This window comes from Lepisosteus oculatus, chromosome 11, assembly GCF_040954835.1.
Source record: "Lepisosteus oculatus isolate fLepOcu1 chromosome 11, fLepOcu1.hap2, whole genome shotgun sequence".
NCBI classification, from domain to species: Eukaryota; Metazoa; Chordata; class Actinopteri; order Semionotiformes; family Lepisosteidae; genus Lepisosteus; species Lepisosteus oculatus.
In genome coordinates this window covers 32,578,874-32,694,297 of record NC_090706.1, presented here as the reverse complement: position 1 = coordinate 32,694,297, position 115,424 = coordinate 32,578,874, and the positions used below count along the sequence as shown (strand labels likewise).

At 38.9% G+C, this 115,424-nt stretch overlaps 9 protein-coding genes, 1 long non-coding RNA gene and 1 other non-coding gene across 18 annotated transcripts; 3 read left to right on the top strand and 8 right to left on the bottom strand.

Moving 5' to 3' along the window:
• Positions 1-20,847: 20,847 nt before the first annotated feature.
• On the bottom strand, positions 20,848-26,478 carry zmat2 (zinc finger, matrin-type 2). The gene is made up of 6 exons (XM_006631892.3): positions 26,375-26,478; positions 25,616-25,706; positions 24,848-24,971; positions 24,312-24,385; positions 23,803-23,948; positions 20,848-22,168 (listed from the first exon to the last, which is right to left on the bottom strand). The coding sequence occupies exons 1-6, from the start codon at positions 26,471-26,473 to the stop codon at positions 22,025-22,027; spliced, it is 678 nt and encodes a 225-aa protein (XP_006631955.2). The 5' UTR covers positions 26,474-26,478; the 3' UTR covers positions 20,848-22,024.
• Positions 26,479-26,932: 454 nt separating this feature from the next.
• On the top strand, positions 26,933-33,211 carry dnd1 (DND microRNA-mediated repression inhibitor 1). 4 transcript variants are annotated; one of them, XR_001478709.2, is made up of 5 exons: positions 26,934-28,886; positions 30,323-30,452; positions 31,715-32,193; positions 32,294-32,437; positions 32,613-32,703. XR_001478709.2 is itself a non-coding variant. In XM_015349903.2 (4 exons), exons 1-4 carry the CDS (start codon positions 28,872-28,874, stop codon positions 32,354-32,356), a joined length of 687 nt encoding a protein of 228 aa, XP_015205389.2. In that variant the 5' UTR covers positions 26,933-28,871; the 3' UTR covers positions 32,357-32,705. The 4 variants fall into 4 exon arrangements, 2 of the variants coding, with proteins under 2 accessions (XP_015205389.2, XP_006632041.2); XR_011191182.1 differs by having other exon boundaries at positions 26,935-28,886; positions 31,715-32,176; XM_015349903.2 differs by having other exon boundaries at positions 26,933-28,886; positions 32,294-32,705.
• A 529-nt stretch (positions 33,212-33,740) lies between these two features.
• On the bottom strand, positions 33,741-42,704 carry hars (histidyl-tRNA synthetase). Of its 2 annotated transcripts, XM_069196119.1 has the most exons (14): positions 42,558-42,647; positions 41,303-41,633; positions 40,321-40,410; positions 40,099-40,218; positions 39,911-40,006; positions 39,027-39,152; positions 38,296-38,403; positions 38,066-38,164; positions 37,198-37,291; positions 36,596-36,723; positions 35,885-36,151; positions 35,552-35,668; positions 34,777-34,923; positions 33,741-34,079 (listed from the first exon to the last, which is right to left on the bottom strand). In XM_069196119.1, exons 2-14 carry the CDS (start codon positions 41,411-41,413, stop codon positions 34,020-34,022), a joined length of 1,563 nt encoding a protein of 520 aa, XP_069052220.1. In that variant the 5' UTR covers positions 41,414-41,633; positions 42,558-42,647; the 3' UTR covers positions 33,741-34,019. The 2 variants fall into 2 exon arrangements, with proteins under 2 accessions (XP_069052220.1, XP_069052221.1); XM_069196120.1 differs by lacking the exon at positions 41,303-41,633 and having other exon boundaries at positions 42,558-42,704.
• A 2,032-nt stretch (positions 42,705-44,736) lies between these two features.
• LOC107077674 (uncharacterized) lies at positions 44,737-46,762 on the top strand. The gene is made up of 3 exons (XR_011191170.1): positions 44,737-44,890; positions 46,075-46,280; positions 46,622-46,762. It is a non-coding gene; the product is annotated as an uncharacterized lncRNA (long non-coding RNA).
• A 1,080-nt stretch (positions 46,763-47,842) lies between these two features.
• Positions 47,843-62,125, bottom strand: LOC102697883 (UDP-glucose 6-dehydrogenase-like). The gene is made up of 12 exons (XM_006631890.3): positions 61,918-62,125; positions 57,011-57,188; positions 56,581-56,682; positions 56,041-56,241; positions 55,396-55,593; positions 54,397-54,544; positions 53,534-53,628; positions 52,724-52,854; positions 51,295-51,434; positions 50,728-50,819; positions 50,500-50,610; positions 47,843-49,764 (listed from the first exon to the last, which is right to left on the bottom strand). Exons 2-12 carry the CDS (start codon positions 57,176-57,178, stop codon positions 49,660-49,662), a joined length of 1,491 nt encoding a protein of 496 aa, XP_006631953.2. The 5' UTR covers positions 57,179-57,188; positions 61,918-62,125; the 3' UTR covers positions 47,843-49,659.
• A 5,322-nt stretch (positions 62,126-67,447) lies between these two features.
• wdr55 (WD repeat domain 55) lies at positions 67,448-76,690 on the bottom strand. Its single transcript, XM_006631976.3, has 9 exons — positions 76,635-76,690; positions 76,277-76,348; positions 75,962-76,095; positions 75,585-75,685; positions 75,146-75,233; positions 74,014-74,193; positions 73,435-73,534; positions 72,800-72,969; positions 67,448-72,072 (listed from the first exon to the last, which is right to left on the bottom strand). Exons 1-9 carry the CDS (start codon positions 76,647-76,649, stop codon positions 71,748-71,750), a joined length of 1,185 nt encoding a protein of 394 aa, XP_006632039.1. The 5' UTR covers positions 76,650-76,690; the 3' UTR covers positions 67,448-71,747.
• Positions 76,691-77,693: 1,003 nt separating this feature from the next.
• On the bottom strand, positions 77,694-77,766 carry trnam-cau (transfer RNA methionine (anticodon CAU)). The gene has a single exon. It is a non-coding gene; the product is annotated as a tRNA-Met (tRNA).
• Positions 77,767-79,371: 1,605 nt separating this feature from the next.
• Positions 79,372-89,210, bottom strand: ik (IK cytokine). The gene is made up of 20 exons (XM_069196118.1): positions 89,014-89,210; positions 88,076-88,142; positions 87,321-87,413; positions 86,996-87,055; positions 86,629-86,796; positions 86,195-86,309; positions 85,527-85,597; positions 85,076-85,122; positions 84,783-84,946; positions 84,021-84,129; positions 83,770-83,809; positions 83,367-83,574; positions 82,843-82,861; positions 82,373-82,449; positions 81,773-81,858; positions 81,238-81,295; positions 80,899-80,987; positions 80,365-80,473; positions 80,135-80,169; positions 79,372-79,688 (listed from the first exon to the last, which is right to left on the bottom strand). Exons 1-20 carry the CDS (start codon positions 89,027-89,029, stop codon positions 79,661-79,663), a joined length of 1,659 nt encoding a protein of 552 aa, XP_069052219.1. The 5' UTR covers positions 89,030-89,210; the 3' UTR covers positions 79,372-79,660.
• A 226-nt stretch (positions 89,211-89,436) lies between these two features.
• Positions 89,437-91,006, top strand: ndufa2 (NADH:ubiquinone oxidoreductase subunit A2). The gene is made up of 3 exons (XM_006631889.3): positions 89,437-89,586; positions 90,020-90,126; positions 90,784-91,006. Exons 1-3 carry the CDS (start codon positions 89,486-89,488, stop codon positions 90,873-90,875), a joined length of 300 nt encoding a protein of 99 aa, XP_006631952.1. The 5' UTR covers positions 89,437-89,485; the 3' UTR covers positions 90,876-91,006.
• A 58-nt stretch (positions 91,007-91,064) lies between these two features.
• tmco6 (transmembrane and coiled-coil domains 6) lies at positions 91,065-98,803 on the bottom strand. Its single transcript, XM_006631974.3, has 14 exons — positions 98,730-98,803; positions 98,057-98,168; positions 97,561-97,670; positions 97,186-97,295; positions 96,633-96,816; positions 96,239-96,343; positions 95,578-95,663; positions 95,140-95,256; positions 94,643-94,757; positions 93,241-93,421; positions 92,694-92,788; positions 92,443-92,610; positions 91,985-92,110; positions 91,065-91,709 (listed from the first exon to the last, which is right to left on the bottom strand). Exons 2-14 carry the CDS (start codon positions 98,145-98,147, stop codon positions 91,689-91,691), a joined length of 1,509 nt encoding a protein of 502 aa, XP_006632037.3. The 5' UTR covers positions 98,148-98,168; positions 98,730-98,803; the 3' UTR covers positions 91,065-91,688.
• Positions 98,804-101,319: 2,516 nt separating this feature from the next.
• On the bottom strand, positions 101,320-113,040 carry LOC107077660 (nucleolar protein dao-5-like). Of its 4 annotated transcripts, none has more exons than XM_069196116.1 (21): positions 112,688-113,040; positions 112,065-112,120; positions 111,576-111,712; positions 111,329-111,496; positions 110,932-111,026; positions 110,328-110,519; positions 110,020-110,226; positions 109,181-109,372; positions 108,873-109,079; positions 108,105-108,305; positions 107,829-107,997; positions 107,500-107,624; positions 106,658-106,922; positions 105,914-106,008; positions 105,300-105,522; positions 104,872-104,969; positions 104,321-104,555; positions 102,772-103,350; positions 102,332-102,465; positions 102,081-102,128; positions 101,320-101,804 (listed from the first exon to the last, which is right to left on the bottom strand). In XM_069196116.1, the coding sequence occupies exons 1-20, from the start codon at positions 112,811-112,813 to the stop codon at positions 102,102-102,104; spliced, it is 3,531 nt and encodes a 1,176-aa protein (XP_069052217.1). In that variant the 5' UTR covers positions 112,814-113,040; the 3' UTR covers positions 101,320-101,804; positions 102,081-102,101. The 4 variants fall into 4 exon arrangements, with proteins under 4 accessions (XP_069052217.1, XP_069052216.1, XP_069052218.1 ...); XM_069196115.1 differs by having other exon boundaries at positions 104,872-104,972; positions 107,500-107,621; positions 112,688-113,039; XM_069196117.1 differs by having other exon boundaries at positions 104,872-104,972; positions 110,932-111,002; positions 112,688-113,039.
• Positions 113,041-115,424: the final 2,384 nt, after the last annotated feature.

Here is a 115,424-nt window from a genome sequence, read left to right as displayed (position 1 = left end):
GTGAGGTGCAGAACGAGATGGCTACTGGCTGAGAAGAGCGAAGCCACAGTCTTCAGGGTCTTGCAGAGGTCTGGTTGAGCTGCAAGCTCTAAAAGAAGTTTAAATAGGGCTGCCAGGCAGAATATATTTTTGCAATTGAGCCAACAAAGGGAAAACAAGGCTGGAGAAAGTACATCACATCCCTTATTCAGTGAGTAAAGGTTGTGTTCAATGGAGCAAAATCAAATGTATTGCTAGTAAAGGCCAGCATGCCTAACTGAATATTGGATAAAACGTAATTATGAGGTACACCAAAGTTAACTATCAGAGGAGGGAGCTCAGCACATCTAAAATTGTTTAAGAGTTTCAAATATAGACTTGCAAAATGATTTCAGTGTGGAACAAGACCAGTACATGTGGAAAGGAGTAGCAGGGGCCTGCTTCCACTTATCACACATTCAGGATCAATGTTTGGGAAAGTTTACTCTGCCCTCCTTCCCACTGAAAGCCGACGTGTGGTGAGTGTTCTGGCGCACTGTGGCCGCCGTCACATCATCCAGGTGGGGCTGCACATTGGTGGTGGTGGAGGGGATCCCCATTACCTGTAAAGTGCTTTGAGTGGAGTGTCCATATAAACGTGTAAGCAGTTGTTGTTATTATTATTATTATTATTATTATTATTATTATTATTATTATTATTATAATGGCTGGTCTATAACAGAAGAAGCAAACAAATGGTTTACATGCAGAGGAGCACAAACATTGAAAGACTGTATTCCAAAGTGTTTCCTAAACTGAATCCCAATCCTAAGAGAGCACATGACCAGGGGATGACTGCTAAATTGGGAAATTGAGAGACGAAGGGAGGAACATACCAGGTAATGTTGAAGTAGAATAGGAGGACACTTCCATATGTAACCAAGATGGGGAGTGCAGCAGAGTATGGGAATCCAATAGGAGATCTCCTGATTCTTGTTTTTCCATGGTTAATGAGCGACACCTACCGGTTCATCAGGCTAATATGATTCTTTAAATATATTCATTCGTAAAATAAAAAAGTTGAGTCAACTTAAACGTGTTTTTAAATAACCACAAACAGAAGTGAACACTGTGTAATAAAACCATAACGATTTGAAAGCACTGTATGGGGTTATATGATGTACCCTTTGTGCCTCACCCACACCCAACTACCCCGAAACACAGAATAATATTCACGATCCGCGTCCCTTCACAATTAAAGGTTCCATTTACATTAAAATCTAAGCAGAAAATACTCATATCGACCTCATTTTATTTTTGATAAAAGTGAAAAAAACGCCGGACAGCGCCCGTGGTTCGAAACCCCGGGTAGGGGAAAGGTTTGTTTGAGAAGTAACCGCTGAGCTAAGCCGGCGCGATTGTAACCGGCGGAAAATGAGTTTTTATTACATCGACGTCACATAGCCTGAGTCTCATGACTCGTTTTTATCTTGTTTTATGCCGCTACGTTTTATTGCTAGGCTCGTCAAGCAAATCTTTTCAAAATGCGTGGAAATCATTTGAAGACAACAGGCACGAAGTTTCTACCTTAAACTGTTAACCTTGAACTGTAAACTAAATCACTACAAACCGATACTGAGCGCTAGATGGAGATTTATGTTTCTTTAGTTTAAAAGAAAAAAAAGGAGAAAAAACAAAAACAAAAGCAAAAGCACTGGACAGCGCCCATGGTCCGAACCCCGCAACCTTGCGGCCGCGGAATGAGAAACTTGCAAAGTTTGAAGTAACCATTAAGCTAACCCAGTGCAGAGATCGCAGCAGTGAAACAGCTGACAAAGGTACACGTTTCCGATACGTCACAAAGCCCTCCCCCCGCCCCTCCTGCCTACAGAGGCGCCGTGTTCAAATCATCACAGCTTATGCTGCTGAAAACGACCTTGTAATGTCATCACAGACTTGGGATCTAAACAAATTAGATGGATCCAACACTGATATAAAAATGGGAAGAAAGGAGAACAAATAAAAAATGAAACCTGCGATGGGAAACAGATAACCGATGGGAAAAGAGAAAAAAAAAAGTAGTGAAAGGACGGAATAATAAGAATTGCTTACACTTATATAGCGCTTTTCTGGACACTCCACTCAAAGTGCTTTACAGGTAATGGGGACTGCCCTCCACCACCAATGTGCAGAATCCACCTGGATGATGCCATGGCAGCCATAGTGCACCAGAACACTCAACACACACCAGCAAGCAGTGGGGAGGAGAGCAGACTAATGAAGTCAATTTATAGCGGAGGATTATTAGGAGGCCATGATTGCTAAGAGCCAATGGGAAATTTGCCCAGGACACCCCTACTCTTTTCAAGCAATGCCCTGGGATCTTTAATGACCACAGAGAGTCAGGACCTCGGTTTTACATCTCTTCCAAAGGACAGCACCCATTTACAGTATAGCATCACCATCACTATACTAGGGCATTAGGACCCACATGGACCACGGGGTGAGAACCCCCCGCTGGCCCCACTAACACCTCTTTCAGCAGCAACCTTAGTTTTTCCCCAGGAGGTCTGCCATCCAGGTACTGACCAGGCTCACACCTGCTGAGCTTTTTACGCTGACGATACTCAAATATACATCCATAGCAAACCCGACACTGATGTGGCTGTCTCTATTCTATCTAATTGCATCTCTGACATAAAAACTTGGATGACTCAAAACTTCCTTCATCTTAACTGTGACAAGACTGAAGTCATGCTTATTGGTACCCCCCATCAACTTCGTAAAGCCAGTCCTGTAACCCTGTCTGTAGATGGCTCTGTACTTGAGCTTCAATCAAAATTGAAAAACCTTGTGGTTATATTCGATTCTGGCTTAACATTCGACCCCCATGTACAGCATACTGTCAAAATATCTTTTTTTCACCTTAGAAATATCGCAAGGCTACACCCTATGCTATCATTAACTGTGGCTGAAAAGCTGATCAACATATTTGTATTCTCTCGAATTGACTACTGCAATGCTCTACTCCCTGGGGTATCTAAATCTACTCTGAACAAGCTGCAGTATGTCCAAAATTCAGCAGCCAGAATCCTGACCAGGTCTAGTGCAAGTGTTCACATTACTGCTATCCTGGAGTCCTTGCACTGGCTTCCGGTCAAATTCCGCGTAGACTTTAAAATCCTCATGCTCACCTACAAGGCTTTACATGACTTGACACCTCAATACCTGTCTGAACTTTTATCGCCCTACTCCCCACCTCGCAACCTCCGCTCTTCAAATTCTGCCCTCCTTACTGTCCCCCAAGCCTGTCTAAATTGTATGGGCGACAGGACCTTCTCCTGCTATGCCCCCAAGCTCTGGAACTCTTTGCCCAAGGATATTAGAGAGTCACCTTCTCTAAACTCCTTCAAATCCAGACTCAAAACCTTCTTCTTCAGAAAAGCCTTTATTTAACTGGTTCCATTCTTCACCCCTCTGCTCTTCTTAATACCATCTTCCACAGTCTCCTCTATTGTTATTGCTGTATTGTTGTAATTATAATTGTGTCCTATCTTGTGAAATCTTCTTATTTATTGTTGTAGTCTTCTTATTTATTGTTATTGTCATCCTGTAAAGCACTTTGAGAAGCCACCTTTAAAGGCGCTATATAAAATAAAGTTTATTGTTATTATTATTCAGTGGAATTCCAGTTGTGAGGTGCAGAACGAGATGGCTACTGGCTGAGAAGAGCGAAGCCACAGTCTTCAGGGTCTTGCAGAGGTCTGGTTGAGCTGCAAGCTCTAAAAGAAGTTTAAATAGGGCTGCCAGGCAGAATATATTTTTGCAATTGAGCCAACAAAGGGAAAACAAGGCTGGAGAAAGTACATCACATCCCTTATTCAGTGAGTAAAGGTGGGTGCAACAGGTTGTGTTCAATGGAGCAAAATCAAATGTATTGCTAGTAAAGGCCAGCATGCCTAACTGAATATTAGATAAAACGTCATTATGAGGTACACCAAAGTTAACTATCAGAGGAGGGAGCTCAGCACATCTAAAATTGTTTAAGAGTTTCAAATATAGACTTGCAAAATGATTTCAGTGTGGAACAAGACCAGTACATGTGGAAAGGAGTAGCAGGGGCCTGCTTCCACTTATCACACATTCAGGATCAATGTTTGGGAAAGTTTACTCTGCCCTCCTTCCCACTGAAAGCCGACGTGTGGTGAGTGTTCTGGCGCACTGTGGCTGCCGTCACATCATCCAGGTGGGGCTGCACATTGGTGGTGGTGGAGGGGAGTCCCCATTACCTGTAAAGTGCTTTGAGTGGAGTGTCCATATATACGTGTAATCAGTTGTTGTTGTTATTATTATTATTATTATTATTATTATTATTATTATAATGGCTGGTCTATAACAGAAGAAGCAAACAAATGGTTTACATGCAGAGGAGCACAAACATTGAAAGACTGTATTCCAAAGTGTTTCCTAAACTGAATCCAAATCCTAAGAGAGCACATGACCAGGGGATGACTGCTAAATTGGGAAATTGAGAGACGAAGGGAGGAACATACCAGGTAATGTTGAAGTAGAATAGGAGGACACTTCCATATGTAACCAAGATGGGGAGTGCAGCAGAGTATGGGAATCCAATAGGAGATCTCCTGATTCTTGTTTTTCCATGGTTAATGAGCGACACCTACCGGTTCATCAGGCTAATATGATTCTTTAAATATATTCATTCGTAAAATAAAAAAGTTGAGTCAACTTAAACGTGTTTTTAAATAACCACAAACAGAAGTGAACACTGTGTAATAAAACCATAACGATTTGAAAGCACTGTATGGGGTTATATGATGTACCCTTTGTGCCTCACCCACACCCAACTACCCCGAAACACAGAATAATATTTACGATCCACGTCCCTTCACAATTAAAGGTTCCATTTACATTAAAATCTAAGCAGAAAATACTCATATCGACCTCATTTTATTTTTGATAAAAGTGAAAAAAACGCCGGACAGCGCCCGTGGTTCGAAACCCCGGGTAGGGGAAGGTTTGTTTGAGAAGTAACCGCTGAGCTAAGCCGGCGCGATTGTAACCGGCGGAAAATGAGTTTTTATTACATCGACGTCACATAGCCTGAGTCTCATGACTCGTTTTTATCTTGTTTTATGCCGCTACGTTTTATTGCTAGGCTCGTCAAGCAATTCTTTTCAAAATGCGTGGAAATCATTTGAAGACAACAGGCACGAAGTTTCTACCTTAAACTGTTAACCTTGAACTGTAAACTAAATCACTACAAACCGATACTGAGCGCTAGATGGAGATGTATGTTTCTTTAGTTTAAAAGAAAAAAAAGGAGAAAAAACAAAAACAAAAACACTGGACAGCGCCCATGGTCCGAACCCCGCAACCTTGCGGCCGCGGAATGAGAAACTTGCAAAGTTTGAAGTAACCATTGAGCTAACCCAGTGCAGAGATCGCAGCAGTGAAACAGCTGACAAAGGTACACGTTTCCGATACGTCACAAAGCCCTCCCCCCGCCCCTCCTGCCTACAGAGGCGCCGTGTTCAAATCATCACAGCTTATGCTGCTGAAAACGACCTTGTAATGTCATCACAGACTTGGGATCTAAACAAATTAGATGGATCCAACTTCTTCTTCTTCTTTCTTCTTCTTCTTTTTCACAGCCTTAGTCCCAGACTGTCCTGGGGTCAGCTGCTTTGGTTGCTCTTCTCCATTTGTCTCTGTCGAGCACATCTTCCTCACTCACTTCACATACCTCCATATCTTTTCTCACACAATCTATCCATCTCTTTCTAGGCCTGCCTCTTCCTCTGTTACCTTCCACCTCAAATTCCATTACCCTCTTTGTTACTTCCTCAACGTCCCTCCTCATGATATGTCCATACCACCGTAACCTCGCTTCTCGCATCTTCTCAACCACATCCACCACCCTACATCGTCTACGGATTTCTTCATTTCTGATCTTATCCTTCATTGAAATCTGCAGAATCCATCTCAACATCCTCATTTCAGTTCTTCTCATCAAGTTCTCTTCCCTCTTTCCAACTGCCAAGCATTCAGCTCCATATAGTAATACAGGTCTAATCACAGTCTTGTACATTTTGCACTTTAACTTTCTGGGAATTTTCCTGTCACAGATTATTCCAGTTATTTCTCTCCACTTGTTCCATCCAGCTTTCACTCTTTGTTTTACTGCCTCCAGTGTTTCTCCTCCCTTTACCAGTTTTGATCCAAGGTATTTAAAGTCATCAACTTGTTTCAGTTTTCCTCCATTTGTCTCCTCAACATTGGTCATAGTATCTCCTCTTCTCTCCATTACCATTATTTCAGATTTTTCTGCATTCATTTTCAGTCCACCCTTTTCCAGACTCCTCTGCCATTTGAACACTTTCTCCTGTAGTTCGACTTCTGAGTCTGCCATCAGTGCCACATCATCAGCAAAGATGAGTTCCCAAGGCACTTCTGTTCTTACCTCCTCTGTCAGTGTGTCAATAATGTTTATGAAAAGGAAAGGACTTAGTGCTGATCCTTGGTGTACTCCAACTGTGATTTCAAACTCTTTTGTCTCTCCCTGTTGTGTTATCATCTTTGTAGTTGTATCTCTATAGGTTGCTTGAACTAACTTCACCATGCTTTCTGGTACTCCTTTCTTCCTCAAGCACCAATACACCACCTCTCTGGGCACACGGTCATATGCCTTCTCCAAGTCCAGATGGATCCAACACTGATATAAAAATGGGAAGAAAGGAGAACAAATAAAAAATGAAACCTGCGATGGGAAACAGATAACCGATGGGAAAAGAGAAAAAAAAAGTAGTGAAAGGACGGAATAATAAGAATTGCTTACACTTATATAGCGCTTTTCTGGACACTCCACTCAAAGTGCTTTACAGGTAATGGGGACTGCCCTCCACCACCAATGTGCAGAATCCACCTGGATGATGCCATGGCAGCCATAGTGCACCAGAACACTCAACACACACCAGCAAGCAGTGGGGAGGAGAGCAGACTAATGAAGTCAATTTATAGCGGAGGATTATTAGGAGGCCATGATTGCTAAGAGGCAATGGGAAATTTGCCCAGGACACCCCTACTCTTTTCAAGCAATGCCCTGGAATCTTTAATGACCACAGAGAGTCAGGACCTCGGTTTTACATCTCTTCCAAAGGACAGCACCCATTTACAGTATAGCATCACCATCACTATACTAGGGCATTAGGACCCACATGGACCACGGGGTGAGAACCCCCCGCTGGCCCCACTAACACCTCTTTCAGCAGCAACCTTAGTTTTTCCCCAGGAGGTCTGCCATCCAGGTACTGACCAGGCTCACACCTGCTGAGCTTTTTACGCTGACGATACTCAAATATACATCCATAGCAAACCCGACACTGATGTGGCTGTCTCTATTCTATCTAATTGCATCTCTGACATAAAAACTTGGATGACTCAAAACTTCCTTCATCTTAACTGTGACAAGACTGAAGTCATGCTTATTGGTACCCCCCATCAACTTCGTAAAGCCAGTCCTGTAACCCTGTCTGTAGATGGCTCTGTACTTGAGCTTCAATCAAAATTGAAAAACCTTGTGGTTATATTCGATTCTGGCTTAACATTCGACCCCCATGTACAGCATACTGTCAAAACATCTTTTTTTCACCTTAGAAATATCGCAAGGCTACACCCTATGCTATCATTAACTGTGGCTGAAAAGCTGATCAACATATTTGTATTCTCTCGAATTGACTACTGCAATGCTCTACTCCCTGGGGTATCTAAATCTACTCTGAACAAGCTGCAGTATGTCCAAAATTCAGCAGCCAGAATCCTGACCAGGTCTAGTGCAAGTGTTCACATTACTGCTATCCTGGAGTCCTTGCACTGGCTTCCGGTCAAATTCCGCTTAGACTTTAAAATCCTCATGCTCACCTACAAGGCTTTACATGACTTGACACCTCAATACCTGTCTGAACTTTTATCGCCCTACTCCCCACCTCGCAACCTCCGCTCTTCAAATTCTGCCCTCCTTACTGTCCCCCAAGCCTGTCTAAATTGTATGGGCGACAGGACCTTCTCCTGCTATGCCCCCAAGCTCTGGAACTCTTTGCCCAAGGATATTAGAGAGTCACCTTCTCTAAACTCCTTCAAATCCAGACTCAAAACCTTCTTCTTCAGAAAAGCCTTTATTTAACTGGTTCCATTCTTCACCCCTCTGCTCTTCTTAATACCATCTTCCACAGTCTCCTCTATTGTTATTGCTGTATTGTTGTAATTATAATTGTGTCCTATCTTGTGAAATCTTCTTATTTATTGTTGTAGTCTTCTTATTTATTGTTATTGTCATCCTGTAAAGCACTTTGAGAAGCCACCTTTAAAGGCGCTATATAAAATAAAGTTTATTGTTATTATTATTCAGTGGAATTCCAGTTGTGAGGTGCAGAACGAGATGGCTACTGGCTGAGAAGAGCGAAGCCACAGTCTTCAGGGTCTTGCAGAGGTCTGGTTGAGCTGCAAGCTCTAAAAGAAGTTTAAATAGGGCTGCCAGGCAGAATATATTTTTGCAATTGAGCCAACAAAGGGAAAACAAGGCTGGAGAAAGTACATCACATCCCTTATTCAGTGAGTAAAGGTGGGTGCAACAGGTTGTGTTCAATGGAGCAAAATCAAATGTATTGCTAGTAAAGGCCAGCATGCCTAACTGAATATTAGATAAAACGTCATTATGAGGTACACCAAAGTTAACTATCAGAGGAGGGAGCTCAGCACATCTAAAATTGTTTAAGAGTTTCAAATATAGACTTGCAAAATGATTTCAGTGTGGAACAAGACCAGTACATGTGGAAAGGAGTAGCAGGGGCCTGCTTCCACTTATCACACATTCAGGATCAATGTTTGGGAAAGTTTACTCTGCCCTCCTTCCCACTGAAAGCCGACGTGTGGTGAGTGTTCTGGCGCACTGTGGCTGCCGTCACATCATCCAGGTGGGGCTGCACATTGGTGGTGGTGGAGGGGATCCCCATTACCTGTAAAGTGCTTTGAGTGGAGTGTCCATATATACGTGTAAGCAGTTGTTATTATTATTATTATTATTATTATAATGGCTGGTCTATAACAGAAGAAGCAAACAAATGGTTTACATGCAGAGGAGCACAAACATTGAAAGACTGTATTCCAAAGTGTTTCCTAAACTGAATCCAAATCCTAAGAGAGCACATAACCAGGGGATGACTGCTAAATTGGGAAATTGAGAGACGAAGGGAGGAACATACCAGGTAATGTTGAAGTAGAATAGGAGGACACTTCCATATGTAACCAAGATGGGGAGTGCAGCAGAGTATGGGAATCCAATAGGAGATCTCCTGATTCTTGTTTTTCCATGGTTAATGAGCGACACCTACCGGTTCATCAGGCTAATATGATTCTTTAAATATATTCATTCGTAAAATAAAAAAGTTGAGTCAACTTAAACGTGTTTTTAAATAACCACAAACAGAAGTGAACACTGTGTAATAAAACCATAACGATTTGGAAGCACTGTATGGGGTTATGTGATGTACCCTTTGTGCCTCACCCACACCCAACTACCCCGAAACACAGAATAATATTCACGATCCGCGTCCCTTCACAATTAAAGGTTCCATTTACATTAAAATCTAAGCAGAAAATACTCATATCGACCTCATTTTATTTTTGATAAAAGTGAAAAAAACGCCGGACAGCGCCCGTGGTTCGAAACCCCGGGTAGGGGAAGGTTTGTTCGTGAAGTAACCGCTGAGCTAAGCCGGCGCGATTGTAACCGGCGGAAAATGAGTTTTTATTACATCGACGTCACATAGCCTGAGTCTCATGACTCGTTTTTATCTTGTTTTATGCCGCTACGTTTTATTGCTAGGCTCGTCAAGCAATTCTTTTCAAAATGCGTGGAAATCATTTGAAGACAACAGGCACGAAGTTTCTACCTTAAACTGTTAACCTTGAACTGTAAACTAAATCACTACAAACCGATACTGAGCGCTAGATGGAGATGTATGTTTCTTTAGTTTAAAAGAAAAAAAAGGAGAAAAAACAAAAACAAAAACACTGGACAGCGCCCATGGTCCGAACCCCGCAACCTTGCGGCCGCGGAATGAGAAACTTGCAAAGTTTGAAGTAACCATTGAGCTAACCCAGTGCAGAGATCGCAGCAGTGAAACAGCTGACAAAGGTACACGTTTCCGATACGTCACAAAGCCCTCCCCCCGCCCCTCCTGCCTACAGAGGCGCCGTGTTCAAATCATCACAGCTTATGCTGCTGAAAACGACCTTGTAATGTCATCACAGACTTGGGATCTAAACAAATTAGATGGATCCAACACTGATATAAAAATGGGAAGAAAGGAGAACAAATAAAAAATGAAACCTGCGATGGGAAACAGATAACCGATGGGAAAAGAGAAAAAAAAAGTAGTGAAAGGACGGAATAATAAGAATTGCTTACACTTATATAGCGCTTTTCTGGACACTCCACTCAAAGTGCTTTACAGGTAATGGGGACTGCCCTCCACCACCAATGTGCAGAATCCACCTGGATGATGCCATGGCAGCCATAGTGCACCAGAACACTCAACACACACCAGCAAGCAGTGGGGAGGAGAGCAGACTAATGAAGTCAATTTATAGCGGAGGATTATTAGGAGGCCATGATTGCTAAGAGCCAATGGGAAATTTGCCCAGGACACCCCTACTCTTTTCAAGCAATGCCCTGGGATCTTTAATGACCACAGAGAGTCAGGACCTCGGTTTTACATCTCTTCCAAAGGACAGCACCCATTTACAGTATAGCATCACCATCACTATACTAGGGCATTAGGACCCACATGGACCACGGGGTGAGAACCCCCCGCTGGCCCCACTAACACCTCTTTCAGCAGCAACCTTAGTTTTTCCCCAGGAGGTCTGCCATCCAGGTACTGACCAGGCTCACACCTGCTGAGCTTTTTACGCTGACGATACTCAAATATACATCCATAGCAAACCCGACACTGATGTGGCTGTCTCTATTCTATCTAATTGCATCTCTGACATAAAAACTTGGATGACTCAAAACTTCCTTCATCTTAACTGTGACAAGACTGAAGTCATGCTTATTGGTACCCCCCATCAACTTCGTAAAGCCAGTCCTGTAACCCTGTCTGTAGATGGCTCTGTACTTGAGCTTCAATCAAAATTGAAAAACCTTGTGGTTATATTCGATTCTGGCTTAACATTCGACCCCCATGTACAGCATACTGTCAAAACATCTTTTTTTCACCTTAGAAATATCGCAAGGCTACACCCTATGCTATCATTAACTGTGGCTGAAAAGCTGATCAACATATTTGTATTCTCTCGAATTGACTACTGCAATGCTCTACTCCCTGGGGTATCTAAATCTACTCTGAACAAGCTGCAGTATGTCCAAAATTCAGCAGCCAGAATCCTGACCAGGTCTAGTGCAAGTGTTCACATTACTGCTATCCTGGAGTCCTTGCACTGGCTTCCGGTCAAATTCCGCTTAGACTTTAAAATCCTCATGCTCACCTACAAGGCTTTACATGACTTGACACCTCAATACCTGTCTGAACTTTTATCGCCCTACTCCCCACCTCGCAACCTCCGCTCTTCAAATTCTGCCCTCCTTACTGTCCCCCAAGCCTGTCTAAATTGTATGGGCGACAGGACCTTCTCCTGCTATGCCCCCAAGCTCTGGAACTCTTTGCCCAAGGATATTAGAGAGTCACCTTCTCTAAACTCCTTCAAATCCAGACTCAAAACCTTCTTCTTCAGAAAAGCCTTTATTTAACTGGTTCCATTCTTCACCCCTCTGCTCTTCTTAATACCATCTTCCACAGTCTCCTCTATTGTTATTGCTGTATTGTTGTAATTATAATTGTGTCCTATCTTGTGAAATCTTCTTATTTATTGTTGTAGTCTTCTTATTTATTGTTATTGTCATCCTGTAAAGCACTTTGAGAAGCCACCTTTAAAGGCGCTATATAAAATAAAGTTTATTGTTATTATTATTCAGTGGAATTCCAGTTGTGAGGTGCAGAACGAGATGGCTACTGGCTGAGAAGAGCGAAGCCACAGTCTTCAGGGTCTTGCAGAGGTCTGGTTGAGCTGCAAGCTCTAAAAGAAGTTTAAATAGGGCTGCCAGGCAGAATATATTTTTGCAATTGAGCCAACAAAGGGAAAACAAGGCTGGAGAAAGTACATCACATCCCTTATTCAGTGAGTAAAGGTGGGTGCAACAGGTTGTGTTCAATGGAGCAAAATCAAATGTATTGCTAGTAAAGGCCAGCATGCCTAACTGAATATTAGATAAAACGTCATTATGAGGTACACCAAAGTTAACTATCAGAGGAGGGAGCTCAGCACATCTAAAATTGTTTAAGAGTTTCAAATATAGACTTGCAAAATGATTTCAGTGTGGAACAAGACCAGTACATGTGGAAAGGAGTAGCAGGGGTCTGCTTCCACTTATCACACATTCAGGATCAATGTTTGGGAAAGTTTACTCTGCCCTCCTTCCCACTGAAAGCCGACGTGTGGTGAGTGTTCTGGCGCACTGTGGCTGCCGTCACATCATCCAGGTGGGGCTGCACATTGGTGGTGGTGGAGGGGAGTCCCCATTACCTGTAAAGTGCTTTGAGTGGAGTGTCCATATATACGTGTAATCAGTTGTTGTTGTTGTTATTATTATTATTATTATTATTATTATTATTATTATTATTATTATAATGGCTGGTCTATAACAGAAGAAGCAAACAAATGGTTTACATGCAGAGGAGCACAAACATTGAAAGACTGTATTCCAAAGTGTTTCCTAAACTGAATCCAAATCCTAAGAGAGCACATAACCAGGGGATGACTGCTAAATTGTGAAATTGAGAGACGAAGGGAGGAACATACCAGGTAATGTTGAAGTAGAATAGGAGGACACTTCCATATGTAACCAAGATGGGGAGTGCAGCAGAGTATGGGAATCCAATAGGAGATCTCCTGATTCTTGTTTTTCCATGGTTAATGAGCGACACCTACCGGTTCATCAGGCTAATATGATTCTTTAAATATATTCATTCGTAAAATAAAAAAGTTGAGTCAACTTAAACGTGTTTTTAAATAACCACAAACAGAAGTGAACACTGTGTAATAAAACCATAACGATTTGAAAGCACTGTATGGGGTTATATGATGTACCCTTTGTGCCTCACCCACACCCAACTACCCCGAAACACAGAATAATATTTACGATCCACGTCCCTTCACAATTAAAGGTTCCATTTACATTAAAATCTAAGCAGAAAATACTCATATCGACCTCATTTTATTTTTGATAAAAGTGAAAAAAACGCCGGACAGCGCCCGTGGTTCGAAACCCCGGGTAGGGGAAGGTTTGTTTGAGAAGTAACCGCTGAGCTAAGCCGGCGCGATTGTAACCGGCGGAAAATGAGTTTTTATTACATCGACGTCACATAGCCTGAGTCTCATGACTCGTTTTTATCTTGTTTTATGCCGCTACGTTTTATTGCTAGGCTCGTCAAGCAATTCTTTTCAAAATGCGTGGAAATCATTTGAAGACAACAGGCACGAAGTTTCTACCTTAAACTGTTAACCTTGAACTGTAAACTAAATCACTACAAACCGATACTGAGCGCTAGATGGAGATGTATGTTTCTTTAGTTTAAAAGAAAAAAAAGGAGAAAAAACAAAAACAAAAACACTGGACAGCGCCCATGGTCCGAACCCCGCAACCTTGCGGCCGCGGAATGAGAAACTTGCAAAGTTTGAAGTAACCATTGAGCTAACCCAGTGCAGAGATCGCAGCAGTGAAACAGCTGACAAAGGTACACGTTTCCGATACGTCACAAAGCCCTCCCCCCGCCCCTCCTGCCTACAGAGGCGCCGTGTTCAAATCATCACAGCTTATGCTTGTGAAAACGACCTTGTAATGTCATCACAGACTTGGGATCTAAACAAATTAGATGGATCCAACACTGATATAAAAATGGGAAGAAAGGAGAACAAATAAAAAATGAAACCTGCGATGGGAAACAGATAACCGATGGGAAAAGAGAAAAAAAAAAGTAGTGAAAGGACGGAATAATAAGAATTGCTTACACTTATATAGCGCTTTTCTGGACATTCCACTCAAAGTGCTTTACAGGTAATGGGGACTGCCCTCCACCACCAATGTGCAGAATCCACCTGGATGATGCCATGGCAGCCATAGTGCACCAGAACACTCAACACACACCAGCTAGCAGTGGGGAGGAGAGCAGACTAATGAAGTCAATTTATAGCGGAGGATTATTAGGAGGCCATGATTGCTAAGAGCCAATGGGAAATTTGCCCAGGACACCCCTACTCTTTTCAAGCAATGCCCTGGGATCTTTAATGACCACAGAGAGTCAGGACCTCGGTTTTACATCTCTTCCAAAGGACAGCACCCATTTACAGTATAGCATCACCATCACTATACTAGGGCATTAGGACCCACATGGACCACAGGGTGAGAACCCCCTGCTGGCCCCACTAACACCTCTTTCAGCAGCAACCTGAGTTTTTCCACAGGAGGTCTGCCATCCAGGTACTGACCAGGCTCACACCCGCTGAGCTTCAGTGGAATTCCAGTTGTGAGGTGCAGAACGAGATAGCTACTGGCTGAGAAGAGTGAAGCCACAGTCTTCAGGGTCTTGCAGAGGTCTGGTTGAGCTGCAAGCTCTAAAAGAAGTTTAAATAGGGCTGCCAGGCAGAATATATTTTTGCAATTGAGCCAACAAAGGGAAAACAAGGCTGGAGAAAGTACATCACATCCCTTATTCAGTGAGTTAAGGTGGGTGCAACAGGTTGTGTTCAATGGAGCAAAATCAAATGTATTGCTAGTAAAGGCCAGCATGCCTAACTGAATATTAGATAAAACGTCATTATGAGGTACACCAAAGTTAACTATCAGAGGAGGGAGCTCAGCACATCTAAAATTGTTTAAGAGTTTCAAATATAGACTTGCAAAATGATTTCAGTGTGGAACAACACCAGTACATGTGGAAAGGAGTAGCAGGGGCCTGCTTCCACTTATCACACATTCAGGATCAATGTTTGGGAAAGTTTACTCTGCCCTCCTTCCCACTGAAAGCTGACGTGTGGTGAGTGTTCTGGCGCACTGTGGCTGCCGTCACATCATCCAGGTGGGGCGCACATTGGTGGTGGTGGTGGAGAGGATCCCCATTACCTGTAAAGTGCTTTGAGTGGAGTGTCCATATATACGTGTAAGCAGTTGTTGTTATTATTATTATTATAATGCCTGGTCTATAACAGAAGAAGCAAACAAATGGTTTACATGCAGAGGAGCACAAACATTGAAAGACTGTATTCCAAAGTGTTTCCTAAACTGAACCCAAATCCTAAGAGAGCACTTAACCAGGGGATGACTGCTAAATTTGGGAAATTGAGAGACGAAGGGAGGAACATACCAGGTAATGTTGAAGTAGAATAGGAGGACACTTCCATATGTAACCAAGATGGGGAGTGCAGCAGAGTATGGGAATCCAATAGGAGATCTCCTGATTCTTGTTTTTCCATGGTTAATGAGCGACACCTACCGGTTCATCAGGCTAATATGATTCTTTAAATATATTCATTCGTAAAATAAAAAAGTTGAGTCAACTTAAACGCGTCTTTAAATAACCACAAACAGAAGTGAACACTGTGTAATAAAACCATAACGATTTGGAAGCACTGTATGGGGTTATGTGATGTACCCTTTGTGCCTCACCCACACCCAACTACCCCGAAACACAGAATAATATTCACGATCCGCGTCCCTTCACAATTAAAGGTTCCATTTACATTAAAATCTAAGCAGAAAATACTCATATCGACCTCATTTTATTTTTGATAAAAGTGAAAAAAACGCCGGACAGCGCCCGTGGTTCGAAACCCCGGGTAGGGGAAAGGTTTGTTCAAGAAGTAACCGCTGAGCTAAGCCGGCGCGATTGTAATCGGCGGAAAATAAGTTTTTATTACATCGACGTCACATAGCCTGAGTCTCGTGACTCGTTTTTATCTTGTTTTATGCCGCTACGTTTTATTGCTAGGCTCTTCAAGCAATTCTTTTCAAAATGCGTGGAAATCATTTGAAGACAACAGGCACGGAGTTTCTACCTTAAACTGTTAACCTTGAACTGTAAACTAAATCACTACAAACCGATACGGAGCGCTAGATGGAGATTTATGTTTCTTTAGTTTAAAAGAAAAAAAAGGAGAAAAAACAAAAACAAAAACAGTAGACAGCGCCCATGGTCCGAACCCCGCAACCTTGCGGCCGCGGAATGAGAAACTTGCAAAGTTTGAAGTAACCATTGAGCTAACCCAGTGCAGAGATCGCAGCAGTGAAACAGCTGACAAAGGCACACGTTTCCGATACGTCACAAAGCCCTCCCCCCGCCCCTCCTGCCTACAGAGGCGCCGTGTTCAAATCATCACAGCTTATGCGTGGATGTAAAACTTGCTTTACAATCACGTTTCTACAATGAAAGTAGCGTTAAACAAGATTTAAAAAAAAACGTTAAATGGAATAACGAGTTAAATGGAATTTAGACTTTAGACTTTATTTACGCTAGATGTTGTTTTCCGGCCATACATTAGTGAACAAGTAATAGGTTTATATATGACACCTGAAGAAGGCTCCACGGCCGAAACGTTGTGTTTCCTTTTTTCAGCATGGAATAAACCCATTACTTGTTCCTTTGCAGCCTACACATGCTGACGCAGCTACCTGCAGTAGCCATCTCGTTTTTTAAATCCACCTGAAATACTTCAACATGCATTAGTGAATACAATCAAACAGGGTTTCATGAAAAGGCAGGTAAGATTCTCACATGTACTGTACTATGAAAGAAACATTGCTTGCAGCATTCCGTAATGTAGTAGGTGCTCTAGACTGCGCAGATATCCCCTTTAAATCCCAGTTCACAAAAATCAATTCACAGCATCGATGTACAAGTAAAAATGAAATTCGTGTAAAAGTGTTGCTTCTACCTAGTGATCTACCCCGAAACCAGGGGCGTAGCCAGGTATTGATCTTTGGGTGGGCCTGTGCAAAAGTGGATAGCCCGGGCTCTAACTGATCATCCTGCCAGCACGGGGGGACCACTCCAATTTACAATGCAATCCTCGAGCGGTATAATCAAACAGCAGAATTAGTGGAACCTTATATATATACCTACTGTCTCTCTCTCTCACACACACACAGGTTAAGCAACAATTACCTAGGCCGCCAAACGCTACTGTGCCACGGCGGACACACACACAAAAACAACCAGTGCCTACCTCCGTTGTGAGGTTTTGGTCTTCTAGACCAGACGCAGGCATCGGGGCTTGGAATTGAATATGGCGATAATCTCGTCACTGTCTAGAGAGTCGGCTAATTCTCTTTCAAAGGATAGCTAGTTTGCAAAGGTCTCTCATATAAGGACTTTGTCTTTAGCTCAAGAACGGCTACAAGAGCTCATTTTCACTTGTTGCTTGTAACAGTTCTAAGTATTTAGTATGCCTGCTTTTAGAATGTTCAGTAGTTTAACGAGTTACTCTGAAGTTAATATTTTATTGCAAAACACAATGAACACAAAGCAAAACGCAAGATTTCAAAATCCGTCCGAAATATTGTATTTAAAATCCCATGCAGGGTTTACCTTGAGCTCCGTGAAGTTGCCCCCCCCTACAGACACCACAAACGATGAAACTCACCGCAATTGGTACTGCTGCGTTTGTGTCGGTTTATGTTGCTGTCGGTAGCGTTTGTGCTGCTCTCCTTTACGAGATATAGCACCTTGTTTTTTAGGGTAATCACGTGTCTATCTACAAGGAAGTTTACAGGTACCAACAACTCGGTGCTTGAGCTCCTGATTGTGATGAAAACAATGGGGGCAATTTGTTTTCCGAGTCTGTCTGATTGGGTGGGGTGGATGTTTCAATATATTTTAATATAGCGTCTTCTTTTCCTGGCTGTGATGTCACTCTGTGACGTACAAAACAGCAAAGTCACAACCCGCTAGATCTTTCAGTTGTGATCTTTTGATCAGTTGACCCCAGAGTTTGCAGCCTTTACACGAATAAACTGCCTTACATTCAGGGAGGAGTTACTATGTTAGTTATTTGGGATAGGTGCTTTCTTTAAATGTTTCACCATGTTCTCGAAAACGTATTGCTTGTGTACCCTGGTACAACACGAGAGCCCATATTCACATTTTTAGGTATTAGTTTCAAGATCGATATAATTTAACAATAAAAAAATTAAAAGCCCGAGCATAATAATATAATGATCATAGACTTTACATTTCTATTCATTTTTAAAGTACAAAGCAGAAAGTATTTCACCTACCTTAAATATACGATTACAATTGCTAAAATACCACGTATTAATTACAGAAAGCAGCGGAGAGTTATATTGCAAATAAAAATGTATTTATTTCGAAGAGTACGGGACATTGTGAATCAATAAAGACGTTAAAAAATAAGCCGATGTAATTATTTTGCGAATAAGTAAAGCATTTTAAAAATATTCTCATTGACGCTAAAAAACCCGATCCACCTGGTGTTGTTAGCTTGAATATCTCTCAGACCCGTGATTGGCTAAACCCCCAAACAGCGGGCCGCGATCGGGTGAAGAGTAAGAATCGACACTCTGATTGGGTAAAGCGCCACCTGGAAGCACCGAGAACATGTAGATACACAGGTGATGGAGGTTCTTCTTGGTCCAAATACTGTAGCCCTGGTTAACCGTGTGTGCTGTATGAGCACCCTGGATATACAGTAACACATCCATTGGTTTCCAATTAATAATCACTATAAGAGAAGTCGCACTGAGGTCAAAATGGAAAAGCAGACAACAAAATGTCATGGCATCCACAGCGCGTTCACGACTCCGATAGCATGTCACCATAGAAGTGCGCACATATGATCACATTGCGATACCCATTGCGACTGGCGCATCACCGTCATGGTGCGACTGTTGCGACATTAAGTCCATATATCGCAATATCGCGATATGGCGTACCACGCTCCCCCCCCCCCCGACAAAACGCCCATCCCCATATCGCGATATGACAAAAAACCTGCCACGCCCATGTCGCGACATGAAGCCCTCATATCGCGATATGACATACCCCAGCAAAAATGCTCCACCCCATGTCGCGACATGAATGGTCCTATATCGCGATATGACATGTCCAGCCAAAACGCCCACCTCCCATGTCGCGACATGGAGTCCATGTATCGCGATATCACAAAAACTGCCGCGCCCATATCACGACATGAAGCCCCGCATATCGCGATATGACATACCCCTGACAAAATGCCACACCCCCACGTTACGACATGGGGTCCATATATTGCGACAGTACATACCCTTACAGGATATACTGACCCCTTGTTGCAACATATGGTGACAGGTACTATCAGGGTATATCATGTCCTGCTATGAGACCCTTGTTGCGACAGCGGTGCCAGGGTGGCAAGACGCCAGTCGTGATTTACACTGCCATGATATACATGTGATATACATGGGGTCTCTATCATGACATGCTGTGAAGAATTAGTCGCGATGGTATCCCGCAGTTAAGCGTTTGGCAACAGCGTGTCACGGTGGGGAAAGCAAAGGAAAACGTGCCTTAGAAAATAAAAACTATAGATCTGACAATCACGGTGATTTTACATACATTACAACCACAGGTGTATGTCACAGATGGTTAACATTTTGTATAAAAGAACGAAAACGACGGACAGCTCCCATGGTTCGTAATCGTTGTATTCGATCATATATGCAAATAAGCATATCGTTGCACTTGTGACAAACTGAACTGAACTAAAGCACTACACAAACCAGTACTGGTTACGATACACACGTGCGCTGTGTGCAGTCTAAACTATTTTACATCTGTAAAATAACAACAGTATTTTTGTGGTATTATTACTCAAAACAACACCAGTAATAACAGAGATATGTTGAATTTAATCAGTGTAAGATTCCTTCGTCAGAAAACATTATAATTAAGTCTTAGTGGGAGTATATAACAAACTATATACAGTAGCCATCTTTCTAAATAGTACGTTGTACCGAGTTCTGTTCAGAAAAATACGGCAAATAAAAAGAAAACCAATAAGCAGGTAAAATTACATTAATAATATAACCGTGTTCTTAAAAAAGCCTAAGTTGTTTTATTTCCATCTAAAACTTTCGTGATGGACGAAATGCTGTTATGGGACAATGACATTAAGACGAGAAAGTCTAGTTGAGAAACGCATGTAAAAACGAATAGAAATAAACAATGTACGTTTTCTAAAGTCTCACACAAGAGAAAGCACGTGGCTCCGAATGGGACAGAGTATTAAACATCAATCCAGACTTGTTAAGAATTGCCAGTATTTAATGCAGATGTTATCCTTTCCCAATCCACCACTATTTATGTTGAAATATAAATGAACACAGAACAGTACAACAGCACAGGGATTAGCACCGCTGCCTCAGAGCTTTTGGGTTTCTGGTTTAATTGTAGGCTGGAGAAGCTTCTGTATGGAGTCTGTTGGCTCTCCCCAGGCTTGTGTTAACATTCACTGGGTGATTAACTTCTCTCTTTTCTTTCAAGAATGTTATCTAGTCGAGTGTCTCTAAGTTCTCTGAATGCCTAGCAATGGACATCCAAGCCTATATCCCCACCTTATGCACTATGCTTCCAGGATAGGCTCCAGTTTGCCGCTGCTTTTACTGGAAACAAGCTGTTTTCTGGGAATGACTGGACAAATAAATTCAACCTCAGTAAAGCTGCGGATAGAAGTTACAAGTACTTGAAGGTGAGAAGACCATTGGAAATCATTAATGTTCTTTATTTAATACCACTGCTGAGGAAAGTGATGCACCAGAAAACATATTGCCTGTACTCTAGGTTCTGTACAGTTAGATGGTCTAAAAAGTGTTAACTCCAACAAAAATCTGAGTAACTTAAACTGACCAATTAAGTGAAGATACATGTAGGTTAACCAAGTTTCCAAAACCAATCATTGATTTATATAAAAGCTACATATTAATCACAAAGGCTTCAGATTTGCCAAAATCGGGATTGCAGAGCATATGGAAAATGCAAGGTCATTTTGTTTTACAACTTTTTCATATTTTAGAAAGTTCAATATTTACTGAATTTTAATACATCAAAAGTATCTTTTTAAATTTGCTCTAGCCATTTAAACCTCTCAAAGCAACTGTCACTTTTTTATGAATATAAATGTTGTTATATTACTATAATCAAATCCACTGGAAATTCAGGAAATCTTCAGCAACCTAGAGTCAGGTTGACAGACATGGATTATACCCATGAATCTGTAGATCAAAAGCTCATCATGCTGGACAGCAGAAAGACTACCTAGCATGGACTGACAGCTACTCAGTCACATAGCATTACTACCAAAGAACTGGCAATGCACTCCACATGTTTCTAGAGCATGCAACTGTCAAGGAGTAAACTTGAGTACTTTATTGTTTTAATCATTTTATGTTCCACAAAGAGCCCCCGTGAGCAATCTGTTTATGTACATGGGAATCACCAAAGCAAGAGAAAGGATCTGACTTTTTTTTTTATTTTTAAACTAAAAATGCACCAATAAAAAGAACAAACAACCTGGGAGCAAATCGACTTTCATGCGCTGGTACAAGAGTTCTCATTCAACCTGCATTATTAAGAAAGACATTAAAATAATACACTTCAAGCCATTTTAGAATGAAACTCTGCTACTAGTTGGATGTGGAATGTGGGCATCTCTGAAGTCCTTTTTTTTCTTACAACTTGGGTTGAACTTAAATGTCACTTAGAAACTCCTGTGCTTAGCCCGATTGTAAAAGAACAATGGTCCGAGGCTGTTTCAAGGAGATGGAGAGGTTCTGCCATGTCCCTCCACTGAATTGTGAAAGGGTTTGCCAACCTTGTGTTAGATAAAGGAGTCAACAGGACTAGGTGTGGATCGGTGATAAAGCTGTAATGGGTGTGGTTCAATGCCCCTTCTTTGAGGAGCCAAACCCTGAGAATCCCATCACTGCTGCCATTTCATCGTCTTCCTCAAAGGTCAGCTCTTCCTCCGCCTTGCGTTTCTTCTCCTTCTGCTTTTCTTTCTTGTATGCCTTTGCTTTTTCCTCCTGGCAAAACAGCAGGACAAACACTGTGGATTACTCATGGATGTTTTCCGGTCTTGAAACAATTCAGCACAACAGGTAAAAACATTAACAACTGACATGCCAAGAGTGTAAATAATAATAACTTAAACTGTGCTATTGTTACATAAGTAATATTTCTATATTTTCTTTTAATATTTTAAAACCATTGAAGTGCACATGCTGCTTACAATGAGGTATATCTAACTGACACTACTAGAAATTCTGGATCAGCAGAAGAACTTGGTTTGCTCTAACCCACATATAACATGTTACCTTTTTCAAGCTATGTATAGATAAGCTGAAATATATTGCCTTACATGGGGAAAACACTGTTTAATTCCCCATTTTACTGGGCTAGGATCAAAGTTTCCATTTGACAGAATTACTCTTGCCAGCACAGCAAACACCTGCTAAGTGCAAGGTGAGATGAGATGTGAGCCTAGCAACAGATCCCTAGATGCAACAACAGAAACTACTGCACTGCTCATGAGTACATACTGCCCATAAACTTTAAAAAAGTGAGACCACATTTGTCACTTCTTGTGCAATATTACCTTTCCCTGATGTATATAAGCACATATGATGCCTTTGTCAGTGTGTCCAGGAGGGTTATGTTCCTTCACTAGAGAGATGTTAATATCCAAACTGCCTAATTCCAGGGGCGACACTGTGCCTTTCCCAGAGGAGTATCACAGTCAGAAGAATTTTGTTGCGTTTCTTGCCTTCTATTACTGTGACCAAAACCTTGTATGATGAAGAACGGGGCGAGTGAGTGAGTGCAAATGTGCAAAAGCTTATAAAAAAACATCAGAAATTTGCATGCATGCACTGCTGCTTTGCTTAGGAAACAACACATAACGCTAGCTTAAACCTAAGATTTCAGGTCATTAATAGCCCAGCTAGACTCAACAGCAGACACACTGGCCGTACAGAACCAAGATTTAGGATCCCAGGTCTAAAGAAACCTCTATTTCCAGCTTTTTCTTAACACAAACTAGAAATCTGAAAGCTGTCCCTTTAATGTAATAGCTGTTCAAGTGGGAGGGGGATGTCAGCATGTGGGCTGCTAAGGAACAACTAGAGGTTAAGCTTGCATGCTGATAAGAAAAGCTACATTTTGATGATGATGATGATTGCTTACACTTATATAGCGCTTTTCTGGACACTGCACTCAAAGCGCTTTACAGGTAATGGGGACTCCCCTCCACCACCACCAATCATTCTATTCTTTTTCAAATTGTTGTGAAGTTACTAATACACCAAAAGCCATTTGAGTTTTTCTAAAGCCAAACTGTTAGGGAAAGACCCTGAAGGCCAAAGTAAGCAGACCAGATTAGAATTAAGACTAAAAAAAAAAATACTGAAAACACTGGTTACTGACCACAGTTCTGTAGGGCACTGAATATTTCACACTTTGAAGCCACCCAAGAATTAGTGGCTGAATAAGTTAAATTTAACCAGTGTAGAGCAACAGTTTGTTCAATTATGGTACCAGGGGCTTGGTTACCATTTGAAACAGTAGGTGCTGCAGCTCTCCGGGATCAAGGGTAGATCCTAGACTTGCACTGCATAAGGCAAACAAACTGTACTGTGATTGGAAGCCCTTGGCAAATTACCTCTTCTCTGAGTTCCTTCATGCGCTCTTCAAAGTCATACTCTTTCTGTTTCTCCTCCAGCTTCTTCTTGTTCATCTCAAAACGTTTCTTCACCTGATCAAGGGATGACCGTTCCACCCGCATTGACATACCAAGATTTCTCTGATCTGAAAGCAGAGCCAGCGACAAGATTTCCGACACCTTCATAAAAATGAATTTCCCTCAGAGCGGCAAAATAAGACATGAAATCCATGCTCAAGCATAATATTGTGAGGAGAGGATTGGCACTGCAGAATTATACTGCTCTGTAAAGACACTGTAAAGTTCTGTAAATTATTCTACTACATTTAATTAAAAATGAAAGATGAGTACAGGAAGCAAACGTGAGATTCTTAAAATTATTTTAGTGTTGCAAAATGTCTTGGACATCTATAGAACCAGAACCATCTAGATTAATACAGCAAAAGCAAGAATTTCTGAGATAAACCTTCATGCTAAATAGCAGTATGTTCCTCAAAGTCTGTACTTACGTTTCTTGCCATTGATATGGTCCAAAAAATTGATTGAATCCTTCACTACACAATCACAGACATTACAATAGTATCTGGAAACCCAAAGAAAAACAAACAAAGGGGGTTAAATTAAGATTTCATTGAAAAAATAACCAAAAATACCTTTTTCAGCTCATAACATTTCTTAATCTTTGGTTTCAGTTTCAAGCTAATGCATTCCTATATTGTGGTATAACAGATTAATCCATTTAACAATGACAGTACTAAGCTCGCTTTTTTTCAACTTGCCATCTCTACAGAGTATTCTATTAAAAGAACTGAATGCAAGAGAATTTATCAGGTGTACATAAACCTGTGGAAAAGTGGAAAGTAGTGAACTATTAATTGTTTTTTCTGTTCTGTGTATGTACAATTTGAATATCACCATACCACACACTTGTCCAATAAGTTTCAGGACTTAGAAATCTCAAACAAACAGTAAAGACCAAAACCTAGAACAAGATTTTGTCTCTGAATGAGCAATCAGGTGGGACGACGAGCCTGAAAGTACTTACCCACCCATCTCCGCCTGCGGGGTGGTTTTAGTGATGACAATGGTTTTCCCGAGCTTAGACTCCAGGTCCACTTTGTAGTCCCTGTGTCGTAAAAGCTCCCGTTTAACAGGCGGAGAAGGTTTTCCTGATGCAAAAATAAAACAACCAGACATGAACCAAACTTCACTAAATGAGCCTGTAATGTAACAAATGCAGTTAATGGCGCCAGAACATTTTTATTCATACCTCCACTACATACTGAAGCCCAAATATGTAGGTTTTATTATTTACACCTGAGTGAGATTTAGTGTAGCAGCTCTAAAAAAATGATTTTATGTTTCTACAACAGTACTTTTTAATACACATTGTGAAGGTTTTCTATATGTTATTTGGGACCTCTATAATAAGGCTAAACATAGTATTTGTACCCACATGCTCAAGTTATCAAACACATTTAGTCATCCAATTTTCAGTGTGTGTGGTAACTAACCTGTGAGTTTACAGTCAAAGGGCCGTTACATGACACAATCATTATTCGTGCATTTTATGGAATGGTGAAATGAGAACAAATTCTCATTGACCACAATGACCAGGAGGAATCTGACTCAAAACTACACCATGCTTCTGTTATTTTAACAGTATTTATATTAGCGCAAAGTACTTATTCCTATCACATCATCAGGAGTCAAAATGATTAGCACCTTATAAGATTCTGTAAGACGCAAACACAAAAAAAAACTTTTAATGTGTTTAAAGTTAAAACTAAGGGGATGCCAGAGGCTATCTTACCATCTTTTTTCTCCCTTTCCTCCGTGAGGCGCTTCTGAGCCAGCTTTTCATACTCATCTTTATCCCATTTCCTTCGGAAGTCATTTTTTGTCTAGTAATAAAAGAGTTTTGCATCAATACTAAATACACGATAACTTTAGAAGGTACCATAAGTCCAGCGACATATATGCGATATCGAAGTTAAAACTAGTTAATAAAAAAATGCTATACAGTCATTTGAGCAAATTGTTTTACTTTTTACTTTTTTTCCTAGGAGAATAACGACTTGAACAGAAACTTAAAACACCGAATCGACTTCAGCCAGGCAATAGCTTTTCAGGTGTCATTTAAAAATGCACATGGACTTCAAACTGTCACTCTGCTCTAGATGTCTGATGTATAGAAAATGTATATGGTTGTCCACATATATGTATGAAAGTATTTGGAAAAAAAATACATTTAGATATCACATAGCACGATCTCGAAGAACACCATCTCCATCTCAATAAACCCCCCAGGAAATGATCTTACAATTTGTACATAATTCAGGCAAGTTACAAAATACTCAACCAACAAAACATTCTCACCAGTCTGGGGTATTATTAGTTAAACCATCAGGTCTGGTAGCTAAACTACTTTATCAGTAAGGCGGCTATAATCAAATTAAACCGCTTACGCGATAAATGGAAGTAGACATTTTAAAAACGGAAATATTCTTTGTTGAAGAACTATTGAAACTTGCAGTTTTTTAAATAAAAAGAAAGAACACTCAAAACCTACCCCGCTACCGGACGCCATTTTGCTCATAACAGAATACGGCTGTCGTAAATTATGTAGACGTAAAACTATACCCATGTTTCTGTATTGCCTAGAGTTCATTGGGGTTTCCTGCGTTTTAACCATTAACCTTACTGCCACCCTCTGGACAGGAGTTCTTTCCAAAAGGGGGAACAATTATCATTGTTTTTCCGAAACACACAGTATTTACATCATTTCCGATGAGGATGGGCTACAGTGTACAAAATAAACGGATGAAAAACATTTTTGTGTAATAAAAGTAGTATTAAATAACAGTTTACGTTTAAAATCAGTTACCACAAAACTATAGTTTTTCAAAACATTTGTACAATAAATTTTATAAAGTTATAATCATAGCACTCCTCACTGGGCAGGAAATATCGGGCAAAGTCCCTCGTCTTCATGAATCTTCTTGAGCATTTGTGGTGCAGATATTGACAGATATCTGATATCTCACAAAAGAATTATTTCTTACAGAAACTAACACACACAAGATGTAATTTAATATTTGCTCTACAAAAGGAGTAAGTACTTCGAACATTTTTAATTTTTAAATAGTTTTACTTGTTAAACGTAATAGTTCCACTATTCTGTGACTCACTTTTCTGTGTCTTGTCTCTTTTACCACCTTATATATTCTTTATATACTTCCTTACTGTTGCTTTCTCTTTGGCTATTGTATTTCACAGTGCATGATCTGCAGTTTCTCGTCCTGTAAGTGTCCAGGATAAGTAGTGAAGCCACCAGGTCTCCACTGTAGTATTTCATCTAACTTCCACTGCAGCTGTGTAAACATTAACATCCATTTTAATCCTATCATCCCAGTCCCACTACAGCCTGTCGTGGGGGGGCATTCCGGTCTCATATAAGGGTCATGAACTCTTATATACTTTTAATTAATAAGACCCCATAGACAATATTACAGGATGTCTCAAGCAGACGTAATTAAGGTTTTGTCGAAAAAAAGTAAACGCCTTGCAGTTCCTTGTAAAAAAAAATATCTGTGCATAATTTGATTATGTTAGAGTAGAAATGCTCCCAGTGTAACAATCAGCTCGTATTCCTTTCTATTATGGGAGGGAATTGATCCATAGCACAGCTGCGAAATACCCAATCTAAGTTGATCTAACTTTATTATAAGTTATTAACTTAATAACTAACAAAGCTGCTAAACAGGGCTGTATGGTCTCTCGTTTGTACCTGAAACCATGATTTAAAAAAAAAAAAACTGTACCGAAACGTATTTCTCAAGACGAAAACTCTTAACAACATTAAACAGAAAAAGGTAGTTTTGATTCATAACAACACTGCGCACAGCCCTCACTGACAGCTCCCTTTGGTGGTACTGTATGCAACAGCACAAACCGACAGTCTTCTTGCTGAAGTCTTTTCGGATCAACACCGCAGCTCCTCCTGACCTCGAGTTCAGGCACGCGTCCTGCAGCCTACGTCGCGTTGCCCAAGGCATTAACGTTCCGATCGCAGGACGACGGCGAAAAAGTGCGGTAGTTTCCAAATGTATTATTTGGGAATTTCATTATGGTCCAGAAATACGTCGGGCGAGAAGGAAGACAATTTGATAACAGCAGCTTACGCTGATATAGCCCGCGTTTTGTATAGCCAGTGCCGAGAAGGTCGAAACTGAGCGAAAAAGCTTCAGAGGAAAGTCCTAGAAGAAGCAAAAAGTAAAAAAGAAAAACGACTAAGAGAATATGATTCTGGCCTTTGACGCATTTGATTTTAATCATGCTCAATGAGACGTGCTCGTCTCATCGTGCTCATGCAAAATCCTACGCTCGATCTTCCGTTGCAGGCACAGAATGAACGGATTATCACTCGACAGCAGCAAATATATAACATTCTGGAAAACGTAATAACTGCTTTCGTGTGGACGCCCGCTGTCTGTAACCACGTTTCCAGCGCCGGCCAGCATGGGCAGTGCGTCTTAATAACACGTGGACGCAGATCGCACCTTCTCCGGAAAACGTGTTTTGGTGTAACTGACGCAGATGAGCGTGAAACGCGACGATATCTGCTTTGTAACATTTTATAGTGAAATTCCTGAAAGCAGTCAAGTGATAAGTTATTTATGTCATGTACTTTTTTAAAACGTTGTCATAAAACATCGCACAATACTCGTATATAATCTGGAAATAATCTACGTTCACAGACCAATTCTAAGAACATGATTAACGTCGTTTTTCTAATGTTGTAAGATTTTGTTTTTTTGCTGTTGTGACCATGCTGTGATTTGTTTTTTACATTTCAGAAGAACTGTTCCCTGAATTGTGATTTTACCAATTCGTGCGTTATTTACGAATTTCAACGCCTTCATTGCAGCACCGCCTACAACATGCAAATTATTCAGAAAGATACTTTCTCGCTTGTAGAAGTTTCCAGAAGTCAAAAGTTGTATGCAAAAGTGATTGCGAAGCTGAGAACAGTTTGTGTTGCAGTAGATTTTGAAAAAGAATTATAAATGGAGTCGACAACGGTAGGTTTTAGGTTAGACGTTTTCTCATTGAAAAAATAAAATACGCAGGTGTTTTATTTCAGTAATATCAAAATCGTTACAATCTGCTAAAATAAGGTGTTGCCGACACTTTTTTTCCCAGAGGTCAGTTACGTAAAACGTTGTTAATGATCAAGACCTTTTCATTTAATTTGACTTTTTGTGCAGGTTCTGGTTTTCAAAAACGCTTATGCCGGAATTTCACCGAAAAATACAATTGCGCACCTGCTGTTCATAGACTTAACAAAAGCTATAACATGGGTGGTTGAGGTTTACACGGTTTTTGGGTCAGTTGTCCGTTTGATTATGCATTAATATTTTTTAAATTATTTTTGCATATTCCATTTTTTTTAATGTTAGGTTTGTGAATCGTTGTTCTTATATATCCTATTTTCCTGAAACGATTTCCAGTTTGTCCTAACCTTTTCTAGATTTTTAATTTTAAGATGTCGTTTTTAGTGGTGTCGTATTTGTTGTTGAAACTGCTATCACTATCAATAAAATATCCGTCTCTGCACAGTGATTTATTTGCGATATTTAAGCTTTTACACATTATCCTATCACATTCCCCTAAGACTAAGAACTAAATCACTTCAATACTTTTAAAATGGCAAACCACACCTACCCACGTATCTGTACATATTTGAATATGAGTGCGGAGATGTGTGATTTAATTGGTACATTTCTAGTTATTAAGTGATATATGGCTTAATTGCCAGTGTATGAAATATAAGGGTCAGTACTGGAGGAAGAGTTTCCATAAGATTCTAATAGACTAAAAATCTACTTAGGAGGGAGGTTATCAAAAAGAATACTGTTCCAGATTAATAGAGTAATTACTCTTTTCACAATGGTTGAGAAGGACAAAAGAACAACCTGATTGTTAAATTATTGGTTCAAGTAGATTTTTTCTTTAAAAAATGAAGTGAGAATTCCTTGTTTAAGCAAGGAATTATTCTAATTCTTTATAACAGTACGTTACTGTCGTTCAGCATAATGTAAACATTTGTTAGTGTTGACTGTTTTCTAAGCCAACAGCACTTAAAGAAATTGAGAACGTTTTCTGGCAGTCTTGGATAAATACAGCTTTATTACCACCTTAGAGCTTGATCTCATCTGATCTCAAAGTCTAAGCTGAGCTGGGCCTGGTTGGTACAATGCTGGGATTGTAGATTTCGGAGGGAAGCCATAGAACTGTTCAAAACGGTAGGGTTTTTAACTTTGGTATATTGGTTTTAAACAATCTTGTTTTCCTAACATTCAAATTGGGCTAAAAGGCACAATACATTGTATAGGCAAGGAATTCGTATAATATATATATATAATATACTTATTACATTAGTTATTTCTCCTGTACACAGGACATACTAAGTACAGATGTGCCTTGTAAAGATGATGTTTCCTTTCTGACGTTTTAGGATAGCTCCCATAGTATTTTAAACTTTGTGAACAAAGAAAGTTGGGAATCCCTGCAGGCTTGGAAAAACAGCACAGGAGTCTCTCTTGTGCAGATCAATGGACAGAGAATATATGGAGGTCCACCAGCAGGTAAGCCATGTTTTCTCATCCTGAATCCAAACAGTAATTTTAAAAAGTGATAGGGAAGTCATAAACTTATGACTTATGGTTATGGTTTTCTAATTATTATACTGCATCACTTAACAATTAAGAATTCTTTTGGAACAAGAGCTGAGTTAAAGTTACTGTGGCTGAAAAGGTAATTTCATGTCCTTAGTCTACTCTACAGCCCATCTACAGTATTCACAGAAACTCATTTCAAGTGAAAAGCTGTGGTTGTATTTTTATTAAATGTCCAAGTCTTCCTAGATGGTGAATGTAAATGGTGCAGATTTTTGCACAACAGTAATGAACACAGATAAGGCATTATTAACATGCATTCTTTAATTAGGAGTTTAAGATTTGACAGTTTAGTTCAACATGAGCTGAGCATGATGATTTTTATGAAGCATGTAAAATTAAAATTATGGATATACTAGGAACTTGAAACCAAGTATAGTGTATAACCATGGATATTTCCATTTTGCTGGAAGTATTTAGGGAATTTGTGAAATTCCTGGGTTTAAGTTCTCCTGCTAGAGGTGGGGGTGGATTAGACTGAAGCTAATGAATCAGAATGTTCGGAGCAGTAAGTACCATTTTTTAAATCCTGCTTTCCTTGTGTTTATTACATGTCTTGCTTTCTTATTTAAACAGGATCAATGATTAACACAACTTTTTGTAGTTGATGAATGTATTTTCGTTCCCAACGTACAGTAAATTATCCTACAGCTTTGCCTGGAAAAAAAAGAACGAAAAGCACACATTTCATAAAAATTAAATGTTTTATTTTTCCACCAGCCCCAGGGTTGAGTTTCACTGATCTAGCCTTTGCTACAGCCCCGAGGGGCTAAAGTGTGTTATTTTATTGAATTTATTTAGGCCTGAAGAGGTGTTGGAGTTTTCCAATTAAGTGATTCAACCGATTAGGAAAGAGTTTGGTTTGATGCAGTAAGAAAAGGTGTGACAGATATTGGAGAATTCAGGGTGCGCTAACTAATTTCTTTTTAAAACCTCTCCGTTCATTTATAGATTCCAGCTCCCCTTGTGATCTCCTTTCGTCTGGAAGGTCTCTTGTCACCTCCTCCGTCCTCCTGCTCTTTATATCTGCGTGTCTTTGTCACCCCTGAAGAAGGCTGACAGCTGCGACGTTCGTTGTTCTTTCTGCTCTTCAGGGTGGGGGGTGGGGGAGGGTGACTTTGACTCGATCCCGTTCGGGAACTGAGATTTCCGCCTCGCGTGTGTCTCCCCAGACTGGAGGGGTCCTGCGCCGCCGCACGGCTGCGAGGTGTTCATCAGCAACATCCCCCGGGACGTCTTCGAGGACAAGCTCATCCCGCTCTTCGAGAAGGTGGGCCAGCTGTACGAGTTCCGGCTGATGATGAACTTCAGCGGGCAGAACCGCGGCTTCGCCTTCGCCAAGTACGCCAATCCCCAGACCGCGCAGACGGCCGTGCTGTGGCTGCACCATTACGAGCTGCAGAAGGGGTGCCATATAACCGTTGTCAAGAGCATAGAGAAGAGGAAGCTGTTTGTCGCGGGCCTGCCCAGGGCGCTGGAGAGGAGCAGAGTGCAGATGGCACTGCATCAGATGTCGGAGGGAGTGAAGAACTTAACCATCATATCTGGAAACGTGGACAGTGAGGATGTCTCCGCCACAGTCGAATACTTCACACATCACAGTGCATCTTTGGCAAAAAAAGTCATCTGTGAAGGTACCAGTTTTTGCGAGGTATACATGTTAGCACTGTTGGACAGGCACCTGATCTGATTTACCAGTGTCTAAGCATTTAAGCAGAATTGTTCATCCTTTCCATTTTAATACATTGCAGAATAAGAACATAAGAAACATTACAAACCAGAGGAGGTCTTTTGGCCCATCTGGCCTCTGGTAATGAGTAGTTAATTCATCCACTGATCTCATCCAGCTGTTTCTTGGAAGAAGTCAAAAGTGTCGGCTTCAACCACATGGCTGAGTAAGTTGTTCCACATTGCCACGACCCTTTAGGTAAAGATGTGCCTCCTGTGCTCGAATATAAAAACATTTCCACTTTGAAGATGCCCAGTGCTTTGATTTTGTCAATGCTTTTGATGATTTCTACCTGTTTCTCAATCCATTTCCTTGGGTGTTATTTTTATTTTCCATTGCAGGCTTCAAGATGATGTTTGGCATATCAGTCCGGGTGGAGTGGTGGAGCCAGTGGGCCAAGTCGAAGGCACCGCCAGCTGAAGCTGCTTTTCCATATTCCAAGGCCTGTCCGGTCCCAGCTCGGCTTCTGCGAGCCGAACGGCAGCCTGCCTGGAGCAGCCCGAGAGCTGCACGGCCTGCCCTGCCATCCCCTCTCTCGGGCAGTGGCAAAAAGAGGCTGAGCTGTTTCACCGCATTATGTGAAAATACGCAGCCTGTGTAGGTCCAGAGTACGTTTTAAAATGCTTGTCGTCTCCTTGTTAGTTTTCTCAATTGTTTTTGGTTCATCTTGCTGTTGAAAAAGCAAAACATGCATAATTACAGTATTGAGCCTGTATTTGGCTTTGTTCTCATTGGTTACTTTAATTATTGCTATTCAGTTGGCATGATAGTTTTAATTGTTGGAATAAGTAGCTTTATCTTTGCAATAGCACTCTTATCCACAACGAGGAATGAAAGTGAAAACAAATACATGGTGTATACATTATTAAGATCAAAGTATTAATATATGTTTTTTCTATAATGTGACATAGTTCGGCGCAATAAAAACTTTTTCATCAAAGCAGCCTCTTCAAGTTTCAATTCAAATGACGTAAACTATAGCTCAGTAATAGTTTCGGAATGTTAAACCTAGCTTTTTGAAGCAAATTGCTCGGGTAAGTGTTGATTATAAATCAAGAAGGATTTCATGCCATGGCTTTAGAATATGTCCTGTGGGACAGGACAGAATGCTTCTCCCTTTGGAAAATTGATGGGTTTATTTTTAAAAGCTGTTAACTTCAGTACTTTAAGAACTGAAGTACTTTACTTTTCAGTAATACTCAATAGTTTGAGTTTCACTGTTAAAGACAAAGTCCAGTTTAATTAGATTTTGATTTGATTGCTCTTTCCCACAGTTATTGATCTTTAACAAGACTCATCTTTTATCTAACATGTTATCTTACAAAAACCTAATTAGTACAGTTTACCGTTAATTACAAAATTGAGATATTTGACAGAAGACTGTAACAATAAAATAAAAATACTTAAGTCCTAGATGTCACTTTGTCCTATTTATTTCTACAACAATAAAAAAATACTTCACACTTCAGAATGGGACAAACATTTTATTTATGAGAATGACCTAGGCAGCCTCCAAAAGCAAATTACCCTTTGCAGTGCTGTGAGTTTGGCAAGTCAAATAGCTGGAATGCAATGAGATCATAATATTTTTTCCTTTGGATTATATAAATACAGGACATCTACAAGTTTTTTTTTACATTTCCATATTTTGCATTACACAGGTCAAGGTCTGTGACAGCCGCTTCCCCAGATGACAAAACTGTAAAATCCAGATGTGGAAGGTGGGCAGTATGTGACATTGGACAGCTCTAGAACTCACTAGTTTTCTTCTTTATTTCTTCCACTAGGTCACTTCTGCTCACATCAACCTAATGAGAGAAAACAAAGTACAATATTCTCACTGCAACCCCAAAACCATGAAGCACAGACATGCATTGTATCTAAACCAGAAGAGGGCATTCAAACCATCTAGCTTGTTGGTTTTTAGTAGCCATGCTCTGCATATTTGCTTATTATGTTAATTAGGGATATTAATAGCTATAAGAGCTGTAGAAGATAACACTTGGATTTTCTGTCAAATATTTGAGTTGAGTATGTAAAATCAATGTTATAATCACTAACTTAAGTCATTACAACTCAACACTTGAGAACTGGCAAAAGCAGTTTTGAACCAGGTTTTTATTAAAAATCAGTTCTTAATTAACTTAATGTGCTCACTGTCTTAATTGTTAAACCAATTTAACAACTTCTCCCAGTGCTTCAGGTTTAAAGAGCTTCAAACAGACTTTAGAAGTTCTGCGGACACACTAGTCTTCCAGGACCAGGACTGAAGCCCTGTGGTTTTAAACCTTCAAAAATGATCCTTCTTTTTGTTTGGCAGACTGTAGTTCAACCTTGTCTGATATCTATACAGACACGGATACCTCAAACAATCTGTCGTTATCTTGTATAAAATGAATGGCATGTAAAGAAATGGAATGAAAGATCGACCTTCAGTCTAGCTTCCAGTTTTACATATCTCCTTTGTATGTTAACTTATACACTGAAAACGTGAATCATACACACCTCTTCCCTGGTAGCTACGTTTCGGAGCTTCACAACCCCATCCTTTAGTTCCTGCTCTCCAATTATAGCAACAAGCGGGATTCCCGCTTCTTCACAGTGTTGCAGCTGGCTCAGCAGTTTTGGATTCTTCTTATACATGACTTCTGCCTAGAAATTCACACCAGGGATGGTCAATACAGAATCAGTCCAGTCACCTCAAAGGTAAATTGCAGTCCAATGCTGCATGTCTGTTAAACATATTTCATGAACCTTGTTGACCACTAAATTCCATATTTAAACATCCTAAAAGACAGATAATAATTTACGTTCTCTGTTTTAGATCAAGTGATGCCCCATTAAAATTATTTAGAGCTGATGAATCTGTTTTTTTCCCCATACCTCTCCAAAATGCATTTTGTTCTTCCCATAACCCAACTTTGAATTGTGTGCCTTCGTGCTTAATTTAATTGATACATTTTATAGATGAGATCTTATTTCAGCATTCAATGACCGCTCCTGTACACTTTTTGAAAAACACAACTATAACATTTAAAATTGTAATGACTTGTATCAAAATCCAAGTACCATTTAACATATTTCAGTAGAGATCTCTAAAAACAGTTATTATGGTTTAAATGGAGGTGTGAAGCTGGACAATTGCTGACAATAACAGCAGCACAGTATCAGTCTACTAGAACATGTTTGAAATACATATCATTTGATGACGAAAGCATCTAGTTGCATATGTCCCCGTGTGCACAAGAGATTGAAAGTAGGCTACTGCGTCTGACCCAACCTTTATTCCAGCATCCCAGAGTTCTGCTGTGAGCTTTAGTCTTTCCTCCAGCAGATTCTTCTGTGCTGAAGCTACCAGGACTTGTGTCTCTGTGGTACGGACCTTCTCTGCTGAGGCCTAGGGTTGATAAGAACAATAAATGATGTTACCAAAACAGGGTCTTAACAGATCTGTTAACTTTCAAAGGCAGTTTAAGAATTGTTACCCTTTCCCTTCCCCGATATGAGACACCATTAAAATGCACATGTACCCTGGAACTTTCTTATTTTAAAATCAATGAAACACGGTGTTGTTTATGGCTCATGATTTAAAATTCAGATCAAAGAGCTGTACCTCAGCCTTCTGTTCCAAGATGGAGAAGACTCTTTCTATTCCAATACTGACTCCCACACAAGGCACCTTCCTGCCTTTGGGATCGAACATCCCCACCAGGCCATCATAACGTCCTCCGCCAGCGACACTGCCCACGCTGGTGGGCTCTTCTGAGGCGTTGTTTTCCTGCTGCTTCTGGAGCACTGGATCAGCCTGTACTAGAACGGCCTCGTAAATAACCCCTGTGTAGTAATCCAGGCCACGAGCCAGGCTCAGGTCAAACACCACCTACACATCAAAATAATATAATTTTAAGTCGGCAGCGGTGCAGTTGTTAGAGAATGATGATCTTCAAAAGCCACTGAACAGTCATGAACAACACGAGGATCAGCCCCATGTTCGTTTCCTGTCCTGTGTGGTATTTTACTTCCAACAATCCCTACACAGACTCTTAGAGAACGTGAAGGTGTAGTAAAGCATCTGTACTGAAATATTAGTCCTTAGGCTCTGACAGTCAAAATGCTGAGGAGAACAGTAAATATAGTTCATAAATAACCTATGGGTTTGGTGACAAAATAGAAATGCAGATTACAGGAGGATCTTTTTTTTTTAAATACAACTTTCTGGCTGGGATAAAATTCTATCAAACTAGGTAATATTGTTATGAGACTGTTCTCTGGCTTATTTTCGGTGTTCTGCACTGCTTGATGCTTAAGACACCGACTGCTGTACCTTATCAGTGACTTTGAAGAGCTCCAGGTATTTGAAGAGCTGCTTCATGTCAGTGAGCCCATCACGGGCAGACTGGCTTTGAGAAAGCTTTGGGTCTTGAAGCAGTTTTTCTGCCAAATCAAGACCTCCTGCAAGAGCAAATAAGACATTGTGTTATGATGTTATAAATCGTTTAGAAAGAAAAGGATCACAGAACAATACCAAATAACTGCACTGTTGCTTCATATGCCAGTTAGACAAGATCTCAGACATCATGGGTTACACATTTGACATAATTGTCTTAAGGCACACTCTTATCTCATTATAGTTTTTTTTTTATGATGGAGGTCTGCATACAAAGAGCTGTGTCTGATCCAGATCACTCCTAAGTATATACTTTAATAAATTTCACTGCATATCTCCTCAGTCTTAGGAACCACACTAAAGTATTCTCTTCAATCTACTAAGAAAAGGTGTGAAGGAACTTGTCTTCTTTTGTTCTGGATCTTCAGTTTGTAACTAGTGGTTAATCTCCCTCTACTGCTTTCAATTCAATTCAAAATACTATATCCGTGTCCTGAGGGGCAAACAAAGAATTTCATTCTACTACAATGCCTTCATACCATGCATGCTGACATATTCTCCAATCTGGTCAGCAGCCTCTACAGCCAAACCCTTCTCATTAACCATCTCATTCTTCACCTCTTCCCAGGGCACCTGCAGAAAGACAGCACATGCTTTCACTCCCATTCTGTATCTGCACATTATGCGGTATGCACATACATGTTCTTCTCAAATGTGCATGCATTTGTTCTCTTTTCAGGCAGCATAAAATGTTTCAGAAAAGCAAGAAAAGACTTCACAAACTACCTTCTAAAAACACCAGGAGCAGTTCAGCTTCCAAAGCATTGTTTATTCATATATATTGAATTGGAACGAAAAACATTTCAAACCCAAACCACAATCCACACCTAGTGCAGCAAATTAAAAAAAGATTCATACAAAATGTATGTGTGTGCTGTAAGTTTTTTTTTAAGTTGACTGAAGTAAATAATACTTTGAGGTTGTGTTTGACTATGCAGGCTGGTGATTTTACTGTATTTCATCCTGTGACATTCTGTGGAGGAAGACTATATCAGCTGAAATGTTTGGAGAGCTGAAGCATTAGATTAGATAACCTCCCTAGAGACTCAGGGTTTAAGTAACAAGCTTACAACCAGAACAGGGATAATTTCTGAAGCTGGAAATTCCCAAAGATGGACCTTATGTGACCATGCAGTATACAAAAGATAAGGCAGAAAGGAGAAGTAGAACAGACCAAGATAAAATTGTCGCAGGACAGGAAAAAAAATGACAAGACTCATCTCACAATTCATTTTTGAACCAGAACAATTACTAGACATTGAAGGGATTCAGAATCAATTAACTAACGTGTGTTAACTACTTTCATGTTGTAGATGCTTAGTACTGATTATTTTCATTCCAAGTTACCTTATCCAGCTTATCAACAGTTGAGCAAACGGTTCTGAACTTGTCATCAGGCACTCCACAGACTGCAAACAGACCATCTAAAATCCTCCTGTCATTAACCTGTGTGAGAAAGAATGAAAAGAACATCACACATTAACATGACAGACCATGTCAGGATTTTTCTCTTTCAGACACACAAAGCACATAACACAAGCAATTTCCCTTTTTTTGCATCCTGAACAACACCTTACCTTAATGAGGAAATCCCCCAGTTGCAGTTCACTCAAAATTTCATGAACAATTTTCAAGCATTCAGCATCTGGTATCATGGGATCGTACTGGCCCGCAATGTCAAAGTCCTTGGATACAAGAGATGATTATATTACTGTATGGCACAAGACACTTGCATATGTTGTCATAATATTTTAACTGTAAATGCAATAATCAGAAATATTTCAATTAAAAATATATCTGATTAATACTAATGTGAATGTATCTTATTGAACACTAGTATAAATTGATTCAAAACGCAAAGTGCATTCTCTATGATAATCGAGTACAATATATATAACAGGTACAACCACAATATAAATTAGCTAAACACAGGAACTGTTACTATAACCTCCAAAAAGCCACCAAAAAAGTTCATTTAAATGCTCTGTGCAAAATAAGACTCTAATCCTTGAGAACCTTGTGACGTTTAGAGGAGCTGATATGATAATAGGAGGCTCAAGTTTGACACAAAGATTTGTGGGAATCTGGAACAAGCTACCCAGCCAACAAACAGCTGTGAAGCTCATACCCTGGCTCCATTAAAAAAATGGCTGGATGAGCCATTCAATTGGCTCAGATCAATTAGCTTCACACAACCACATGAGCTAGTGTAGATCAACTCAACAGTCTCCTCCTTTTTGCAACTTATCTTTTGACTAAGCTTGTCATACCTTTAAAGGGAAGTAAAACATCACAAACTCATACTTACGCACTGGTAGAACTCTCTGTATCGTCCTCTGGTCATGGCAGGATTGTCTCTCCTATAAACCTTTGCAATGTGATATCTCTTGATGTTCGTTATTTTATTCATTGCCAGATAGCGCGCAAAAGGAACCTTGAGGAATTCAGTTAAGAATGCAAGAACAATGACTACAGAGTTGCCATCAGTTCAGAAGGAATGGGACATTTTCTGTTGGTGCACATGCGAGTATTTTTCCCCCTCAACAATTAATATTATGCCTGTCCCCTACGGTCGAAAGATAGTCAGTAACTCTACTGAGTAAAATACAAATTCTTAAGCCTGAAAGAATACATAAGCTACATCAGAAACCTCTGGGAAAGTTAAATGATTATGTATGTGGCATTTGTCATTATATAGTCAGTATATAGCATGCACATGCAAGAGAAAGTTTCTGCTTCTTTTCTACCAACCCTGACTTGAGGAAACAATCATATGGGCCATGATCAGAGTGCAGCTGATCCTTAAGGGAGTGTTCCAAATCATCACTCCAATAGAGTGGCGAGCTCCATGCATTAGGTAATTGAGTATATACTGTAGAACACCATGGGTTTTTCTTTGAGTTTATTGATACCATGTAGGTGGAAGCAAGTTTTTTTTTTAACAATTATCATTACTGTCACTCCTTTAAAACAAAACTGACTGCACTCAATTGCTGTACTTGCAGCTTTTTTGAGTCTACGAGAATGATGATTGTTTTTATTGATTATTTCTAATTACCGTCTAAATACTTATCCGCACTGGGAAAGCCAGTATCTGGGACTCCGGGCACAAGTGTGTAGATCTGTTCTGCCTTCAGCTGCTGACTCACATTTCTACTGACTTTCTGAAATGCAATCCGGCCGAAAGGATACAGTTAAATCATAGCGCAAGGACAGCAGCTCACCACCCTGGTCTTTCAGGTCATAGATGAGCTTGGAGTCTTCACCGTATTTTCCAGTTAGAGTTTCCTAAAACAAAAAACAACAAGTCTAAATTTTAATCATGCACTTCAAGTAACTCACAAAAACCCACCTCAACCCTTTCTTCCCCCCCCGGCTACCTTTAACTCAAAGACAGGCGTGTCGATAGTCTCAGCACCATGGCGTTTGAAGCAGCCGATGATGGTACTGAACACCTTTTCGCGGATTGCCATCTGTTTGGGGTTGTAGTCCCTTGTACCCTGCACAGACAACAGTTTAAAAGGAATTACAGAATGACTGGCAATGGGAATGCTTTAAACAGGAAGGAGCAAAAGGAAGCAGATGTTTCTGTCGGCACATACCTTAGGGGTTTTGAGAACAAAGGTGTGCTTGCCATCATCTGTCCCCAGCTGTGCTTTCAGCTGCAAAAGCTTAGCAACTTCTTCATCAATCTGCATAAGACATCAATGGTTTTAAAATGAAAAGACTAATCTTTATAATATAGTATAGACAAGACCTAACGACACTCATACACTACACAATGATACAAAACACTGGGTATGACATGTGGCAAGACTTGTGATTCTACCAGAGTCTTCTTGGGCTCCAGTATACAACCAGACAGATAGAGAAAACAAGAAAAAAGCACCAAGATAATGTTATCTGTTCTGCCAGGTGACAGGCTGGAGACACATTTATACAGCAGGGCACTTACAGGAGCGATCAGAGGACCCTGATCAAGAGTACCAGCACTGTCCCAGCTGGGATCTCAGCTCTCCGGTCCAGAGTCCAGAACCTTAACTGCTACTGAATGTTTCTGCCTGATAGCTCAAACGCTAAGTTGACACTGAACAATGCAACTTATTAATCTGATTCTAATTCATTTGAATGTTTACTATCAAAATCATATACTGGATGAAATGGTCCTACAATATGTACAGGGCATTGCAAAAGAGTAAAAAGGGTGTCATGAGGTCATCTCTCCAGACAGTTTTTAACCATTGCTTCCAATTCGGGGTAGCAGGGAAGAGAAAGCCTATCTCAGCAGGTAAAAGGGACAAGCCAGAATATACCCTGGACAGGACACAAAGACATGCACACCTAGGGCCAGTACTCCCATAAGCCAATTAATTACCAATATGTTTTTGGACTATGGGAGGAAGCCATTCGACCTAGGGGTAAACCACACAAACACAGGGAGAACATGCAAACTCCACACAGACAGCACCTTGGGTCTGGAACTGAAACCAGGGCCCCAGGGCTGTGGGGCAGCAAAGCTTACCACTGTGCCACCGTGGAGTGCTGTTTCTATAATGTGTATCCCCTCCCCCCCCATCAGCATACCTGTGTGTTAGGGTTGCAGGACACCGCACGCAGAACACGAGGGAACGGACCACACCGGTGAACAAGAGGTCCCGACCAGAGTCGAACAGAAAACGCCCCCAATTTGTTCATGGTCGTCCGGAAATGAGTTGAGGGCCAGAAAAAAAAAATAATCCCCCGCGTTAATTCATCCCAGGCGTTTCCCCCAGGAAAGTGAAAGTGTCGTCCAGGAAAAACAAAAAGAGGTCCGGAATACGGTTTATGCGAGGGCGACGGCCGGGCGCAGAGGGCAGTCGGTGCGGAGGCCCGGGTGGCACGTGCAGGGAGAACAGGAGAAAACTGGTCAGCAACCCTAGCACGCGAGTCCGCAGAATCACCGTGGAGGCAAAACATGGAGGGGGAGCAACAGTCAAAATCAACCGACTCGCACAGGACAGTGGAACACTTCAACAGAACGGTGTGCTTAATGAGGGGTCACTCGGATAACACTGCAATATGCACCCAAACACCAGACCCAGGGCAGAAGCCTTCTATGTAAAACGAGCAGACCGCCAAAGTTTCTTACAATACTAACGGGCTACGACAGTTCAGCCCATAGGCACCCCAGCAGTTACTGCACATACGTAATATTGTCAGGCTCTGCCAAAATAAAGGTAAAATGAACTCCCTCACCGGATCCCACCCGACAAAAAAAATAAAATGTATAGCCTGTATACCCGTGCTTTGAAGCATAAGGAACTCGTTTTTTAATTTATTTATATGCAATGTTAACTTTCAGTTTCTATGTAGGACAAAGCAGCCACGGACCTTACAAGCTGATTGCATCAGCCGGGCAAAAAGGGATGCACTACTGTACCGCAAGGAACTACCCCGCACAAGCCTCGAAAGGTTTCAATTCAGCGACAAATATGAATACATGTCTCTTTATAATGGACGCAGAGCAGTTCTATGTGAGAAGGACTTTGCGGCAATTCTTCTCAAACCAGGCATGAACATTGTTTCTAAAAACACCGTGAGCGCCTTATTTACGGAGATTGCAATGACGCGTATTAGAGCACAATTAGCTATGTGCACGCTGCACCGTTAATTGTGTTTAATTAGACTTTTACGGTCCTACCGTGTGGTTCAAGTACCCAGGCCTTTCATTTTTCTCTCTATTCTATGACAGCGTTGAACCCACCCCTTCCTTTGCTGGCTTCACTAAGCTTAATCAAAATTAATGTTACGAAATGTGGTTTCTATAATAAAATAATAGGTCTGAAGAGCCCATACTGACCTGGTCCTTGCTAGCTTTTTGCTCTTTTAATTTCCTGACAACCTCTCCTTGCTTTTTAATAGCCTCTTGTGTCTGTGCCTTGTCCGCCATGGTGCCTTCCTAAGCCGGTGCCGTGTACTGTATTGCAGTCCGCGCACTGACGCAAACGCGCAGGGAGCACGTCCGCATTGACAGAGCGCTCTTTGCGTTTCCGCCGGCCCGGCTCCTGCATAGTTTAAAATTTGACGCTAGCAACAACCACGGCGAATTTCTTTTCACGTGTTTTGGTGCATTTGCACTTTGCGTTGAGAAAGATACTGCAACGCATTTATCGTGTCACCTTCCTCTATGAGTAATAATACAGGCTGTTTAACGGAGAAAAACTTGTTTTTCCGTCTGCCTGAAGGGTATATAACAAGTAAAATCTGATTTTAACAGCGATGAATATGTGTTGTCATGGAAACGCATGTGAGAAATTATACATTATCATTACTCAGAACTTAAGATGTAATAGATAAGGTTCTGAGGTTTAAACTGACATCGTCAGAGCCAAGTGATTTTCGAACTTAACAGATGTTTCTGCTGTAGATATATTGGGTTGTTTGTATTCACAACTGTAAAGCAATATATGTAGCCTTTTTATTTTAAGATTTGTTTTCTAAGATTTCAATGTATTTTTTATCTTGTTAGGAATTACATTTTATTTATATGCTAATGTGAAAACAGTATATCAGGTTCGGTTTTTGTTCATTTTCTGTGGTAAGACTCATCTGAGAGTATTCGCGAACTGTCAGGTATTACAGATTAGTATATGAAAATAGGCCCTGTGAACTCTTTATATCTCAAGTAAGTTATTAAAACTTTAAAACTAGTTGGCTGTGAAGCAAAAAGATGGGATTGAGTCTGCTAGTAATGGCTTGCTTTTATTTACTCTGAACAGCAGATGGCAATATATTGTGCTATGTGGGCAAAATGGCACATTCTTACATTCTTTAATGGTATTTTTATTCAGGATTACTAAAACACAATTGAGAGCAGCACAGTGACAGAGGTTAATGCTGACCCCTTTCACTTCTTAATTTAGGTTTTCTGTGTGAAGTGTGTACATCTGCCCCCTACTCCCAGTATATATGACAGATTGTCGAAGTGCTCATTTTATCTCATCTTCCAGAGTCATACTGGATAATTGGAATCTGTAAATTGTTTGTGTTCATGTGTTTCCATGTGACAGAAAGGCATTCCACTCAAGATACAATCCTGCTTCATATGATTGCATGGATTAATCATGATTTGTCTTTCCTATACCAATACATGATGTATAAATTTTAAGGATTTCAACATGTGCAAGACTTCGAAGTCTTACTGAGAAACAGATACATTGATATATTAATATAGAACGTAAAAAAATTACAGTTGGTGATTTGTCTTCTCACAGGGCACATGCTAGTGTCCCAGATAAGATGTGCACAGACAATGTAGACACAGCAGAAAACAGGGCAGTGCTGAAGAAAAAGGTAAAGCTTCCAGGCTAATTCTCAACTCCGATCCATTTTACAAGAAAAGAGATGTGAAATAATTTGTTGACTGGACCAACAAAAACAAATGCAAGTAACATTTGTAACAACCTACATGAAGACCTTCAAGTAGGGAGCTGCATCAGCATGTGTAGGCTGCAAAGGAACAAGTAACAGGTTTATTCCATGCTGAAAAGAGAAGAAAAGAAACACAACGTTTCGGCCGTGGAGCCTTCTTCAGGTAAAGAAGGGTCGAAGGAGGCTCCACCGCCGAAACGTTGTGCTTCTTTTCTTCTCTTTCAGCATGGAATAAACCTTTACTTGTTTTTTCATATGAAGACTTGATAATAGACATGAAAATAAGAGTAATATTACATCACCTCATTCAGTCGCCCAGAGTCAGTTTCCTTTCTTCATTGTTGGACACAGTAACACTGCAACATGGGTGTAAATACTCTTGCCTTCATGTATTTACCTTTTTTTCATGAGATGAAAATGTGGTATTCTTTGTACAGCATAACCTTTTGTGCTTCACATGTACAAAACTACATGCTGTGTTTATAGACAGGCTTCAGTCGTTTGTAATGCAGAAGTGGTCCCATGTGGACAGACTGTGCTAAGAACACCCTCTTGTTTGTGAATTTAGGGGCCTCAGTGACTCGGCTGCCTCGCGGTGTCTAAGAGGCTTTGGTACATTGGAGGATGCACTGGTGGGGCTCTGCCAGCATCTCCAGTGGAGGCAGGACCTTGGGGTGGAATTAATCACTGCAGAGAGTCCAGAAATCATCTCCCTGTAGAACACAGGGAAAGCCCTGATACTGGAAGACAGAGACAACCAAGGTAGGCCGGTAGCTTCCTCACCATTTTGATTTAATCTTATCAGAGCTTCTGTGGTATATAAAATATTTACTATTTTACAACACAACTGAACACTGTTGGAACCCAGTCTCTCTAATTTCTCTAATATCTCCAAAGTGTACAGAGACTTAGCATATTAAGTCTGTTAATTATCTTGTGTACACCAGACTGCGAGTGGGCAGTGGGTTTGGTTATAAAAACCTGAGCTGTGTGATATTGCTTTATGTAGCATGACAGCTCAAGAACTATTCCATCTGTCATGGTTAGGGACAAGACAGCTCTGTAATCGTATTAAAACCCTGAAGGCAGTTAAGCTCATGTCCAAGAAGTTAATTGCATTTTCCTGCTACAGCACTACTAAGCTGTAGTGGCACATGGGGAAGAATTTGTAACTTTGTAGAACAAACTCGAGCTCTGGGTAATTCAGGAGTAGATGTGCACACACTTTACTGTTGAATAACTTCCACTGCAAGGGGAATTTATTTGTGGGGTTTAAATCTGGTGCAAAGAATTGATGTAAAAGGCAGCAGTACATGTATGAGTAATATGAATACTTAGATTGAATTTTAAATTATATTTTCAAAACTTGTATCTGTCCTAAAATATGTTTTTTTTTTTAATTATGAGAACACTGTACTAAATTAGTGTCTCATTGTACTGCCTCCCACAGGCCAATTATACTCATTGCAGTCAGCCTCTGTAATAACTAAGATGTGACCCAGGACAGTCTTACGAGGTTCATTGTATACTTGCTGGTAGGTTGTTTATTTGAGTATTGTAAGGCAGGCTAAAGAAAATTCTGAAAAGAGTATATGTACTTAACATGTAACTTATATTATACAAGATGCTGCATGTTTTTAGAAGAGAAAGGGACACATTTTCCATTAAAATGGGAATACAGTACTGGAATAAAGTTAGATTTTGACCCTGTTAAAGAAGATTTCTAAGAGGCTTCCAGCTGCTTTTAGAAGCAAAGGACAAATAGAGTCATTTTTTGACAGTTTTGTAAAGATTAACATGTCATTTTCTATTACGGTACAATTGCAACTGGTTACACTAACCAGTGTGCAATAGAAAAAACAAGTTTTTTTCCCAATCCAGACTAGAACATTGTAACAAAAAAGTATATACAAAACTAAGGAGTATGAACTTTCTTGTTTTTGCAGGAGATGGCAGGAGAGAGGTGTGATGAGGAAGTCTGTGACACCCTTTGCATCATTTTTTATATGAAAGACTTCTCAGTTAACTGCCTGGAGTACTGTCTCATTAAGAGCATGATCTGGCTCCTATCCCACTACTACCCAGAAAGACTAGGGGTTTGGCTGTTTGTTAACCTGCCGTTCAGCAGCTGTTGGCCAATTATCTGTAAATGGTAGGTACTCAAAGGGAATATGAGGAAAGAAAATAATTACTACCATTAAGTCCCTAATGGCAAGCATAGATCAGCTGTCAGCTACATTGAACATTCTTTAACATATTTAAATAATACCCTCTGCAGATGTCATTACCTAAGAATGTATTTTCTTGAGTCTCGTATTTGATAACTGGACCAAAACCGTCTTGTCATTAAATTAAAAAATATCTTTAAAATATGAAACCTCCCCAAATGAAAATTGAAAGAATAATTTCTGTCTCCATTTTGAGAGATTGCTATGTCTGAAAGTCGATGGTAGTACACAGATTGCTCTTCTGACATACAAAACGATCCTTTAGGCTTGATGAGAGGACAGCCAAGAACATAGTTTTCGTCATCTGAGGAAGAACTCAAGCAGCATGTGCTTCTTACTGCACTCCCTTGGAACCTCCTTCCCTAATCCTGAAACATGACGAGAGAGCAGCTCATCTCTCTCGGTTTGTAAAGGTGTTACTACTGTCGATTTTACAGATTCATTAAAACTGTAAGTACTGACATCTTTGTCTCAATCTTTGCAGTGACTTATGTTTCTACACTGAGTCTCTTGAATGAACAGATTTTTTTGTTAATTTGCATATATTATTTAATCGTATGTTCAAACCATTAGTGCCATAGATTATTACTTATTGGTTATTATAACTCATATAATTCTGATTAGTTCAGAACAAATTGTACTGTAGTGTAAAAAAACTGACAAAATAAATGCAGTAAATCTTAATGATAGGCAGTAAACTCTCTCTACAACATAATACAAAGTTTATTAAAGTCTATTTAGTTTAATGTTCATAAACATAAAATATTATTTGCTCATATTCCAACAGAATATTCTTTTAACTACAGTACAAGAGAGACCATACATTCTCCTTCTGTTCATGTGGGTTTTCAGTGGTTGCTCACGTTTCTTCCTGACAGACATTCTGAACCAGTTAATTGGTTTCCCCTACCTGTCTTGTCTGTGAGTGAGCTTGTTTGTGCACTAGGCTGGAGACTGGCACAACATCCAGGATGTAGTCCTGCACTATTAGGTTCCTTGAGATACTCCAGACTAAGCAGCTTTCTTACAATGGATGGGCAGGTGAATAGTTTAAAAGTATGAACATGTTAATTAAAAAAAATGGTGATATGCGTATGGGAAACAAGTAGATACATACAGTATGTATTTTGCCCATTGCTTGCCAGGATAAACTCCTGCCCCCATGTGATGGATGGATATACATCAAACAAGTAGGTTTGGAGATATTTTGATGGGCTTTATTCAGAAAGTAAAAGCTGAATATAATGGTTTGAAAGTTGTCCTGTAGTTCCTCCTAGATTATGATGTTTGGCATTATAGTAGATTGAGGTCAATTGTGGGGATGTTCTCTGGTTTCCACTGGTCAGGCACACTTGGTTTCCAACATATTCTACACATTTCTACAGAGAAAAATACTTTGCAAACAAAACAGTAATACATTTCACTTAACCAATTTCACTTAAGTAAAATGCCCACAGAAAATCAAGAAAGGATTGTAGATGATTCATTTTAGAGGTTTTTAGCATGATTTATTAATTTTCTGCATTCAATAGAATGGGCAGCATAGTGACACGGTAATTAGCATTGCTGCCTTTCAGTGCTGGGGCCCTGGGTTCGATTCCAGACCTGGGGTGCTATCTGTGTGGAGTTTACATGATCTCTCTATGTTCACGTGGGTTTCTTCCAGGTGCCCCGTTTCCTGTTATAGTCCAAAGACATACTGGTAGGTTGACTGGCCTGGTGTGTGTGTACGTGTCTGTGTCTGTGTCTGTCTGCCTTCCGATGGCATCCTGGACTGGCATCCTGTCCAGGGTGTATCCTGCCTTGCACCTGTTGCTTGCAGGGACAGACTATGGCTCCCCCTACACCCCTGAATTGGAAGAAGCTGTCAGAAAATGCATGGATGAATAATTCATAAGTGCAATCAAAACACGCTGGTGATTTGGTACAACGGGGACTCAAAAAACAAAGCAAAAGGGAAAACACATAAATATCCCATATTCGGCTACTTTCAGTGTAGTTGCATAATAGTTATACTAACCAGAAAAAGTACACTGCTAAAGCAATAAGACTTCATTTTTAATTATGTTGTTCATCCACAACAGTGCACCAAGGAGCTCACACAGCAAAATAAGTTTAAAACATTTGAATTGAGACAGGTCTGCAGAAAATAACTAATGAATATTTAACTTTTCCAATACGGCAGTTTGGACACTGACCAGGTTCCATCTATGTCCCCAGCCTGTTTGCATAAAATATGGCCTACTCCATCCTTAAAATGATAGACTTGAAGACGGTTCCCGATTAGACAGCTTCAGCTATATATCTAAATCATCTTTAAGACCAAATATTATGTTATATAGACTTTTCAAGTGGATCTCTTAATATTATAATTATAATATGTGGTTTCTGAAAAAAAAATACAGGTTGTCTTTCTTCCAGATTACTCTATAATTGTTTTAAATTAGGCAATGGCTTAAAAAAAACCCTTCAAAAAACACAATTCCTTTACAAAACACATGTAAAAATAGCATATATCTTTTTATTATACATTCTCTACAAGTTCCATCACAGCTTTCTGAAAAATATGTGTAATAATATTGCAAATGGTATTTTTTTATCATGGAAACATGCTTTCACCTGCTTCAACAAGCGTGAAGGCAATACATTTTCAGAAATGTATGGATTGGCATTGTGAAGTGCATAAATGAGTATTGGAAACTATAGCTTTCATCACCTTTTAACGCCTCTCGATATATATAGCGAGCAGTTTTAAAGGGGCAGGTTCAGAACTGCTCCAAATCTTAATTACAAATCTTACGTTTGTAGTTTCCTCCATCCTTTGTGACCCAATACACTGATTAAACCTAAGAAGTACCTTCATGAGAGGAAATGCTGATAAAATACAGTTATTTACATGGAAATAACAGTATTTTTAAGTAAACATTACACTAGCTTGCAGAAGAAACATAAAAGGAGTTCAGTGTTAAACTGGAAGTAGTTCTCCCTACACAAACACCATACATACAGATCATGGAATGTTTTAAACTGAATTTAAAAAATAATGGGGATAGTTACAACACCCCCTCATATGAGAAAGAAGATAAATAAAACCTACTTGACGACAAAAACTGGAAACTTCTCAAGAAGAACCTTTATCTAATAGATAATTGCAGTATAGAAGCTAGCGTAGTACAGTATAAAATTAAGTTAAATATTCAGAATAAAAATAAAAAAGCAATATAATACTGTAAATATGGTTTCAGTAAAAATAAAATGAAGTTACCCTCACTGTAGCAACTGTCTATCCTGAAACCAAAACACTCAGAGTTTGATTTTTTTGGACGGAGGAGCCTGATCAGCTTTTGAGACATCATTACTGGCTGTGAATGGAATTCTTTGGCTCACTCTCTTGCCAATTGTCTCCACCTATAAAACCAAGACAAACAGAGAAGCAATTATAAGGCTATTTATGACGTAATTAAACGTTATACTCACAGTACAAAAGGAAAACAGATTTACCATTCTTTCCAATAGGAAAAGTATTTTGTATCATATCAAGATGTGTTTATGTTGTGACAAAAAATGATTAACATATTGCTTAATGTGACATTTGACAGATTAGATACAAATTGAGCTTTTTACAGTAAATTGTACTACCGATTTCCTCAGCTGACCCAAGTATACTTCTGAATTTTGTAAATGAACACTCAGTTTTATTTTTTGGATTGCACAGTGTTTTTATTTTAAAAAATCTGCCCTAGAGGAATGTATGATGTAGGTTGCCTCGGAAACCATTTTCATTCAAGCAACCAGGAAGCCCAAAATAAACAGATTTTTTTAAAGATATTCATCTCTTCAAAGATACACTGGTTTCTTCCAAAATGTAGCTTCTTCCAAAAACAACAAAGCGCTACCTTCTTTTTTAATAAAATATGAGACTACCAAAATACACAAGCACACATATCTTTCATTGTGAGCTATTTAAATTTAAATGTTAACCATCCTCAATATATGATTCCACAAGAATAAAGAAACAATCCTTAAAAGAGGTATTAACCTTTTTTTCCTGTGTAGAATGTACAACATACTGTATGTAACACTTTGTGGGATAAATTATTCGGATGCATTTGTGATAATTGCATGAAAGAGGACCCAAATTACCTGGAACCCTATGTGCTGTAACTGGTCATGCAAACTGTCCAGGATTCTTCTGCCATCAAAGATGAAGGCGGGCTTCAGCATCGCCTTGTATATTCTTTCATAGTCCAGCTCCTGTAATAGATAAAACACCTTTAGACCTCAAGGGAACCTTAGATATCTGCAATATTTAGGACTGACATGAGCAATACAGTTCTGGCCTCGACTGAAGTCTGGACTCATGTTTCTTACCCTGAACATGTCCCACTCTGTGCAAATCACAATGGCATGAGCATTCTCACAGGCCTCATAGGGGTCGCTGGAAATTGTGACCAGGCGAGACACTGAAGTGCAACAGAGCAAGAACAAATTATGAAGCAGAAACAGTTTAAAAGTCCTACATATGGGCTTCTCCAATGGCAACGTGTTCAGCAAACAGGTTCTAAGCCCCTTAAATGGAAACTAAAGGATAATTTTGAAGAAAAAAAAATGTAATTAAAGCACATATGGTAACCATATGTAAAAATCTATGCCTTACTGGCACATTAAAAAAAAAGAAACGTCAACAGCTGTCTTGCAGATTGTACTTAAAAACAGAACATCTAAATGTTTGACATAGAGTAAATTAGGGTTTATAAATGGCTTCCTGTTGAAACAATGACTAAGCATTATCCAGGTTAAGGGAAAATTACGACAAGTCTATTATGTAAATTGTAAAAGCATTGCAGGTCCTTATATTCACACCAAGGTTTTGAAAAATACTTGTTGGAAGAAGTAGGGTACTTTGTTTCCAATACTAAGGAGCAACACAAGATGTACCTCTATTTGGGTCATCATCTGAGGCGGTGGGTTGAGACAGGTCCTGAATTATCTGCTCTTTCTTTACTTTGGGGTCATAAATATGCAGACGAGCCCCTTCATCCATCAGGTAACGACTGATATAGATACTGGACGATTCTCTGCAAAAATAAGACAGGGATGTAACTATACATATATAAATAACTTTTTAGGGTGAAATATTATCTTCTCCTCCTTTCATTTTGAAACTGCAGTGATAAACAAGTCTGATCCAGTTGGATCTGCAGGTTCTTCTAAACTTGAACTTGAACTTTATTGCCATATGTAACCGGTACTGGTACAATGGAATTCTTACTTACAGAAGTCTCTCGATTGTAAAACAAGTGTAAAAAACAAAACAAAGTGCAAACAGTGCATCAAGACAATGTACAAACAAACAATAGACAATGTGCAAGTAAACATGTAGACAGTTTGAATGTAACTTTCATCCTTCTTGCTGCCACGTGGACATTGGACTGACCCTCACCCTTTTCCCGGTGGGTGATGAGCCCACAGGTCTTCTCTGTATACCCATTTCAGGATGAGCCTGGCCATGTTATGGGGGTGGCCCAGCCACCAGACACATGCCCACAAACTCCACCCCACCGCTTGGCTGCAGGGATGGTAGATCCCAGTATTTCTGATTTGAATAAGGTTGTCACAGTCATCTTCTCAACTGTCATGAGGTTTCTGGGGTGGATCGTTTTTGTCTGGTACCTCATACCAGGTATGATGAGGTTACCCTTCATCAAGGGAGACCTTGCCAGGATCAGAAGGCTCTAGATGGCGTGGGTTTGGGGTTGATCAGAATACATGAGACCCTCCACTACTACAAGACATTGATCTTCAGAAGGAAGAAGCAGCAGTAGTGAGGTTTCTTCACACCGCTGATGGGCTTACTCTGCGACAAGGTGAAAAGCTTGGCCAGCAAAGCCTTTTGTTAAGGGTGCTATGCTGCTAGATCAAGAGACGCAAATTCGGGAGATCTGAGCACCTGATGAGAAGAATGATTATCGGCAACACTTGTGCAATGAGCGGACACATCAGGGATGACTCAGGACATATTAGAGGGACAAATAACTAGTTTATAAGATGGCCTGTAAATACCCCAAGTCCTGAAATGTTGCACAGTAAAAAGATTTTTGGTCCTCCCCACATAATGCTGCTGTTACCCTTAACAGGACTGAATGAACATGGGTGGACAGACTAAAACTGTTTTGTGTCAATGAATTTGACATTTTTAAGGTCTTAAAAATTTATGAACTCAAGATCCCTATAATCCCTACTGGACTGCAAGCAACAAGAATCCATGTTTTTTCCCCCTGTTTTAATCACGTAGAACCCTCACAGCTGAAAAAGTTAAGAGGTCAACTTTCCATTTCAGCTTTTGAGCAACATTATTTCTATGTACCTCGTGTCTCCCGTGTTCTTCTTGAAGGCAAACCCAAGGAGAGCAATCTTTTTGTCAGTTACAGTGTTGAAGAGACAACCAATGATCCTGGAGGAGAACCGCTGACGTTGGTAGTCATTGATTTCTATGACCTGTGAAATTTCAGGGCACATGTAAACGGTTTTGCATTGAAAGACTGATTGATTTGAACTGAGCAAAAAGATTGTACAAAAAACCTGACATTAAAAGAAAGGTTATGCAAATAAAGGCACAAAAGGGATGTGTAGATTGACAGCAGAATTATCACCTTGCAGTCAGAACTCAGAATCAGTTGGGACATATGACCTTTAACAAACATTAGGTGAGTGAATGGCACTTTTCCCTTAGAACTACAATTTCAATACCACTGTCCAATGTGAAAGGGGACACTGTCTTGTGGTCCTTTCGATAAGGTGTTATGAAGACCCCATGGCACTGTGCATAAGAGTACAAGCATTCACTCTGGTGTCCTGGCTCAATTCCGCTTTGCTCAATTTGGCCTACCTAAATTTTATTAAATTCAATTGGAAGTAATTTCTCACTTCTCTTCCTGATCTACTAATGTAATGGGGCTGCTGGCACAAAATGCCTACTACACATCACTGAAGTAGGGGCAGCAAATGAATGATGTTTCTTAGTACATATGTAAAGTAATTTGCAGCCCATTGGGATAAACAGTGCTATATGTTGTTGTTATTACTATTATAGATATGGAAGCCAGATTACATTATGTAATTGCAAGCAAATAATAAGGAACACATTTTGCACAACACATTTAAAAGACCACCCTACCTGCTGCCAGTATCTTGCAACTTCAGGCAAGTTGAGAGCCTCACAGAGGTAAACGAGGTTAAGAACATCTTTCTGGAAGCAACTACCACCAAAACCTGGAATAATTAAAACTCAGCTTAATTAACACTTCAGTGGATAATACAACAAGCTTTCAATGTTGCTACACAATATTTACTCTTCAAAAACATATGGGACTCCAGCATGGAGAAAAAGGAAAGGCAAGCACACTCTCTTATGAGAGCAATTACTCTTTCCTGACAAGCTACAAGCTCTACAGCTGACTGGAGGACTGGCACACCTCCTCCTGATATTACTCCAAACCACAAGTTTTCCCGATATTAATTTCAATTTTAAACGTAAACACCTGAGTTATTCTCCTTTGACTACAATAATTAAGCAATAAGTAAAACAATTTTCCAATTTTTTTAAATCTTATTGACCAAACCTCCTGCATTCTGTCTGGTTTTAAAAAGTTTACATTTGTTTAAATTTCATTAAAGTACAAGCAGCACATTTCTTAGTACCTTGATTACTGTATCAAACACATTACCAGAAAAAATTCTCCTCTTATATTTTGCTCATTAAGTACATATTTGTCAGAAATCTCCATAATAAGCAGCCAGGGATTTTATAAAGAGCTTCTGCTAAGCAACCACTGCACTGCTGACTGTCAGCTCTTAAAAACCTGCTGATCCAGCAAAAGCATAGAAAATGTGAACAGACTGATAATGGCAGTGACTAAAACAATAAGATGCCATTACTGGCATATTTCCCTCAGCAGTCTGAACAGGAGACAAAACACTGTCTTCCTTGAGCTTTCCTTGTCCTTCCCTACTCTGAATCCACCCATCCTGCCACCTCACCCACGCTGGCCTTCAGAAATCTGCTCCCGATCCTCTGGTCTGTGCCAATCGCATGCGCCACCTCTTCTACGTCTGCCCCCGTCACTTCGCAGAGCGCGCTGATGGAGTTTATACTGCTGATCCTCTGGGCCAGGAAGGCATTGGCAGCCTGCAGAGGAAAGAGTCAATGCAGAGCAGTGTGCCAGAATTACTCTTCCATTCTTTCGTGATCGAATTAGTGCCCTCCAGTTGTTGTTTTTTTTTAAAAAGTGCAGTTTTCAAACCAGCTCTATTCTGGAAATGAAGTGGTGTTTGAGGTCATCCCTGAATCGGGATTAAAACTGACAGCAACAAGCAGCAAACACTTTCATTAGTGAATTGATACAGCCTGTAAATAAATGACAACTAAAAAACGTTAATGGAGTAAGGTACTCTTGTCCCCAAGCAAATGCACGAATACTGAACAAAGAAATTATTGATAGCCTAACGGCAAAAATAAATCCATCAGAAACACCTGCTCAATGACTGGGTACAAAAATTCTAAGACACTCTGAAACAGTAGTTCTTGAGGTCTATATTGACAATCAAAGATATGGCTTATTAGTAACACCCATGATTCAATAGTAAAAGGCAGATAAAAATCTGTAAACATTCAGCAGGAGTAAAGGAAGACTACAAAATAGAAAACAAAGAAAGACCACCAAATAAGAAATAAAGCTCATGCTTACATTTATTCATTTTTGTAAAACAGAGGCAATCTGAAGCCTGTAATTGATAACTTCAGCTGACTGGACTCCTACAGTCAGTGAATGAAACCACAGACCACACAAATGTTATTTGGAATTTCCCTTTAGTAGACGTTTAGTATCAAGTCACCACCAGGTGGTTGAATTTTCTAGAACGCATGAATGTGTAAAGTACTTCGAGTGGGGAGCTGCAAAACCTTTCAGTGTATATTATTGCTTTCAGACAGTAATGTTGGAACTTCTATCTGAAGAAAGGGAAATTTAGGTTATGTACCAGTTTAGAAAGCTCAGAGGACCATGTGTTGGTGGTGATGATTTTGTTCTTGGGTACCCAGTGCTCATAGATGTTGCGGAGAGCCTCAATTGCCCTTTGCCCCTCGGGAGTCTCGTCCCCACCAATGAGAACTCGATCAGGATTTTTTAGGTCAGAAATAGCGGTGCCTTCAGCAAGGAACTCTGGATTGGAGAGGACCTACAGCAAAGTGAATTAAAACATATTCTTTCAGGGAACTAATAATAAGAAACTAAAGCTACTGAAATAAAGTACACGATGGCCTTCATTACAAAATAAGATTCAGGAGTACAATAACACTTTCTAAAATGCAATGTTTTAGAAAAATAATACATCTTGAAATGCAATTATACTAAATACATTGGTAACACAGAGTATTGCTACAGCAGCCCTTTTACACCATACCAATGCTGCTTAATAAGGTTAATCTACAGGATGGGCCATCATCTTTACTATAAATGTAGCTGCTTCATGATGTGCCATATATAGTAGAATTTCAAAATGTCTTTATGTATACAATTTTCTTAACTTTTACATATTCATAATTCCTTATTAAGCACTGACCAGTCCCTGTGACTATAATCATGACAACATACTTGTTAAGAAAAAATGCCTATGTTGTGATACCTGAAAGCTGAGATTAGATTTAGTGTTGGCATTAAATATCCTCCGAATGCTCTCTGCGGCACGGACAGGAACTGTGCTCTTCTCCACCACAATCTTGCAACCACTGGACACATCTGCTATCCGCCGTGCACAAGCCTCGATGTACTTCAAGTCAGCAGCTCGCCCTTTTCCGATGCCGAACGTCTTTGTGGGCGTATTGACCTGAAAACGGAATCCAAAATAATCGTTTCTAAAGCGTTCTCATCTTCATCTTCCTGTCTCGATGGTTGTGCTCCATACTGTTTAACATTCTTTCAATTCTATTATTTGTACTTGTCCTGACGCCCTCAGATCATTCAGAATCAATACACAGATGAGCCCCATTTGTAAAGCATGACACAGAAATCTTTTAAACATAGTTAATTATTTTTGCCCATTTTTTTAGTTGATAGAAGCTTTGCTTTCAACTTTAGGGTGAACCTCCTTTAAAGAAGTCTAAGAAAGACATCCAATACAGTGAGTGGAAAGGAAGCAGTGAGTGAACACAGATATCTTTCTTACTGATATGAATACTAGGTCTGCATCTTTAATGGCACTGTTGATATCGGTGGAGAAGAAAAGATTGACCCCTCGGCATGAATCCACCACTTCCTGGAGACCAGGCTGAAAGGAAACCCAAAGAAACAATAATATCATCTCTGCAATACTGTTGATAGCCATTTCTATTCTTAGAAAACTGACAAACACCTAGCCAATGTTTGGCCAATATAAGAACATTGGATATTTCAACTTGTTAGGTTTGACACCTAAATTACACATTTAAAGTACATTATATTAAGAAAATCCTAGTAGGCGGTAGCAACAGAAAACTAAAGGTAAAAATATATTTCTTTGCATCAAGTAAAAGCAAACCTCAACACACGAACACCTCTGTATAATCAAATTATTGACATCAATTTAGGAATCTCCTTAATGATGTCTGTGTTGTTACCTCAAAAATAGGAAGACTGTCTGAATTCCAAGCTTTAATCCTTTCCTCATTCACATCTACCACTGTGACTTTGATCTCAGGGCACATCTGAGCAATGACACTGCAGGTGGGTCCACCGACGTAACCAGCCCCAATACAACAGATCCTCTTGACCTGAACCATCTTCATTCACCCCTTGCTGAAAGGCAAATGGAAGGGTAAGGATCAAGTGAGATTGAAAGGTTCAAACTTTGAACAAACAGTCTTTTATGAAGCACAAAGATTCTTGGCTGTGGGCACTATAGTACTACACTTTATACATACATGTTGAATCTCAAGTAATTTACTGTAGCTATTTAATGAGTGTGTGCATCTTTTGATTTGATTATTACTAGCCAGTAAAAGTGCAGATTACAGCCAGAAACTTGCTTATCCCGTTGTGGAATGTACTGGACAATATTCAAATTAACCTAAGTATTAGTTTCACAATGTTCCTCTGATTTTAGGGCTATAGCAGTAATTAGGGAGACTACCAAGATTACCTGTTATTTTCTTGACTCCATGCAATGTAGTGTTTATGATTTGGAGGTGTGACATTAGACCATTCAAATCAAAAGACAGGTACAACCAAGATGAAAACATAAAACTTAAATAAAAACCTTAGCCATATACAAAATCCCAGTTAACCCCAAATAACAGAATATCAGAAACTTTAAGTAATGATATGATTAACAGTGGTCATATTATTGCCACAGTAAATACAGTAAAATGAATAATAAACTATATCTTGGCTCAACAAGAAACTGAATATTTATATTCTATTATCAATTCTAAGTCTGAATATATTCCATCATAAAATAAATTCTATATTTGGCCACAGATTACTTTACACAATTTACTTATTTTCTGTGTACTTAGGTATTTTGCAGTCTAAAAGGAAATCAATTCTGTACAATTCATATACCTTTGTAACAAAACCCTAGTAAGTCTATCTTTAATTAGCTCCCTTCTACATCTCTCATTCATCTTATTAGGCAAGTTACAGCAAATAGGATATTTTGACTACTTAGTAGAATGGATATACAGCATATATTAATTTTTGAAATAATGAGGAAAAACAAGTAGATCAAATCATTTGTGCTTCTTTCCCACAGCAGAGACTGTATAAATTGGATACATGTCAGGAGTGTAGAACTGGTATCTATAAAACAAGCACATTTTCTAATTTTATCCAATGGATTTTTGTGTACTAGCTTCAAATAAAAACATAAAACATGACCCACAACCCTCCTTTCAAACTTTTCAGATTACTTTTCTCTACCTTTCTCCCTCTGTTAGTAAAAAAATACAATTAATATAAATACAATTAATGCTTCAGACTAGAGTAATCCCTATTTCGCCAGGGATAACCAACATCTCCCAAAATATATTGCTTTGATTTCTGGAGCTGCTCCTCTGTGCATTCTTTCTGGGAGTTTAACACTGGCACCCTGTATCCGACTCCTAACTTACTCAGACTGGTCCAGACTCTACACATTCCACAGGCCTGCTCAATCCAAGAGAGCCAAAAAGTAATCAAGAAGTCTACAATTGCATCATTATTCCAGCACCATGAAACACAACAGCTAAACCACAAAAAAATATTCAAAACTATTAGTGTAATTTTTCAAGACAGTAGCTTGCTGCACTATCAAACTCAAAGGCTCCTTTGTACTCTGTTGGGGGGTATTTACAATACACTGTTGTGTATTATTATTAGTTGCAAGCGTAAGAACAAATAAAATCACAGATTTTTTTAAACTATGCTCTTAGTAAAGTAATAAGGACATAGCATCTTTGCTTTATTTAATAAAATAATACTGAAATCATGGTATTTACATGTTCAGCAGACAATGCACAAGAAATAGATTTTGCAGAAGTAAAATTCTGATAAATAAAGAGAAGTATAATTGATAGTCATTTGTAGCTGGTGTGGGGAAAATGATTATTGTGGTTTTTTTAATGTTGTTGAATAGATCAAAACCCCCGAAGCCTTAAGATGTTCTGTTCAGTCCAGGTGTTTTCACAGACTGTTAAGAGGTAGTGAGGGAATTCTAATAGCACTCGCTGAGCATGTAGACATGTTTCAACTTGCATACAACAGTAGCAGAACAATCTTCAACTTTAAGACCTGAACCATATTGCCATCTTTATTTGCTTAGTATCATTTAATAAAAAATAAAGTTCAGTATTTGTACTGTATATTGTACTGCATAGTGGCTTAAAAAAAGCTTTAAAAAAGGCAGAAATGTTTTTTCAAGAGTAACCAGAAAAAATACTGAATACTGCTAAGTATTTAAGCAAATCTTCACAACGGTAAGAAAACAGTAAGGGCGGAGCGGTGGCTCTGTGGTTAAGGATCTGTGCCTGTAACTGGGAGGTTGCTGGTTCAAATCCTGTGGCCGGCAGAGGAATCCTACTCTGTTGGGCCCCTGAGCAAGGCCCTTAACCCCAACTGTGCCAGGGGTGCTGTACAATAGCTGACCCTGTGTTCTGACCCCAAGCTTCTCTCCCTTTCTGTGTGTCTCATGGAGAAAAGCTGGGGTATGTGAAAAGACAAATTCCTAATGCAAGAAATTGTATAGGGCTAATAAAGAAACATTATCATTAAAATGAGACACACTGGCAAGTGGAAAGAACAAACTACAGAAAAAGGAAAGTCATTAGGTTGACATTTTAATGATAGCACTTCATTGTTCCCTACAACCTTATCAGGCTGTATCCTGAAAGACTGTATAGGAATGGTTTCCACATCATTACTAAGTACTCTACATGTCCTACATCCTTTGTGTTAATAAGGGCCTCCTGTCCTCAATACTGAAACTGACTGTAACTTAATTTCTCTTTGTGCCATCTTGTTCAGGTACCTGTGAGAAGTCAGTAGTGTTACAAGTAGGTTTCACAATGATCAGTGGGAAGAGCCCACTTCAATCTCTGTGGAACACTCAGACAGAAGTGACAAGGACTCACCACTAAAGGCTCTGTTTAAATTTTAAAAGATTAAGAACCATATTTGTTTTTAGGTGTATCTAGGTTTTTTACGAGACATGTGTCTCACAGTGTTAGTGGCCACACATTATCTGCAGGCTTCTTATATTTTGATTTGTCACAACGCCATCTCTTCCATGCTGGGTCCCCAAAGGCTGTAATGGCTTGTCTGCGTGGACTTCCGTCTGCAGTAAGTAGTCGAGTATTACATTACATTACATATACTTCCCATCCCAATGAACTGCTAGATTTAGCAGCAGTACCAAGGGTGAGGTTGGAATTGCTCATCTTCCCCATATACCATGTGAATTTACCAAAATAAAAAACAACCTGAACAATATAGTTTACAGTACATCTCACACAAGGCATCTATGGACAATTACAGCCATAGGTTGCTTTTATAAAACGAATAACCCATTAATAAGCCTATGTCTCCCCTTTAAAAATAGTACTGAAATGTGTTTTCTGTACAATACTTCTCTAAGTTTTCATTTCTACATCTGATCTTGCAAAAAAGTGAGGGGTACATCTGAGACATGGGTGCTATATGGGATATATCACAAGATAATAAAGCCATAGAACTGATTACAGATCTTCCCAAATGTATCACAGCACAGAATAAAGACAAAGTAAGAAATCCCACACAAATGTGACGCATACTGAGAGATCTTTTAGGAGTCTAAAATTAAAATCCCACTCTTAGTCACTGGGTTAAAAACTCACCCGCCTTAGACATCAATTATCCTACTCATGTAAATCGACAGAACTAAGTAACGACAACATTAATTCATGCTTTCTAAAAACTTAACATAGACGTATCATTATATTTAGATCTTAATTCATGTCTTTAATTTTGTGTTAAATTTTAGCGAGGCATTTTTCAGGAGGCGGGGAAAACTCAAGAGGTTACGAGCTGCAAAATTAACTCTTTTAAATACCTAGCATAGCCATACCCGGCTTTACGGTGTTCTCAGAACTTATTACTGTAAATGATCGAAGTGCCAAAAAAAGGTATTTATTAAATTAATGTCTTTATTTAAAAACAAAAACAAATGAAGAGATTATGATTAGTTTGATCATGGATCATCTTAAATCTGTTAACTTCATGCAAGAAAACACCCAGAGAAAGACGCGTACCCACAAGCTACTTATGAAATGCTTTAAATTAAAGAAAAAAATGAGCTGCTTGTTTAATAACCTGCTGTGAGTATCTACTGAGTCCTAATAAATGCTACGTTTTTATAGAGGATGTTGGAGTACTTAAAAAGAAGTCGGACTTCGCGTTTCTGCATTTCTTACCCAAGTGGCAACGAAAAGACTAAATACCCCTGCAAACCAAATAGAAAGTCGCAGCGATCCCTAACATCCAATCAGACCTTGAGGGGACGGGATTTAAGGTAGTAATACGAGACAAGTTTCTACTGAATGAAAAACCACTACTGCCAACTGGACACTTCGGACTGACCCTTCGATTAAGATGAGAAAAAAGAGTGCCGTGCGTTTTTTTAAAATAAAGATCACTGCGGTTTGCTGACATTAATACAAGTAATGGGCAGTGCTGGCAAAATAGTTAGAGGAAATTGCAGGCATTCCGTTAAAAAAACCGGCTCTGTGGTTGTTCCAGTTCTATTCTTCAAAAAGTAGCGAAGAGACAAAAAGTACACTGCATCTCTTTCGGCGATGTCCAATATTACTACTGTAATAACAAGACAAATATTACAACCGTTAACACAGAAAGCACAGTTAAAAAAAAAAGCCTCGGCACCAATTGCTTCTCTATAAAAAGGCTGGGTCCACGAAAATAAATACTCCGATTCCATCTCAGAAGTCAAAGCTATGTGTTGATTTACTTTATAATCAGACGAATTCAAATCCGAACGTGTTTAAAAAAGAATAATTACCTTCTCCTTACTGTAAGCTGCTCACAGTCCTCGGAAGATTTAAGGTAGCTCAGGGCAGTTCTCCCTTTTCTACACGCCTGCAGCAGCAGGGGTAGGGGTGGGATCTTGACATCACTTCCTCAATGGTCCCTGCGTAAGGACTGGGTTGGTCGTCTCTTAAATTTAAGGGTTTATGCGAAGAGAGTTATGTTTCTTCTGTTGCTTTTTTACAAACATAAATAGAAAAGGCATCGTGCTTTTCTAACGTTTGTTATATCTCAATCAGTGTTGTTGACGTTCAAATCTAAAACAATCTGCACGGCGTATTCAATTCTTTTTCACAGCTCCTGAAATTCACTGCATTGATTTAAATTCTTTAAATGGCTCTTACCTATAAATACAACAGGACACTTCTATGCGCCTTCTTTAATATTTATATTTTTAAACTGCGCTGCCTGCCCTGTTAGGTGTAATTCGCCAGCAAAACTGCACTGTCGGCAGCTCCTATGAAAGCATCTTCACTATATTTTACTTTTTTATTTTGCGTGTTATTGAATGTTTTTCTGTTGTATTTCTTAGTTTTTACCTTTACCTTTACCGTCTGTATTCGATAAGCTGTGTTGTATTTTCAGCTTTATTTCACAAGAGTATTTGTTCCTCTGCCAGTTCCTTGGTTCAAGAAACAAATACAAATAGTGAATATTCAAAGTACATTACGTTGAAATAAGAGTTTATTAAATATAAGTTTCTGGTCTATGTAAGGCACCATTGCAAAGCTCATCAAAATTCAGACAAATCCAACATTTTTATCCACAACATTTCCTTTTCAGGTTATCGGATGTCTAAGAAAACCAAGCCAAGTTCTTGACTTTTTTAGAGTCAAATTTTGAATAAAACAACTTGGTTTTACAGTTGATTTCCCTGATTTTCAACAACATTCCTGTTACCACAAATTTTCCACTCAGGGGAATGAAATGTCCAACAAAAGCAATGGTACCTCAATCTCCCCCTTTACAAACGTGTATTTGCAGAGTTATGGTTAGTTGTGTTGGGTCAATGAGTTGCATGCATGTGTGAAATGCCTGCTTCCTCATCCATCCAAACAACTCGGAGATAAAGGCTGCACTTCAGTCCGAATCCTTTGGACTCAGTTTTTTGTCCAAGTTATCATCTGTCATGCCTACAGTGTGTGTGTGAGACTTTCAGCTCTGCTGCTCACCAACATAAGTTTTGTGTGCAGAAGAGTTGGGCAGGGAGGATTATCCTTATGAGTTGGCTGAAGTGTGCCAAAAACATAACCAGGAAACTAGGAGTGGCAATCAGATCACTCCTTTGACTAAGCCTTTGCAATTAAAATGTGTGTTTTTTTTGTAAAGTTATGTAGTCTTTTGACCATGTAATGTTCTTTTGAACACAAAACAACTCATTTTAAAAATGAGCTGTTACAAATATCATTAGTACTAAAGAGAAATCAATGGTTATAAAAATGTCACATCTCATACTCCATTTTCCCTGAAGGACCAGTGTTGGCTTGATTTCGATTCGGTGCCAATACTTTGACACTTTTTTTTAACACATGATAATGTGTATTGTTGTACTTGCAAAACAAATGCAGCCGAAGACTCGATAATGGTGTGTTCAAAGATTGGAATTCTAAGTTAGTACAATTAGATCCCCTATTCCATTATTTGGCCACTTCAGAATGAATCTTAAATCAGTTTTATTGTGAAGAAAAAAAAGAAGACTCTATACATGTGCTGTCTGTATTTTTCAGATCAGATTTTGAAGTTTGTTTTCCTTCCTAAGGGGAAATCTTGCTCACAGGGAGGTGGGGAATGAGTTAACCTTTTATTTGTTGACAGGACATGCGTGTCTCAGGTTACAATGACCCTTGTGACTGACCGTCTGGGTTTCTTTTTTGCCATTTCAGATTGACCACCTCAGAGATTATTTCTTTGAGAAAACAACAATTTATGAGAAGTGGAATCTCATTACAGGGACAGGCAGAGTTCCTTTCTTGCTTCAAGCCTCTCTCTTTTTGCCCTGTTGTCACAGCGGCTTTGTATCTGTGTGTCTTGCAAGGTTGTGGTGTGGCCCACACAGCTGGGAAGGGTGAGGGGGAGATGGAGACAGGGGGAGAGGTAGGGGAGGATCAATAGGGAAGTCAGACAGATGAAAAGAGGTTTAGATGGAAGGGGATGGGTGCTAATATAAACACCTTTAAACTTGCATGTGAAAGCTGCTGTTCTGACACTTTAAACAACAAAGATTGTATCTGCATCCTCCCCTGACTGTACTGTTATTTGTTGTTTTGGATTTTAAGTATGAAGTAAAACATTTTAGCACCCCAAGACTTGTTTTATCTCAAACTCTACAGAGAGGCAAGCACTTTTTATTTTGTCTGACTGGAGATGAGCTTTGAGATCACAGCAGTCCTCATTTTATCTGAAAAAAAAAATCCAATAATAAGCAACTGGAGTCCCTGATTCTTCATCTGACATTCCTCTGTTACTTTGACAAATATTCTAAATGCCCAAAAGCTCTGACATAATTTTTAAGAAATGAAATTTATTAAATTCAACGCAAAATGAGACATCCTCAGCTGTTTGAACACAGGTTGGACATATCAACCAGTTTTGTAATGAATAATATAAAGTGCCCTCCATAGGTATTGAGACAAGGAAGTCACAATTGCTGTTTTTGCTGTATATTCTGATTCAGTTCTGAGGTGAAAAGATTAATATGATGCAAAAGTATTAATGTCACCTTTTATTTCTGGGAATTTCTGTGCTTATATGTCATATCATTTTAGAATAATAGCACCTTTTGTGTTCAATTTCCTAATTTCAGGTGTATTTGGACAATTAGCTGCCAGGTTTTGTGTACTGGTCAGGTTTTTCCTGTTTCAGTGATTGTGCTTACATAATAGCTGTGAATGTGTAGTGTTGGATTTAGCCTTTGCTCTTCCCTTTCATGTCTGCCCTTGGAGTCAGTAGGCCTAAACCAACAGGAAGATGGAGAACTGTGTACGAAAGAAAAACAAGCAGTTTGGCTGCTGAAAGAAAATAAGAATTCAATCAGAACCATTACACAGAAACTAGGCCTAGCAAAATCAACCATTTTGAATATCCTGTAAAGGAAAGAAGCCGCTGGTGTACTTAGCAATCAGCAAAGACCAGGTCAACCGAGAAAAACAAATGCAGTTGATGAAAGAAAACTGATCAGATCTGTGAAACAAAATCACTAAAACAACTGTCACTGAAATCACAAAACAACCTCCACAGTGCGGGGTTGAAGGTATCACAATCTACTGCTCACAGAGGACCCTGACAGCAAATTATAAAGGCTACACTGTGAAATACAAACCTCTCAACAGCACCAGTAAAAGAATGTCCAGATTACAATTTGCTAAAAAGTACAAAGATGAGCCAGTAGAGATCTGGAAAAATGTGTTATGGATAGATGAGACAATGATAAACCTCTACCAAAGTGATGGCAAGGATAGAGACTGGAGAAAGGAAGAAATTACAGATGTCATTCATGGTGGAGGTAGTGTCTTTGCTTGGCCACACATGACCACCTTTGGAACCAGCTTAGTCAGCTTTACTGATGATGTAACTAATGATTGTAGCTGCAAAATGACTTCCAAAGTGCACAGGATCATCTTGACTACCTATGCACACAAAATGTCTCCAGATTCACTGGCCAGTGCTTCATCATGTCAGGGAAGGAAGTAGAAAGTCTTAGACTGGCTAATTCAATCTCCTTATTTAAATCCAGTCGAGTGTCAATTTCACTTGCTGAAAAAGGAGACTGAAATCAGAAATTCCCCAAAACAAACAGCAACTAAAAATGGCTTCAACAAAGATTTAGCCTAGCATCTCAAAAGAACAAACCAAGTGTTTGGTGATGTCAATGGGTCACAGGTGTGAGGCAGTTATACTACTTTTATTCTAAGTTTAAACTTTAAGTAAGTATAAGCTTTATACGACTTTAATTTACTTTAAGTTAATTTGTCCCAAGATTTGTCCCACCTGAAAAGGGGGAATGGAACACAAAAATAGTGGTATTATTCTCAAGCTTAAATTCTGTGCATAAATACTCAGAAATAAAAGGTGATATTCTGTAATTATGACATGTTTGTCTTTTCATCTCAGATCCGATTTGCAATTTGGCAAATGTTGACTTTATTGTCCCAATACTTGTGGAGGGCACTGAACATATGAAAGATTAGTTGGCATGAATGTGTACTCAGAAAACACAAAGCTTAATATATTCTGACAGCCATTAGAGTCTTTCATGTGGTCTTGTTCACTTTGTTCAAGTAAGTGACCTTATCATCTTTCAGACATGATTGCCTTTGCTGTGGTTTTCACAAATCACAGGAGGTTAGCAATTGCCTTATGGAAACATCTCATTCCTCTACTTCTTAAACCGGTCAATATTTGCATGATATTTTACCCCTCCTCCCCATTGCTTTTTCTCCCACCCTGTTGTCTTTTTTTCCAAACTCAGTATGTAACTGACTTCATCTAATCAAGCCTTTAAAACAGAAAATTACAATTTTCTCTGGGCTGGATAATGATCTTTTTGTTTGGTTGTGATTGTGATATGAAGGAAACTATACAAACTCTTAATGATAATGATGAAGGTTGTAGAATAAATAGCAAAAGAAGAAAATAGTCCACACATGGTTAACATGAACACTGCTAATTGTATTATTCATTTTAGCAGTATGTAATGAGTACGTATTCTGGTGAAAAAGCCTTAGTATTGAAATGGAAATCATATTCAGTTGTGCTACAATGCAACTGTCTCTTGCTTCAGCTGAAAGTAATCACCAGAATTTTACAATTACAAAACATGGGCATTTGGTTGATTGAATTGGCAACTCCTGAAACCAGAACTTAACCTAACAAAGAGCAGACTGAATACATTTCCTCTGAGATCCCATTACACAGCTTCAAATTACATCTGTCTCTTAGAAAGAGAGAGTTGAGTGTTCTTTCAACTGGTATGAACCTTTTCTGTAGACAAGACACTGTAGACAAGATTAGAGAAGCACCCTACCAAAAGTCCTACAATTTTTTTTTAAATGCTTTTGAATTTTGGTAGGCCACAAGGCTTACATAAGCCCAAGTACGGCATTGTTTAAATATAAGATCCAGGATTTGGGAGTGGAAGAAAACCACTTTTCCATTTCAATTCACTTAAGTACTTTTCATCTCGCCACAATGAACCCATGACCCAGTTTCCTGACACAGAGAGTGACTCTGACAGTCACCTCCTTAATTACTTATATACTGTACACTGATAGAAAAACAAAGGACATTTTTGTGACGGAGACACATGCTGAAAAATAATCTGATGGACATTTTGGGCCAAAGCCATTCTTGAGTGGTGCAGAATGAGAAGTAAACCACAGTAACATTTTGTTTTAAAATCCCTGTTGTTGAAGCTATGATATACAGTACACATAATACAAGACACATGTTCCTTGGCATGTTTTCCACTGTTAAAGCTCAATAACTGTTACTAATACCACTGTGGATTCACAAGTACAAAGAAACTTTATTACACATAGTAGATGAAATAGTGCGACATTATGGATCAGTGCTTTAGTGTAACTTTAATGTTATGCAGATCTCCAAAGTAACTTTCTCAAAGGACCTCCAAAACCTCCGAGCTAATATGGCACTCAGACGCCAGGACACTGGTGAGTAAGTGTGTGTGTAACGTCAAGGCTTGCTTCATCACTGGCTTTTGTTATGGCTTCACAACAGGAACGTTAGCCAAGTTGTGAGTCTCGATTCGTCACCACAGGGTGAGCTCATTCAGGGTGATAAGGTCCAGACGGGACATTCAGCACAGTGCAGGACAAACATTGCAGGAGCAAGTCTAATTAACCATTACGCATACAGTGACCCACCCTGGGATTCTTTACGATTTTGTATTGAAAGAAAAAGCCTCATATGGGCTGTGCAGCAGTAACTATGATGTAAGTACATTTGTCTGTACAGTACATCTAATGTTGTTTGAGAAATGGCCGTGCTGTTCATGATTACATTTAATCTATAAAAACTGGAAATTACTTCATGCTGATTTTAATTAAAAACACAGAAATACCACAGGTAAGTGCTGTGAGGGAAATGGTAAAAGTAAACAAAATGCTAGAGTAAAAATAAATAACCTAAGCATTAATAGCTGTCAAAACTTCAAGTGTTGGATTATTTCTCATTTGTCATAAGAAAGTATTAATTTTCTTCTATTAGGATTTTAAGTATTTCTAGGTATCTTGTAGTCCGTGACTTAGTATAAGAGTAACACCATCTCTCTCCACAATTTGGTTTTACAGCTAAAACACTCATTGATTACACTGCCCCTAACTAGGCCTCTTTATCCTGAATGCTGTCTTTGTGGTGCCTGTTGCTATGACAGCAAGACAGTTGCACCCAAGGAGGCTAAATCTACACATGAAATCATTTACCCAGCACCACCCCCCTCACACACGTCCCCCTTCAACAGAACGGAATGCAGAAATCATTAAAAGTAACCTGTGGAAAAAAACATTTCTAGTCCTTTTTCTACAGTAGAACAGGAAGCAGACATTTAGAATGAAATACATGCTGGATATTTGCTCCTACAAAGTTGCAACAATAAAGTAAACATTTAATTTTGAAAAAAACAACTTAAAAACCGTAACGATTAATCATATAGAAGTCTCTAAAAATGGTCATAATGAAGCCAAAAGACTGAGATTGTTTAGAGACACCTTCAACAGTTCTGTGAATTTCATTATTTTTATTTGCTTTGGCAACACTGATTGTACCCAACAGTCATGCTAATAAAGCACCTTGAATTGAAATTGAATTGAACTGAACTGAAGCACTCAGACAAACGCCTCAAAAGCAAAGAGAGAACACATATATTCTACAGAAAGCAGAACCCCAGGCTAGAACCCAGGACCCATGAAATGTGAGAGAGCAGTGCTGACCAGCACATCACCATAAGTTCTGTGTTTATCTTCTTACATATCAAGCACAAATGAGGAGGCTGAGAGTCACTTTATGCCATTTAGGAATAAATATACTGTATACTGAAAATAACTTTCACAAGCTAGTATATTTGACCCCAAAACATTGTCTGTGCTGCAGAATACTGGCCAGATATTTATTAAAGAGTTGTCCTCACACTTGGCCCGCCTCATAGTGACCTACAGGTCTGTGAATTAGGCTTTGCAGATTAGCTCATTTGTTGAACTAGAAATTGCAGAATTTACTTAGAAGTTTATGTGTGTTATTAATGCTTCACAACAGTAGGCCTATTAGTTCAGATTAAGCATTTTGACATGATTGCTTTCTGACAGAAAAGAGCTGGACTTGTTCTATCAGGACACTGTTACTCCTCAGCAAAACTGCTTATATCTGGTTGTATCTGACATCCCACAGGGCACTGCTCTTTGTCTCACCTGCACAGAACACAGACATTCCCACTGTATCAGGACTGAGAGAGTTCTGCAGTGGTATGGCAAACAGAACATCCCCTTTTTAAGTTTGTAATTTACATTAAGGTGGCAATCAAGCAAATTAATTATCATTCACCATTGAGAAAACAGCCATCCTGCTCTTGTTCTTGACTACTCAGCAATGAAGAACCATATAGTAAGCTGCAGGCTGGCTGACAGCAATAAAAGACACAATTTAAAATAAGCCTGTTTAGATTTCCATGCTGTGATCTAAACTAAACGTTATTTTATTCACACAACAGCTATTGCAAAACTTTTTTGCATGGAATGCCTTCTTTTTCTTGTCCTTGAAACAGTGGCCTTTTGCTTCAACTCTGCCTGTCTAGCTTCAGAGATAATATACCAGCTCATCACCTCACATTTGTGATGTTACAGCAAAGACATGATACCCACTCTAACACACACATCAGTTGGATATTATTAAGAGCTTTCACACCTTTGTGGAAATTTAAGAGGGAAGAGGCCATTCAGTTTGTTTGGTGGCCCAGTAGGTAGCTGATCCAAAGAGTCTAACCCTTTTATATTCAAACTGTAGTGTAAAGCAAACACTCATACATATGCAACTTTCAAAAACTGAACACTACCTTTCTTGTCTAGGGTTTCTGAAAGGAATGTACACTCCTTTAAATACATCTCACAATTTGGCATACTCAAATAATCTGAAAGAACAGTGTAATGCCTGTTAAGCTGTGAACAGGTTGTCTGTTACTGCTCCACAGTTAGTACTGCTGTCTCAGTACCCTTCACTATGGGACTGGAGTGGTTCCCAGTCACAATACAATTCCCAGTTTGTTTATTTTCTGTGTATTTGCTTGGGTTTTTCCTGGGAGCTCCAGTTTCCTTTTCCTTCCAATGTTAGTTGGTGTCTCTAAATTGTCCCTGTAACTGTGATCCATGCCAGATTCATGTGTATCAGGCATGTCTTTCTCACATCTTTCATCAGAAACATTAAAGGTACATTTGCTTCCCCATTAAATCAGACATAGGCTCTCAAAATCTGGGCTAAGGAAAAGTCACTCTAACAGTAATTTTAACATATAAATGAAAGAATTGAAAAGCTGTACTTTTAGTCCTCTGCACTGGATGCTTTCATGTTTTTTAGATCCTGCCACCTCCAAATGCTACAACTGAATATTTTAGTATGCCACACAGCTGTATTTTATATCTAACTCTAAATGAAAAAATAAACATGTTCTTTGATGATGTTTGATATTTTAAATTCATGTTTTGGTTATAGTAATTTGGAATATTGTTTTCTGCTAATGAACGTGTAATGAGCACTTCTTACTAAGCCTGATTTGAGATTTGAGCTTTGTCCAGCCTTGATGACAACACTCTCTCCCCCATGTGCACTGAGAAACACATACTGTAGCATCTCAAATGGCCTACCATCTTGAATACAAAAAGTAAAACCGTTCTGTAGGTTAGGAGGTGGAATGATATCTCAGAATTACTGTGGCACTCTTGTGGATCTTCAGATTGAACCCATTCCACTTAATCTTTTTCCAGCACTTGGAATTCCTGCTCCTGATCAACCTGGTGCCCTCCAGACTCTGAGACATAACTATCTGGGAGTAGCCTGTTGCTGCATGACCTTCTTGAGACCCACTTTGATATTTCAAATCTTAAAGGCATATTTCAGAAAATAATGTTTTGACATGATTCCAACACCAGACACACAATTTTTAAACATACTAATCACTGTAAGACAAAACGCACATGCAGACCACCAGTTTAAAACAGAATTATATAATTTATACAGATTTAAAAATCTCAAACTTCCGATTGCCAGGGCTGAAAAAATGTTTTCTATTCTTGTTAAGAGACATGTAAACAAAGAAACATAAAAAAAAGTTCCTGTCTCATAAGCAAGCCTCCAAATATAACCATTTTTTAAAAAACTGGGGGATTTCTCCCATTTCTAAGCTATGAGGATCCATGAAAAAGCCAGCACACTTCAACATCCTGAAAAATGTTCATTCTTCTCCAGTCCTAATAGTATTGAATCTTAATTCGCGTTTCGTTTAAAAACAAATAAAAAAGTCCATTAAGGAATTTCAATGTAGAGGACAGCCTCATTCTAAACATGTGCACTTTATTTAGACACAAAATTCTATTTTTTCTTCGATGTGGAGGCATGTCCAGCAGTCCCAACATGCCAGAAGCAAGCTCCCCCTCATACTTCACTTCTTTAACGTTTATTAAATTGTGAGCTGATGCCTGCGACTTCTGAGTTTTTAGATACTTTTAAAAGCATTCACTGACCCCAACCTCTCCATCACTCTGTACATAATACAGTCTTCCACGCTTTTGAAAAGCTTGGTACTCAGTCGCTGCCGCTATCGCTGTCGTCCTCCTCTTCCTCCTCCTCCTTCGGCGCCGACTCCTCCATCAGCCCCGAGAAGAAGTCATCCCCCGCCCCGAAGGCCTTCTTGCTCAAAGACTTGAGGTGGCCCCCCTTCTTCTTCCTCTTGCGGTAGTCACTGACAACCATGTCCCCCAGGGAGGAAATGTCCCAGAATTTCACCTTCTGGTCGTGGGCGCAGCTGGCGAGGAAGCGCCTGTCGTGCGACTTGGCGATCTGCTCGATGGGCTCCCCCACGTGCTGGCCCACACTGCCGATGACCCGGTTCGGGAGCAGGTTGATAGCCCTCCAGACGGAAAAAAAAAAAGAAAGAACGGATTTATTTTTCCTAATTCTAAACAATGAAAAAATGTAGTTACACCATATCTATCAAGCGAACATTAGCTATTATCAAGTATGATGTGTGGTTAATGCAGAATAAAAAAAATGGGAATGGCAAGGTATGATTACGACCTAATCCTTTTCTTTCAGTATTTACTCTGTTAGGAGGTGATCTATTTTGTACACACAAATATTCTTAATTAAAAACCATTAAAAAAAAACACTCCCTCTGCTGGTCAGACAAGGTATTCTGACTAGGTCTTGTGTTTCCTCCAGTCTTCAAGGTTGTTGGAAAAAAAAAGCACGGTTATTTCTGCATTGGAAAGGTTCCATTGGATTTGCCATTGTTTTTGTTAAACCTGTTAAAAATACAGCTGTCATTTAGGAATACACAAGTTTAATTGAAACACACACTGCAGTGTTTTGTAACTACATTCGAATATTGCTATATATATTTAAAATACGATGACGGGACTTAGAAGCTTAGAAGCCTGCACACTATTTGTGCTTCATGGGCTAATAAGTAGAAATATTAACTGGTTCTGCAGGAACAAATTATTTTCTACTGGAGGTAACTGCTGATGAGTGGGTAACTTGCAAAATGTCAAGCAAGCATGGACAGGTTTAGCTCAGAATCTGAGCAACAACTGATTTGTAAACGTTATGTATTGGTAGTTTTACACTCTTCTCACCTTATAACTCCATCCATTGAAGCAGCACAAAGTATGCTGTCAGTAATGGCAACAATGCTGTCGACAGACTCGGCCTGTACTGCAAATCTGTCACTGGTGGCTCCGAACCCATTCCAGTTGAACAGATAGATCGTCCCCTCGCTGGAACCACACGCCACTTTCTTACCTCTCTGTTGGGACATGGTCAGTATCGAAATGCTGATAAAAACTGTGAGACCAAACATAAACCCTTAACCTGAAGCTTCAACAGCAGATACTACAAGTAAACCTCTAATGTACAAAATCAGCATCAATAAAGTGCAAAGAAAACAAAGCCACTTTAAACACGACTCCAGTTCAACAGAGATGGGAATCTTAAAATGCTCTCAAATGTTTCTAAAATATAAAGCACATTTCCTTGTGTTAAAAAAGACAAATGTGTAAAATGTCAGGACATCTGTTGTTATTCGATAGGGCCGTGAATATCAACACCATTTTCCATTGTACACAATACTGAACAACATTCATAGATGCGCCAGTTGATTGAGGAAAATTAGCATCAATAACTCGTCTGCAACACTCCTGTATGTCCTCTCACTCCAGTCCGGCTCGTGAAGCCCTGCCTGAAAATGTATGCCTTTCCTTCAGTCACCTACCTTCATGATGGCAACAGAGGTCAAGTCCCCACTCTGGAACTCCGACAAGAGATCGAAGCGCCTCCTTTTAATATTAAACACCCCCATTGTGCCATCTCCACTGCGTAAAAGAGAGAATACAATAAGAAACAAATCTATCAGCGGCACAAAAATAGTTCTGATTTTTTTGTCAGCTTCATGTGTGTTCTTTTAAAAAAAAAAACATTTGTTCCAGACTTACTAGATGGTAATGCTGGCTCCACACGGTCCCAATTTGTTTTTGTAACATTTTGTAATTTTCTCATGTTTGCCAACTTCTACATATGCACCCATGTGCCAAAAACAGTGAACCTGCCACACAACTTGAACTCATTTAATTGGACACAACCTTATTCTAACAAGGTTATGAGACATGTAAACAGAAACATGAGAGGTAAAACGCGAACGGATATTTAAAATGACCTAGCTGAACATACTTTCTAAAGGCAATAGAAAGTAAGTGGAAAGTAAGACGTGTGGTCTCTAGAAAAGCTCCAGTTCCACAAATTCCCACGTGATCCCCAGAGGGAAATGTATTCTGGCTGTTTATAAAGGTGTCACCTTGTCGTAAGCAGGATTTTCTTGCTCTCATCAATGGTGATGTCGCTAATGTACTCCTCATGCTGTTTCATCTCCATGAAAGCCGTTCCTTTCCTCAAGTCCCACACTTTCAGAATGCCGTTGTCATCTCCTGTCGCCAGCAGGTTCTCGTCGATCACCAGCATGCTATTTAAAGGGTAACTGGAGAGACACAAACACAAAATCTACAATGAATGGGGGCATTTGCCTAAGCGGAACAAACAGTTATCAGTCCATGATTTGCATATTCATTTTTAGCCATGCCTAAGAGTTTATATGGATTAAGAAGCAAACTATTGCCCTCAAAACATTATGTCCTGTCATTCACTTCAAGATTTGAAAATGACATTTCTAAACAAAAATAAAACTTAACATTTTTAAATATTCAGATTTCTAGAAGTAAATATCACTGTAAAAAAGTGAGTGAAGCACACAACATTTTGGGTTATCTAACCAGGCTGAAGGATAGGGCCAACAGCCATATCACCCTGCAACTCACCACTGGCAGCCCACTGAAGCTCAGCAGGTGTGAGCCTGGTCAATATCTGGATGGGAGACCTCCTGGGAAAAACTACGCTCGCTGCTGGAAGAGGTGTTAGATGGGCCAGTAGGGGACACTCACCCTGTGGTCTGTGTAAGCCCTAACACCCCAGTATAGTGATGGGGACACTGTACTTTGCATAAGACATAAAACCGAGGTTCTGACTCTCTGTGGTCACTATAAATTCCCTGGGTGCTTTTTGAAAAGAGTAGGGGTGTAACCCTGGCGATCTGGCCAAATATCCCCTGGCGTTTACCAATCATGGCCTCCTTATAATCCCCATCTATGAACTGGCTTCATCACTCTGTTCTCCTCGCTACTGAGAGCTGATGTGTGTGGTAAGAGTACTGGTGCACTATGGCTGCTGTCGCATCATCTAGGTGGTGGCAGAGGGGAGTCCCCATTACCTGTAAAGCACTTTAAGTAGTGTGTCCAAAAAAGCAAAAATGTAAGTGTAAGGAATTAATAATAATAATAATAATAATAATAATAATAATATTCATACAAAGGGTAGCAAGACACTTTGCAATTAAATAAGCAACTCATCAGCAACAGATCTTCACAGATTACTACCTGTGGGCTTTTGATATTCGTGAGAGAAGTTTGCCTTCCTCCACATCCATGATATGGACAGCTTTGTCCTTGGATATGCTGAATAGCTCTGCAGAGATACAAGCAGGCACCAAAGAAGAGATTGTGAATACCTGGCATGTCAATAGCAGTTACTTCAACATTTTGAATGGATACAATTACCAGACAATCAAAAGACACGATATCTTCTGTTGAATCCAACTAGAAAGTCTCCAGTACTTTACCACTAATCCAAAGAACTGTCTAGTTAAGATCACGCATTTTATTAACATCCTTTTCTGTTCCTCACTTTGTCACAAGCTATAATATTTCGCCTTTAAAGCATTACAGTGTATGTATACAGTATAAACTGATACTTAATATGTTAGATAACACACAGTGGTTGTGAACACAAGAGAAAGCAAAGTACTTCTGAACTTACTTTGGCCATCGTATGAGAAAGCCACTTCCCTGCATGATTTGAGGTGATGCCCAGAGGACCACAGTTCTTTGTTATCCCCTTCTGTACAAGAGTACGAGTAACTGAGAACACAAATGTGATTTTTAGTGGGTGCCAACAGATGAAATCCCCCAAAACACAAGGATTCAAAAGTGGGATTAGAACAAACAGAGAGATAAAGACAGATTTTCAGTATTCAACTAAGCAAAAGACTAATCTTGGATTCAATGTAAAAGGACTTTTGACAGGTATTGTATCTGTATGTTACTCCGAAAAGATTTCTTATTTCCGAATGAACAAATGCAAGATGAGTGAATGATCGTTTCCTATGTCTGTAGACGCCAATATGAAAAGCATACACATAAATATCCCCATCCAAGTCCCCTGCTGCCACGACGTCTCGGCTGGGATGGAATGCAACTGTGTTTACAGCAGCTTCAAACAGTATGTCTTCTGGGGTCTCTCTGATCTTGGGTTCCGCTGGATGGTCTTCCTGCAATATGGGGAAAAGACGTCTTAAGTTTACCATTTGTGCGTCATTAGAACACAAATACTTTTAAGTAGTAGCTTTACCAGTTTGGTTAACATTTCATGATTTCAGATAGTTACATCAGAGGTATAGTGGGGTCTGCCTTTATACACTTCTGAACGACTTATTTAAAAATGTTTATTACTTGTTCGCTTTCGTCGTTTTCTTCAGCTTCAGAGTTGTTATCCACAAACACCGCCGTCGTCTCCGCGTCTTGCTGTAACAACAGTAAAAGTTATTCGATAAAAGTTGTTATGGGACAGAAATGGTCCTTCTGTTTTAGCAGTGATCGCGCGGCAGGAACGACTTGATTTATAAAACCATTTTAAGCATCAGAAGGACAGTTTGTTTTTTAAATTGTGAATATTCTAAAAAAAGAGGTTGCAAGCTTCATAAATGAAAATCCGCATTCATGAGGGAAACACTGTAACAAACATTACATTTCAATTTCAAATATCAATATGTAAAACTAAAATAATATTTAGAAACTCATGTGTTCTTACCATGGACGCGGCCATCTTTAAAAACTTTACGTCACGTCAGGTCTCGATCAGTAACCTTAACAAATACGGGCACTATTTCTGTAATGTGAGGAAAATATTAGTAGACATATGTATACATATATTTAAATGAATTAAATAATATGAATACGGAAATTTGATGTCAATAATTTAAGCCTTTGGAAACTAAAATTTATTTCCAGCTTCCAGGACCTAATATATTAATAATCGTATCAAAGCACAGAGAAAACAGTGCTCGTTTGTCATTATACGACCGAAGTTTCAGCTCCTAGGGAAAAAAACTCGCAAAACTTAAATAATTTACCATTAAAATACACGTAAAAGTCTCCGATTCGTTCCAAGTGCTCGGACATAAACCAGTTAAATGCTGGTACTTTTCGGATGTATTTCAATAGTTTGACACCATAAATTGCAAAGTATGTGGTACAAGTCCAATTTACTAACACTTCTATTTTACACAAGCCGTTATGTTTGAATGCATTATGAAGCAGTAAACATGCTCTCTATTGTAAACATGACACGAACCAATAAGAATTGATTCCAGAACAACAACAACAACAACAAAACAATGTCTGTTATGATATTTAATAAATCCTGTGCGGTCAAAGACCCCTCGCTGCAAACTCGAATCAAGCCGTGTGGCGGCATCGATGCAACAGCAGAGAGAAGCGAAAAATTAAAATAGGAAAACGAGCTACACGCATGGAGCTTGTATTAGCGGGAGATGTTAACTCGTTTGACAAAAATAGTATTTATGGTAAAAATGTAAATCTCCTTTTAGCGTATACTCGCGAGTAAAGTGCTTGTTTAACAAGGGATGGGTGTATTTTACTGATAAAAGACAACTGTGAGGAGAAATCCTTGTAATCAAACATTCAAAGAATGCTTTAAACCAAGAACGCACAGTAAACTACATCAGAAGACAAATTTATTGACACGGGTGTTCTTATATCCCCCGGCAGTATTCTCTTACGTGCTTTAGTTATAAGTAGCTATAATTGAATTATTTTTTTTCTTTCAGAATCTTAGTGTTAAAAATTGTGCCCCGTGTGAGGATCGAACTCACGACCTTCAGATTATGAGACTGACGCGCTACCTACTGCGCTAACGAGGCATCTGTCCCACATGACCTCTTATATTGGTCTTTCTGCCTCTCCAGCAGCAATTACAATGGATTTGGGTAAATATTTCAATATTGTGATCAAGGTGAACTATACTGAATCCTATGCGATGCGATATCTTGCTATATGGTACGCATGGAAAATCAATCGGGATTGCTTGTTGCCATCATCACGTTTTATATATATATTATCAGTCGCTTAAAAAAAAGTTCACAACCATAACCAGCTTTCTGTTTATTGTAGAACTAGGCACAGGACCTGGAACTATTTTGTCTTTAAACTTGACCGTCGTCAGAAGACACACAGTGGTGTCAATGTGCATATGGTAATTTGGTAAATGGCCAATAGTCAATAATCATACCCTTTACAGACTTCAGGTGTGCAGAAGGCAAGGGAAATATTCAATTCAATATTCAATTCAAGCTTTATTGTCTCCTGGGGGGAATTTGTTTTACTGCAGTCAAACAACACAATGACAAATAAACATCATCAAAAGGGAAGAGAATACAGTAGTGTTACAGAAAATAAAAAAAACAGTGTAATTGCAGTGAGGATGAAAGATTTCCTGAGTCTGTTGGTCTTACACCTGGTGGCGCAGAGGCATCTCCTAGATGGGAGAAGTGTGAATTTGCAATGGAGGGGGTGAGACACACACTCCATGATGCTTTTGGCTCTCTTAGTCACCCTCTGTTTGTAAATGATACTTAGATGTTAAAGCATAAAAATTAAAATTAGAAAGCCACAGAATAAATTTCAGTTTATAGTACTTCAGGTGTGAATCAAAAATATAATCTCAGAGTTGAGGTCGATTTAGCACATATTTAATGCTACCCTTGTCTTCACAACATCATTTGTCCTTTACTGCCCAGTACATAGTGTCAGTACATTAGTCTGTGTACTTTAGAAGCAGACTGAGAATAAGAAATTTGACATGACCCTTCAGAGTACAGATAATGGGTTAATGCTCAAACTGGAGGATTATAATCAGTGGAGTACCACTAGGTTCACTAGGTCCTTATTTTTATCAATTATCTCTAATCCTGCAGTAAACACTAAATGCGGAGGATCAACACTCCAGAAGCATTAAATGAAACTTCACATTACTTAGGTCAAATTCAAGACTGGGCAAACACTTGGTAAATCAGGTTTAATGTAAACAGTGCACAGAAAGTGGAGGTAACAAAACCAAACTATACATAAAAAATAAGAATGAGAAAGTAGAGGCATCTTATGAAAAATACTTAAGTGGTATTGGTAAAAGTATAAATCTAAATAAGGGATTTGTTAAAATTATATGATACAGTAGTAAAGCATCTTTTAAAGTAGTGTGAAGACATTGTTGCGATAGAATCGGTCTAGAGAACAGCAACAAGATACATTTTGGGGCTTAAGCGTATGTCCTCAACTGACATGCTGTAGGAACTGAACCTTTAGTCTTGAACAGAGAAGATTAAGAGGGGACCCGATACAAGTATTGAAAATCCTCAAAAGCATTCATCTATTTACTCGTAACTACTCACAAACTTCAAACAACATGGTACTCTATATGTGAAAAAAAAATCAATTTTTTTATGAAAAATACAGACGAATCAATAAAATGCATGTTTATTCAGAGCAACACTTTATTTTGGGGTTGCACTTCAGGATATGCTAAGGAGTTTTAGAAGACCTTTAACTTTAATGTACAGAACATCAACCCTTTGAAGTTGTTGCAATACAGAAGCCTATTTCCTTGAAGGATTAAAAAGGAAAAAAAAAGCTGATACATTTTTAAATACACAAATCAATCCTAGCATACTATATACTGCAATTCAAATTACTCATTAAAGAAATAGCACAAACATAGACCAGTAATAGAATAAAATGGTAACTAAAAATGGAAAGTCTTCAGTATTTTGGCCTCTTCACTTCCACCCTGAAATGAAAAAAAAAATTTTTAGAGTGGTGGACCAGACTCCATGGTAAAATAACAGTTCTTCTATCATTAATCTCTTGAAATTTTTGTATTCCAGAACTGTCCGATTTTATAGATTTTAATTAAACTCAACTCAATCATGCAAACTGCAGGTAAGCCAAAGTCATCGGGGATCAGCATTAGCAATGCCCCCTCCCCCACCAAGACTCTTTAATACTTGACAAAGTCCTAAAGTGTAAGATTCCAACTAAGACAGCACAGCGGAGGAAAATAAAAAAGAAACCAAGCCTGATTTTACTGATCCCAGTCTTTAGGAAGGCCAATATCGGCAACCAATGGGCATGGATTTTTTTCAGGGACTTCTGCACTTCTAAAGTTTCCCGCAAGTTATTTCCCATGTCCTATGTTTGCAGTCAAGTTGCGAATGAAGAAGGAAATGTACACACCCGTCTGCTTCCATTTTCTTCCTCTTTTCAATAATCTGGAAAATAAATACAAAAATACAGATCAGTTAAAACCAGGTAAACGTTTTAAAAAAATGTTTAAACCTTGTTTATGACGGTGGGGTGCAAGATGAAAATATACCTCTCCCACTAGATTATACAGGCACTTCTCTGCGATGTATAGAATTGAAAAAGCCCACGTATAGCCATGGATCTTTCTCATCAACACTTACAGCACTGATCTTCTTCCACTGCCGGTCAAGCTCTGCCTTCTCATTGGTCTCCTTGAAGCGGCGAGTTTTCCGACCCTCTGACATCTTAATTCCATACTGGAAGGCAGCCCTAAATTATTGTGCAAAACCAGAAGAAAATGTCAGATATTTGGTCACATTTAATCAACGCGTAAAACCTGTGGGCGGCACGGCCCTGCAGTGCCGGGGTCCTGGGTTCAACTCCAAACCTGGAGTTTGTGCGTTCTCCACATGTTTGCGTAGGTTTCCTCCCACAGACCAAAGACAGACTACTGGTCGGTTAATTCTAGAAGAATTGGCTCTGGTGTGAATGTGTTTGTCTAAGACTCTGCCCTGTGATGGACTGGTGTCCTGTCTAGGGTGTACCCTGCCATTTGCGTGTTGCTTGCTGGGATAGGTTCGAGTATCCCCGAGACCCAGAATTGTCTGAATGGATAAAAGCAGGGTAAAATTCATGTCATGCATAAAACTATTTCAGACAGGACACCTTACAACATATAAATATATATTCCTTACTTAGGGAGGGCTTCCTTGTTATTCATATACTCGCTGTACTCTTCCTGAGTGTCAAAGTCCCAGCGTCCCAATGGTCCTTTCTTATTGCCCTGTAAGGAAGGAAAAGTATCTATGAAAAAGCAAGTAGCATCAATTACTAAATGTCACTTTATTGACAGTTAGGAAAAGGAACTGCCTACTTTCTAACAGCTTCTTTTAAACTCAAATTAATATGTTAGGAATAAATGTTTGAAAAATTAAAAGACCAAATTGGTAAGTTTAGAACTAAGAATTTAAAAGAAATCTGAAGGCAAAAGGAATACATAAAAGTAGATGATGTAAGTAATTTAAATATATGACCTGATCCATTTTACTGTAGTCCACTTCTTCATCGCTGTCCACTGCTAGATCATCCATTCTGAGAAATATAAAATGACAATTGAATTAGATTGCCATTAGAAGTGTAAGGATTAAGGCACTGTAACTCTTAAAGTGATAATGAATAGTGACTATAGTGATAATAATAGTGATAAAGGATTTGCTCGAATCTTCATAAAGAGACTTAACAAAATGTAGAATGCAGTAAAAAATCAATCATGTTACATACATCTTTAAGAAGTTTTTATACATATTTTTTTTATTTTAAATCAAACACCTACACTGCAGAAATTCTCTCTCTAAAAACAAAATATAAATATGCACAATATCCCTTGTCCGGAAACTGCAGCATAAACAAAATCCATGTTCAACACTCCTCCTTGTGATTGTGTCAGACACCAACTGTTGATAAACCTGTGAAGTCCTTACTTAAAAGCACAAGAGTACATGCAAGAGGTTGAACAACTTACATTTTTGTGAATACATTACAGAATAAAAAAAAAAATCTGTCACTTACGTAGCAGGATAGCACTCAGCGTAGCTGTTAGACATCCCAAAAAAGTCCCCAACATGTTTCTTCTCTTCCCTTCTACTGCCAGCAGTATTCCAGGTTAAGGGAAGAACAATATGAGTAGTAACATTTAAAACCACTGCAAGCGGTCCATAAAGATCAAACTTGCAATTTGAAAATGTAATAACCCAGACTTAAAAGTCAAAGCGGCAAAGGTGGACAGAATTACTTTCAATTTTTTTCTGCTCCATTCCAAAGCTTACAAAAACTTTTGCACATCCAGCTAGTGTTTCAAAATACATTTAAGCCTCACTGAAATAAATAGGAAATTCAACTTTACTCTAAAAGGCTTTAAGAATCTGTTATTTAACCAAGTAGAAAATTGCTATGTTTTCTTGCAAGGAAATGTGGCAAATAAGACTAAGTAGTTTATACTTAAAAAGTATATACAGTATCACAAAGAGATAATTCAATGTAAACTGTATGCATCTTAAAAGAGAGGATACTTTCTCATATTATAACAATCTCTCAGTATACGTTTTGCCACAAATCAATCACGTGATACAGAAATAGTGGAAGTAGACAAAGAGCAAAGAAAGGATATGTCTCTTGGCCTTGCCACTGTGCACTTCCAGCAAACTTCTCGTTGATCAATTTAATTTGATCCTTCACAGACGCAGGACCTAATAAAAAATATAATCACATTTGTCAGTCTCAAGGCAATATTCTTGAATCCTTGGACATTCCAGTGCTGTCAGTTTCAGTGCCTTTGTAAGCTGCAACATAAAGAAAAGATAAGAACCCCAGAAATTCACTGAAGCTCCTAAATGTCATTGTACATCTTTTTAAACCTCATACATTGGTTTCAACTTTAAACTTAAAATTTTGATTAAAATGATAAACATTAATAGTTCCAGTAAATTTAATAATCATATATCTACTTCACATTTACATGCGCCAGTTTTAAGTAGATGAAAATTCTGGTTATTTAAAGAAATTAAATTTGACCACTGACAAATATTTACCACAATGCAATATATTTAAACCGTAGTATATAATTAAAAATAAGTTCTTACCCTTTTCCATCTCCACAACCTGTCAAAAAAAGGAAAATGTATTTTTTAACAAAATACAATGAATTTGTCTCTTACTACCATTAGTTTCACCACTGCACAGCATAGTGTTTAGAAAGTAATACTAAAAGTTTAAAAATGTGCTTCTTGCAACTAACTTTTCTTGGGAACAAAAATTGAAAGCCAATTTTACCGAAAAAATGCAGTACTGTAAACCAAATGACACTCGGAAGACAAATCTCAGTAACTTACACTGCTGAAGAAATCTAGCACGCTCCTTTCCTTCAAAACCCAGATTAACTACATAGCAACTAGTTTGCACAAAAGCCTACCACACCCCATGTTCTGCTTTGGTAAGCATAAGGAAGATTTTTTTATTCTCTGAAAAGTATTTTAGAGTCATGCATGTTAAAGCAAAGTTTGTGCGCTACATTGTTCTGGTGAAGAATGATCTTTTATGCCATTTCTCTATTATTGAATACTAGATAAGATGTTTACTGCGGATGCTAGCCAACAGCTCATCTCACCTCATCATCAACCCTTGGTTTCTCAAAGTAGCTGTGTCTCCTTTTCTCTTCTTCTCTGTCTCTCTCCCTCTCTCGTTCTCTTTCCCGGTCTCTCTCGCGCTCCCTCTCCCGCTCCCTCTCGCGGTGGCGCTCCTTCTCCTTCTCCTTCTCCTTCTCGCGCATGGCCTTGGAGGAGGAGGGGGTGTAGTCCCCAATGTCATCGAAAATACTACAAATCGGAGAAGCAGTAAGAGACAGGCCTTTACATCTACACAAGTCAATTGTGCTGCAGGCGGCGACAGGAGGAAAGTGCACATGGCATTTTGGAGAATGATTTTTTTCTTCAGTAGACGTGGCTAAACAGAAAAACAAAATGTATCGACTTGTAAAAGGAGATGACACTGGTGGAATTTTTTTTACTTACTTCAAATCTGCCTCTGGGGGTTTCTTTTCATCAAGTTTTCCTGAAAACAGACAAAATCACAATCTCTCATATTCCACGCTTGAAGTGATTCCCTAGTTCAGAACGTATGTTTGGGACACGGAAATACTTTAATTCCAACAACAATTCTCAGTTTACACCTGCTAGCAAAATAAACAGTATTATGCCAAACTGATCTGAATGGGAAACAAGTTAATAAGTCGTGCGATGTAAATATGGAATATCTGCCGTACCTTTCTCTTTCTTCTTCATCTTCTTGTTGCGGGTGCCTTGCCGAAGGTAGGACAGGATCTGAGTCAGCTTGCTTATTACAATGTCATTTGTTGTCAGGGTGGTTTGAGCCTGAGGAAAAAGAAAAAAGAAAAATCAGAAAAGTGCAGATAACTTCAGAAAAGGATTAGGTGGGGATCCCTGTTTTTAGGAAACGGAAAAGAAATGTACATGATCGGATGTTTCAAGCTGCAAAAATGCACTTTTGCAATCAGTGTAAATCTTGTTTTCACACGAACAATAAATGCAGCATTATCATTTGGGCTGTTTTCAGATATCAAAACTTTAGCACAAATGAAGAAATGGTTCAAATAATAACTATTTACATGTCAACTGACACTTTACACACTGTATATTAATGTACATGAAGGTGTCAGGTCGTAAGAACTAGATAAAAAATAGAAAAGCAACCTTACAGCTCTGTGACTCAATTACAATGGTAGAAACTCAATAATCACCAGACTGCATTATTTTTTAAATGAATTAGCTCTGCTCAAATGAGAAATGCTATTTTGCAGAAAATATCTTCTGGGCAATGTCTTATGTAAATCCTATGTAAATAAACACATTAAGTATCACTAATAGACTAAAAAGAAGATCTTACTCCAACTTTAACTGTGTTTGCTTAATTAGAATACAGGCCCTTAAAACTAAACAGGAAGTATCAGCTTTACTTAAGAATGCATTCCAACCGATGAGGATGAAATCAACTACAGTTTTCTTGCCTCCATTGTGGGACAGTCAGCTTTGCTCCTGATCAGCGTTGTGGGAATATCAGTATCGGCATACTCATCCTCCAGATCCACTACATAGGCCATCCTGCCAGGCAGAAAAAGCTCGTTTCTCTCCAGTGCACGATTCTTGAATAAGATGCGGTAAATATTCCTCCCTTCAAAAGATACACTGTCATTAAAAAAACTGCCACAATCGTTCATCTGTCAGCTCAATCCATCAATGAAATCACTGATTGCTCGTTAATCATTTGAAAATATCCCAACGATAAGATCAATATTCTTACCGAGACGGGTCTTGAATTCAATTTTCTGTTCTGGATCTTCATCTTTCCTAAAAAAAACAACAAAGATGTAACTGGTTGTAGAAAATGAAATAGAACAGTACGTGTTGCTTACCCTTGAAACTTCTATTCCTTATAAAGGATGGGTGTTTTACCTTAAGGAAATTCATTTTACATTCAATTGTCAACTAAAGTGAAAATAGTAATAGGTTTATTCCATGCTGAAAAAAAGAAGGCGAAGCCTTCTTCAGGCGTCGCCTGAAGAAGGCTCCACGGCCGAAATGTTGTGTTCTCTTTCTTCTTTTTTTCAGCATGGAATAAACCTATTACTTGTTCCTTTGCAGCCTACGCATGCTGACGCAGCTACCCACCTAAAGTGAAAATACACATTTTGGATAATTGCAACCACAAGATTTGATGATATCTGAAGAGGAAACATGTTTGGATCACATACTTCACTTCCTTCTGTACTTTTTCCATCAAATCCTCTTCCTCCTTTTCCTTGCTGGTGATTTCAGCACGAACCTAAATTCACAAAGGAAAGGAATGTTAGTGACCTGTCCAGAGACTGGAGTCTCTCCCACTTGTTACACCCAGCTGTAATTCATACACACTGTTTCTAGCAACAGACACACTCACATAATCTTACATTTATTCCTGTGCCATTATTAAATATTTGGAAGCTCCCACATATAAATCAACTTTATCATGAGCAGATACATTTTCTGATTCTTTTAAAATAATTCAGTCCTATTTTTGAGTCTAATGCTGCTGTTGACACAAAAAGAGCAAGAATTTCTCAAAGCACACCTCCTAGCCAGGTACTAGAATGTTAAATAGCCTAGATTAATTTATTTTTGTGAGGAAAATTACAAATTTAGCGTATAACATAAAATAATAAAAATATTGCTGCAATATCATGTCAGAACAAAAGTACCCTTTGATGACAATCACAGTTTTGAGTCATACACTATCAGAAAAATTGCAGTGTTACCTTTGTGAGTCTCCTGTAAAAGAAGCATTTTTTGATACTCCAACAAAATGATCAGGACTCCAAGTTCTAAAGACCATATTACAGGTCATTGAAACGGCTTGCCGATAACACTCTAATACAAAACTCACCTTCTGCAGCAGGGCAAAATCCAACCCTTTCACCAAGTGAGTGTGCTCCATGTCACCACCCAAGAACTTGGACTCCTGGATCAGTTGCCTTCTCTTTTCTGCTGCCGATTTATCGCTGTTAATTGCCAAAACAGGAGAATATAAAATGATCATTAGAAAAGACCATTTTAATGTATTCAAGAAACACCTGCTGGAATCTAAAAATTCCATCGATGCAAAAACACCATTGCAAGAACATGGAAACAAAGGAATGTCATATTAGATGTATAGAGCTACTGCAGAACTTCACAAATATAAATCTTCTTGGCTGACAAGCAATTAGGATAGATAAGAAGTGTGTTCTGAAGGGAGGGCTAGTGAGAAGGGCAGTTCTCTTCATGTAGGGTGGAAGGAAACAGGAGAGGTGTGTGAGGAACGGGCTGAGAGACACTCACGCTTCTGCTGTAGGGCCCACAGCCCTGTAGTTGGCTGTGGTGCTGATGAGTTCAGTCTCCTCATAGTCCTTGTTGACACCATCTCTCCTCTCCCTTGCTCGGTCTCTGTACTTCTCCGCCAACTCGCGCTCTCGTTCAAGCTCCTGCTGTCGAAGCTTGGCATAGTAACTGCGAGTGAAGCAGGAAAGTTAAAACAATGAAATGGAGCGAAAAAAAAAGAGTTCAATTTATGCAATTATGCTCAACCTATATTCCTTTACCTATGTGTTTACCTTGGGTGATATTTACAGCACTACCTAGTGAAGCTATTCATCAGAATAGTTTACCAAACTTTGCTTAGTGGTTGAATAAAATTGACAAAAATCACCTTTTCTTCTTCCTTCTTCGAGCTGCTGGGTCTTCATCCTCATTGTATTCCCTTGGCATTCTGGAACCATACAAGGCGAGTTAGTATGAGAAACATGAGGCTCTTCCATTTGCAGATAACTACAATTATTGATAGTCGAATAATTTGTAGCTTTTGATAAGACAAACTGTGTGTTTCTACTACCATATTAAAACTATTTTGACAGATGTAGAAAAGGTGTAACAAATACAGGAACAAGCAGACGATGCTGTGGACGTTCTATGAGACGCAGTTGTTGAAAACCTTAAGGTTTCCCGTCCTAAAAAAGTGCCCCATCAGTACTCACTCATGGTGGCGAGATTTTGAAGGAGGGGCTGTTGAAGGTGTAGCCCGCGGGGTCATCAACAATTTTCGGAAATCTTCATTTGTCAGCTTGGACCTAAGCAGCAGAAAAGAACATTAACATGATCATTCAGCAGAAACCTTCCGACACATTTACAACATCTTAAAAAACACTCAACGTATTTGAATCCACCTCTGTAATATTTAACTCTTTGGCTAAAGTATGACAGAAATGAAAATGTACTCGATACCTTGCACTGGATTATTTTAAGAATATAAGTTTTTCAGGTGGGTTTATTTTAGTTCCTCAGTGGGCACTGATCACAAGATTATATAAGACTGTCAAAATAACACTGGAAGAAAGTGCAAAACTGAGTGATTTTGATAAATAACTAGAGTCTCCATATTTAATATGGATTGCCGAGCGTAAAATAATTAGTGAAGCAGCACAGTGGTACAACAGTGCTACTATCTCACTGCTACTGGGTGCTATGTTCTATTCTGTACTGGAACAGCTTTTGTAAGGAGTTTGCAGGTTCTCCAAATTTCTAATGACATGCTGTCCAGGCTATTTATAGTCTTTGTGTGTGTGTGTGTCCACAACGCAGTTCCGCTTTGTGCCCCATGCTTCTGAAATATGCTCTGAGTTCCTGAATTACTTTGGACAAGAACAAGGAGCTTGCTAACAATGGAAAGCTGGGAAATCATAAGTTCATAAGACATCATAAGACAAATACACAGCAATATGGAGATACTCACTGGAGAGCTGACCGATGATCTTCCACCTCATGGCCATCTGGAGCCAGGGGATTTGAGTACAGCTCACCTAAGGGGAGGGAAGGAAAACAAATATAAAGGTTATAGGAAAACGTTTTAAAAAGAACACCCCAGTTGAATAAGGTGCTGCCTAATGAAAAATTACAATAGAAATGTATAACATTTGCCAGAGAATAGCACTTAGAAATGTGTCCCTAGAGGCCTGACTGACTAAGGAAGAGGTTTATACAAACTCCCTTTATGGTATACTTGATTGAAATCATGCTCTTATAATCTTAAAATTAAGATGTTAATTAGAAATCGTATCTTAAAATTCTTGAATCCCTCTGAAGAGATCAAATTTCCCAGCGAAAAACTATTATTGATTTTTAAATCCAAAGATTTCTTTGAATGTTACAATGCTGAGAAGATCAATGCTTACAAAATTTGACAACACAATTATGAGGCCTACTATTATAAGATAATTAAACATTATGAGGTAGTCACGACATAAAAATTAATTTCTGAACACACGTACAATCCCATAGACAACGGAGCAGAGTCACAATAGTAGTGAGGCCCACTATTAAAACTACAACGATAGTTGTCAAGCATATCGATGTACTGGCTATAGTTAGTCGTGCATTTAAATAATACAAACATTTACCGACAAAAAAAAATTGACATTGGGCGACAGTACTAATTAAGAACAAAAACCCTGAACACCAACATAAACCAGTTCAAGTAAATCATTGCCCCTAATTCCAAGCTTACAGAGAATATTCAATCGATGTGTTTATCTAGCCATAAAAGCGATCGGATTTAATTAACTAATGTAAGTACGTTTGAAATTATACAATAACAAAGAACGCGTTTATCCTCGTAAACAAAATAACAGCAACATTCAAGTACTTGAGGTAAAATGCGAAAACAAAACTTACTGTCTCGTTCCGGCATTTTGAAGCGGTTTACGTTTCTCTGCTTCAAAGAGGATCCTTACATCTATTTTTTACGTTTTAAAACCGAAAATCAATCTGCAAATATTATTTTAGACACTTAAACACAGCAAATTACTACTCCATCCGTCGTCCACAAAACTCACTACCGGAAATGGCAGAACAGGAAAAATAATCGATCACGGTTGTCGCAATTCTGACTATCGACTAAGATTGCCTTGAAATACCCTAAAGACATTGGTCAGAAGCATCCTGCTGTAATTGGTTATCACTGAGAGTCTATCTACTTTGTTCCCACGCTGATTGGTGAGTTGTTTACGCCCCTCTAAAATGTGATATGTGATTGGTTATGATGCTTTCCAATGGGATGCTCTTTAAGCACTCATTGGGTAAGGCGGTGCTCCTAAAGGAAGTGGTAGAGAGTATCGCAAATCTGTAGATTTTAAAGGTGAACATCATGGCTGCTGTTGCAAGAAGTATTGGGTCAAATCTTGCGAGAAACCTTAAAGAAATCCGCTTACATTTGTGTCAGACCTCGGCGGGTAGTCAAGGGGTCAGGTATGTATTAAGAAAGCAGGTATTGCTAGAACGACATTTTTTATCGCAATTTGATTGCTTGGAGAAGTCGTACAACTGTATTTAACAGTATAGAATGTTTTATGTTTTGCCGAAATTGTATCTCCTGTTTGCATTGGAAACAGTGCTTTTATAAACACTCAGTCTTTGAACCGCTGTCACTGGCTGCTGTTTCAACTAGGTATAGCAAATTCTCAATTTACAGGAATGTACTATATAAAAAATAAATAAATAAGTTTATTATATCTCTCATCGGGGTTGGTATTGTACATTTGGATAATATGTAAAAACGAAAAGCAGTATTTTATTTATTACCTTCTAATTCTTCCTAAATGTTTTGCAAAGTATGCTGGACAGGTCGGTTAATGGCAGACAGTGACATTTAAAAATATACGATTGTTTATTCTTTCGTTAGGGATTTCATCGAGCAGCACTATGTGACGCTGAAGAAAGCTAACCCTGAGTTTCCAATCTTAATCAGGGAGTGTTCTGGTGTTCAGCCTAAATTGTGGGCACGATACGGTGAGTCCGAGTACAGTACTTGAACAGGTGTACGGCGATCAGCGGATTAATAAACATATTTACTGAAATCCAGTTGTAAGGGAATTCAGCTGGCATTGGGCCATAACGAAGAAGGAAATTGGGAGCCATTTACTTAATTTATTCCTAAAATATACAGTTGTCATTTTGCTAGATGTACTGATTTAAACTTACATTTGGGTGGCTTTTGTTAATGGATCAAAACTGAATGATAGATGTTTGAGGACATTCAGAATTCAGCAGGAATGAAATCCAAACATCAATATAGTTCTTTGGAACCTTGGTTACTGTTTTGGATTCTTTAAATTCTGACATATTTACCAGGCATATCTACCATGCCTATTCTGTTCCTAGTGACACCACTGTTTAACAGAATATGCTGCACAGAAATTGCTGCTACACTAACATAACTAGACCTTTTTGATTCCACCTACAAATATAATCTTTGATTGTTCAGGAAGTGAAAACAACTCAAGTTAGTCTACTAAGTCGAAATTGTATTGGAACATGGAGATCTTAACATCTGGCATACACTTGGGGCATAAGGAGATGTATCACAAGTATCAAAATAAGGGTATTGCTCTGTTTTAACTCATAGGACGACCGAGCGGGGCTTGAATTGCTGCTTTTGTGTTGCAGAGTTTGGCAAAGAAAAGAGTGTAGCTCTGGACAACATGAATGCTGCCCAAGTAGCCAAGGCATTGGAGTCTGTGGTTAATGCTAAACCATGAAGAGAAGCAGAAAAGGAAGTTCTGTGCAGGTGGTGTCTGTGCCCTGTATTTTGTGGACTTTGGGTGAACGGTCTGTTTCAACCCCAATGCATTGATATGCCAGTGTACAATAAAATGTATTTAATGACAAATGAGTTTTTGCGTTTTCTTGCTTAACAAAACTATAACTTCAATAAATCACACACAAACTAAATTAGAATATTTTATTAAAATAAAACAAATACACTTCATATTATAATGCATACTAAATTAAGTGTTCCATTTGCTATTTTTCAAGGACTAGAGGATTGCAGAAGGTGGGGGGGAAGGCAGAGCCAAGGGTAATTTTTATAAAATACATTCAGGGGCATACTAAATGACCAGATTCTCTTGGGTTTATATTATAATTGAATATCTTTTAAGTTGGTAACATTTTTTGCATTTTGTGAATTTGCATTATTTGCATTTAAAGGCGCTATATAAAATAAAGTTTTTTATTATTATTATTATATTAAGGTGTCTACCTTAAACTACCATTTTATAATTCGTTTTCTATTTCATGATGACAATCTGGAAAAGTTTTTTTATAACCAGAAAATTATAAATTATATTCTCTGTAACAGGGTTTTTGATGAATGTGACTTGCAGCAGTTTGTATTTGAGTTGATTTTTTTATAACATAAAATCTTTTCCATATAAGCGTAATGGCTAAAATAGCCATATAGAAAAGAAATTTGCATTGCAAAATTAAAGTATGTTCCCTGAGAACCTTTAGCATTTATGACACAAAGCTTTCTTCTTGATACTGCCACTTAGCACAACATGGTTGGGGTGTCATTCAACAGGAGTATTTGCCTTTAAAACAGGAAAAAAATTAAACTCATTTTACTGCTCTCAAACAACAGGCATACATGATGGATATATCTCATACATGAATGTGGAAATAACTTTTCTGTAGTGCACATTTCTTAGATTTAATTCTACAACCAACATTAAAAGTCAATAAGGGATATTTTACATAAAGTTCTGTTAGTTTCCACATCTGTGGAATCAACCACGCACTCAACAACATTTTGAAATCAGTTCCTCCGCAAACTCCTTAAAACATCTGCTCAAGCAGCTGTCCTTACCAGGACCTGTGGGGAGAGATATCTATCCAGAATGAAAGTGGCCCGAATCCTTAACTCCTCCTGGCTGTTATACTGGATGGCCTCTAGCAGTGAAATCCCCTCCTGCTTCACAAGCTCACAAGCAACCTATGAACACAGTGCATGGAAAAAAAGATTTGCTGTTATGAGCTGGTGTAATACATACATGTTCAAATCTATAAATAGTAGAAAAGAGTTTTAAATCAACAGAAAAATCAGGAATAAATAAAACTCATGCCTCACTGGCTTAGTCTGGCTTTGATCATCTACGCTCTGAGGGGCAGGTGCTACCAGCCCTAGTGTGGAAATACAACTACCAGAAAGACAAAACACAATTCTGAATAGTTCCAGTATCTTCTGTCACAGCACACATATGGAGAAAATATAACAAGTTCTAATAACTTGGAAAAAAATCATCTAGGCTTTCGGTATCACATTACCTGGGAGCTGCCAGCCACCATCATGTGCAGCAGTTCTAGACTAAGATGTATAATTTCAGGATCAGCCATTCTGAGCGTTGTGTGAAGAGCTGACAGCACCCCTTTCTGGTGCAGCTGCTGGCAGTACTCCGGTCCTTTCTTAGCAGTGTTGCATAGTACACGCAGGGCCTAAATTGAAAGAGGCATAAAAACCTTAAAATGCATTACAAAAAATACTGTGCTTGAAATAACCCGATCCCCACGTTTCTTACCATAATGTTTATGCCCTTGGAGAATGGCAGCAGCTCAATCAACACAGGTACCAGGTTTAAGTATAGCAGCACTGAGCAGAATATGGCATCTTCAGCTGGACAGAATCAGCGGAACACAAAACATGTAAGGCTAATACAGATGTATCACTTCCCCAGCATACCCAAGTCAAGCACGTGAGAATACAGGGTCACTGACTGGTAGGTAAGATACTGATATAATTTAAAGATTAAAAACTCTACTTCAACAGTGGATTAATCTCATCTGAGAGAGAAACCAAATTTCTGCAGTGACTGATTTCTTATGAGCAGTTTGAACTGCCATAATCGACACCATATACCATCTTAAACTATACAAAACCTCAGTTTAAGTAAAAACAAGCAGAAACGCTCGTAGTACAAACATTTCTATTCAAAGAAGGTGACTGTGTACTCCGCTAGAGCAAGTATCACCTTACATATTCATCAGGAAATCCAAAAAGGAAACTAGGCACTATAATAACTCACTTCCAGAAAAGTTTTTCCTTCAGATATAAAAGTTGGTTGCTACCTGTAAGATTATTCATGACCCATAGGCTTTCTCGTGCAATGTATGTCCGCGTCTGCAGAAAAGCCTGAATAAAGGCACACAGCGCCACCAGCAGCCTGCTGTCCCTGATCTGCTCTCTACAAACTTCGCCTCCAGTGCCCGCTAGCAGGTTCCCAAGGCAACGGAGCAAGGGAGAAATCAGCTGCAGCATTTTCAAAAAAACAAAAAACAGTGGACTTTTTTAACGTGCAGGACTGTTGGCTTCCATGAGGGATATATGCTTCACCAGAAAGAACACAAACAGCACTTTACTGAAACTCTGAAAGTTTGTCCTGTATTTATCCTTCAAATATTAATCAAACAAAGGGTTTTGAACATCAGAGAACTCTATCAGCCATACAAAGTAATTGCCAAACTAATTAGAATAGTTTGCTGTGCAAAACATTTATTTTTAAACACATTCTGTTTGTTTTCCCACATCTCAGATTTTTTTTCAAAGAAATACCGGCTTGTTTGAATTTGCTTGATAAATATACTAAGGATGCTGCAAATGTTTTCCACTACATCTAAGGAAAGAAACACAAAAATCTGTTCTAGTACTAGGTTATGTTCAATTTTCATTAACCTACATTTAGCACATGACCTCACTTCTTTGTACTGACTCCAAGACTCAGTTCCACCTCCACACTTAGTGGAAACTGTTGTACCTGGATTTGTATTGGAGATTAAGAATGGTGTATTTTCCAGTTGTAACCCACTGAACCTGCAGTTTAATAACAATTGTTATGCTATTTAATGCTAAGCTTCCTGTTTACAGCTTTTCCACGGGATGTAAAAAACAAAATAACAACAAAAAATATTAAAAATGGAAATCAGTGTAGTAATTAAGAAAAATGTGCCGGGAAATGTATTCTTAGCATAGAGATTAATCCCAAATCCCGATTAAAAAGAGGGAAAAAAACAATGGAATGTTCCAAAAATAAATATCAAACAGATGTTTTTCAGGAATATTTAGTGTTAGATTGATGAAACCTATGGATTTTTGACAGTACTCATCATCTTCCTGGACAAAACTATCAGTGAATCAGGTTTTTTTGTAAGGATCAGGACAGGTCATCATGTCCTCTTAATCACAGTTACTGATACCCCTATTCTCTATCTATCCTAACTTGAACCTGTCACCTTAGGTCTTAGATTTCTGTTCCTTTTTCCTCAACTTTCTTTTTCTTGCCCCTCTCCCCAAACTTTCATGGTATCTTATAATTTTTCCTTCATGGACCTTATACTTTTCCCTTATAGATAAATATAGGAAATATACTATTTTCCTATAGTTAAATGTAAAATGTTCCCTAGCCACATGTAAACCTGTATGCAGAATTTCTGCTTTTAGCAGAAACAAGACAAATTGGTATCCTTGTTTTACCTGCTCAATACCTTCCTCCGAGAACTCTGATGCTACAGCACCACCCAGCGTGACCAGCAGAGAACTGCTCTTAAAGATGGCACCTTGGGCAACCAGTAAATCAACATTAACATTGCTGTAAAAATAGAAGGAGATAAAGCTTTGGTCATAATCATTTGAATTAATTTACAGCATAGACTCATTTAGAATACTGAGGTGCACTTGGTCTAAGAAATAAGCATGCCAGTCTTACTCAAATGCTACCATGACAGTAATATATTGACCATTTACTTTGATTTGCTTTATCTGGTCAATTAAATAACATCTACACCATCTACACTCTAAAACTGCATATTTTCCAAGATTGTCTAAAGCACTTAAATTTAAAAAATGTTCATTTTTAGAGACAATTTAACACAGAGCATATATAAATGAAGTGTTTACAAGGCCTGTACCTCTGATAACCCTGCACATTTAAAAAAAAAACAAAGGTACAGCTAAAATGATAAAAGACTCACCTGCTGATGAGATAGTGGAGACACCAAGCACATTCTACAGCTGTCCCAATCCCACACTCGGGATTAGACTGCAACGCTGACAGCAAATCTTGGGTCACACCAGACTGTAGGACTAATCTGGGGGGAGGAGGAAATGTATGAGCAATGTATAAGTGAATCAAATCGTAATTGAATTGTGCAAATTCTAAACTTATATACATAATACTGGTTCAGTTTTGGGTTTGTCTGATGGCCAAATTGAGAACACAGTGATTTAAGAAAACAAAAGGCATGGATCAGTGGTAAATACTAATAGAGGTGCGATCAAGGCACCTGAAGCTCAGATGAAAAGAATCAAAGAAGACCTCCTGGCATTAAACATCCTAGTGTTTCCATCAAACTGAAGGCTGTCCAAGTCACATTCCAGAAGTCATAGACTATGGAATCAATGTTGCTCACGGGATTATTTTTTCAGGAGCCTCTTTAGCTTGGAGAAGCTGGGAGAGCGCATATCCCACTGCTTCCGTGACGGCCACATGAGGACACTGAAACAAAACAAAGGCACGAGCAAACAACTTGTCTGTAAGCGTTTACAAGTGAACGACGTTGAAAAGTATGTTACAGTTTAAAAAGCAACATGATAATAACCAAATCATCTTAAAGCTTTCACAACAGTTGCATTTTAAACAAAATGCCACAAAATCCAACAGCCTATATTCTTATTGAAGTAGAAATATACCAAATTGTGATCCAAAGTAGGAAGGAAAACAGATGTATTGACTGTATATGTCAAGCCCAGTGAAGGCAGAAGAAAAAAGATGAGGTTTACCAACATCTAGCAATTTAATGAAAAAGCTGACCATGCAAGGGCTGTAAAAAAGATCCAGTCCAAATGTCATCGAACTCAATCCTTAAGACTTTATCAATTTCATTGTTAATACATAAAATAGTGCAGAGATACACTGTTATCTGACTCGGTGTAGAGTAGACACCCCTGCTCAGTCACCTCTACTCTCATCCCCAGATTTAATTGGGTGTCCTGAAATAAAGACAGTTCTGAGCTGGCCTTGCAGAGCTTACTGAATTCTGAATTACTGAAAAACCAGGTGGGACGCTGTACCTGTATACAGCTCGCCAGGGCTGGGATAATGCCCTGGGCCAGCAGCTTTTTCCGAATGTCCTCGCTCTCCGCACTCAGGTTTCCAAGGGTGTATAAACACAGCTCCTACCAAAATACAGAAAACATACGCTTAGGTTGAATGCAGTTAGAAAGAACAGAAATCAGCCATTAAAAAAATATTATTACTGTAATTCTTTGAGCTACACCTCTACTAAATACATAAATAAATTTCTACTATTACACCCACGCCCATTGTTTCTTTACCAAGTCGTTTAACTAGATGCGGATAAATGTGCATTTGCATTTTTTTAGGTAGGGTTGTGGTCTGGAGGAGATGCATTTTCTCAGTCACGGAGAAGCTGTAAACCCCAAGAGGTGAAAGGCACATACTTACTGTCAACTTGGGACTCTGACCCGCAAGGAATGTAAGGAGATATGGGGTGGCAGGTAGGCAGGCCAGGGGGACTGTGGCCTCATCAGAGTGAGATAGCTCATGCAGGCAGTAGGCTGCCTCCAGCTGGTGTACTGCATTGGATCCACTGAGCAAGCCCACCAACACATGCATACTGTTCTCCAGCCTGCAGAAGTCCAGAAGTCCACTGATTAATAGAGGGGAAGATCGGCAGCACTCCTTTCTCTAAGATGACAATTATGGCTGAATTAGTGGTTTATACCACAGAATTCAGCTCTTGTGTGGGGGCCTTGCTTTGTCTTGAAGTCCCTTTTTGACTCATAAAAGGGCTTGTGTTTCTTACTTTGAACAAATTTTGTTTTCTTTTTTTATTTAATAAAAAGAAAAAGTCAAACCTCTGTCAAATAAGCAAACAGACCAGGTCTAGATGGTTTAAAATTAAAAACAGCAGAAGCCAGTTTCTTAGCTCTGTTCAAGTGCATTTGAAATTTAAATGAAAATGACCAAAAACCAACTGGACACTGTCTTCCCTTACTTTACAAAGGTGAGCTGTGTCTTTTTGCAACGAAGAGCCCTCCTCAGAGTTCGCAGGTGATTCACTCGTTCCTCACTGCTGTGCTTGATCCCTTGGAACAGCTGCATTATCTTATAAAGATACATGGGAAAAACTCACTAGAATTGTCACCAAATTCAAATGAAAACATAACGAAAGTGTTGCTTATTGACGTCCCTATCAAGATCTACATCTTCATATCTTCATGTAGCTCCAGAGGCAGCAATCAGCTTCAACAATGGTTACTGGACAGACTACACAGAGAAAGCACCTTTGAAATGATAGATACAGTAAGACTGCCATTGTACATTATGGTTAGCTTCAGTACATCAAAGTGTCTGATCTGTAATGGCTGACCTGTTCCTTTGTCAGGAGGCCCTCTGCAGTTTCCACAAAGTCATCTTCATCTGCCTCCTGTAGCCTCCTCTTGCTGACCAGCTGCTGGTCCCTCCGAGCCTGTCTTAGGGCTTAAAACAGATAACTGTTGCCGGAACACTTTTCTCAGGAATAAGACATTAATTGCCCTACTTTAAAATTGTAGATGGTGTGAGATTCTAATTCTACTGAAATTGTATCTACCACAAACCTCCCCTGACTACTGAAATATATTTTATTGCAACCATAGTTACAACACAGCTCTTTCTGACTGGTGCACAGTTTTGTTTTTAATTTTGTAATCAAACAGACTGCTGGCACATGTACAGAAACACCTTAATTGAACTACAAACCAACCAAAGTTTTTGTTTTAGACCAAAAGACAACACTGCCACAGACCGAGGAGTACAGCGTGATTCGGTTATAGAGGAATGTGTTAAGGTACTGTAAATAGACCGCGGGTAATTTCAGGACTAACCTTTTTCGTGCTCTCTTCTACTGATTTTAAGCTCCTCCAGGTTGGTCCCTTGAGGGCGTAGTTTATGCCGGACAACATTTAACCTCCACATTTCCTATAAATTTAAAGATAGCTGAAAACAGAGACAAAATAAATATTCATTTAATCCGTTAATTCAAAGTTTATTTTATTGCATTTTCTACACTAAATTGGCGAACGTCAACGTTTGGCGTTAGAGACAGAACCATTACGTTCGGTCACTTATATTTGCAAATTGTGGCTAAAACAATTCATATTCAATACCACAAAAGATCATGATCCGTTTTTTTTATATAATATAAAACAGCAGCCAATGTTAAAATAAACACACACAGGACAGTTGTGTGTGAAACAGCGACATTCATCACTACAATCAGGCAAAACAACAATACATTCTGGAAGAGAAAGTTTTCCGTGACTCATCACTGCAAATTAAAACAATAACAGATACATTTGATACATACGAAATAGAATACGATTTTGGTGTTACTGATAACTTTTAAGGGTTCTTAGGACGTATATTAATATAAAATTTATATACGATTATTCCTACGAATGTTTTCAGGCTGCTGTGGTTAGATATTTGTGTTGACTGGTTTCCTACTACACTAAATTACACGTCGAAAAACGGGCAGATAACGACTGCTGTACTTACATTCACAGATTAAACCTAATCCTTCAAAACTAACCACAAACCCCAGTCTGCGTCGCAGGTTTATGAGCTCAAATTGAAAATACAATCTTTCAAGACGCCATCTAGCGGTGAATGAAATTATTTGCTGAATGTACCGAAATACAAATAAATGTTTGTAAGTGCCCTATTTTTATGTTTGAAAAGGGTATGTTGTCCCAGTGAGCGTCGCGATTTTAAATATATACCAAAACCTATTTTTATTCTAATATAAATAACACTACTATTCTCACATTTAAACTAGGTACTATTAAGAAAAATGTAAACGTTTATTTATAAATATTGCCGTGCTATTTACAAATCATCCATTCTGAAAAAAAGCCATCCATGTTATTTATAACCCAATGATTTTATTATTATTGAGCGGAACCAAATACACTTCTGTTTTGAAACAAATTTTTTAAAATTCCCTCAGACCATATGGTGCCTGTGGTTTGGAAATCAGTTTATCATCAAATGTGGTCGTTCTTTTTGAGCCAAAATATTTTTAAAACCCCTTAGGTACGTTGCACAACCGGCACAATTGTGTTTATCTTAAAAATAACTAGGGGAATATTAGCCAGTTTCATATGCAAACAAATTACGACTACCAGTTTAGTCAAAAAGTAAACTTTCATTCACATCTTCCAAAGAATTTAAAAAAAAAGTCAGAAAAGGGAATGACGCAAATAATAGTGTCTTGTTAAATGTTAGAAAAACGTCTTATAAATGTAAGAAATAGTGTATTATTGTATGACACAGCAGTAAGGACAGGGGTTCAATTCTTGGGGCACTACGTGAAGATTGTATTTTATCCAGGTGCTCCAGTTCCTCTCACAGCGAAAACATACTGGTAGGTTAACTAGTTTCTGGGAAAATTGGCACTGAATTGGAAGAGGTGAATGATATTATCCAAAATCCAGACAAAATGTTGGGGTACATAGCTAAAAGTATAGCATTTAAGATCAAGCCATAATGTAAGTAACATGATTAAAATCTAATTAACAATATTGAATAGAGATGACTGTACCACATTATTAGAAAAAAATAATTGCTGTTCTGGAATCAGAACAATAATGTACTACACATTATCAGGTTTGTCTCATATGACAGGTTAAAAACTTCCTTGCTTCTTCTCGCATCTGATCTCAAAAGCTAATTGGGCCTGGTCAGAACTGAGATGGAAGACCTGTCAGGAAAACCAAGTTGCTGCTGAGAAAACGGTGTTGGTAGATGTTTTCACTTTTCCCTAAGGATCAGAATTTCCCAGGCAATGGCCCAGTATGGTGACTGTAGACACTGTGCTTTAGCTGGTTCCATCCTTCAGACGATGAGTTAAACCAAGATTGTGATTATTAGGTCATTAAAGATCCTGTGGCACAGGGTAAGGTAAGAGACTTAACCTTGGTGTCCTAAAATCCACTTTGGGCTTTGCTAACCAGACCTGCCTTAATTTTCCCCTTTATTAGTTGGATGAATTAATTTCTTGTCATTTTGGCTTTGTTGTGGGTGCATAATGGTTGCGAGCATAACCCAAGGTCGTACAGCACGAAAGTACTGGATGAAGTATTTCCCCTCCCATTTGTGAAGTGCTCTGGGATCACTCGGGATGAAAAATACTGTGCAAGTGAAAATAATTGTTACTGAATTTTTTTGGTCATCAAAAGAAAAATAAATCTATTAGGAGGCCTGTGTCATGGATTCAAAATCCTCAAAGTATTGAGTAAACCGTTGAGCAGTAAAACCCAAACCACCTGAGACACAAGAGGCAACTCAGGGCTGTGTTCCCTTGTACAAGGTTGTGGGAGTCTGCAACAAACTAGACCAGAAGAAATGTCTGGACAAATCAATTCGCTAAATATAAACAAATGGGCTAGATGGGCCAAATGGATCATTTAATTTATAATATTTCCTGAAATCAGATACCAGTTATGCTGGTTTCTCATTTGTCTCCCCCCTTCCCTCTGGTGTTATAGGAGCATAAAGGCACAAACTTCCAGATTCAGAAACTTTCTTCCCACAAACTGTCAGATTACTGAATTTAACCCCTGCCACTGGCTCACACTGATGTTTTTTTTAAGTTGTACAGTATGTTATATAACATGTGGCTACAGCTGCCGTTCTGTGTTTATGTTTTTAACTGCACTTGTGGCTGTGACAATAGAACTGAACCGAGAACTGAGAATTCTTACTAAACAACATGCCCAATACAATTAGTGAATGCTATGTGTTACATATTCCTTTTAAAACAATTAAAATATTACTTTGCATCACAATGACACAGAAATTACGTAGTTGTGTCTTGATTTTTTATAATTTATATATGAGGTAAATTTGAAAATGTTCTAACTGTTGTAAAAATAAGAACTCAATGTTAAAAAAACGGCCTCCCAATTTAGCCGCCAGGCGCCTAATCTTCACTTAAATTTATTTCAATTCATCTTCAAATGTAAACCAAATTCAAAATAGATCTCCACTTAAGTGTGTATTCTCTACCTTTCTCAACTGAAATAAAAAAAAACTCAAAAAATATTCTGAAAAAATATTTATTAAAACATTTTATAAGACAGATAAGACAGATATTGAAACTGACAAATTATTTTTTTTACAATAATAGCTGCTGAGTTTATAAATGATGAATAAGGTAATGTAAAAAATAATCTTCAGTCAATGAAAATTAAGTGCTAGGCTGAAAATTGTTTAATTTTTTTTGTAAATGCATAGAGTCCCAAGTAAAATATATTTAATATTAAATATCATTGTCAATGTAAACATCTTTAGACAAACAGATTCCAGCCACTATTACACATTAAGTAAATCTTTATTTTCTATTTCATGTTGTTTAAATACATTTATAAAATCCAATATAGACACCTGACATCAGCTTTCTCAATGTAACTTACAAAACTGAAAAAAAAATCACAGAAGGCTAAAATCTTTTTCTCAATGATCTGAACAGATTTCTTTCTTAAATGAAAATGGCATTAAGAGCAGTTGTTGGATGGGATTCTCCTTTCTTTCAAATTTGTTGTTCCATGAGATGCATAAAAAGTACCTCACCTATAAAATAAAAAATAAAAATAAAAGTATTTTATATAAAAGTCTGCACAAGCATATGTTCCAAGAAATAAGGTGTTGTCATCATTTCAAAGTAAATATTTACAGAATAGTCAATACCTTGTCAGTAACAGATGGATGTAAAAGCATAAAACTACATGAACATATAAGAACTACAAAAAAGAGACTCAAGTGTGAAAGTGTCTCAATCTCAACACCTTCTTCTGCAAGAGCTCCTATCAGAATTTCAGGATTTGGCTTTTATATAGAGTCACTCACCAGCATTTCACTTCGAATGAGCTATTTGTTTTTCGAAGACTTCTTTTTCTGAAAGCAAAAAAAAAAGTTGCTTTATTCACCAGTACAAAACAAAACTCCATTTTGCACTTCTAAGTCCTACAGATAACACTAGAAGTACCGAACAGCTGTAGAAAATGTAGCAGTACCAAAAAAAAGGACAAGATTATAGATATAGTTGTGAAAATAAAAGCACACATGGGACTACATTGCACATTGAAACCAGTGGTTACCTTGTCCGACACAGCACTGATCAGTGCCGGGCTGGTTCCCATGGAGGATGGCGTGTCAAAAGGAATCCCTTGAGAAGGGCGGAAAGGGGTCTTCTTGATTTTTGTCTTCCTTTTGCCTTTCAATTTACTTTTACCTGTACGGTAAATAATAATAATAATAATAATTAAAAAAAAAACAGAATAACGAGAAACATGTCATATCTAAGAATGTACTTAATGTTGATTTCCCCTGAAGTAAATTTCCAATATATTTGAGGTTAAAGCCTTTGGAAGTATTTGATAGACGTATCCTCTTCCAAAAAAACCCCACAAAATTCCCATAATACCAATCAGTTAGTGGAGAGCTTTTAATGATGGACTCCTTATTAATCTTCCCCCAGCTGGCTAGAAATACATTACAGTATGTCTGTCTTTCTTTGGATACTTGTGCTAAGACTTACTTTTTTTATTTTCCTTTCTCTTCTCCTTGTCTGCCCTCGGGCTTGATTTCGTGATGATAGGCACCACGGGGCCGCCGTTCTCACTGGCCGTTTTCAGTTTTTTCTCCTTCTTCTCTTTTTTGTCTTTCTTCTTCTTCTTCTTTTTGGCCACGGGGTCCTTGTCCGGCGTAGCTGCTCCCACATCGGCTGCTGCTTTCCTCTTTTCCACTACCCTTCGCTGCTCCTCCTCCTCCTCCTCCTCCGAAGACGCACTCCTAGGCCGCTCTGACAAAAGCACTTTCTTTCTCTCCTGGGCCTTGGAGGCGGTGGTCACCAGCGTGTCCTCTGCGTTGCTCTCGGACGAGGACGAATGGTGGTCCACGAGCGACAGGAGGTCCTCGATGGTCGCGGGTGGCTCAGTCTTCTTGGCTTTGCTCGCCGAAGGCTTGGGGGCTTTCTGTTTTGGTGTCTGTTTCGCTTTTTGCCCAGATGCATTAGACATGGCCTTCTCTTTCTCCTTTTTCTTCTGCGTCTCTGCAGCCCCCGTCACAGTGCTGACGGCAGGCTCTTGGAAGGAGGCCATTACTGAGATGTCACTGTCTGTGAACGACCAACAGTTCAGAATTAATTTCACATATCCATCCGCTTGAATGACTTTTTCTGTGTAAATAGTTGACCACCCCAATAAAGCCCCAAGGTTTCAAATGAAAAACAAAAGACAGGAAAGAAAGGTCATGGATGTACAAAAACACAGTTTTCAAAGGGAAACCAAGCACCTTTCTAACTGTTATAGTCACTATAGTTTTGCATTTCAGACCACATTAGATGTTCTCCTACTCCAGCCTGCACTCATTTCTTTGATGCAGTTAATGAGGGTTAAGGTATTATATTATAGCTCATTAAGTACAGGAAACATATTCACAGAGGTGGTGTAAGAGTAGTTTGAAGTCAAGAGCTTGATGTCTTGTCTGCAAATCCTTTTAATGCAATTATACCTCTTTCTTGCAGAAAGTCTCCTGTCTATAGAAAATTCACTTCATATTTAATTGCATATATACAGTATCAACACTTAATTAGCGTCTACTATAGATTGAACACTTTCCATGTTCAAGCAAACATTTTGCTTCAGAATGGCTACTTATTTTTTATTAAGTTCAATTTCAATATGGGCGGAGCGGTGGCTCTGTGGCTAAGGATATGTGCCTGTGACTGGAAGGTTGCCGGTTCAAATCCCGTGGCCGGCAGAGGAATCCTACTCTGTTGGGCCCCTGAGCAAGTCCCTTAACCCTAACTGCTCCAGGGGCGCTGTACAATGGCAGACCCTGCGCTCTGACCCCAAGCTTCTCCCTGTCTGTGTGTCTGTGTCTCCATGGAGAAAAGCTGGGGTATGCGAAAAGACAAATTCCTAATGCAAGAAACTGTATAGGGCTAATAAAGAAACATTACATATCGGATTGTAATTACAGCAATCACCTTGGCTTGGAGTTTGCTAAATCTTGGTCAGTAAAGTTACTGAAGTTCGATTTTGTAATAGCAAATGCCCTTTCTCTTTGTTTGCCATTTAAAGTACCTGTGAGTGTTCTTGCCAGTAGTTTCCACTTCTCCACATCAGGGCCACTGCTGTCGGAGTCAGACTCATTGTTTGGCGGGACTGGCGCCGCCAGTGGGGAAGGCTTCTTCGTGCCCTTGGTCGCAGTAGCAGTTTTCTTATGCCCTGCTTTTGCTGCCGGATTTCTTGACAGAGAGGATTTCAGTGTCAGCTTGCTTTGTACAGAAGGTTGGACAGTAGCTTGCGTCAAAACGGGCTAGAAATCAACAGACAAATAAATTTCAGTTAACAATAAAAAGCTATAACTTGTCAATATGGATTGCTGAGGATCTTGGGAATTTACTGTCCATGTTGAGTTGGAATTCAATACCTAAACCACAAGGAATACTACCATTGTATACTCTGTGATAAAACTGTGACTATGACTATTCTGTCTTTAAAAATGTTTCAGTTTGGCTCAAATTTTGAGATTTCATAAGATCAGGTTTTTAAAACTTCACACTCTCAGGTAAGAGTACAAAAGTCTTTCCATAAGTATTAACAGATTCTGTCTAATTTCAGTTTGCCTTCACCTGTTCCTCGTCGTCACTGGAGTCCTCTGAACTGCTGTCGCTCTTGGATGTATTTTTCTTTTTGGGAACGGCATGGGAAGATATCTTCTTTGGAGTAGCTACTAAACCAACAGAAAAGCACATTCTTAAGTTAGGACAGATCATCCAGACAGTACAATGACAGAAGAATGATTCTATTCTTTTTTTGTGAGCAGAAAAAACAGAGATCAAGTACATATAATCCATGTCCTTTATGCATTTGATTCTGTTTTTAAAGAAAGGTTTTCAATACATTTTGGGGTTGTTAAAGTATCTTGTACAGTATTTGATCAGATCCAGTATTATTTCATACATCACATTTATTAACCCAATTGTGTACTGCAGTATACCTGATCATTTCTTGTAGAGTCATCACTCACACATTTATCTCCTCTCTGTGTTTACAATACCTTTGGGCATCTTCGCTGGAGGCTGCCGGTGTTCAAGGTCAGTGCTGCTGTCCGTGGTGCTGTCCTCACTCTTTGCTTTGGCTGAAGCAGGTGGGTCAGGATCTTTACTCTTACTCTCTTCTGCAGTGCCTGCTTTCTTTGTCTTCGCTTGTGTTGCAGGACGTTTTAACAAAGTCGATTTTGCCACAGGATTAACAGCCAAAGGATACGAGGCTAGAAGAGACTAATATATATGTTTTAGTTAGAAGCAAATCCAAAACAAAGTTCCACAGAAAGTGTGAACCTTATATGCAACTCATTTTTATCAGATTATAACAGGTTTCACACAATAACAGTCAAATCTCATGAACTGTTACAGAGCGCTAGTAAGGATTAGCAGATTTTGCAAAGCCAATGAGTACATGTGATTAAAATTGTATTGATACCGCTTCATGTATGATACTGACGAACTGACACCAGAGACGATTTTCTAGCCTATTAGAGCTGCTGCAGCACTGTATTTTTTGACTGCTTGCACAACAGACAGAGAAGTGTCATATATGAGCATATGCTTGTACATGTTTCCAATACTAAGGATATATTTAATTCAAATTAATTTAATGTGACCTGCTTACCTGCGAAGGCTCGTCTTCACTGGAACTGCTGTCACTTTCAGCTGAAGGCTTCACTGGAAGAGCATGAGATGTGGCTGACTGCTTTGGAGTTATCGCTAAATAAACAAAGCCAAAATTCAATGCTGAGCTTCAGACATTTTGTTCTATACATAGAAGAAGGATGATCAAATTTGCTAATCTAAACTAATATCAGTGAAGATACTGAGGGGAAAATCTCAAAATGAATTGGAAATGGATTTATATTAAATAATCATAGGTGGATATAGTAAGTCTTGCTAGATAAAACTGTAACTATGAATTTGATGTCATAATTCAGGTAACTATGAAAAAATCCTAATGTGTAGAGTCATTTAACTTAGGTGTTTTAAACTTAGTATAAGCAAGCATAAGCAGTCATTAAGGGCTGCAAAGGAACAAGTATAGGTTTTTTCCATTCTGAAAAGTGAAGAAAGGAAACATAACGTTTCGGCTGTGGAGCCTTCTTCGGGTGTGATGCTAGATCACAAGACAAAAAGCGCTGATCAGCTCCTCATGTTGTCACGTTAGCATTAACAGACGATACAACAAGTATGATATGATAAAGAGGCAAATGCACTGCTTTAAAAACCTATGGCAAATATTGGGAACCAGAATCGACTTAATTATTCATGGTAAGTAGAAACTGGAAAATCCCCTCTGACAAATGATGCCCAATGCCTCATGAACGCACAAACAAAAAATACCACTTAGAAAAGAGAAGGTTACCCTTTTTCTGGGGAGTCTTCAGTAGTGATGTCTTTACCTCATCTTCACTCTCCGATGAGTCACTGCTCACACTTTCTGAGCTCTGTTTCTGAACGGCAGACTTTGCAGTTGCCTTGAGCAGGTTTGCTGGGGCCTTCATGTCTGTGGCTTTTGAAACCTTGCCTAGGTGTGCCTTCACTGCTTCTGGCTTACCCAGAGTGCTCTTGGTGGATGTTTTCAGAGCAGTTTTGGGAACAGGAGCAGGAGTCTTCACTGCTTGTGCTTTCTGTCGTTGTAAAAAAACACACATCCCTCACTGTTGACAAATACTAGCAAACATCAGGTAATAATAATCCATGTCAAGGAGTCACTGGAAGATACAATACCACAAAATCTGAGAATTTTCCTTACAGTCTGTTGGTCGACTTCCAGCAACAATTTCATTTGCAACGTGTCACAGCACTGATTCATTAGATGTGTGGACATATGAGAACACTCAGACAATTGATGCAGCTCTTCAGGGGTAGCAGTTCAGCTACTTCTTGCTGAAAAATTCAGCTTTTGGTGGATTTATCTTCCAACCACTGCCTGTAAACCCCTCAGGCTGTCTGGACTGAAACATTGGCAAGCTCTGCAGTTACCTTCAATAGAGACGAAACCTATCAGCCATAGACCGGTCTGACCAGAGACGGAACACATCTGCTGAGCAAAATCAGCTGGATGATTCATAACACTGTGATCCCGGCTCGACAAAATTTTGTTCTTTTCCCTGACTCACTATTTTTCTGCACAGGAAAGCAAGGCAAATAGTATAAGCCAAAATTGAATTAAAATTGAGGACAATAAAATTGAGGACGGTTTACCTGGAGAGACTTCTGTGAGACATTCTGCTCTGTGTCACTGGACTCCTCACTCTCGGAGCCTGTCAGCTCTGGGTTGACAGCAGCTGGTTTTACAGCTGGTGACTTGGTCGTGGAATTCTTCACTGCTGAAGACAGATCAATAATAAAAAAATATTCCTTCAGTTTAAGTTAGTACAACACAACCAAGAACCTGACATTTGCTTGCATGGCTAGATTAGGCCGTATGATAACTTGCAGTGTGATTTCTGGTGTATTTGTAGTGGAATGGGCTCTAGCACCAACAGCAATAAAACCTCAAGTTATCTGAAAAAGTAAAGGACCATCCATACCAAGCTTCTGTTGCGTTTTGGCAGCTGGCTTCTCCTCCTCACTTTCCAAAGAAGAGTCACTGCTGCCGCTTTCTGTGCTTTTGACCTCCTTGTCCACCCAAGGTGTCTTGGGTGTGGCTTTAGCTGGGGACCCTGACGTAAAGCTGGGTACTGGAGTTCGAAAGGCTTTCTGGAAGTCAAAAGATCAGATCAGCATGGTTTACAGGTTAATACATACTGAGCTGAGCCAGAACAGACAATAGACAATGGATCTCCTTTCGGGAGATTTGCAGTTACCTGTTTGGGAGCCTCTTCCTCTGTCTCTGAGGATCCACTGTCACTCTCTGTGCTGTCAGGCTTCTTCTCCACTGCAGGTGCAAGTTTGGCCAGGCTGGAAGTTGGTTTTGTGGATTTTAAGGGGGATTTTAAAGTGGACACTTTTCCTGGAACTGGTTTCGATGAGCTTTGAGACTTAGCACTTAAGCAACCCAGAGTTTTCTGTGAAAGAATGTTACAATAAAGATCGCTAGTAATGACATCACAGGATACAGGATAGAGGAATAGATGAAAAGTCCTGACCTATTAAGTTCTTAGGTGGCAAAGAACTTCACATTTCATAAGAGACATCTTTTGTCGCCTTAATCTGTAAATCCTGAAAGGCAGTTTAGCTAATAAATACAAATAGAATTATAAAAATGATCGTTGTCTTTGGTTTGAATGGGAGTCTCATTGGTCCTGTGCCAGCCTTTGGGATGAGAACTGGTCTCTACAATAGCAAATAGAACCCTTTCATTTAAGATGATACAGTAAATGGGTGTTATTATTTAAATTATCAGTTACACACAAAATGCATCACAGAATGGATACATCTGGTTTAATATATCTCTTTGAATACAGGAGATGATTTACCAGCTCTTTATTAACACCTGAATATAACCTGAATATCTCAGTCTGTGGCTGGGTTTCTGAAAACACTTAACACACTTGGCACACTGCATTGTAAAGAAATAGATTTGAGCTTTCACTAAGGACTGTGAATGTCTACCGTCACATTCAAGGACACACCTGTGGAGCTGGGGCCTCCTGCTCACTCTCTGACGAGGACTCGCTGTCACTGCCTGAACTCTCTGGGGTCTTGGGCGTAGCTTGAGCCAGACTTGGAGCTGGACGGGCTGATTTCATTAGGCCCGGAGAAGACATTTTTCCAAGGGTACCGTCCAGCTTAGCTGGGACTCTAGACACCGAGTTAGCCTTCGAATCCCAGGCAGCTTTCTGAAAACAAAACAAAACAGTCCAGTTCACAGCTGAATTAAATAAATAAAGAAAATAGTTTTAACAGAACAAACACAGTGGAATCCTGCCATTTGACCAACCTGTCCAGGGGCTTCATCCTCGCTGTCCGAAGAACCACTGTCAGTCTCTGAGCTCTCAGGCTGCTTCGCCACAGGTGTGGCTTTGGCCTGGGTGGGAGTGGGCTTAGCAGAGAGCGTCTTACCCAGCCCAGCCTTCACTGTCTTAGCTGGTGTGGCTGATGGAGCGCTTGTCTTTGAGGTGCCCACAGCTTTCTGTAACACAGGCCAATCTTTCAGTGAACACAACGATTAACAATTATCAAATTGCTACTAAACTACTTGTAAAGCACAGCACAGAAATGCTCAGCATCTAAAATAATTTCTTTAAAAAATACCTTGAAAAAACTACATATGTGTTTTACGACTCAGATTTCGTGTAAAGGAGAAAATAGTAAAGAGATGACAAAAATGGAAACTGTTTAATATGAAAAGCCCTGACCACTTAACTTGTTAGGTAGCATAGACCTTTGCATTTCAAAAGAGATAGCTTTTGTGTGTTTTAATATGTAAATCCTGAAAGGCAGTTTACCTAATAAATACAAACAGAATGATAAAAAGGACTATCGTCTTCGAATTGGCGGGAAGTCTCATTGGCCCTGTGCCAGCCTTTGAGACGAAAACTGGTTTCTGCAATACCAAACGGAAGACTTTCATTTAAGATGATATAATAATTAGGTGTTGTTATTTAAACAATCGTTTATGTACATGAGAAAAAAGCATCACAGTTTTATATACCTCTTTGAATACACCATGAACCATCAGCTCATTAATAACACTGTAATAATTTGAAAATCTCAGTCTGAGGCCTGTTTTCTGAAAACCAAGGAAACAGACTCACTTAACACACTTTAAGAACACACCTGTGGAGGTGGGGCCTCCTGCTCACTCTCTGACGAGGACTCGCTGTCACTGCCTGAACTCTCTGGGGTCTTGGGCGTAGCTTGAGCCAGACTTGGAGCTGGACGGGCTGATTTCACTAGGCCCGGAGAAGACATTTTTCCAAGGGTACCGTCCAGCTTAGCTGGGACTCTAGACACCGAGTTAGCCTTCGAATCCCAGGCAGCTTTCTGAAAACAAAATAAAACAGTCCAGTTCACAGCTGAATTAAATAAATAAAGAAAATAGTTTTAACAGAACAAACACAGTGGAATCCTGCCATTTGACCAACCTGTGCAGGGGCTTCATCCTCGCTGTCTGAAGAACCACTGTCAGTCTCTGAGCTCTCAGGCTGCTTCCCCACAGGCGTGGCTTTGGCCTGGGTGGGAGTGGGCTTAGCAGAGAGCGTCTTACCCAGCCCAGCCTTCACTGTCTTAGCTGGTGTGGCTGATGGAGCGCTTGTCTTTGAGGTGCCCACAGCTTTCTGTAACACAGGCCAATCTTTCAGTGAGCACAACGATTTATCTTTATCAAACTGCTACTAATCTACTGTTAAGCACAGTACAGAAATGTTATAATCTAAAAGAATTTATTCAAAAATAAGCCTTAAGAAAAAAACTACATTTATTTAGCTACTTAAATCTTGTGAATAAAAATAAATATTTCAGGAAAACAGTTCCTCGAACGCAGTACATAAAAATGAATCTGTTTTTTACAACATTAACGTGGTAAAATGCATATGGAAAACTCTTCATACCAAAGGCATTGTTGGAGTCACGTTGTAATATACATATAACTTTATGTGCAAATTTGATAAGTTTGGCAAAAGACCCCCACATTCATTGAACTATTATTTGCTGTGATTAGGATATCTCCTCAACTTTAAAGGACCAGACCTGGGGCACCTTCTGAAGTTCCTCTTCTGAGTCTGTTTCCTCACTACTGCTGCTGCTTGAGTCTTTAGTGGCTTTAGAAGCAGAAAGTACAGGAGCTAAAAAGAGCAAAAAGTAATAATCCTCTAAAGAACACATTACACATTTTCACTGCTGCATTTTCAGCTTCATGAAATGTAATTAATCTTTCCAGTCTTGTGCAAAGACAACAACAGCACGTGGATCAAGCATCCAAACTCCTCAAAGGAAATACAGACACGGGCTTTGTTCACAAGTGCTTTCAAAATCAAAAGGAATACATAAAATTACAAACCACTACATATTTTTAAATCAGCAGTTTTCAAAACTTCAACCCAGTGAGCCAAGTTTCCCTTACAAATAAGGCTCCATGTCATCTTACCAGGCTTGTCTGATGCTTTTCCAGGTGGTTTCTGCTCAGCTTCACTGTCAGAAGTGTCGCTGCTTCCCGAACTCAGAGTTTTCTTTCCAGGACTGGGAGGCTTTTTTGCAGGCTTTCCAGGACTGGAAAGATTAACTTTTCCTGAAGGGTTCTTGGTAAGATTTGTTTCTATTTAAAAAAAAAAACATCAATTGTAATTGCCCAGTAAACAGTACAATACATGAAGAGACGAGAGGTCTGTCCATACCTTTAACAGGTTTCTTATCAGTTTTCTCATCTTCTGAACTCTCACTGCTGCTCACGGGATCCGATTGTCGAGGCCTCTTAACTGGTGATCCAAGGGCGCCTTCCTCCAACTTTCTCTTATTTAGGTTCTCGGGGGCTCTGGAATGAACGATATTCTTTTTGATCTGTCACAATTCCGGTTTGCCCTCAGTCATCTACAGTATGTCTTCCAACTACTTTGATTTAAAAAAAATATTGTGAAAAGCAAAATTACAGCCCCTTCCATAAAAATATTCTATAAACGCATAATGATCCTAACAAAGACCAAACTCGTATAATTTGCCAACAGCCTTGCTTCATGATTTAAATAAGGGAGGTTATTTTTCTTTTAAACGGACGTATTTTTTTACAATGATTAAAAAGTAAAACTTTGTCTAATTTGGGTGAGCACGTGTCTTTTTAAATTTCCACTGGACCACATGGGTGCATATTGAAAAAGTGCGGCACTTACTTCATCCAAGACGTGTAGATATCTTGTAGCGATGCCGACAGTACAGGACTGCCCTTCTGTAGGGAAAAAAAAACGAGATACAGTGCCAGTGATTGAAAAACAAAATTATAAACCCCTTAACGTGCACTAAAATAGAATACAGGACACGGCACCAATTAACAAAGAAGCTCATCTTAAAAATACTTAATTGTTAAAATATTTTTTTATCTTTTGAACGTGGCGATTTGTGAAGTTTGCTTAGGTTTCTCAAAACCGCCTGCGAGACATGGAGAAAACACTTTTCAAGTGTTTTGATGGTGCGAAACACCACAAAATCTCCTTAACTTCTATGGCCATATAATAAATGTCGATATAGTAGTTATACATATTAGATCTGCTAAATTTGTTACTACCATACACCAATAGTAACTAAAGAAAGACAATGTTAAAGATGATCTACAGAAATATGCAAATATTCACACGAGATCACAGAGCTTTTAGTACTAGGAAACTGCGATTCAGTGAAGTTAATAAACGTAAACCATACATCAACAATTTGAAATAAATGTATTTAATAGCTTTATTTGAGATTACTTTAAAGTATTATTGCAAGAAATCTACATATATATACTGTAACGTATTACCTGTAAAACATGTTTTTTGACTTCATTCGCAGCCTTTTTGTAACCGTTTTCACTAAGATGTTGATAAATCAAATACAACAACTCATTTTTTAACGAATCTTTGTCTTTTGAAGACATGTTGGGCATCAGTAATAACTCAAATATTAAGAAAATCTAAATAAAATTATTAAACTCTCATCATGCATTCTCGTAAAACTCCACGCATTCCACTTTCACCTTTGACCGAAAAAACTATTCCGCTCCTTTATCAGTGTGCATCCTGGGAAATGTAGTCTTGCGTATTACTAACGTTGATTATTAACGATTTAAACAAGTAAAACGTGAACTTTATGTCTTTTTTCCCAAACAAGTTCAAACTCCCAGAGCCCTGGCTGAATCAGGAAAGGCGTTAAGTGCAAATATACGAATACGTTGTCTATAACAACGTTATTTTTGCAAAACCTATTCCATACTAGGCACTCACACTCTCATGTACAGTATAAGGTAAAAACATGCCATCATTATAGTAAACTATAGATGTCTGAATTTAATTTACTTGTTGGGGAGACGTAGCGCTTCTCCCTGTAAATACGTCTTCCTTCGATAAATGTAATTTATCAAAAGTCTAACTGCAAGTGCTTAATAACGAAAAAATATACAGAAACTATACTTTAACACTTGGGAAACACTGAGAATATACGTATGTCGAACTTCACCGAATCATCACATTAACACATAACCATTCCTACACACCCTATTCGACATAAGCTCTCGACATAGTACCTTGCTTTCTATACTTTCATATGTATTACAACGCACTTATTTTACAACAAACGATTTCCTTTGACATGCAGGTAGAGGCCCAATAGGTGGCGCTAGTCAGTCACTGAAACTGACGGGAGTTACGTTTTGTGGCTTTATATACAACCAAATGCACATTTGAAAAGTACAATCTGGTAAATAATTCACTTTTAAGATAAGAGATAATAAAGGAAATAATTAAGATAATGAAAGGAAAAAAACACGTTTTTTATTCTGATTGACAATGGTTAAAAGGTTATTCACTGCGAAAAGAAAAGCTACTGTATATAACCTCTGCTTTAGTAGCATTTGTGTAAAAGGTTGACAAGTTGTCATCGGCTAATATTTGAAATGTCTGAGAAAACGTTTTTATGACTCGTGATGGCAATATTATTTGCATGTCATTCTTATAATACTTTTCAGATCATGTTAAAAGACGTGAATGAATCAGAGCCATTTGCTCTGAGAAAATTTAGATTAAATTCCAAGATAAAACGCTGTAAAAATGTTAATACAGGTGTGCACATCTACAGGCCTCAAGGTTTTTGTTTTTGCAGCTGTGCACTAACATTGCCAATTTAACATATCATTTATATTTTTGAGCTTACTTAAACCAATTCAATATTTTGATGCATTAGATGTATAAAAGTCTATAAAGGGACTTAAACGTCTTGAATTTTATTTGGGATTGTGTATAGCATATAAATGTTTTCACTTGCACTTTATTTAAAGGTGATATTGCGTTAGAAATGTCACTGTAATGAAATTGCAGCTTAACTAAATCATTTTAGAGGACTGGTTATTTTTAATAAATGGTTCACAGAACATTTTTACCTACAGATGGATTTTATTAAACACTTCTTGTTGCAAATGTTTATTACATTCTTGTCATTTGTTATATTTATTATTACTCACAGTGTCATGGTTTATTTCATAAAATACTTTATATGTATTTAACATGATGCTGTTTTGGAGATATTCATAGATGGAAATCTCATTTAATTGTCTCTGAGTTCACTTTGCATTTGGTATTCGAGAGGGCTCTAGCAGCAAACAAATATAAGAGTTGAAAAAGAGTGCAGCTCTGTGCACAGAATTAAATATCTTTATGGAACACTGTGTACTCAAATTTCTAAATCTGCCTCCCTGAATTCAACACCTAATACCTGAGTGGGGAGATGGTGGAAATCTGCCAGCAAAAACAAGCCAGCACAGGAAGCTGATATTTACTCCACAGTGAATAACTCATGGTTTTGCTAATACTACCCCCTCCACCTTCACATTGACTGGGAGATCAAACTATCGATAAAGGAAATCAACAGTATGACTAAAGGCCAGTAAAGTCTTAACAAATCTGTTATTCATAAATGAAGATCATGTTAAACTTTCTTATCATACCGATTGAATAAAAGGGTGTTTCTTGAAAGAGAACTGTCCTGTACTGTATGTACAGTTTCTCGTCTCACCCATTTGAAGATCTCACAAGGGCAGCTAATGTCCACTCTGACACACTTCGGAGGGTCTAGGAAACTCATCTTTGGCAGGGCCCCAGTGAAATTCAGGCACTAGCTAAAACAGTGTCTTTCCATAGTTTGGAAAGATTGGTAATTAGAGAACAGAACTCTAATTGACAAGCAGTACACAATTATATGGCCTTCCGAATTCCACTCCAGTGCAGAATTTTGGAAGCTCTGTTATTTGTATTAACGGTGGACTAGTCTGACCTACAAGTAAGTAACTCCCCTTGCTCAAATGAAAATTCGGATGGAAATTAGGCACGAGCAAGTGCGGAGAGCAACAAAATAAAAAGAAACACTCAATATAAGACACGGAAACAGAAATAGTACCAGGGAGAGAGAGACTACAAAGCTAATTAATTTACAAATATCATTCTGGACAAGGGAGGTGGTGATGGGATGTTTACCAGATTCTGTGGTAACAGCTCCCATCTGAGTGC

Coding starts and splice junctions, on each gene's coding strand:
- zmat2 (XM_006631892.3), bottom strand. CDS start 26,473: ATGAACTCTAGGCAATACAGAAACATGGGTATAGTTTTACGTCTACAT. Junction 24,972..25,615: donor GGAAAGGGAGAAAAAAGATG/GTAAGATAGCCT, acceptor TTTTTGCATCAG/GAAAACCTTCTCCGCCTGTT. Junction 22,169..23,802: donor TGAAGGAACTCAGAGAAGAG/GTAATTTGCCAA, acceptor CTGTTTTGCCAG/GAGGAAAAAGCAAAGGCATA.
- dnd1 (XM_006631978.3), top strand. Junction 30,453..31,714: donor ATATGGAGGTCCACCAGCAG/GTAAGCCATGTT, acceptor GTGTCTCCCCAG/ACTGGAGGGGTCCTGCGCCG. Junction 32,177..32,612: donor AAAAAAAGTCATCTGTGAAG/GTACCAGTTTTT, acceptor TTTCCATTGCAG/GCTTCAAGATGATGTTTGGC.
- hars (XM_069196119.1), bottom strand. CDS start 41,413: ATGAACAAATTGGGGGCGTTTTCTGTTCGACTCTGGTCGGGACCTCTT. Junction 38,404..39,026: donor ACAGAGAGTTCTACCAGTGC/GTAAGTATGAGT, acceptor CTTGTATCCAAG/GACTTTGACATTGCGGGCCA. Junction 36,152..36,595: donor TCTTCAAAGTCACTGATAAG/GTACAGCAGTCG, acceptor TTTGATGTGTAG/GTGGTGTTTGACCTGAGCCT.
- LOC102697883 (XM_006631890.3), bottom strand. CDS start 57,178: ATGAAGATGGTTCAGGTCAAGAGGATCTGTTGTATTGGGGCTGGTTAC. Junction 56,242..56,580: donor CAGACCTAGTATTCATATCA/GTAAGAAAGATA, acceptor TTCCGTTTTCAG/GTCAATACGCCCACAAAGAC. Junction 54,545..55,395: donor CCTCTGAGCTTTCTAAACTG/GTACATAACCTA, acceptor TTTCCTCTGCAG/GCTGCCAATGCCTTCCTGGC.
- wdr55 (XM_006631976.3), bottom strand. Junction 75,686..75,961: donor TTGGATGGGGATATTTATGT/GTATGCTTTTCA, acceptor TTGTGTTCTCAG/TTACTCGTACTCTTGTACAG. Junction 72,970..73,434: donor CCTCTGTTGCCATCATGAAG/GTAGGTGACTGA, acceptor ATGTCCCAACAG/AGAGGTAAGAAAGTGGCGTG.
- ik (XM_069196118.1), bottom strand. Junction 87,056..87,320: donor TCAAAATCTCGCCACCATGA/GTGAGTACTGAT, acceptor GTATGGTTCCAG/AATGCCAAGGGAATACAATG. Junction 81,859..82,372: donor CACAGTGGCAAGGCCAAGAG/ACATATCCTTTC, acceptor TTAACCTGGAAT/ACTGCTGGCAGTAGAAGGGA.
- ndufa2 (XM_006631889.3), top strand. CDS start 89,486: ATGGCTGCTGTTGCAAGAAGTATTGGGTCAAATCTTGCGAGAAACCTT. Junction 89,587..90,019: donor GCGGGTAGTCAAGGGGTCAG/GTATGTATTAAG, acceptor TTCTTTCGTTAG/GGATTTCATCGAGCAGCACT. Junction 90,127..90,783: donor TAAATTGTGGGCACGATACG/GTGAGTCCGAGT, acceptor TTTGTGTTGCAG/AGTTTGGCAAAGAAAAGAGT.
- tmco6 (XM_006631974.3), bottom strand. CDS start 98,147: ATGTGGAGGTTAAATGTTGTCCGGCATAAACTACGCCCTCAAGGGACC. Junction 95,257..95,577: donor GCTCCTGAAAAAATAATCCC/GTGAGCAACATT, acceptor TCCTCCCCCCAG/ATTAGTCCTACAGTCTGGTG. Junction 92,111..92,442: donor TGGTGGCTGGCAGCTCCCAG/GTAATGTGATAC, acceptor CTGTGTTCATAG/GTTGCTTGTGAGCTTGTGAA.
- LOC107077660 (XM_069196114.1), bottom strand. CDS start 112,813: ATGCCCAACATGTCTTCAAAAGACAAAGATTCGTTAAAAAATGAGTTG. Junction 110,227..110,327: donor AGGATGAAGCCCCTGCACAG/GTTGGTCAAATG, acceptor TTTTGTTTTCAG/AAAGCTGCCTGGGATTCGAA. Junction 102,466..102,771: donor GAGAAAGGAAAATAAAAAAA/GTAAGTCTTAGC, acceptor TTTACCGTACAG/GTAAAAGTAAATTGAAAGGC.